We start from the raw sequence: 143,845 nt of genomic DNA on the forward strand, positions 1-143,845 counted from the left end.
ACGTTCACTCTGCTGACAGGGCTTTCTGCAGGAGGGAGTACTTCTCTATAGGGATACTTACAGAATTAACAGGTTTCTTACTTAAAGGGGGTCCTCTGAGAGTGTAGTGTGGTGGGGCATAGACAGCTTACGGCAATTAAAAAGCTATGTTTCTCAGGCTTTTTCCTACATCAAGTGCACTCGTTGATCTACTGGCAACTTGTGCATACTTGAATTGTATTGGTATGATTGCATCAACCAGGATTTCCAGTGTTCACTGTTTTGACAGAATCCTGTGTCTGTAAGCACGTTGACACTGATAGGATGAATAGTCTCAGAGGGACTTTCCTATGTGTCGTAAAAGAGAGAGTTTTGGCATTTTGATAGTGACTAAATAATGACAGCATTATTAAACATTGATAATAAATACATGGCTCTTAATAATAGAACTGTGATCCTGCAAGTTGAGGAATAGCTTTCTCCTGTATCACAATTTCCAGAGATATTGACCTGATACCCTGGTAGCTGGGTATTATTTGCTTTGTTAACATGATTTCTGAATGTGTTCAGAATCCTCCAACCAGAATTTTCGGAAAACCAGAGAATTTATTGAAAGTTCGTGGAATTTTGCAACCCTCCTTCTGAGAACACTAGGCTATTTCTGAAAACGTTCTCTTACTGGAATCCAACATGTTCATCAATCTGACATGGATAGTTAAACTATCATAGAACAGTATTTAAATTGGGATTTGATCATCAACAGGCGCCATGGAATTTCCTGCCCACTTCACCGAAACATTTGTGACCCCTACATGTTGCTGCGGCAACGGCAAGTATCAAAACAAGCACCCCTCTCGCTCTGCTGCTCCATGACGCACCTTTATTTCTTCCATATGAACAGACATGGTATGGCACCGAAATATGATTTTGATACCCCATGCACGCGCATCAGCACCACACCCCTCTTTTTCATTTAAACCCACTCCACATCACTGAGTAGATTAAATACTGAGAAAAAAAAACTAAATTACCCCCTCTCTCACACAATGAATAACTTAGTTTGCTTTGTTCATATGAAGATTTTGGGGTTTAAATCACTGATCAGAAAAGTACAGCCTAACTCACAAGAGCCATCTCAAACTAATCAAGAGGGAATAGTTCACCCCAATTAAGATCAATGCTATGAAGGAGAAGAATGAAACAGGGTTGAGAGCACAGATTCGAACTGCTCTCTCCGCCCCCTGTGTGTCCTCATGTGAACTTTAAATGCTTATCTTTCTCATATACTCATCTGTATGCTGGACCATTGTCTTTACCTCTGGCCTGGCTGTTTGGCAGGTCAGTCCAGACAGAGGATGCTGTCAACACCTCTTCCCTGTCCAGAATCCCTGTGAGTGAAAACAAGCCTTTTCCTGGTCAATGAGTTCAGGGGGGCGGAAGAGAGAGAGAGAGAGAGAGAGAGAGAGAGAGAGAGAGAAAGAGAAAGATAGAGAGAGAGAGGGGAGAGCAAGGGAGAGAGAGAGAGAGGGGAGAGCAAGGGAGAGAGAGAGAGAGAGAGAGAGGCAGAGGGAGAGAGAGAGAGAGAGAGAGAAGGGCAGACAGACAGAAAGAAAGGGAGAAGAAGAGAGAGAGAGAGAGAGAGAGAGAGAGAGAGTGAGAGAGAGAGAGAGCTGGCAGAGGTACAACCCTGAGTGCTGCATATTAGAGTGGGCAGGAGAAGGAAAGGAAGGTCAGTCTACTACTGCATTGGGGGATAATCAGACAAGAACAGGCCATCATTATAGCCATACCCCAGCAGTAATGATAATAGTCATATTTGTCATAATTAATGGAAGTGGGACTTATAATCACCTGAGAAGATGGTTGCCAAATTAGATGAGCTTTTCATCAGAAAACACTGATTAATAGCGAGGTTTATGTAAGTTTCTTGGAACCAGAGGAGTTTTATCTTGTATGCCCTGATTTGACAAGGTCAGCTCAAGCAGCTTTGTCTTTAATCAGGAGTGCATCATTGTTTACTATTATATGGTTACTCGTTACCATGACACAATACACAGCAGGGAGTGAAAAGGTGTATGGTACATTGTGCTCCTGTTTTGTGCCATTCAGCATGTTGGATGATAATGCCCCAATGTTCTGAACTGAAGAGAGAGACACTGAATTAAAGGTTATGACAATACACCCAATCTGCTGGAGCTGTAGCTAAGCCAGGGGCAGGGAGGACTTTTGGAGGCAGTAGGCTTTGGGGTGGATAGGATGTTGGTCTTGATTATAGTTATCGAGCCATCTTGAAACCTTTTATATTCCCTGCTGGGGCTCATCCACTTAACACTGGTAATATTGTTATGCATAACATATTGCATTGAGTGAAAACTATATATGAATGTAGTCACTATCTGCCCATATTAGGTTTAAATAGGTGAATTGAATGTCCTCATACACCCTGTGACGTCTTTGAATGTGCTTGCATGTTGTGACCCACTTTGGTGGCATTATAAGGTGTCATCTTTGCCTGTTTGTGTCCATGCACTGCACTCTCTGGATACGTCCTTCTTTATGTCATGCGCTGACACTGTCTGAGCTAACTGGATCTGTGCTGCTGATGTCCTGCTTTATGATTGGGTCAGCACTGATCTCCTGTTTAGTGATTGGATCAGTGCTGATCTCTTATCTCTGCTGGTGAAATCAACCCTCTTTAAGCCCTGGGACAATTAGGCAGTGGTCTTTCAAAACACTGCCCTTTATTGGAAAAAAGAGGATTGTCCTATTCAAGGGCATACATATTTGCCATGGAAAGAGTGCTGTTGTCAACAGATACTGAGACACATGTCAATTCAAGGGGAGAGCAAGGTGCAGATTCACAGATTGGGAAAAGGCCCACAATTGGGCTGTCAAGTGGCAATGCAGTGTTCAGTGACAAACACTGAGTGGTCATAATATTTGCATTGTAAAATTTGATTTATTGCCATGATGTTTGCAGATCGACCTAACAAGAGGATATTTAAAACTACATGTATAAAACTACATGAATAATCAGGTGGTTAGATGTGGGATTTTAATCCTGATGACTTGAGGTAAGGGGTGATATTCACATATATGAATATAAACATATATGAATTGTATAAAAAAAGAGACCAATGTGCAGGCTATCCATTACAACTGCTGACTGTGTGTGCACTGTACATAAACACTCAAATATTCTAGTTTATGAAAATATTTCAATCATGATGATGAATAAGCCCACTAAATCAAAAGTTGGAGATAGATATATATGCAATAGATGATGAATATGAAGACACATAGCCTACATGTGGCACATAAATTACGCACGAGCTTCGTGGACAATAATTATATTTTCCAACGCCTATAACAACTCATCCATGAGATTTCTACACGTAACACGCTTTGAGAAGAGCGGGTGATATGGGTCCAAGCCTTAAAGAGATCAAAATTCAATCCCATTCTAAGAAAAGTATAAATGGTGACGTTATTTGAATATGTGCCCAAAATCCTTAATGAATAACTTAGGATGAGGAGAAGGCAAATGCTGCCCCAGCTGTTTCCTGTTGAAAATGTCTGTGTAATGTAGATACATGTGAGGGATTTTCTCTCTAAATCCGTCTCCAGTTCGCTAAATCTCACTTCTCCAAAACGAGCCTGCGCAATGGAACAAAGTCGGAATATTGAGATGTGACATTGCCTGCATCTTATCCTCTTTCTCACTGTTTTTAATGACTTCAAACAAGTTCATTTTTGCTGGGCTTTGTCGTGCGAAGACCCGTGGGGATGTCTAGCGGTCATTTCTTTCAGTGGCATTTATGTGATGTCTTCAAGGTAACTTTAAATCATTTCCTTTGACACCAGATTGTCACCTTACTTACAATTTTTGTTGTTGTTGCAAGAACCAACCTGATTTATTTGCAGTATCAAAGCACAAATGAATAAAGACCCATGTTTGATTATAGCAGATGATTTTAGTTCAGGGATTTAATGTACACATCGGTTTTATTATAGACTATTTCTATCAGAACATGTCAGCAGGTAAATTTGCGTGCATTTTATGTGAGTGCAAGTTTGACTGTTTTCACATAGACATTATATGTAGCCTAGCTATAACATTTACTTTCATTGACTTTACGAAGTAAGGTTATTAGGCATGTCTGCGTGCATGAGTTAACACACTCGCGTGGATGTTTCAATGTGTTTCCAGCATGAGTTTCGACACGTTTGCGCATTGCGCGCTGACCGATGCCGTTTCCATGAATATAAACCACTAATGCTGCTGCATAAGTTACTGAACTTTCAAAGTAATTTCTGCTGACTCCGCATTTGGATACCACATTGGATTGTAGGAAAACAAACAATAAGGAGGGTTTAAAGCGTCTAAGAAGGGGCACTTTGGGCATGATAACTATGTGGTAGGGGTTGTGATGTATATGAATCCTGTGTATATTCTCTTTATTATGTAAATTTGTCCTGTTATACTTCATCTGCTGGGTTTGGCGCGTGAACCGTTTTCCATCTCATGTTTGGATAGGCAAGATCCTTGGCTCTGTGGCTCCTGTCCTGAACGATCGTTTTTGGAGCTGAGAATGAGAGAAAGCAAGGGCATCATTGCATTATCTTAAAACTAAGCCTACTTAAAGAAGATAAACCACTGTTTGGAAACAAACGATTTTAAAGATATCTTATCGCCTTGATTGATTTATGCATTCGTTTTATGCATACCTTTCTCTCTCTGTGACTAATTCCTAACTATTCTTTATTATGACACCCCAAAAGTTGGATTATCGGGTTGTGAAACATAACTGTCTGATGGCTGCAGGAATATTATCAGTGAAATAGCCTACAGACAAGATAATGATGTGTATCAGCTTCGAACCGGGAAAGCACCCTCTCCCCAGGAAGCGGCTCGTGCAGTCACCGCTCCATACATCCTAATATGTTTAGGATTAATAAACTTCAAGGGCCATAGGTGCGTAAATCGTGCGTAAATCGTGACCAAAACTCATAGACTGGTATTATTGTAGGCTCTTTTATTATAATTGTGTGATTGTTTTGGACGCCACGGTTCCATAGACACCTGTTCCTTCACTTATTGGGAACCTATTAGAAAACCTAGCTATACATTTGTCAAATGTATAGTAAAAACTGATAATGAAGAAGATGTTGAAATAGGCTGGTGAAGGCGTTTGAAATCACTGCCACCATACTGACACTGGTGAAATACGATATGGGCGGTGAGACTGACGACATTCTCTGCCTGCCATGCCCTACTAACTGTGCCCTTCTCCCCATTGAACGCAGAGTGCGATGTGCTGTATCTCCTGTACCCACACCCTCTCACTGCTGCTGTGCGTCCTAACCCTGACTTCGGCGGCAACAGGGGCGGGGCCCGAGACCCTGTGTGGGGCGGAGCTGGTGGACACGCTGCAGTTTGTGTGTGGAGAGAGAGGCTTTTATTTCAGTAAGTGCACCTTTTATTTATTTATAAAGGATTGCTGCTGCTCCATTCTCCCAAAGCGCTAATGCGCAACCTCATAAATTAAACAGTATCAGATCTCTCTCATCTGGCCTTCACTTTCTAATAAGCATTCCCTCTGTCTTTTTCCGCACTCCTATTAAACATTTCAGCTGTAGACTTATCAGATTTGAAATAGTTGATGCGTATATGTATATTTTGTCTCAGTCCCTGATTGTGATGGACTACTGACTTAAGACTAATGGAATATACAGAATCACATGCTGCAATGCCCTTGAACCAGGAGTGAGGTTCTGGGGGTTGCTGAGAGGTAAATGAAGTGTAGAATGATGTTAAACAGCTATATGTTTATTATGATCATTCAGATGGCTGCTGGGTCTATGGGGATGGGGTTTTAAGTGGAATTGAGGCTGACTATCTGCAAGAAGGAGGAGGGAAAGACATAAATGTTGCAGTGAACTCTTTTTCCACCAGAAATGGGGAAAGCTACCCAAAGAAAACCATCCACTAAGAATCCAGGACTTAAATCTCCTATTTTCCGTTGGAGGCACAAAGGCCAGAACAACCAGCAATATATGGCAGTGCTGAGCTGTGTCAAGGTGTTGCGTTCTCCCACTCAGCAGTAGCCAGTGTTCCTATGACATGGACCCTGATCCTTCCCTCAGGGGACTACTTCTTCCCATTAGAACCATGGACTCAGAAAGGTTGTGGTTTGGCTCATTAGTGCCATACACTGAATGTGGTGCCTTGAGGGTCCCTAGCTGGCATTGAATGATATCACTGCACATACAAGTGTCAAGTCTCTCTTTACCAGCTCTCCAAGGCTAAACAATTATTGTGCACCATCTTTTCGTATCACTGACATTGACATATCAATACAGCTCAGAGATGTCAATCATCTTGAAAGAGCCTCTATGCTCCAACTTAATCAGAATTGAATTCAGACTACATCATGGTAGTTTCTCAGCTAACGCACTACCATGTACTGTGGAATGCCCCTTTGAAAGTTCTCTTGAGGTGGTGTTTTTTTGTTGTTGACTAGATGTGACAGAGTTGAGAATGTTTGATTGCGTGATAACAATTTTTCTGTGAACATGATGAAATATTTAATATGTGTAAAGACTTTTGATGAGGTGTGAGACTGTCTGGGAGATTTGATGATGTGAGACTGTGAAAGGGGTTTATGTATTCTCTGAGTGTTTAATGGATTTCACATGGCCTATGGAATAGAATCTTGAGTTGCCAGAACTTGCCACACTGCCATATCTTGTATTTGGAATATAACTGTATCGTCAACAAGATTATTCTATGATAATTAATTGATGAACCGAACAATGGACATAAACAACAAATCATTCCAATCCTGAACTCACAGACCTCAGATAGACCTTATCTGGCTCTGGGAATTCAATCTGTCAAGGTTTGGAACTAGACTGCATAGCTCCATGTGACTATAGACTGTACTGTGCGATCATTGAGCTGCAAAGTGCCCATCCATCAATGCCTTGTTCTCGTGTTAAAAAAGGTACATTGAGTCGAGAACATTTCAGGCACACTCCATCCTTTCTGGAAAGGAATGGTGAAGCATTTACAGCAGGTGGCTCGCTGTGTGGACAGTATGTCTCTCTCTCCTGCTGTCAGATGGAACCACATGTATAACAATGAGTCTTTAGGTGAGATATCTGGATAATCCATTTTCGGCTCTGTCGTATCTTGCGCTGGGAAGAGTGACAGCTCCGTGCGGTCGTCAGGTCTGGTCTGCTCCTGAGCTGAACTCTTCCCCTCCAGTCTGCTGCACCATATTGAACTTGACAGCCACCGTAGTGATGATGTGTCCCCAGAGTGTTGCAGTGACACTGGGCTTTCTGCGGGCTGAGACGCTGGGCCAATCCACCTTACCCACTATGTCACTGCTAAAGTAGCTGCACTTGCATTTCAAGACTTCATATTTCATTACCTTGACAGAAATGTGAAATACTACTCGGTGGAAAAATATTTTATTGAAACAAAATGTGGTCTAAAGAAGAAAAACTAAATCCACAACCGTAGTCAGTTTTTCCAATTATTAGCCTGACCTAGAAATCCTCAGTTGTCTTAGTAATGCTTTAGCAGGCAAACTCCTCCCGGGTTGAGTGGAGTAGAGTGGATATACAGACATACCATGAATCTGGACTTCGTGGGGGTCTTTTGAACAGAATCTGGGTAACCCCAGTTTGCAAATAGGAACACTGGACGACAGGAAAATTGGGAGGAAAATCGGTAGGAACATTCTCTGATCAGTGGGGTACTGTAGATTCTCTGGAAGACATGAATCAACTCTTCCTGAGCTTTTATTCTAGATAACACCCACTTCCTGTAATGTACTCTGGATGGAGCTGGTTATTCTATTCTGAAGAATTTCCTCTCACAGTCTAAAAGTGAACCCCTACGATGCACCAACTCCAGAGCTCTAGGATGTGAAAAAATACAACTGACTAAAAATGAAAAAGGACTTCTATGGCACACCACCTTTCTCTTAGTAACTCCATAAATACAATGTCATGACATATACCAAATCTCTAATGTGGATGATGCTGGGAGTACTCGTAAATGTATTAGTGATATACATTTTAATCAGAAGGAACCATGTCAGGGTCAGAGATAAACCTATTCAGCAAAAGGCACAGAGATTCAGCCACACAGGGCAATAGACAAACCAGCCTTGTCCTTTTTGTCTCATAATGCCATGTCATAAGCCACTAGCTCAGAGAGAGTTGTACATGAGATACATTTATAGTCCAGATGAAAACGAATTCAGATTGGCACTATGCCACCGCCCTCCCAACAGCATGTAGTTTAAACAGAACGAGGAACAGAGGGGAGTAAATTGCTTTTAAGCAGCCATTGATGAGCCATCCTATCCTTTCTCAGCCTTGTTTGTCTCTCTGTGTCTATTCTATTTGAAGCAGCTGGAGTAGGAGAGTGGAGAACGTGTAAACAGCACATCAGCCTCACTACCCACACAGCTAGGCCTTGTCCCGGAGCAGCAGGGGATTATGGGGGATTACAGGATGATCAGGATGCCCCCCTCCCCTCCACCTCCCCACCTCTCTAGTTTTATACACTGGACCTGAACACACACACACACTCAGCAGAAGGCACTCAGCACTAAAGAAAGAAAGGCCTCCTGTTTGCACTTTGTGTGCACTTTGTCACTGTGAAAAGGTGTTGTTTTTCCATGGAGTGCTGAAATGAGAACGTTGACCCTCCTCACTGAATAACTACTCTGCATAACAAAGAGACTTCTCATGAAAACGACAGGATGGGGATGTTAGATTTGAGTTCTGTCCGTTTGGAGTCAAGACACAAAGGTTTGAGTTGAAATAAACCTGTTCTGTTGGTGATGTTGGCCAGGCTTGACCATAAAGAACTCGTACAGATATTGTACACATTGTGCCCACATTATTATAGCCTACAGTTTCATCTGAGGCCTCTACTTAGGGCTAAAACCGAAACTTAAACCCTGGGTAAATGGTTCCTAGACTGTAACTAGCCAGAGCTAGCCAAGCTTGCTATGTCACATCATATTGAATTGACTGACCCATCCAGTCTATCCCATCCCACGAGACCCTAACTCACTGAGTTAGGATCCTAAATGCTCTTACAAACTGGCTTTTAATTGCCTAAAAGCAGACATAACCTCAGTTGAAAATGTGAGGGAAATTTAGCTAGGCTATAAACTCTTTGTGGTACCAGTGATAAAGAGGTAGTTTCCAGGTCTATAGCAGCTTTCGTAGACCCCGACAAACCATAAACTCCCTGACACTCCACAGGCAGTGCGCTGCACCGGTTCCAAGAATTCACTGTTTTTTATTAACCACGGAGAGGCTGTAAAACTCAGATCCTTTCTGTGCCCACTCTGGAGGAGAGCCTTGTCTTTACAGCCTTACTCGTTTGAGGAATGTGAGCTATGTGCTGCAGTGTCTCCAGCATAGCTCTATCCAAGCAGCAGGATGGAGCAGTGAGTGGCCTGACTCTTTGACTTTTGTCTTAGAAGTCGTTCAAATATACTGAACAAAAATAATAGTGTAAAGTGTTGGTCCGAAGGTTTCATGAACTGTATTAAAAGATCACAGAAATGTTTCATAAGCACAAAAAGCTTATTTCTCTCCAATTTTTGGCACAAATTTGTTTACATCCCTGTTAGTGAGCATTACTCTTTGCCAAGATAATCCATCCACCTGACAGGTGTGGCATATCAAGAAGCTGATTGAACAGCATGATCATGACAAAGGTGCACTTTGTGCTGGGGACAATAAAAGGCCACTCTGAAATTTGCAGTTTTGTCACACAAGACAATGCCAGAGATGTCTCAAGTTTTGAGGAAGCATGCAATTGGCATGCCGGAATGTCCATCAGAGCTGTTGCCAGATAATTTAATGTTAATTTCTCTACCATAAGCCGCCTAACCATGCCATCCCAGGACCTTCTTCCCCTGCGGGATCGTCTGAGACCAGCCACCCGGACGGCTGATGAAACTGAGGAGTATTTCTGTCTAATATAGCCCTTTTTGGGGGGAAAACTCATTCTTATTGGCTGGGCCTGGCTCCACAGTGGGTGGGCGTATGCCCTCCCAGGCCCACCCATGGCTGCGCCCCTGCCCAGTCATGAAATCCATAGATTAGATCCTAATGAATGTATTTCAATTGACTGATTTCCTTATGTGAACTGTAATTAAGTAAAATCATTGAAATCATTGAAATTGTTGCATGTTGCGTATATATTTTTACTTGGGAAAGTATTCAGACCCCTTGACGTTTTCTACTTATTATAAAATGTTTTTTTCCTCATCAATCTACACACAATACCCCATAATGACAAAGCAAAAACTGTTTTTTAGAAATGTTAGCAAATTTATTAAAAATAAAAAACGGAAATATGTCATTTACATAAGTATTCAGACCCTTTACTCAGTGCTTTGGTGAAGCACCTTTTGCAGCGATTACAGCCTTGAGTCTTCTTGGGTATGACGCTACAAAGTTGGCACACCTGTATTTGGGGTGTTTCTCCCATTCTTCTCTGCAGATCCTCTCAAGCTCTGTCAGGTTGGATGGGGAGCGTTGCTGCACAGCTATTTTCAGGTTTCCAGAGATGTTCGATCGGGTTCAATCCGGGCTCTGGCTGGGCCACTCAAGGACATTCAGAGACTTGTCCCGAAGTCACTCCTGCGTTGTCTTGGCTGTGTGCTTAGGGTCATTGTCCTGTAGGAAGGTGAACCTTCACCCCAGTCTGAGGTCCTGAGCGCTCTGGAGAAGGTTTTCATCAAGGATCTCTCTGTTTATCTTTCCCTCGATCCTGACTAGTCTCCCAGTCCCTGCTGCTGAAAAACATCCCCACAGCATGATACTGCCACCACCATGCTTCACAGTAGTCATGGTGCCAGGTTTCCTCCAGATGTGACTCTTGGCATTCAGGCCAAAGAGTTCAATCTTGGTTTTATCAGACCAGAGAATCGTATTTCTCATCGTCTGAGAGTCCGTTAGGTGTCTTTTGGCAAACTCCAAGCAGGCTATTATGTGCCTTTTACTGAGGAGTTGCTTGCGTCTGGCCACTCAACTATGAAGGCCTGATTGGTGGAGTACTGCAGAGATGGTTTTCCTTCTGGAAGGTTCTCTCATCTCTCAGCGAAACTCTTGAGGTAGTTACAAACTTCTTCCATTTAAGAATGATGGTGGCCAATGTGTTCTTGGGGACCTTCAATGCTGCAGAAATGTTTTGGTACCATTCCCCAAATCTGTGCCTAAACACAATCCTGTCTCAGAGCTCTACGAACAATACCTTCGACCTCATGGCTTGGTTTTTGCTCTGACATGCACTGTCAACTGTGAGACCTTATATAGACAGGTGTGTCTTTCAAAATCATGTCCAATCAATTGAATTTACCACAGGTGGACTCCAATCAAGTTGTAGAAACATCTTAAGGATGATCAATGGAAATAGGATGTACCTGAGCTCAATTTTTAGTTTCATAGCAAAGGGTCTCTATACTTATGTAATAGAGTTCAAAAAAACTATTTTCAAATCATAGTTTATTTGCTGAAATACAAAGCCAAATACAACAACCTTACAGTGAAATGCTTACTTAGAAGCCCGAACCAACAGTGCAATTTTTAAGTAAAAAATAGGTATTAGGTATACAATAGATAAGTAAAGAAATAAAATGTAAAACAACCAGTAAAATGACAGTGAAAATAACAGTAGCGAGGCTATATACAGGTACAGAGTCAATGTGCGGGGGCCACAGGTTAGTCAGGCTAATTGAGGTAATATGTACATGAATGTATAGTTAAAGGGACTATGCATAAATGATAAGTAGAGCATAGCAGCAGCGTAAAAAGGTGTGTGGGGGGGGGGAGTGGCAGGACACATTGCAAATAGCCCATTTGATTACCTGTTCAGGAGTCTTATGGCTTGGGGGTTAAAGCTGTTGAGAAGCCTTTTGGTCCTAGACTTGGCACTCTGGTACCGCTTGCCATGCGGTAGCAGAGAGAACAGACTATGACTAGGGTGGCTGGGTCTTTGACCATTTTTAGGGCCTTCCTCTGACACCGCCTGGTGTCGAGATCCTGGATGGCAGGCTGCTTAGCCCCAGTGATGTACTGGGCCGTACTCACTACCCTCTGTAGTGCCTTGCGGTCGGAGGCCGAGCAGTTGCCATACCAGGCAGTGATGCAACCAGTCAGGATGCTCTCGATGTTGCAGTTATAGAACCTTTTGAGGATCTCAGGACCCATGCCAAATCTTTTCAGTCTCCTGAGGGGGAATAGGTTTTGTCGTGCTCTCTTCAAGACTGTCTTGGTGAGTTTGGACCATTCTAGTTGGTGTTGGTGATGTGGACACCAAGGAACTTGAAGCTCTCAACCTGCTCCACTACAGCCCTGTCGATGAGAATGGGGGCGTGCTCGGTCCTCCTTTTCCTGTAGTCCACAATCATCTCCTTTGTCTTGATTACGTTGAGGGATAGATTGTTATTCTGGCACCACCCGGCCAGGTCTCTGACCTCCTCCCTATAGGCTGTCTCGTCGTTGTCAGTGATCAGGCCTACCACTGTAGAGTCATGGCTGGCCATGCAGTCGTGGGTGAACAGGGAGTACAGGAGCATGCACCCCTGAGTGGCTCCAGTGTTGAGGATCAGAGTGGCAGATGTGTTGCTACCTACCCTCACCACCTGGGGGCGGCCCGTCAGGAAGTCCAGGATCCAGTTGCAGAGGGAGGTGTTTAGTCCCAGGATCCTTAGCTTAGTGGTGAGCTTTGACGGTACTATGGTGTTGAACGCTGAGCTGTAGTCAATTAATAGAATTCTCACATAGGTGTTCCTTTTGTCCAGGTGGGAAAGGGCAGTGTGGAGTGCAATAGAGATAGCATCATCTGTGGATCTGTTTGAGCGGTATGCAAATTGTAGTGGGTCTATGGTTTCTGGGAAAATGGTGTTAATGTGGGCCATTACCAGCCTTTCAAAGCAATTCATGGCTATGGACGTGAGTGCTACGGGTCTGTAGTCATTTAGGCAGGTTACCTTAGTGCTCTTGGGCACAGGGACTATGGTGGTCTGCTTGAAGCATGTTGGTATTACAGACTCAATCAGGGACATGTTGAAAATGTCAGTGAAGACACCTGCCAGTTGGTCAGCACATGCCCGGAGCACACGTCCTGTTAATCCGCCAGGCCCAGCGGCCTTGTGAATGTTGACCTGTTTAAAGGTCTTACTCACGTTGGTCCTGTAGTTTAGCATCTGCTTTATCTGACCACTTTCTTACAGGCCGAGTCATTGTTGCTTCCTGCTTTAATTTTAGCTTGTAAGCAGGAATCAGGAGGATATAATTATGGTCACTTTGTCATTATGGGGTATTGTGTGTAAATTGATGAGGATTTTTATTCATTTAATCCATTTTAGAATAAGGCTGTAACGTAACAAAATGTGGAAAAAGGGAAGGGGTCTGAATACTTCACAAATGCACTGTACATGACAAATAAAATATAATAGTAACTGGAGCATGAGCACAATAGTGGTAGTTAAAGGTATGGTTTATATTTGTACCCATGCCTCTTTGCTGTTATGGCACTACTGCCAAAAGGTCAATGCTGCTTGACCAAAAGGTCCCTCTAGCTTGTGTGCAGCTCAGTCAGGTTGCTCTAAACAGGCTGCCTTGCTCTTCAGCTAAGACATTGTCGACTGACCTGACAAAGATCGCAGTGGGATCAAAACATTGTTTTGCGTGCATCTTAATAAACCACTGGGGAGCATTACAGAGTTGTAGACATTCCTTCTTTCAAGTCATGATGGAGCCTCTCTCTACGCAGCCAAACAATTGTTGTGCAATGCTTAGATCTCAGTCGAATATATTCACCCTCATTCACCCTACCCTCATTCACCCTGGCACTTAAAACTTTCCAAAACCTATTCCACCGGATTACTGATGCTTTCTGCTTTTTACAACCAGCTACAGCTGATTCTTCTACATGTTAAAATCTGCATCCAGATGATTTTTCTCTCCTCTCCAGCTGTTTGTTTAGAAGGTTACAGGTTATTTTGAGAATAATAGCGGATGTTCATTTGGAGGGCTTTATTGGGAGGGATTGGAAAACAGGGCCAGCACAGTGGACTCCTGGCTCATAATACAACCTGTCTGATTGAATAATCACAAACTCGGCCTCGCAAGAAGGTTTCCCTCATCATGAAAATTCCTTGTTACACGTCAGCAACAATGGTTAAGTGACAATTTATCATGGTTTATTCTGGCTTAATTACAACATGCCATTCAGTAAACATGCCGTTAAAGATGCACTCCGCGATCTTAAGCACAAACAATAGCATGAATTGGATTTGTAACATATCAAACAAATTGCAAAATTCGGATGATATCATATGAATAGCAAAATTCATAACATATCAAACAAAATGGATGACAGTAAATAAAAATAATTAAATGATTTGTCACATACACTGGATAGGTTCAGTGAAATGTGTTGTTTTACAGGGTCAGTCATAGTAGCACGGCGCACCTGGAGCAAATTAGGTTTAAGTGCCTTGCTCAAGGGCACAGACAGATTTTTACCTTGTCGACTCAGGTATTCAAACCAGCGACATTTCGGTTACTGGTCAAAATACTCTAGCCGCTAGGCTACCTGCCGCCCAACACAATTGAATGACGTAGTACACAAAAAACAGGGACCCATTTTGGCTCGTGAGCGCCACTTTCAAAACTACTGGCTGAAATTATACAAAAGTTAGAGAGTGCATCTTTAACTGGGCCCAGCTGAGGACACAAAGTGAGATGAAGTTATGAAAATCCCCAAATAGTCTTCAAACAATGAGACCTGCTACCTTTCATTCTCAAGGTGAAAACTGGTGTATTGCATGTGCAGTTCTCATTGTAAGGAGGCTATAACATGGCCTTATTACCTTTAGCCTACATTGTGGTGGTCAAATCCTCAAAACAATGATTGACCTTGTTGACCTGGACATAGACCTTGGGTGAGAACTATCTCTTTGTACTCTAAGACTTAGAGCATGTTGCCTGCTGAATCAACTATTCTTGCTGTCCACTGCAGCACCTTCAACCTTTTAGCCAGTATAGAACCCTCTCACCTTCAACCTTTTAGCCAGTATAGAACCCTCTCACCTTCAACCTTTTAGCCAGTATAGAACCCTCTCACCTTCAATCTTTTAGCCAGTATAGAACCCTCTCACCTTCAACCTTTTAGCCAGTATAGAACCCTCCCACCTTCAACTATCCATGAACACACACTGTATCTCATCATCTGACTTGAGATCAGTGTTCTCTCACACACAGAACAACTCCCTCCATAATCTTTCTTCACACTGTACCCAGGGTCCTGACTGAGAACTGTGGAGAGATGAATCTGTTTCTGAATTGGAGCTCCTCTCTGTCCAAAACAACATTGTCAAGATAAGGAAGGCAGAGAGCAGAAGTTAATGCACTTTGTCAGCACTGGCAGGCTCCCAGGCAAAGAAAGAGCAATTAACTCTGAAAGGGAAAGGCATTTCCTCCTTGTAAATGCCATATTACATTATTATTATTTCATTTGGTAACAGGGAAAAGCCTATCAAGGCTATATTGCCCGAGGTGAGCGGGGAATTGTAAATGGAGAGTGGGATATTTTTTTAAAGGCCACTGAAAGAAAGTGGGTTTGGAGAGAGGGAGTCGAAAGCTGTTGGCATTCAGGTGTCAAAGCAATTCCTAACTTCCTCCTCCCTTCCACTCACATCACTGTAGAAGGTGACTTGGGTTCTCAGAGAAGTGCTCAGATTCCGATTCATACTGAAGAGCACCAGACCTCCAAGTGAGCCTCTCTGGCTTTGCACCACAGGAGGCTGGTGAGGGTTGGACGACTAATAATACTGGCTGGAATGGAGTGAATGGACTGATATCGAACACATGGAAACCATGTGTGTGATGTGTTTGAAACCATTTCATTTATTCTCTTCCTGCCATTACTATGACCCCCCCCCACACAATTTAGGTGCCACCAACTGCCTATCTTTTGCACGTATGGGAACTATGAGTCTAGTCGTGTCTCAGGAAAGCCATATAGTTGTTAGTGAACAACAGCATGGCTGCATTGTACCAGCATCCACAGTATCCAGAGTTTAACTGGCTCTGAGATTGTCAGCAATAAAGGGCTGCTGGGTTGCCAGGTGAAAATGTGAATGAAACGACCATCCAGGCCGCCAGAGGGTGTGGCTTAGGCCTGGGCCTGCTTTCTCTGCAGGCTGATGGGCCCCGAGGGGTTGAGGTTTGGCCTAATGGGTCTAAAACGTCCAAACGTGATATTCTCAATGTTACGGTGACCGTGACCTTTTTTTACTGCCACACGGCTGCCAAAAAGAGTCCGCACAGTGCAATGCGATACCCTGTACATTTTGCAGTGTAGAAATCAATGTCATTAACGCTGTCCATATATCAGAATAATCAAGTCCACAACCTGGCCGTTAGCACTCAGCTATTACAGGGCCCATGGCCTGGCGCACAGCCACAAATTATTACTGCTCTCTGGATTAATTCAGCTCACAGATATAAGACCTTCCAGGACATCTGCACTAAATAAGTTGGTCCATATCCAAGACTGAAATGGGTTATGTTGTATATGATTCCATTGGCTCTTTAAAGCACCTGTGGTTGACTTAACATACCCGTGACACAACACTTAACATGCCTATGACCTCTACCTTTACCTCAACGTTTAACTTCGACCTATAACATGAAGACAAACATACATGGAAGTCCAAAATGTATAATCATAAACAACAAGCTGTCTTCAGTTATCTTTTTTATTTACTTACAGAACAAACTGGAACAACAGCTATCCTTGCTCTTTACATGCTCGCTCATGCTCTCTTTGCATGACTTTTGCATGCATTCTCTGCATGCTCTCTGCATGCTCTTTACATCGTCACATGTAGTAACACAAATTCTTCTTTCTGTCTCTCCAGGTAAACCAACGGGGTATGGCCCCAGTTCACGGCGGTCACATAACCGTGGTATTGTGGACGAGTGCTGCTTCCAGAGTTGCGAGCTGCGGCGGCTCGAAATGTACTGTGCCCCTGTCAAGTCTGGCAAGGCAGCTCGCTCTGTGCGCGCACAGCGCCACACAGACATGCCAAGAACACCTAAGGTTAGTACTGCAGTGCAAAACGTGGACAGAGGCACAGAGCGTAGGACAGCACAGCACCCAGACAAGACAAAAACCAAGAAGGTGAGCACAGCACCAAACAGATATACATTTTAAGAGCATACACAGTTGACATCAGCGAAACAGAATGGACATAGATATAGAACATTGTAGTGGGTCTTCCAGTATATTTGATTGTTAGATCATACAGTGCATTCAGAAAGTATTCAGACCTTGTTATAAAATTCATTAAATCGTTTTTTTCCCTCATTAATCAACACACAATACCCCAAAATTAAATATGAAACTGAAAATATCACATTTCAGACCCTTTACTCAGTACTATGTTGAAGCACCTTTGGCGGCAATTACAGCCACGAGTCTTCTTTGATATGACGCTACAAGCTTGGCACAGCTGTATTTGGGGAGTTTCTCCCATTCTTCTCTGCAGATCCTCTCAAGCTCTGTCAGGTTGGATGGGGAGCGTTGCTGCACAGCTATTTTCAGGTCTCTTCAGAAATGTTCGATCGGGTTCAAGTCTGGGCTCTGGCTGGGCCACTCAAGGACATTCAGAGACTTGTCCCGAAGCCACTCCTGCGTTGTATTGGCTGTGTGCTCAGGGTCGTTGTCCTGTTGGAAGATGAACCTTCACCCCAGTCTGAAGTCCTGAGCGCTCTGTACCAGGTGTTCATCAAGGATCTCTTTGTACTTTGTTCCGTTCATCTTTGCCTCGATCCTGACTAGTCTTCCAGTCCACACCGCTGAAAAAAATCCCCACAGCATGATGCTGCCACCACCAGGTTTCCTCCAGACGTGACGCTTGGCATTCAGGCCAAAGAGTTCAATCTTGGTTTCATCAGACCAATCATGTTTCTCATGATCTGAGAGTCTTTAGATGCCTTATGGCAAACTCCAAGCAGGCTGTTATGTGCCTTTTACGGAGGAGTGGCTTCCATCTGGCCACTATACCATAAAGGCCTGATTGGTGGAGTGCTGCAGAAATAGTTGTCCTTCTGGAAGGTTCTCCCATCTCCACAAAGGAACTCTAGAGATCTGTCAGAGTGACCATCAGGTTCTTGGTCACTTCCCTGGCCAAGGCCCTTCTCCCCCTATTGCTCAGTTTGGCCAGGCAGCCAGCTCTAACAAGAGTCTTGCTGGTTCCAAACTTCTTCCATAAGAATGATGGAGGCCACTGTGTTCTTATTTAAATTATTTTATTTAACTAGGCAAGTCAGTTAAGAACAAATACTTATTTTACAATGACGGCCTACCCTGGCCAAACCCTCCCCTATCCCGGACAACGCTGGGCCAATTGTGCGCCGCCCTATGGGACTCTCGATCACGGTCGATTGTGATACAGCCTGGGGCCGAACCAGGGTCTGTAGTGACACCTCTAGCACTGAGATGCAGTGCCTTAGACCGCTGTGCCACTCGGGTGCATTGAATGTTCTTGAGGACCTTCAATGCTGCAGACATTTTTTTCTGCAGACATTTTTTGGTACCCTTCCCCAGATCTGTGCCTCAACACAACCCTGTCTCGGAGCTCTACGGACAATTCCTTTGACCTCATGGCTTGGTTTTTGGTCTGACATGCACTGTCAACTGTGGGACCTTGAATAGACAGGTGTGTGCCTTTCAAAATCATGTCCAATCAATTGAATTTACCACAGGTGGACTCCAATCAAGTTGTAGAAACATCTCAAGGATGATCAATGGAAACAGGATGCACCTGAGCTCATTTTCGAGTCTCATAGCAAAGGGTCTGAATACTTATGTAAATAAGGTATTTCTGTTTTTAATTTTGGATGAATTTGCAAACATTTCTAAAAGCCTGTTTTTGCTTTGTCATTAAGGGGTATTGTGTGTACATTGCGGAGGACATTTATTTTTTAAATCCATTTTAAAATAAGATTGTAAAGTTACAAAATTTGGGAAAAGTCAGGGTGTCTGAATCATTTCCGAAGACACAGTGTGTCAGGCTTTTTCCAGAGCATGCACTCCAAGTTAAGACGTTAAGGCTAAGGCTTGATGATGAGGACAGAAAACACCAATAACTGACTTTAACCCCTTAGAGAGTGGCTAACTATTCCATTGTGGACAATAAACTACCACAGTGGAAAGCAAATGTGTCATATCTGAACGGTTTTATTATTTTTCCTGACAGAAACCTTTATCTGGGCATAGTCACACATCTTGCAAGGTAGGCTGTTTGTCCTTCACTACTGCAGTGGTACTTTCCTACTATAACTACACAGAACAAAAATATAAACGCAACATGCAACAATTTTAAGACTTAACTCAGGAGTTACAATTCATATAAGGAAATAAGTCAATTGAAATAAATAAATTAGGCCCTAATCTATGGATATCATATGACTGGGAATACAGATATCCTAAAGAAAAGGTAGGGGTGTGGATCAGAAAACCAGTCAGTATCTGGTGTGACCAACATTTGCCACATGCAGCGCAACATATCTCCTTCTCATAGAGTTGTTCAAGCCATTGATTGTGGCCTGTGGAATGTTGTCCCACTCCTCTTCAATGGCTGTGCGAAGTTGCTGGATATTGGTGTGAACTGGAACATGCTGGGGTGCACGTCAATCCAGAGCATCCCAAAAATGTTCAATGGGTGACATGTCTTGTGAGTGTGGTGGCCATGGGAGAACTGGCACATTTTCAGCTTCCAGAAATTGTGTAGATCCTTGCGTCATGGGGCCATAGATTATCATGCTGAAACATGAGGTCATGGCAGCAGATGAATGGCACGACAATGGGCCTCAGGATCTCGTCACGGTATCTCTATGCAAATTGCCATCAACAAAAGGGAATTGTGTCCGTAGCTTATGCCTGCCCATACCATAACCCCACCGCCACCATGGGGCACTCTGTTCACAACGTTGACATCAGCGCAAACCGCTCACCCACACATCACAATGCACACTGTCTGCCATCTGCCCAGTACAGTTGAAACCGGGATTCATCCGTGAAGAGCACACTTTTCCAGCCAATGGCCATCGAAGGTGATCATTTGACCACTGAGGTCGGTTACGATGCCAAACTGCAGCCAGGTCAAGACCCTGGTGAGGACGAAGAGCACGCAGATGAGCTTCCCTGAGATGGTTTCTGACAGTTGTGCAGAAATTCTTCGGTTGTGCAAACCCACAGTTTCATCAGCTGTCTTGGTGGCCGCAGGTGAAGAAGCCAGATATGGATGTCCTGGGCTGGCGTGGTTACACGTGGTCTGCGGTTGTGAGGCCGGTTGGACATACTGCCAAATTCTCTAAAGCGAAAGAATATGAGAAATTAACATTAATCTCTCTGGCAACAGCTCTGGTGAAAATTCCTGCAGTCAGCATGCCAATGGCATGCTCCCGCAAAACTTGAGACATCTGTTGCATTGTGTTGTGTGACAAAACTGCACATTTTAGAGTTACCTTTTATTGTCCCCAGCACAAGGTGTACCTGTGTAATGATCATGCTGTTTAATCAGCTTCTTGATATGCCACACCTGTCAGGTGGATGGATTATCTTGGCGAAGGAGAAATGATCACTGACAGGGATGTAAACAAATTTGTGGACCAAATGTGAGAGAAATAAGCTTTTTGTGCGTACGGAAAATGTCTGGGATCTTTTATTTCAGCTCATGACCAACACTTTACATGTTGCGTTTATAATTTTGTTCAGTGTAGAATATAGCATGCCATGATTGGTGCCATGACTACCATCATATGTGATGCATACTTGTCATTGTTATAAGTAGCTGTTTATACCTTCGTTTAGTAGATACAAAATCAATGACTCCTTGGCCAGGTTACAACAGAATACAGTCAGCATTTATTGACTTCTTTGTGAGAGGGAAGGAAATACAAGCACAGAATTGAATTAGTAATCAAGCCCAGTCCAAAGTAGTCAACCCAACCAGAAGAAATGTTTCTTTCCTCTCCCTTAGTTTCCCAATTCCACCTGTGTGTCCATGTCATCCTTTTAAGCTTGGACTAGGTGCATTTTACAACTCTCCTCTTAAAAAAGAAAGCCATTAGCGAAGGGGCGGAGGACTAAGTGGTTTTTGTGGTAGACCCATGGGCACTCTCACTCCCCAGACAGATTCTACTTTCATACTGTACATTTTGTGCTGAAACCCTGGTCCTCAGATTGCAACAGATTTGTGGCATGCTAGTTACAGAGGGTAACGGCATGCATATAATCACATTGATTTATTCATGTGCAGAGGGACAGTGTGTTGAATGTCAGTGCCGCTCTGGTGGCTTGTGGTTTAAATAGGACCTATCAGCTCTGGTAGGAAGGATATTCGATACTGTACTGTTTGTGGCTCTTTCACTATAGCGCAAGGTTATGAAATCATCACCCATTAATTGTACAGCTGCGTTGTTCTAGGCACAGGCACTGGGTTTTGACCCAAAGCTGTTTTTTTCCCACTCTCCTAATCCACTTATCTAATGTTTCTCCTCCTAAAAATCTGTTCCCCCTCCACCCTTTTCAGGAGGTACATCAGAAGAACTCAAGTCGAGGAAACACAGGGGGAAGGAACTACCGAATGTAGAAGACAGAAGCTAACGGACAGGGATGAGAGAAGGGTGTGCCCTTACCTGGTGCCTCTGTGGAATGGTTCACTGTAAAACAACAAAAGGTGGATAATGGTACTAAGCTAATGGTAATAAGCTTTGTGTGTAATGTCTCTAGCTGAGAGTTAAAGTGCTGGGGTTATATGAGAGGTATTTTGATTATTTTATACACTGCACCATTTCATATTGGAAGGAATTATATTCCATGTCAAACCAATGTAACAGACTAGTTTAGCTGCTTACACATCAAAGAGCTTCTTCTTCTTATACCTCCATGTGTGAGCTGAGCTTTAGTGTCCCTGGTGGCCTCTGATAGGCTCTGTGTTACATACAGCCAATAGGAGGGCAGCCAGCAGTTTTACCTGTCTGTCTATGGGAGCCAATGGTTCATCCTCTTTACCTGAACTCTGAAAGAGTTTAAGCTTTACACTGAGAGGTTGGGCCATGCAAAGTAGTCGGGCTATTGGATAAGTAATCCCCCCATTCTCATCTAACAACCACTGCTTTGAAAATGTATTACAACCTCAAGAGAATGTTATTTCCGCTTCAGTCAGTTCTGGCCAAAAGATGATTTCACAGTTGTCACGTGTTTCATTAAGGCTATTTATTTCCTATTGTCTTCTTCAACAGACAATAAGCGTATTACATGCAACCATACCACAAGAACCTGGCTTTGAGGCAACAATATGACCAGAGACCTATTCTGATGATACAATCTTCTTGTACTGCTAAGCCATTCTAGTGAAACTGACAGTAATATTATATTCTGTACTGTAAACAGAAAGTACTAAGGAGATTCAATTTATATTTAATTTGTAAAGACTCACCGTAGATTCTCTGGGTCTAATATGTGGTCTGATTAAAAATGGATTCTAATGCAGAGGACAGGACAGAGGGGCGCTAAAAATAGCCAGCTACAGGAAGACGATTAATGATTGATTTCACTTGGCCTGCATTCTTTTATTTTGTTAGCTTAGGGAGGGTCCTTTGCTTCTTCTGTATGAACATGGACTGCATGGATTTGTCATAAAAAAAAAGAGATCAAATGAACAGCAACACATATAGTGTTGCAACTCAAATACTGTTAGAAACACAGAAACACACACCTACAAACAGGACTGCAGTTGAAAAATGCTGTGCACACACACAGTCCGTTTTGTAGCTAAGCCACTCAGAGCTCTGCTACTGTGAGCAAGGTTCACACACTGGTTCCATCAGACCATGTTCTGAGAATTCCTGTGTTTGCGTCAGGATTACAGAGAGTAATGGCTGTTTGCACAATCTGGATGCCTGACAGTCTTAATGTACCATTTCAGCAACCTGACAACCCATCACATCTCTTCCTCCTCTGTCAGTGTATAATCAACCAATACTCCCATTTATGTTATCCTATGCATTCTTCTACTATCATTGTACATGATGGTATCATATAGCAAAACCGTATTAAGAAAATCCTATCCACTGTATAATGGTGCTATTTTGTAGTTTGTTACTTGCAACGGTGGGCTAAAACAGGAAGAGAAAGAGAGATGGCAAAGCTTATCGTTGGAGGTCGTCCCTTTTGCACAGCCTTGTGGCCACCATTTTATTAATAGTGTTTTTATTTGTAAGCGATTTCAATAAGGTAGTAGTATAAACAAGCAAATGTCTTTGTGTGAAATCTGTGAATGCATGGAAAAAAAGTATCTTGTTGTGGTCCCAAGAAGGCAAAACGCTATTTTTTCTACTGTTTTTAAATTATTGTTACTCAATATAGATCCCTATGCCAAATAACTTGACAAAAAGCACTGTGAACTGTGATCCTTCAATAATATTAAGGTGTTAAAAGTCATAGTGTACTTTTGTTTGACCTGAACGAAATGTATGTAAACGCACCATGATCAGAAAGCCAAGGCATTAACGCTTACGAATATGTATGATTAAGGTTGAATGATTTGTTTTGTAAAACCATGTCCATGTGTTAAAGAGCTTAAGTGACATAGCGAATCAGATCTGGTTCTCAGCTCCCCACAAAGTAAGACATGTTTTATTTATTACAACCTTTTACAATTTTGGGTTGTTGATGCATTTGGACATCAATAAAATGGGATAGAAATTATCAAAAGAAGTATTAAAATGACAGTCTGACTAAAGTATTAATGTGGTACTTATATCCTTACTTCTATCAGCAACCCACAGCTGTAATCATCACCACATACAATACGATGTAGTTGTTGTGTAGTGGTTAAGATTAGGACTCCATCTTGTCCATTCACATATAGCTACGGGCGATATTGTCAGGTGAATTGAAAGCCAGGATGACCTCTATGGCCGCATCCCATTTGACCTTCGGTAGAGATGCATGTATGTGGTTTTAAAACAAGGTTGTTGAGTTGTTCCTATTATCAGCACGATTGTCCTTCAGTACCATATCACCAGACTGATACCAAAGATCTCAGCTAAATTAAGACACAATCTAATTCAACTTGCATTGTCAGCTTTGTATTTAATGAAAGACAGTTTAGGTAAACTGACAACTGTCAATCATAAGTTATCACATTTGATCGATGTCTCCATCCATCTGATCAGCTGTTCAGCTATGCTAATGCCGCTTGAGTAATACAAGTGTAGGTTTCATTCATCCCCTGAGGCATACGCTGGTCAGACTGACCCCAGTTCAGTTCTACACTCTTAGGCTTCGGCTGTCCATAGGAGAACCCTTTTGGGTTCCAGGTAGAACCCTTTTGGGTTCCAGGTAGAACCCTCTGTGGAAAGGGTTTTTCATAGAACCAAAAGGGTTCTACCTGGAACCAAAAAGGGTTCTTCATCGGGTTCTCCTATGGAGACAGCCGAAGAACTCTTTTAGGTTCTAGATAGCAACTTTTTTTCTAAGAGTGTAGTTCTCCCTGAAACAAACCTGAAGATGGAAGTTTACCATGTGGGACTTTGTGGGACTGTCAATATGCAGGCATAAAGGATAATAATCGTGGCCTCTTGAGGGGGCAGCAACAGAGTAAAGCTATGAGCATGATAGAATCTAGATTTTTAATCCAGTTATCTGACTCCCAAAACACAATTTTGACTGATTCTTTGTCACCATTTATCTCACAATTAGCAGTTACAATGTCACAAACAGGAATGAAAACTGTATTTTGAATTACATATAGGAACTTGACTCTATCAAGCGCTCTAGAATAGGAAAACATTTGAATTGATTGCCATGGGATTCCAAAGCTCACCATCATCTAAGAAACTGTTTAATTACAGCGCTGTTATTTCTGGTGCTCGATTGCCTTCTGTAGAAAATGTTTAAATACTGACAGATTGTTCACCATTCCTGCTGAATAAACCACTTGTCAACATTATGACAACGTCTGGGCACTTATTTCATACCATTTGTCATCCTCATGTCAGAATGTTCTACAGGCACTTTTGAGAAACCTTTGAATATCCTCCATTAATAAAATAACATGAAGATGTTTTTACCACTGTTGCTTGGCAACCAAACATAAGAAGATAAACAAACAGCCAGGTGAACAGTTTTCTTTCTTGTATCAGTATTTGGAGTGTAATTGATCACCATGTCCCTCTCGCTTGATGCAAGGGAAAACCAACCAATGAACGTCAAGTATGAATATCCAACGGATGTAATGAAACTGAGAGGTCCAGGAGACTTTCTACAGCAACGCATCTTATTAACACACAATTCTCCCTATTATGTAATTATAGCACAGTAAGCTATCCACAGCAAGGTCAGACCTGTAAAATAAACCATGGTGTCACTGACATAGACATTAGTGTTGCATTGTAACAAAGCTCACTTTTGTCTCTCTGAGCATATGCAAAAACTATAAAAAATCAATTATGTCTGTCGGCTGTATATCAACACATGATTCAGATTGGAGATCATTTCACCATCAGTCTGAAACTGAATACACTCTGGATGACAAAGTGATACTTCCTAAAGGATGGCATGTTCCGCCAAGGCAAACAGAGTCGGTGTGGGTTCACTGAGGGGAGAGCTGCGCCTGCGTGTTCAGCTTTTTAGAGGACGGACGGCTCTGCAGTGACAGGACAAAGCTTTCATTCACTGTCAGCCCTTTTTTATGAATATATAATCAAACATTTAAGTCATTTTCACAGAAAAATTGGCCTCCTGGCTTCCATTCAGCAGACATAACATTTTCGTGTGTGGAGCAGAGAGTTGGCAAGCGTCTGGCCCGGCGATCCTGGATGGTAATTTCATCCAAGCCTCTCAATGACTAATACAAGATCAATTATTAGGCCCGAATAGATAAATTGCAGTTTGCAAGCTTGCAGGATTTAGAGTTTAAATAAATCTCCAAGAAACCTCAATGCTGTATTCTGTAAAAAAAAAAAAAAAAGTTTAATCTATTTAACATCTGCGGTCTAATTCCTGATTTGTAATTCTGTAATATCATAATTAATCGCGAATTTCTCCATTGCACCTCTGCTACACCAGCAGAAGGATTCTGGAAGGAGCAGTCTCAAGTATCTATTTCCCAAATTTATCAGATGGACTCTATGCGCTCTGGGCTGAGTGCACCTAAGGACTCCGATTTTGGACCAGCCCTGAAGTGGAAGCTCCAAAACCCTACTACAACTACGTACGCTATTGTCTTTTAAATGACCTTGTGGTTTATTTTAATACACTCCAATTTCACTATTTTTCCTCTTGGTTGTTTTAGGGGGAGGGATGATTTGTGTTAGTCTGGCAAAATTCTATGTAGTTCTCTTTTAATAATAAATACTGGATATCAATTACTTTTACAGTAATACAAAGGACTGGCAATTGCATTTATTGTTCTCACTGTATATTAGTCCGTCAACTCAGCATCTTTCCCCATCACTACTGTTTCCTGGCTTTCTTCTCTCCTTAGGACACCAGCCAATGTGACAGTAACTTTGTATATCACTGGATTATGCATTTCCATTTCAAACTGAAACTCTCAATTTGAACTTCTAGCCATACCTGGGTGTAAAAAGGGGAAGGGACCCATGCCCATAGGGGCTTCTCTGTCTTATTTTTCCTCCATTTCCCTCAGCAGTGGAAATTCACTGAGTACTGATTATGGCAGGAGAGTGTTGGCTCAGCTGTGTGCTTTAAGAACCCATGATGTCAGACCCATATTTTCCTTGGAGAGCCTCTCATCAGCTGCATTGTTCCAGGAAACCATGGTCTGTTCTCTGGGCAACAAAGAGGCCTGCCCAATCGTAGCCCCTTACACCCACAACTCTGCCTGCTGCAAGACAGTCCTCAATGCCCCCACCTCCAACCATCCACCCCCACACCAGACTTCAAGGCCCCCACCTTTATCTTCACAACAACAAATATCTGCATATAGTGAGCATCCTGGAGCTCCCAGCATTACGTACTCCTCTCCCAGCTCTGTACCGTTTTTACTATAGGAGTTGAGGCTCGGCGATGAAAAGCAGCGTGTTAGAACAGGACAAGGAAATAATATGTTGCCCCACAGAGAACCATAACATGATGCTGCTGATGGTGTCATCTGGCGAGGTCTTCAGAGGGTTTCGGTTCTGACTGAAAGATGTATTTGACCAAATTACAACACCGCCCCCTGACAGGTGACGCAATCAGCAGGGAGAGATGGGAAAACTGTCCCCACAGCCAGCCATCTCTCTAAGTTTTGAAGGGCAATTAAGCTGTCAAAACCAGAGGGAAACTTTGAACCAAGATAGAAAATATTAAGGCAGTAGCGGCATACTGTGACAAGTCAATCAACAGTTTCATCTGATCTGATATATTTTGACATACATGTCATTATTAAAAGTCATTATTCCCGAAAATAAAGATATCACCAGTGCCCTGTTTTTGTTCCGCATAAAAGACACACTTATTTACCTCTCCTGATCCCTATGTTTGAGTTGTTTATTACCCAATTGAAATGTTTCATGATGTATTGTTTGAGCCAATAAAAACAGCAGAACAAGGTGCACAGATTCACAGACCCAACAGCTGAAGATTGGAAACGCTCATGTTCAACTCTCCCTCTGACTTCAAAGGAGATCAAACAAATATGACCTGAGAACACAATGGAAATCACATCTTGCCCTCTTAAGATTATTTGGCTCTTCCCTTTTATGTTAATGGACTTTAGTTATGGTAATTATGGTAATGTTTTCCGAGAAATTTAACTCAGGGGAAAAGAGCAAAACCCCCAGCCTGAGCCTCACCATCTCGTCATTGAAGAAAGGAGGTGGATCATCAACATATGCTTTAACTGCAGGGTCTTCCAAGACAAGAGAGCAGGGCTGATATAGACAATTTGATATCAATTGTGTTTTAGCGTGCTGAAATACTAAAAAATACCATAGGGCTGAGCTGTTCACATTGTGTGTGTGTGAGAGTGAGTGAGTGAGTGAGTAAGAGACACAGACAGACAGACAGACAGACAGACAGACAGACAGACAGACAGACAGACAGACAGACAGACAGACAGACAGACAGACAGACAGACAGACAGACAAGATCCCGCATTTTTCAGCATGTTTTTACAAAAAGATAGATTTAGAGTTAGATACATTCGATAAAATCTTTAATCAGGTCAACATTCACAAGGCTGCAGGGCCAGACGGATTACCAGAACGTGTAGACTGAGCATGCGCTGACCAACTGGCAAGTGTCTACACTGACATTTTCGACCTGTCCCTGACCGAGTCTGTAATACCAACATGTTTCAAGCAGACTACCATAGTCCCTGTGTCCAAGAAATCCAAGGTAACCTGCCTAAATGGCTACCGACAAATAGCACTCACGTCTGTAGCCATGAAGTTCTTTGAAAGGCTGGTCGTGGCTCACATTAACAGCATTATCCCAGAAACCCTAGACCCACTCCAATTTGCATACCGCCACAACAGTTCCACAGATGATGCAATCTTTATTGCACTCCACACTGCCCTTTCCCACCTGGACAAAAGGAACACCTACGTGAGAATGCTATTCATTGACTACAGCTCAGCGTTCAACACAATTGTCCCTTTAAGCTCATCACTAAGCTAAGGACCCTGGGACTAAACACCTCCCTCTGCAACTGGATCCTGGACTTCCTGAAGGGCTGCCCCCAGGTGGTAAGGGTAAGTAACAACATCTGTCACACTGATCCTCAACACGGAGGCCCCTCAGGGGTGCGTGCTCAGTCCCCTCTTATACTCCCTGTACACCCACGACTGCATTGCCAAGCACGACTCTAACAGCATCATTAAGTTTGCCGACAACACAACAGTGGTAGGCCTGATCATCAACAACGATGAGACAGCCTATAGGGAGGAGGTCAGAGACCTGGTAGTGTGGTGCCAGGATAACAACCTCTCCCTCAACGTGATCAAGACAAAGGAGAGGACTACAGGAATGGAGGACCAGCAAGCCCCCATTCTCATTGACAGGGCTGTAGTGGAGCAGGTTGAGAGCTTCAAGTTCCTTGGTATCTACATCACCAACTATCATGGTCCAAACACACCAAGACAGTCGTGAAGAGGGCACGACAAAACCTATTCCCCCTCAGGAGACTGAAAAGATTTGTCATGGGTCTTCAGATCCTCAAAACGTTCAACAGTTGCACCATCGAGAGCATCCTGACTGGTTGCATCACTGCCTGGTGTGGCAACTGCGTACGGCCCAGTACATCACTGGGGCCAAGCTTACTGTCATGCAGGACCTCTATACCAGGCAGTGTCAGAGGAAGGCCCAAAAAATTGCCAAAGACTCCAGCCACCCTAGTCATAGACTGTTCTCTTTGCTACCGCACGGCAAGTGGTACCGGAGCACCAAGTCTAAATCCAAAAGGCTTCTTAACAGCTTCTACCCCAAGCCATAAGACTCCTGAACAGCTAATCAAATGGCTACCCAGAATATTTGCATTGTCCCCACCCCCATTTTTACGCTGCTGCTACTCTGTTTATTATCCATGCATAGTCTCTTTACCTCTACCTACATGTACACTACCATTCAAAGGTTTGGGGTCACTTAGACATTTCCTTGTTTTTGAAAGAAAAGCACATTTTTTGTCTATTAAAATAACATCACATTGATCAGAAATACAGTGTAGACGTTGTTGTAAATGTTGTAAATGACTATTGTAGCTGGAAACGGCTGATTTTTAATGGAATATCTACATAGGTGTACAGAGGCCCATTATCAGCAACCATCACTCCTGTGTTCCAAAGGCACGTTGTGTTAGCTAATCCAAGTTTATCATTTTAAAAGGCTAATTGATCATTAGAAAACCCTTTTGCAATTAGCTAAAAACTGTTGTCCTGATTAAAGAAGCAATAAAACTGGCCTTCTTTAGACTAGTTGAGTATCTGGAGCATCAGCATTTGTTGGGTTCGATTACAGGCTAAAAATGGCCAGAAACAAAGAGCTTTATTCTGAAACTTGTCAGTTTGTTCTTGTTCTGCGAAATGAAGGCTATTCCATGTGAGAAATTGTCAAGAAACTGAAGATCTCGTACAACGCTGTGTACTACTCCCTTCACAGAACAGCGCAAGCTCTCTAACCAGAATAGAAAGAGGAGTGGAAGACTCCGGTGCACAACTGAACAAGAGAACAATTATATTAGAGTGTCTAGTTGAGAAACAGACGGCTCACAAGTCCTCAACTGGCAGCTTCATTAAATAGTACTCGCAAAACACCAGTCTCAACGTCAACAGTGAAGAGGCAACTCCGGGATTTCATAAGGGTTTTCTAATATTAATTAGCCTTTTAAAATGATAAACTTGGATAGCTAACAAAACGTGCCATTGGAAGACAGGAGTGATGGTTGCTGGTAATGGGCCTCTGTACACCTATGTAGATATTCCACAAAAAATAAGCAGTTTCCAGCTACAATAGTTATTTATAACATTAACAATGTCTACACAGTTTTAGAAACTTTAGAGTGTTTTCTATCCAAATCTACCAATTATATGCATATCCTAGCTTCTGGGCCTGAGTAGCAGGCAGTTTACTTTGGGCACACTTTTCATCCGGACGTGAAAATAGTGCCCCCTAGCCTTAAGAGGTTTTAAGGCTACCAAGCTTGCTAGGACAGAACATATCTGACTTCAACTTCAATTAGCACTGGGGTGTGACGTGAGAGGTGTCAAAGCCCTTGAGCCCAACAATGGCATGAAAGTTTCACAGCCTACCCCGCCAAAATGAAGAGGCCTTTGAAGACCCCTCCCACTGTTCATAACAATACAGTAAACTCTGGATGTAAAAAATGATATGGCACGAAAAGAAGGTCCTTAAGGAAAATCAAGATACACTTTTTGCTGACCATTATAAAGATGGGAACATAAGCAAATTAATCTTCCACACAGACCATCCCCTGGCATGGCGCAGTGCTATATTAACACACTACCCCTCTGTTACGGGGGGGTGGGTGTTAGCGATGGGTGGAAACTCAGGATGTTAGACAACGAGGACTCTGAGTCAGCCAATGTTAACCTGTACAAGTCTGGAACAGTAATGGTAGGGGGCAACCCCAAACAGTTTCAGCTGGACTTTCACACAATCAAAGAGATAGCTCAGCAGGATAAGCGCTCTCTTGAGAAAGATACCCCCACCCCGAGCGTGTCAGACCAGACCTCTTCATTATACAACCCCACAGATGAGCAACCCCAAGCAGAAAGTCAACCTCCCAGCACAGAGTACTACCCTCATTGAAATTACGAATAAATTCACCCAGCTGGAGGGAAGACAGGTGGAGCTGGAACAGCAGGTGGACACTACTCCAGTCAGCACAAAAAATTGGCCAGCTCAACAACACCCCCTCAACCAGACCCTGAGAGCTGTAGTTGGATAGAGACATATCTGCACTCTGGACTGTGGTGAGACAACATCAACAGGAGAAAGAGCAGGAGCAGGAGAAGAACAGAGCACTAGAGGAGAGGATCAGAGTGCTGGAGGAAAGGGTGAGGGGGATGGCGTGACAGAGATCCCCTGGGCTTGTGACAGAGAACAACCCATTAGAGAGCTGGCTACCCCCGCAGAGAAGCCAGCAGAACAGCCCACCTCAGCCCCTGACCAAAGTCTTGACACCACAGCAGAACAGTCCACCCCAGACCCTGACCATAGCCTCGACATCACTGCAGGACAGACAAATAAAGAACCCCAAGCCCAGGGGATCCCACCCCCTCCGAGCAACCCCCATGTCAGCCACCCTGACAACCCCCCCCCCGCACCCACTGAGGACATACACAAGCCACAGATTGTACTCCTTATGGACGCAAACGGGAAATATATACAAGAAATAAACATTTTCCCAAACACACACTGTCTAAACTCTGGTGTCCAAACACCCAGCGTGCCCTAGACCTTCTGTCTGAGGACGAACTAGGGTCACCCAGCCACATAACAATACACACAGGCACAAATGACCTGCGAGCACAGCAGGAAAGGCTGGCCACAGCACTCAAGAGAGTGATTGAAAAAGATCCTTCTACTTTTCCCAACGCACAAGTGGTTATCTCCACCCTGCTTCCACGAAAAGACTTCCACCTTGCTACCATACAGCAGGTAAACATAATTATTTCCCATGACTGTGACTCAAAACCAAATGCTTACCTGGCCCACCACTCCACCCTGGTCTTGAACAGCCTTTACGACCAGGTCCACCTATATAAGGCAGCAGTGCCACACTTTTGCCCGGACCCTGAAGGACATCGCCCTCAAACGCAGCCCCAACACCTCACACAGGAGCAACAGATCAATAGACACGCTTTGCGGCATGCTGAGTATGTACATAGTCAAATGGTAGGCTTCGAGGGGACTCCTACAGTAGGTATACCTACAGCTCATCTCTTGGCAGTAGTACTGTAGAATACTTTATCATTGACCTCAATCCAGTCTCTCAGAGCGTTCACAGTCAACCCACTGACACCCCTATCAGAACACAGCAAAATCACAGTTGATTTTGAACAGAGCAATACTCAATAATGATACTCAATAAGGAACTCAATAATATTAAGAAATGCTATAGATGGAAGGAAAGTACTGCGGAAACCTACTAAACAGAATATTTGACCTCTCAGCTTCCCTATCAAATCAAAAAACGTCAAACAGAACACCGAAGAACAATAACAACAATGACAAATGGTTTAATGAAGAATGCAAAATCCTAAGAAAGAAATTGAGAAACCTACCTAACCAAAAACAGAGACCCAGAAAACCTGAGCCTACGCCTTCACAATGGTGAATCACTAAAACAATACAGAAATACACTACGGAAAAAGGACCAGCACTTCAGAAATCAGCTCAATGTAATTGAAGAACCCATAGACTAAACACTTCTGGGAAAATTGAAAAACACTAAACAAACAACAACATGAAGAGTGATTATCCAAAATGGATATTTATGTGTAAACCTCTTCTCCAATCATTTTAGCTCTATAACAAAGAACAAACAGCAAAAACATATAAATTCAGCAAAAAAAGAAACGTCCCTTTTTCAGGACCCTGTCTTTCAAAGATAATTCCTAAAAATCCAAATAACTTCACAGATCTTCATCGTAAAGGGTTTAAACACTGTTTCCCATGCTTGTTCAATGAACCATGAACAATTAATGAACATGCACCTGTGGGACAGTCGTTAAGACACTAACAGCTTACAGACGGTAGGCAATTAATGTCACAGTTATGAAAATTTAGGACACTAAAGAGGCCTTTCTACTGACTCTGAAAAACAACAAAAGAAAGATGCCCAGGGTCCCTGCTCATCTGCGTGAACGTGCCTTAGTCATGCTGCAAGGAGGCATGAGGACTGCAGGTGTGGCCAGGGCAATAAATTGCAATGTCCATACTGTGAGACGCCTAAGACAGCACTACAGGGAGACAGGACGGACAGCTGATCATCCTCGCAGTGGCAGACCACGCGTAACAACACCTGCACAGGATCGGAACATCGGAACATCACGCCTGCGGGACAGATACAGGATGGCAACAACAACTGCCCGAGTTACACCAGGAATGCACAATCCCTCCATCAGTGTTCAGACTGTCCACAATAGGTTGAGAGAGGCTGGACTGAGGGCTTGTAAGCCTGCAGGTCCTCACTAGACATCACCGGCAACAACGTTGCCTATGGGCACAAACCCACCGTCACTGGACCAGACAGGACTGGCAAGAAGTGCTCTTCACTAACAAGTCGCGGTTTTGTCTCACCAGGGGTGATGGTCGAATTTGCGTTTATCGTCAAAGGAATGAGAGTTACACCGAGGTCTGTACTCTGGAGCGGGATCGATTTGGAGGTGGAGGGTCCGTCATGGTCTGGGGCGGTGTGTCACAGCAACATAGGACTGAGCTTGTTGTCATTACAGGCAATCTCAACGCTGTGCGTTACAGGGAAGACATCATCCTTCCTCATGTGATACCCTTCCTGCAGGCTCATCCTAACATGACCCTCCAGCATGACAATGCCACCAGCCATACTGCTTGTTCTGTGCATGATGTCCAGCAAGACAGGAATGTCAGTGTTCTGCCATGGCCAGCGAAGAGCCCGGATCGCAATCCAATTGAGCACATCTGGGACCTGTTGGATCGGAGGGTGAGGGCTAGGGCCATTCCCCCAGAAATGTCCGGGAACTTGCAGGTGCCTTGGTGGAAGAGTGGGGTAACATCTCACAGCAAGAATTGGCAATTCTGGTGCAGTCCATGAGGAGGAGATGCACTGCAGTACTTAATGCAGCTGGTGGCCACACCTACATACTGACTGTTACTTTTGATTTTGACAACCCCTTTGTTCAGGGACACATTATTCAATTTCTGTTAGTCACATGTCTGTGGAACTTGTTCAGTTTATGTCTCAGTTAATATGTTCATACAAATATTTACACATGTTAAGTTAGCTGAAAATAAACACAGATGACAGTGAGAGGACGTTTCTATTTTTGCTGAGTTTACATGATCAAATACAAATCTTAGAATCAACTATTAAAGACTACCAGAACCCACTGGATTCTCCAATTACATTGAATGAACTACAGGACAAAATACAAACCCTACAACCCAAAAAGGCCTGTGGTGATGATGGTATCCTACATGAAATGATAAAATATACAGACCACAAATTCCAATTGGCTATACTTAAACTCTTTCACATCATCCTTAGCTCTGGCATCTTCCCCAATATTTGGAAACAAGGACTGATCACCCCAATCCACAAAAATGGAGACAGATTTGACCCCAATAACTACCGTGGGATATGCGTCAACAGCAACCTTGGGAAAATCCTCTGCATTATCGTACATTTCCACAGTGAAAACAATGTACTTAGCATATGTCAAATTGGCTTTTTATCAAATTACCATATGACAGACCACATGTTCACCCTGCACACCTTAATTGACAAACAAACCAAAACAAAGGCAAAATCTTCTTATGCTTTGTTGATTTCAAAAAAGCTTTTGACTCAATTTCGCATTAGGGTCTGCTATACACATATTGATGGAAGGTGGTGTTGGGGGAAAAACATACGACATTACAAAATCCATGCACACAAACAACAAGTGTGTGGTTAAAATTGGAAAAAAACACACACATTTCTTTCCACTGGGCCGTGGGGTGAGACAGGGATGCAGCTTAAGCCCCACCCTCGTCAACATATATACATCAATGAATTGGTGAGGGCACTAGAAGTGTGCAGCACACGGCCTCACCCTACTAGAATCTGAAGTCCAATGTCTACTTTTTGCTGATGATCTGGTGCTTCTGTCCCCAACCAAGGAGGGCCTACAACAGCACCTAGATCTTCTGCACAGATTCTGTCAGACCTGGGCCCTGACAGTAATCCTCAGTAATACAAAAATAACGGTGTTCCAAAAAAGATCCAGTTTCCAGGACCACAAATACAAATTCCATCTAGACACCGTAGCCTTAAAGCACACACAAAACTATACATACCTCGGCCTAAACATCAGCACCACAGGTAACGTCCACAAAGCTGTGAACGATCTGAGAGACAAGGCAAGAAGGGCATTCTATGCCACCAAAAGGAACATAAAATTCAACATAGTAATTAGGATCTGGCTAAAAATACTTGAATCAGTTATAGAACCCATTGCCCTTTATGATTGTGAGGTCTGGGGTCCGCTCACCAACCAAGAATTCACAAAATGGGACAAACACCTAATTGAGACTGCATGCAGAATTCTGCAAAAAATGATCAAAATCCAGAAAAGAGTTGTTAAATTCTACAACCACCTAAAAGGAAGCGATTCCCAAACCTTCCATAACAAAGCCATCACCTATAGAGAAATGGACCTGGAGAAGAGCCCCCTAAGCAAGCTGGTCCTGGGGCTCTGTTCACAAACAGACCCCACAGAGCCACAGGACAGAAACACAATTAGACCCAACCAAATCAAGAGAAAAAAAAAAAGATTATACTTGACACATTGGAAAGAATTTACCAAAAAACTGAGCAAACTACAGCGCAATTTGGCCCTAAACAGAGAGTACATTGGCAGAATACCTGACCACTGTGACTGACCCAAAATTAAGGAAATCTTTGACTATGTACAGACTCAGTGAGCATAGCCTTGCTATTGACAAAGGCCGCCAAAGGCAGACCTGGCTCTCAAGAGAAGACAGGCTATGTGACACTGCCCACAAAATGAGGTGGAAACTGAGCTGCTCTTCCTAACCTCCTGCCAAATGTATGACCATATTAGAGACATATATTTCCCTCAGATTACACAGATCCACAAAGAATTAAAAAACAAATCAGATTTTGGTAAACTCCCATATCTACTGGGTGAAATACCACAGTGAGCAATCGCAGCAGCAAGGTTAGTGACCTGTTGCCACAAGGGCAAGCAGTAAAGAACAAACATTGTAAATACAACATATACACACATATATATATATGTTTATTTATTTTTCCCTTTTGTACTTTCACTATTTGCACATTATTACAACACTGTAAATAGACATAATATGACATTTGAAATGTCTTTATTCTTTTGGAACTTTTGCAAGTGTAATGTTTACTGTTAAACAATACAAAATTATTACCCATTTCACTTGCTTTGGCAATGTAAACGTGTTTCCCATGCCAATAAAACCCCTTCAATTGGAAATTGAATTGAGAGGGGGAGATAGAGAGTGAGGGAGATCGAGAGAGAGTGAGATAGAGAGGGAGGGATATAAAGGGAGATCGATAGAGTGAGAGAGATAGAAAGAGAGAGAGGTTAAAACAACACATATTGAAGCTCCCAGATTGAGTTGTACTGCTCCTGGAACAGTTGGGCCCCTGTGGACCAGTTCAGTCCTTCACTAGAGCCCCTCAGCCTCCAACAAAAATACTCACAAAATAAAGGCTGTGCACTCCAAGTAAAATCACTTCAGCTGAGTTCAATAACTATTATTCATGTCCCATTTCTCCATCACTCTGCTGTAGCTACTGTGATGTTAATAAGGTAAGCCCTTGTCTGTTTTCCTAAGACCTGAAGAGGAGCTTGGGAGAGCTATGTCAACAAGGCCTTTTGTTTTGATATGTAAAACTCCTCCGTGCTCATTTCCCTAAACTCACGGCCATTACCCTTGTGAACACGAGGTGATCAGCCATGGAAGCCACAGATGGCAGTCAGTGGGCTTCTCATTATGGGTAGGGCCTAGCCCTGGGGCAATGAAGCTAACACTCAAGGTTCTAATGACTAGAACCCAGAGTTTTTCCTGACCAGTGACCATGGGATCAGAACAGAATAAACTATAGTTACATAGCCTATAACTAGCGCCTGGAGTATCCTTTAGGTTATGTTGTCAGAAAAGTCAGGGACTTCCTCCCACCTAATACCCAACCGGTAAGGGTGTATACCCAATCACCAATAGGTCAGTTCGGCTGATGCTACCTGGGTCTCTGTTTTCATTCTCTATGGGTCTTGTTGATGTCTGATGACATGACCTTAGTGACCCAGCCTCTATTTATACCAGGACTGTTCACCCTGGATGATATTCTCTCCCCACAGAGCATTAATGCCTGTAGCCATTGACGTAGTTCGGTGATGATAACTCACTGTAGGCAATCTGTTGGTTTCTTTCAGATTGCACAGTAGGCATATGCCCACCGTTTATTTTCCACCTTTGAAAGTGGACAGCATTGAGACCTACGATCTTTGAGGGGCCCGAGGAGACCCCTCTACAGGAGGGAAGAGATGACTGTTGAAAAGATGTTGCCCCCCCTCTTTCAAAGACAGCATGTCCTTACATCCGACAGTAATCCAGCTATTATTCACCTACCCTCCCTGATGACATGGGCCAAGCTCAGCAGGAGACTTCAAATCTCCTCTACACACATATTTGACAGCTTTGTTATGATGATTTAAAAAAATCCACTGTTTTGGCTTTTCGTGATATAAAAAGAGCTGATGGGCCACTGACCAACAGACATCACAGGTGAGCGCAACTGAAGTCCACTCCCAATTACCCTCACAAGGCCGTTAGGACCAAGATAGCGTAGTAGGAATCATGATCTTCCTATACTCTGTTATATTCACACTGGTGCTGCTCTCTGAGTTTGACACCCGCTCGGTCGTCTTAGCTGTACCGACAGGCAAGCTGGACGAGGGTAGGACAGAGCAGGAGAGCCTGCTTTCGATACTAGGCGAAGACACGATGAGCGACAACGCTCTGGCTGCCCCGAGGTTCAGACGGGAGCCCGTCCTGGACAACGGACTGGGCGACGAAGAGGACAACACAAAGATCATCATCCTTTCAGTAAGTATCTTCCTTCATCCATGTCCATCCTCATACCAATCTTTCTCTTAACTCTCATCTTCATCAGTAGCAGCATCAATACAATGTTATCCATATGCCAACATTTTACAGTCGCTCAAACTTGAGCCATCATCAAACAAAGATGAAAGGGATAGCTGTTTATCTTTATTTGATTCACACAGTGGCAACATGTACGATAATGTCTCCGCTCCATCAAAGGTTTGGCAGGCATGTGGAGTGATTCAGTGTGTCTAGCATCTGTATGTCATGCAAGTCATGGACATCTCTGTAGTAATGGAACAGGAGGAGAGAGCGATGAGGACAGGAGTTATAAAGCCACACAGATTAGATGTCTTGGATAACTAGCCCCTCTCATACTGGTTTCATATGGCCTGGCTCAGGACCAGACTCCAGAAAGCCGGGGTTTGAGACCCAGAAGATCTGTGCCGCTTCTTAAAAATGTCCATCTGGCAAATGGCATGCATCAATCCAAAATGAATGGAAAAGAAAAACACCATCTCAATTAATTTTGACATTGGATTCTATTGCCTTTTCATGTTTATTGTTGTATCTTTGTTGTATCATGCAAGCTAGATAACCTTCGGTTCACCAGACCTGATTGTGCAATAGAATCATCAGTGGACAGAGTATACCAATGTAGAGGCTGGCTGATCCACTCTAATGGAAGCCTGCCAGACAGTGACCTAGTCTTCTGTCCCACAGGACATTGGACTGAAAGGGCACACCAGACGTGGCTTGAACACAGCTTTCTCCCGTGCCCTTCCTGTCCTCCCCGACCGAGGCACAGATCACTCTCCTGCTGAATATAGCCTGAAAGTAGAGCGCAGGGAGGCCGACCTTGAGAGTAAGTATCGACCAGCGACTTCCTTTTATTTTTCCTTCTATGGTTCCTGTATCCGTTCAATCGTGCGCATTAGAAAGCTCCAGATCACCGTCATTCAGCATGTCAAATGGGTGACGATACTGGCATTAAAAGCATAAATGAGAGTGTTGATACTTTTCACCATGATGTTCCTTTCATTATTTAGAACAAGAGTTTTATCAGCTGGAGTTGTGACATTTCAGACATATAAAAGCAACAAATTGAAGACTATAGAAGGTTATGACAGCATTATTAAAAACAGTTAATACTTTAAAATAACTGCAATTCTACCAACTTTATTCCCTGCAGTGCTGCGATGCATGATCGGACGAGTGTACCGACCCTGTTGGCAAGCATAAGAGTGTGGTGGATGCTACACTGCTGCCCTGCCGTCTGTCAATATCCTGCAAAACTAATATGCTTTCCTTATCTGTTCAATGGTTTTAAAACAAACATGTGTAAAATCAAATAACTATTAAAATGATTTTGAAAAACAATCGTACGCTTCAATTCTGGGTCACATAATATAGCTACATTTGGAAAGTCACCATCGTACAGGTAAAGAAAATAAACAGTATGGAATTTATTATAGTAGTAGTGAAGATGCATGAAAGAGGAGAAGTGTCTGGTGGTGGGCCTTGTCTTAGTGGGAGATAAACTGCAGGCCAATCCTTCACAGATCGGCTATCAAACAGATCTGCTTAGGTTTCAACCACTCTCAGACTTTCCACATTGCCTCAACAGCTCTTCTGCATCATTGCATTACACTCTCCCAGACACACCACAGCTGGTGATCTTTCTTTCAAAATGATGTCTGTCAATCGTTGGAAAGCACAGAGGCAAGAAAAGAAGAAATTTAAAAAAAGTACAATAAAGCCTCTGAAATCAGGCCAAGCGCCACTGCGGGAAAACAAGTGCAATTGATTCCGGAACATTCAGCTTCAAAGAAGACAGACCATTGATTAAATAAAGCGACATTACTAGTAGTGCCTTCTATTTCATCACGACAATGAGTACTTTACAATCTGAAGAAGCTGGTGAGCTTGCCCTGTCCTGCAATCAGTTTCTTCTTACTGGGGGCTTTATCCCTGCCATTCTTCCCTGTCAATCTGGTGGGGAGTTTCTTCAGAGGGGGCTGGTTCTCTGGCTCACAGTGTTCGCTACAATCCACCAGCTTCCGTTTACAGGCCTTGCTGCTTCCTTCTGTCTGGATACTGGTCTTCCGACCGCCCCCACCTACTCTGCTGCTCGGGGCATCATTTCCACTCCTGGGCCCCAGCGCTGCGGCAACCCCCCGGGTCGTGCCTCCTCGCAGGGCCTCTTTCCTCCCAGCCTCTGGGTAAACCTCCACTGGAGAGAGGAAACAGTAATAGAGCTTAACAATTGGGGTTGACATTTTTTTTTGACATAACAAGAGAGGAAGGAAAGAGGGGGGGGAAAAAAATCTGATGAAATTGCTGACGTTAGCCTGCAGTTTAACAGCCAGAGTGTTTATTCTAGCGAGCTGAAAGTGAACATTTGTCATGTAACCCGATGGAGTGGAGCCTGGATTCCCACAGAAAGAAAGAGGGGGGGGGTAGGTTTTTACTACAGATGTGGGGGCGGCCAGGTTTTATAAAAATGGGGAATCATTTAAAGGTTGATCGTAAGTACCAGTCCCCAGGCTGGGACTGGGCAGGGTTCGAGGCCTGGGCTGGGAAGGTGGATCTGGGCATCAAGCCGAGTCGGTGGCGTCAGAGGGAATAGAAGCCAATCCCTGAAGGGGGGAAGGGGGGGGGGGGGGGAGGTGTTGTGTGCATGTAGCTACGCTGCACTATATGTGAGAAAGTCTGTTACAAGTCTCTGCTGAGAAAGGGGGAATGAAGTCACAACTACACATTTTTACCTCTGCCCAGCTCCTTGACAGCAGAGGTGGAGTCCACAGTAGTGAGGGTCCGCTTAGGAGCCGGGTGTACACAGATGGGGACCTGGATGGTGCTGGGGAAGTCCAGCACGCGGTTGAGGGGCAGCTCCCAGTCGTCCTGGTACGTGCAGGCAAACTGAGATCGGATGGTTCGCTCTCTGGCCTTAAAGAAAATAAAATAATAAGGATCAGGTGCACTAGATTGGGGTTGAAGTGAAGATACAAGATGTAGCTCTCCAGGAATGGGCTTGTTTATCGAAACAGTTTTGTTGCAAGTTCTGGAAGAAAATTGTGACGTAATGAGGTTTAAATCAGCCAAGCCTCCATTAGACAATGAACCTGAACCTAGTAGCCTGTTTATTTTTACTGATCTGAGAACAGCCAAGAAAAGTAGTGAGTGATCTCCAGGGCCCACAACCCCAGTAGCCCCTGGGGTATACTATGACTGAAGCTAGCGCTACTCAGGGGTTTTTAAAGCTAGCTAGCTTTAGTTAACTTCACATTCTCAGGCTTTATCCATACTACGACAGTGTATATTACTTGTCCGCCTGCCGCTAACTCTAGCAGGCTTGTAACTGCACATGCATGTCGCACAAGGCTAGTCAAACACGTCGAGACAATGCCGAAGCCTTAATCCATGGGCGAGTCAGTGCCACTTTAATTTGTGCCGAAATCAAAATGAAAGGGAAGTCACTGCAAATTCCGCAGGCGATGGTGTGAAATAGGCTTCAAGTGCAGTGTTTATTTTAATATATTTTTGCTATCTTGTGTGCTTATCAATGCACAAGCAACTCCCACACTCCTATTGATAAAATAATAGTGTTACGTCACACACACACAAGTTTTACTCTGAGTGAAGTTTAAAATGCATCGTCATTACTAAAGTGTAATTTAAGACTAATTAGGGTTAAGTGCCTTGCCTCAAAAGGTGCAACAGCTTTTTCACCAAGTTGGCTCGGGGAGTCAAACCAGCGACTAAGAGGGAATCGGATTTAATTGGTCCTCAACTTGTGGCTTGGACAATTCATTCAAGGATAAATGGAGTTTGCCTGCCTGGTATCAGGTTAGTTCTGAAATATTCATTACTGTAGAAATGGAGCTGGCTTAAAAAGGTGAGCAAGCACTTTTGTGGACCTGGCCAGCGGCGACCTGTCATTCAGGGTAGGGCCGCAGTGGTTTACCTAGTGCTTTCTGTGGTGGGGCAGCCAGCGGAAACTACAGAGCATAGGGATTGGTAATGTCAAATCACATTTCATTTGTCCCATACACATGGTTAGCAATGTTAATGCGAGAGTAGCAAAATGCTTGTGATTCTAGTTCCGACCATGCAGTAATACCTTACACACACACACACACACACACACACACACACACACACGAATGAATAAGAATATGTACATAAAAAAAATATATATGGATGAGCGATGGCCAAATGGCATAGGCAAGATGCAGTAGATGGTATAGAGTACAGTATATACATATGAGATGAGTAATGTAGGGTATGTAAACATTATACACTGCTCAAAAAAATAAAGGGAACACTAAAATAACACACTGACTGAAATAATCTTATTAAATACTTTTTTCTTTACATAGTTGAATGTGCTGACAACAAAATCACACAAAAATAATCAATGGAAATCCAATTTATCAACCCATGGAGGTCTGAATTTGGAGTCACACTCAAAATTAAAGGAAAACCACACTACAGGCTGATCCAACTTTGATGTAATGTCCTTAAAACAAGTCAAAATGAGGCTCAGTAGTGTGTGTGGCCTCCACGTGCCTGTATAACCTCCCTACAACGCCTGGGCATGCTCCTGATGAGGTGGCGGATGGTCTCCTGAAGGATCTCCTCCCAGACCTGGACTAAAGCATCCGCCAACTTCTGGACAGTCTGTGGTGCAACGTGGCGTTGGAGTGAGACATGATGTCCCAGATGTGCTCAATTGGATTCAGGTCTGGGGAACGGGCAGGCCAGTCCATAGCATCAATGCCTTCCTCTTGCAGGAACTGCTGACACTCCAGCCACATGAGGTCTAGCATTGTCCTGCATTAGGAGGAACCCAGGGCCAACCGCACCAGCATATGGTCTCACAAGGGGTCTGAGGATCTCATCTCGGTACCTAATGGCAGTCAGGCTACCTCTGGTGAGTACATGGAGGGCTGTGCGGCCCCCCAAAGAAATGCCACCCCACACCATGACTGACCCACCGCCAAACCGGTCATGCTGGAGGATGTTGCAGGCAGCAGAACGTTCTCCACGGCGTCTCCAGACTCTGTCACATGTGCTCAGTGTGAACCTGCTTCATCTGTGAAGAGCACAGGGCGCCAGTGGCGAATTTGCCAATCTTGGTGTTCTCTTGCAAATGCCAAACGCCCTGCACGGTGTTGGGCTGTAAGCACAACCCCCACCTGTGGACGTCGGGCCCTCATACCACCCTCATGGAGTCTGTTTCTGACCGTTTGAGCAGACATGCACATTTGTGGCCTGCTGGAGGTCATTTTGCAGGGCTCTGGCAGTGCTCCTCCTGCTCCACCTTGCACAAAGGCGGAGGTAGCGGTCCTGCTGCTGGGTTGTTGCCCTCCTACGGCCTCCTCCACGTCTCCTGATGTACTGGCCTGTCTCCTGGTAGCGCCTCCATGCTCTGGACACTACGCTGACAGACACAGCAAACCTTCTTGCCACAGCTCGCATTGATGTGCCATCCTGGATGAGCTGCACTACCTGAGCCACTTGTGTGGGTTGTAGACTCTGTCTCATGCTACCACTAGAGTGAAAGCACCACCAGCATTCAAAAGTGACCAAAACATCAGCCAGGAAGCATAGGAACTGAGAAGTGGTCTGTGGTCCCCACCTGCAGAACCACTCCTTTATTGGGGGTGTCTTGCTAATTGCCTATAATTTCCACCTGTTGTCTATTCCATTTGCACAACAGCATGTGAAATTTATTGTCAATCAGTGTTGCTTCCTAAGTGGACAGTTTGATTTCACAGAAGTGTGATTGACTTGGAGTTACATTGTGTATGACCTGTCCCAGACCTGCTGGAACCCTGACCTATTCACCGGACGTGCTACCTGTCCCAGACCTGCTGTTTTCAACTCTCTAGAGACAGCAGGAGCGGTAGAGATACTCTCAAAGATCGGCTATGAAAAAGCCAACTGACACTTACTCTTGTGTTACTGACTTGTTGCACCCTCGACAACTACTATGATTATTATTATTAGACAATGCTGGTCATTTATGAACATTTGAACATCTAGGCCATGTGCTGTTATAATCTCCACCCGGCACAGCCAGAAGAGGACTGGCCACCCCTCAGCCTGGTTCCTCTCTAGGTTTCTTCCTAGGTTTTGGCCTTTCGAGGGAGTTTTTCCTAGCCACCGTGCTTCTACACCTGCATTGCTTGCGGTTTGGGGTTTTAGGCTGGGTTTCTGTACAGCACTTTGTGACATCAGCTGATGTAAGAAGGGCTATATAAATACATTTGATTTGTATAAAGTGGCATTGTTTAAAGTGGCTAGTAATACATTACATCCAATTTTTCATTATTAAAGTGGCTTGAGATTTGAGTCAGTATGTTGTCAGCAGCCACTCAATGTTAGTGATGGCTGTTTAACAGTCTGATGGCTTTGAGACTGAAAAACAGCTTTTGTCTCTCGATCCCAGCTTTAATGCACCTGTACCTACCTCGCCTTCTGGATGATAGCGGGGTGAACAGGCAGTGGCTCGGGTGGTTGTTGTCCTTGATGTTTTTGGGCGTTCCTGTGACATCAGGTGCTGTAGGTGTCCTGGAGGGAAGGTAGTTCAACCCCAGGTGATGCGTTGTGCAGACCTCACTACCCTCTGGAGAGCCTTGCGGTTGTGGGCAGAGCAGTTGCAATACCAGGCGGTGATACAGCCTGACAGGATGCTCTCGATTGTGCATCTGTAAAAGTTTGAGTGTTTTTGGTGAGAAGCCAAATTGCTTCAGCCTGTTGAGGTTGAAGAGGCACTGTTGCGCCTTCACCACGCTGTCTGTGCGGGTGGACTATTTCAGTTTGTCCGTGATGTGTAGGCCGAGGAACTTAACTCTCCACCCTCTCCACTACGGTCCCGTCGATGTGGATAGGGGGGGTGCTCCCTCTGCCGTTTCCTAAAGTCCACAATCTCCTTTGTTTTGTTGACGTTGGGTGTGAGGTTATTTTCTTGACACCACACTCCGAGGGCCCTCACCTCCTCCCTATAGGCCGTCTCGTCGTTGTTGGTAATCAAGCCTACCACTGTAGGGTCATCTGTAAACTTGATGATTGAGTTGGAGGCGTGCATGGCCACGCAGTCATGGGTGAACAGGGAGTACAGGAGAGGGCTGAGAACGCACCCTTACGGGTCCCCAGTGTTGAGGATCAGCGGGGTGGAGATGCTTCCTACCCTCACCACCTGGGGGCGGCCCATCAGGAAGTCCAGAACCCAGTTGCACAGGGTGGGGTCGAGAACCAGGGTCTCGAGCTTAATGACGAGTTGAGGGTACTATGGTGTGAAATGCTGAGCTGTAGTCGATGAACCGCATTCTTACATAGGTATTCCTCTTGTCCAGATGTATTAGGGCAGTGTGCAGTGTGATTGTGTCATCTATGGACCTATTGGGGAGGTAAGCAAATTGAAGTGGGTCTAGGGTGGAGGTGACATGGTCCTTGACAAGTCTCTCAAAGCACTTCATGATGACTGAAGTGAGTGCTACGGGGCGATGGTAACTGAGCTAAATGACTTTCGCTTTCTTGGGAACAGGAACAATGGTGGCCCTCTTGAAGCATGTGGGAACAGCAGACTGGGGTAAGGATTGATTGAATATGTCCATAAACACACCAGCCAGCTGGTCTGCGCATGCTCTGATGACGCGGCTAGGGATGCCGTCTGGGCCGGCAGCCTTGCGAGGGTTCACACGTTTAAATGTTTTACTCACAGAGAGCCAATGTTCTCTAGTTGCGCCGTGATAGGCTCAGTGTTCTGTCACTCATGGGGACACTATGCCACCGCAAAATCTACAAGGAGAGCTCGAAAATTCAAGCACCTTGGCCACAGATAAAATGACATAACTACCGTAGCTTTGATTGGACTGATCACGTCATCGTCATACTTTCAAAAGCTTAACTAGCAAGCAGTCATCATGAAGCAAGTCGACAATCTACTGGCAAATCGTTTTCAATTCTTGTCATAAGATAACGTATCAGTGCTCATCGGCCATACAGTGCATTCAGACCCCTTTCCTTTTTCCACATTGTTAAGTTACAGCCTTAATTAAAAAAAAATATTTAACCATTTCAGAATAACTCAATCTACACAATACCCCATAATGACAAAGCAAATACAGATTTAGAAATGTTAGCAAATTTAGAAAAAAATAAAACGTATTATTCAGACCATTCGCTAGAAGACTCGACATTGAGCTCAAGTGCATCCTGTTTCCATAGATCACCTGTGGTAAATTCAATTGATTGGTCATGATTTGGAGACACCCCTATTTAAGGTACCACAGTTGACAGGGCACGTCAGAGCAAAAACCAAGCCATGAGGTTGAAGGAATTGTCCATACAGCTCAGAGACAGCATTGTGTCAAGACACAGATGTGGGGAAGGATATCAAAACATTGAAGGTCCAAGAACAGTGGCCTCCATTCTGAAAATGGAAGATGTTTGCAACCACCAAACTGAGCAATCAGGGGAGAAAGGCCTTGGTCAGGGAGGTGACCAAGAACCTGATGGTCACTCTGACAGAGATCCAGAGTTCCTCTGTGGTGATGGGAGAACCTTCCAGAAGGACAACAATCTCTGCAGCACTCCAATCAGGCCTTTACGGTAGAGTGGCCAGACAGAAGCCAATCAGTAAAAATAAAAATAAAAAATAAGTCACATGACAGCACGCTTAGAGTTTGCCAAAACACACCTAAAGACTCAGACCACAAGATTCTCTGGTCTGATAAAACCAAGATAGAACTCTTTGGCCTGAATTCCAAGCATCACGTCTGGAGGAAACCTGTCACAATTCGTACGATGAAGCATGGCGGTGATGGCATCATGCTATAGGGATGTTTTTCAGCGGCAGGGACTGGTAGACTAGTCAGGATTGAGGGAGAGATGAACAGAGCAAAGTACAGAAGTGGCTTCGTGACAAGTCTGAATGTCCTTGAGTGGCCCAGCCAGAGGCCGGACTTGAACCCGATCGAACATCTTTGGAGAGCTGAAATTAGCTGTGCAGCGATGCTCACCCTCCAACCTGACAGTTTGAGAGAATCTACAGAGAAGAATGGGATAAACTTCCAAAATTCAGATGTGCCAATCTTGTAGCATCATACCCAAGAAGACTTGAGGCTGTAATCACTGCAAAAGGTGCGTCAAAGTACTTAGAGGATCTGAAAACGTATGTCAAAATGTGATATTTCAGTTGATATATACACAATGCGCCAAAATGTTGAAAACGTTTTACTTTGTCATTATGGAATATTCTGTTTAAATTGAGGGGGGAACAATATAATCCATTTTAGAATAAGGCTGTAACGTAACAAAATGTGGAAAAAACCAAGGGGTCTGAATACTTACCAATGTAATGTTCACAGTGCATTTGGAAAGGGAAGACCCCCATGAAATTGACAAAAATGAATGGCAACTTACTGGCATTGGGCAAACCATATATACAATCGCAAATACCACTCAAATGGATGGCAGTTCATCAAAACCATATGGCAAGCGGAACATGGCAAATGCCTAGTGTCATAGCCCAAAAATGGTGTACGCGCTCCACCGTAGATTTTCATATGGCAAATGGTGACAAACACAAGACCCAAAGGGTGAAATTTTGAAATAAATATATTTTGTTAATTATACATATGTAATAACCGTATAAACATACATTTGTCTTATTTTATTGTGTTTGTCCATTTGCAATATATGATCAGTGAACTTGGACAAATGGCATGAGAAATGTCCAATTGAGGTGTGTATATATTAAGCCCTGAATCAACCTTGAAGGTATATTTGTCATGTTTGATCAGAGGAAGTAAGAATTTCTCATTGATGTTGATTTCAGCCTGTCCATTTGGTGATGGATAATCCCTCATTAAATACATTGGAAATGGACAAACCTACCAGCACAATGGAAAAATGACCAAAAATTTAACATTTTATTTTAAAAAAACGAAACCAAATGTCCGAGAGACTTTATTTGATGACTTCCTGGAAGATCTGGCCCTGGGGCACGACCATAGGCCGACAGCCTATTTAAATAAAACACTCACGGACATCTTGCAAGGGACCGTACATTTGCAATACGGAGATCCTCAACCATACAGGTAATGCCATCGGCATCCCTTATGTAGGAAATAGTAAATTCAACAATAAGTGGTTTAGAAAAAAATCAATAAATCAATGGCTAACTGCAAGTGCTGAAAAGCAATCACTAGCCTGCTATTCAATGGAGAGGGGGTGTGGTCCAAGTCTCTTTCCCAAGTTTAAAAGGATAAACATGCACCTGCAACACCATGGGCCAAAAGAGGTTTAATACATTGGCCATGCTGTCAATCCAGCATGACTTCTGCTGTGTTCAAAACAACTAGAAACTCAGAAATCTGAGACTTCAGTGAGTTCAAGACAACTGGGAACTTGGGGGGGCGGAAGAACGACAAGCTCAGACTTGGAAAATACATTTTTGAACGGTCATGGTGTACAGGGCGAATACTGTAAGAATTGCCAATGTTCTGAATTCTGTCGCTGTACATTTTTTTTAAAGTGCTGAAATAGACCAGTCTTAACTCTCTCGTTAATGTCTTAATCGAAATTATGGATTGCCTCATCCGCTCATCATTCCCTTATGCCATAGTTTGTACATTCAATTGTCAGTAGAAACCACATTTGTTTAAGCAAGTCAGCCATATGAGCTATTTTTTTTAAAGCCAGTAAATGAGGCTGATAAACTGTTTCACTGCCAGACAAGGCTTGACTGAAAGCCAGGTGTAGCAGTGATAAATATTAACTCAATGGTGCTGAAAAGAAAGCTCTGCTGTTGGGAAAGTTATGTAGGCCCTAACAGTTTGTGGGCACTGTTTGTCATAGTTACAGTACAATTGATGCATTGTTAAGTGTTGTGTAGTGGCTTTGCTAGCATGCATTAAAAACAATTGGGGTAGTTTTCGCCCCCAAGATATACATGCTAAAATTGCCAATAGAACTGGCTATCCCAAGTTGGAAAAAAAGTTACCACGTTAACATCTCAAACCACGTACAGGGTTCAGGGACCGGTTTCTCAAAAGCATCTTAATGAATTTGGCCTTGATAGAACCGTCGTAGGGGCAGCGTTAAGTCTCCCTCGTTAACGTTGCACTTGAAAAGGCCGCACTTGAAAACGTCTGTAATCTAATGCATGCCTCACACTCAGAACAGCTAAATGCATCATGCTTTTTGCCCTCCTGCATCACTTTTTATACAGATCCCCCGCTAAACAAAGAATCACATGGTTTATCCGTCTGACCACCGATAAAATAAATAAAGTTGTCTTTGCAATTGACAAACCACGTATAAAAATATGCTACAAATGAAAATCAGATGACATTTATATTTCAATGTTGTCAATTCAAATCAAACTTTACTTGCCACATGCGCCGAATACAACAAGTGTAGACTTTACCGTGAAATGCTTACTTTACAAGCCCTTAATCAGTGCAGATCAAGAAAAATAATACCTACCAAGTAGGCTAAAATAAAAAGTAATACAATAAGAATAACGAGGCTATATACAGGGGTCACCGGAACCGAGTCAGTGTGCGGGGGTACAGGCTAGTTGAGGTAATCTGTAAACATAGGTGGAGGCGAAGTGACTACGCATAGGTAACAGACAGCAAGTAGCAGCAGTGTACAAGAGGTGGAGGAAATCAATGTCAATTGTCTTGTGGCGATTTGTATTAATTGTTCAGTCTAATGGCATGGGGGTAGAAGCTGTTGAGGAGCCTTTTGGTCCTAGACTTGGTGCTCCGGTACAGCTTGCCGTGCGGTAGCAGAGAAAAGTCTGTAACTTGGGTGACTGGAGTCTGACAATTTTATGGGCTTTCCTCTGACACAGCCCATTATATACAGTTGAAGTCTACATACACTTAGGTTGGAGTCATTAAAACTCTTTTTTCAATCACTCAACAAATTTCTTGTTAACAAAGTATAGTTTTGTCCAGTCAGTTAGGACATCTACTTTGTGCATGACAAGTAATTTTTCCAACAATTGTTTACAGATTATTTCAACATCACAATTCCAGTGGGTCAGAAGTTCATACACTAAATTGACTGTGCCTTTAAACAGCTTGGAAAATTCCAGAAAATGATGTCATGGCTTTAGAAGCTTCTGATTAGAGGTCGACCGATTATGATTTTTCAACGCCGATACCGATTATTGGAGGACCAAAAAAAGCCGATACCGATTAAATCTGATGATTTTTTAAAATATTTGTAATAATGACAATTACAACAATATCGAATGAACACTTATTTTTTTACTTAATACATCAATAAAAACAATTTAGTCTCAAATAATGAAACATGTTCAATTTGGTTTAAATAACGCAAAAACAAAGTGTTGGAGAAGAACAAGTGCAATATTTGCCATGTAAAAAAGCTAACGTTTAAGTTTCCTGCTCAGAACATATGAAAGCTGGTGGTTCCTTTTAACATGAGTCTTCAATATTCCCAGGTAAGAAGTAGGTTGTAATTATAGGACTATTTCTCTCTATGCCCTTTGTATTTCATATACCTTTGACTATTGTATGCTCTTATAGGCACTATAGTATTGCCAGCCTTATCCAGGGAGTTGATAGGCTTGAAGTCATAAACAGCGCAATGCTTGAAGCACAACAAAGAGCTGCTGGCAAATGCAGGAAAGTGCTGTTTGAATGAATGCTTACGAGCCTGCTGCTGCCTACCACCGCTCAGTCAGACTGCTCTATCAAATCATAGACTTAATTATAATATAATAACACAGAAATAAAAGCCTAAGGTCATTAATATGGTCAAATCCGGAAACTATCATTTCGAAAACAAAACATTTATTCTTTCAGTGAAACACGGAACCGTTCCGTATTTTATCTAACGGGTGGCGTCCCTAAGTCTAAATATTGCACAACCTATGTTATGTAGAGTTCTGGCAAATTAATTACGGTCTTCGTTAGGAAGAAATGGTCTTCACACAGTTCGCAACGAGCCAGGCAACCCAAACTGTTGCATATACCCTGACTCTGCTTGCACAGAACGCAAGAGAAGTGACACAATTTCCATGTTACCAGGCAATATTAAGTAAATATTCAGGTTTAAAGATAAGCTTGTGTATTGATTTTAAGAAAGGCATTGATGTTTATGGTTAGGTACACATTGGTGCAAAGACAGTGCTTTTTTTCACGAATGCACTTGTTAAATCGTCACCCGTTCGGCGAAGTAGGCTGTGATTCGATGATAAATTAACAGGCACCGCATCGATTATACGCAACGCAGGACAAGCTATATAATTACTAGTTTGTTAAAGATTGTACTTTTTTTTTATAAGATAAGTTTAATGCTAGCTAGCAACTTACCTTGGCTCCTTGCTGCACTCGCATAACAGGTAGTCAGCCTGCCACGCAGTCTCCTCGGCGAGTACAATGTAAATCGGCCATAATCTGTGTCCAAAAATGCCGATTCAAGTTTTCATAACGTCGGCCATTCCAATTAATCGGTCGACCTCTACATCAGATAATTTATGTCAATTAGCCTGAGTCAATTGGAAGCATTTCAAACGCAGTGCTTCTTTGCTTGAAAACCTCAGACAAAAATATAAAGGTACCACGTTCATCTGTACAAATAATAGTATGCAAGTATAAACACCATGGGACCACGCAGCCGTCCCACCGTTCAGGAAGGAGACGCGTTCTGTCTCCTAGAGATGAACGTACTTTGGTGCGAAAAGTACAAATCAATCCCAGAACAGAAAAGGACCTTGTGAAGATGCTGGTGGAATCAGGTACAAAAGTATCTATATCCACAGTAAAACGAGTCCTATATCGACATAACCTCAAAGGCCACTCAGCAAGGAAGAAGCCACAGCTCCAAAACTGCCATAAAAAAAGCCAGACTACGGTTTGCAACTGCACATGGGAACAAAGATTGTACCTTTTGGAGAAATGTCCTCTGGTCTGATGAAACAAAAATAGAACTGTGTGGCCATAATGACCATCGTTATGTTTGGAGGAAAAAGGGGGACGCTTGCAAGCCGAAGAACATCATCCCAACTGTAAAGCACGGGGGTGGCAGCATCATGTTATGGGGGTGCTTTGCTGCAGGAGGGACTGGTGCACTTCACAAAAGAGATGGCAACATGAGGAAGGACAATTATGTGGATATATTGAAGCAACATCAAGACATCAGTCAGGAAGTTAAAGCTTGGTCGCAAATGGGGACTTCCAAATGGACAATGACCCCAAGCATACTTCCAAAGTTGTGGCAAAATGGCTTAAGGACAACAAAGTCAAGGTATTGTATTATTCTGACATATCACATTCTTAAAATAAAGTGGTGATACTAACTCACCTAAGACAGAGAATTTTTACTAGGATTAAATGTCATGAATTGTGAAAAACTGGAGTTTAAATGTAGTTGGCTAAGGTGTATGTAAACTTCTGACTTCAACTGTAGGTCCTGGATGGCAGGAAGCTTGGCCACAGTGATGTACTGGGCCGTACACACTACCCTCTGTAGTGCCTTACGGTCAGATGCCATACCAGGTGGAGATGCAACCTGTCAGGATGCTCTCGATGGTGCAGCTGTAGAACCTTTTGAGGAACTGGGGACCCATGCAAAATCTTTTCAGTCTCTTGGGGAAAAGGTTTTGTTGTGCCCTCTTCACAACTGTCTTGGTATGTTTGGATCATGATAGTTCGTTGGTGATGTGGACACCAAGGAACTTCAACTCTCGACCCGCTCCATTACAGCCCTGTCGATGTTAATGGGGGCCTGTTCGGCTCACCTTTTCCTGTAGTCCACAATCAGCTCCTTTGTCTTGCTCACATTGAGGGAGAGGTAGTGGTCCTGGCACCACATTGCCAGTTCTGACCTCCCTAGTCTCATTGTTGTCAGTGATCAGGCCTACCACTGTTGTGTCTTCAGCAAACTTGTTGTTGGAGTCGTGTTTGGCCATGCAGTTGTGGGTGAACAGGGAATACAGGTGGGACTAAGTACACACCCCTGAGGGGCCCCAGTGTTAAGGATCAGCATGGCATACGTGTTGTTGCCTACACTTACCACCTGGGGGCGGCCCGTCAGGAAGTCCAGGATCCAGTTGCAGAGGGAGGTGTTTAGTCCCAGAGTCCTTAGCGATGAGCTTCGTGGGCACTATGGTGTTGAATGCTGAGCTGTGGTCAATGAACAGCATTCTCACATTGATGTTCCTTTTGTCCAGGTGAGAAAGGGCAGTGCGGAGTGCGATTGAGATTGCAGCATCTGTGGATCTGTTGGGGCAGTATGCAAATTGGAGTGGGTCTAGTGTCCAGGAGGATGCTGTTGATGTGAGCCATGACCAGCCTTTCAAAGCACTTCATGGTTACCGACGTGAGTGCCACGGGGCGGTAATCATTTAGGCAGGTTACCGTCGCTTCCTTGGACACAAGGACTATGGTGGTCTGCTTGAAACATGTTGGAATTACAGACTCGGTCAGGTAGAACTTGAAAATGTCAGTGAAGCCACTTGACAGTTGGTCTGCGCATGCTTTGAGTACACGTCCTGGTAATCAGTCCTGGTAACCAGCGGCTTTGTGAATGTTGACCTGTTTAAAGGTTTTGTTCACGTCGGCTACCGAGAACATTATCACACTGTCATCCAGAACAGCTTGTGCTCTCGTGTATGCTTCAGTGTTGCTTGCCTCGAAGTGAGCATAAAAAGGCATTTAGCTCATCTGGTAGGCTCGCGCCACTGGGCAGCTCGCGTCTGGGTTTCCCTTTGTAGTCCGTAATAGTTTAAGACCTGCCACATCCAACGGGCGTCAGAGCTGGTGTAGTAGGATTCAATCTTAATCCTGTATTGGCGCTTTGCTTGTTTGATGGTTCATCTGAGGGCATTGTGGGATTTCTTATAAGTGTCCGGATTAGTCTCCCGCTCCTTGAAAGTGGCAGCTCGAGGCGGATGTTGCCTGTAATCCATGGATTCTAATTGGGATATGTATGTACAGTCACTGTGGGGACGACGTCGATGCACTTATTGATGAAGCCGATGTATTCCTCATTGCCATTGGATGAATCCCGGAACATATTCCAGTCTGTGCTAGCAAAACAGTCCTGTAGTGTAGCATCCGTGTCATCTGACCACTTCCGTATTGAGCGAGTCACTGGTACATCCTGCTTAAGTTTTTGCTTGTAAGCAGGAGGATAGAATTATGGACAGATTTGCCAAATGGAAGGCGGGAGAGCTTTGTATGCATCTCTGTGTGTGGAGTAAAGGTGGTCTAGGATTCTTTTCCCCTGGTTGCACATGTCATACGCTGGTAAAAATTTGGTAAAACTCATTTAAGTTTGCCTGCATTAAAGTCCCCGGCCACTAGGAGCACCGCTTCTGGGTGAGCATTTTCTTCTTTGCTTATGGCCTTATTGAGTTGGTTGAGAGCGGTCTTAGTGCCAGCTTCGCTTTGAGCTGGTAATTAGACGGCTACAAATAATATAGATGACAACTCTTGGTAGATATGATGCAGTCGACCGCATCATAAGGTACTCTACCTCAGGAAAACAATACCTTGAGACTTCTTTAATCTTAGACATCACGCACAAGCTGTTATTGACAAAGACACACCCACCCCTCATTTTACCAGAGGTAGCGTCTGTTCTGCCGGTGCATGGAAAATCCCGCCAGCTCTATATTGTCCGTTTCTTCATTCAGCCGCCTCTCGGTGAAACAGAACTGCAAATCTTAATGTCCCGTTGATTGGATAATCTTAATATTAGGTCATCAATTTTATTTTCTAACGATCGCACGTTGCAAGAATGGAAGGCATTGGAAGTTTGCTCGCCTCTGGATTTTCAGAAGGATCCCCGATCTGCATCCCCATTTCCAGCAAAAGGCGTGGATCTGGGCCTGTTCCAGTGAAAGCAGGATGTCGGACTCGTTGAAGGAAAAAGTTTGTCTGCGGCGAGTAATCGCTTTTCTGATGTCCAGAAGTTATTTTCAGTCATAAGAGACGTTAGCAGTAACATTATGTACACAATAAGTTAAAAAAAAATATAGATATTTTTTAAATTACACAATTGGTTGGGAGAATGTAAAACATCAGTCATGGTCTTCGGCACCATCTTGTCAAGGAATACTTTCAATCAATTGAGTTATACGTTCTACTTATAGGCTAATCTATAATTTCAACACATTTCATGATGTGTAGCCTTCTGCGCAATGTGGCAAATCATTTTTTAATCGGGTAGGCATTATAATTAACCGCGTCAATATTTGCAGCAGTGGGTGGTAATATCTGTCGGAGCTGATCTATTATAATTCTAAAAAGTTAAGGAAAGATTGGAATGAAGAAAGCGGATCCAACAGCAGTGCTCCCTGTCGATCCCATCAGTCTCGACACGCGCTCCAACGATGCATTTAGCGACTGCTCTGCATGGTGTTGTGTAAAACGCATGTTACATATTTAGCCGTTGTAGGAAAGACGCATTGTTAAAGACATTCGTAAGCCTAAATTCCACCGCTATCGGGAAACCTGGCCGATCCACTCCTTTATCCTCTGATCTAGGCCTGCTGGGGATTATCACGACTCAAGGATTTCTCCCTCCAGGCCAGCAGCAGAGGCGCAGTAGGGAAGGAGGAATCCAGTGGAGAAAAAAGAACGGTGTGCAAAGCTGGGTGGGACTGTAAAGCAAAGGGGGGAAAAAAATAAATAAAATCAAAGCCCTGAGAGAAGGCTAGTCAAAGAACTTCTCAAAAGAGCAGCTAAAACAACATTGAACTCAGATCACAAGGCATGAAATGTACACGTACCCTCGTTGCATGCTAATAAAAACGCCTCACTAACGCCAGAAATATTGACGGACAGGGGAGAACATAACATAACGCAGGCAGGGAGGTAGAAGACTACCATGACATCCTCCTGACATGCAGTCCACACTTAATCCAATTATAGCAGGTGGAAACAGCAGCATCTTGTTCCATTACAGGGAGAGGATGACATTAGGGGGGGGCACCACCACTTCAGAGGCTGTCCTAAGACAACCTCTATAGACTGGTTGGCCTGGCCAGGCAAGGTAAGCCCATCCTGATGAGACCTCAAGGAACAGCAGGTGCAAGCAATTGCTCTGTTCTCGGGTTTGTTTTTGAATGCACGCACACAAGCCCAATAGCCCACCTGCAAGATCAGGATATTAGGTGAGAAGTTGGCAGACTCATTGTGTTCTTATGGCAGCTCCTCTTATGATGAGCCAGCTTGGATTTCATGGGGAAGAGGAATACGTCAAAGCATTGAAAGGCATCTTGTTACAGAGATCAAATTATCACAGGCATCAATGGGTCATACTATTCATTCCAATTATGCAATTCAATACATCATTAAGCGCACTTAATTTGCTGAGTTAACAGTTTTGCCATGTTTATTCTGTCTGAAACAGACAAAAGCATGGGAAAAAAGAACCACAATGCAAAAACTAAATGTGACTATCTGCACGTGGGCCAGTTGACTGACGTCAGCGTATGATGAAACTATTGGACAGGGGTCCGGGTTGATCGACATTCAGCAGACAACAGGAAACAACCATTCAAGTTTCCCTTACTAGTCGAGTTAAGCGACTGATATGACATCTTTAAAGTGAAGTGGATGCAGAAAGCTTCCGCCCGCCGAGTTCAGGAAGCGGTGAGCAGCCCAGGGACCATTACAGCGCACTCCCAGGAAGACGGCCAGAATGTGGGGAGCTAAAGTGACATCTGCTAGCGCAATCAAAAAAGGAGCCCATTTCCACAAAATGTGTTTAGTACACGTTTGAAAGGGGTTCAAGCAGTCTATTTCATGTAGAGACTGAGAACAACCCAGCCCCTTTAAAATCTGAAACTAATTGTTTTAGATGAGCAAGCAGTTTCTACATCCAGGTTTTATTTGCTATTTAACTAGGTGCTTTTGACGAACGGTATACTTGTTACTGACAAGCACAGCATGTTAGCACCAGGTTTCAATTCTACAAGCGCATTGTGAAAACAGCAAACATGTACACTGAGGCAAGTCGATAAGCCCACAGCCTTCCAGGCTGCAAACATCACACTTCTGACTGAGATTCCGTCCACATCCGCTGGTTATATCAATCCGTTTACATCCTGATAATTAGGGCCGATGCCAGTATCACGATACTCATTAGTATCGCGGCAAGGGAAAAAAATTAAATAAAAAATGAAGCGGATTTCACTTCAGGAAAAGTGCCCTAATGATGGAAACAAACAGTCATCGAGTCACATTTACTTATTTCCCAAGCTATAGGAGACAACCTGAATCCTTTAAAAACCTGTATTTTTAAAGGAACAAAGAGTTCTGCTTTGGTTTTCATTTTTGCCATGGAAAAATATTGTGATACTGGTATTGTCCTGGGCCTACTGATAAAAGAGAAAACGTCTAGGGATGCTATACAATGACCACGGTAAACATGCAAACCCTCAGGGAGATTGACAAAAACAGAAGAATAGAGCATCTTTTGACCAGCTACTTATCAAACCCAGAGGGTGGAGCCCTGTTGAGAAACATAACAAAACGTGTACTGGGAGGTTTGAATCCCCCGATTGTAGAGGAGTAGTTTTATACCCCAGACTCACTCAGAGCAACCCACTGGACTAATGCTGGGAGCAAAAACACAGCTGTACAAATGTGAACGTGTAGAAGCCAGTTATAAGACGAGGGGCGTCAACTGAGCAAATAAATAATACAATACCGGGGAGAAATTACAGGACATAGACATTATTTTTCAATGTTTGGACATCTGATTCGATGTTTCGTATTCGGGTCTCCTGGTGCTACTTGGAGGGTGGGAGGTGGGCGAGCTGTGTGTGTGTACCTTGGGTTTGAGTTGATCTTGTCGCTCCTGGACACGGTGTTGCAGGGGTTTTGGAGAGGAGCCAGTGGGAACCTCAGGGGATCTGAGGACACAGAAGCAATCAGAGACTGAAACCAGCTGTTTATGAGTTAGGGGTTAGAGAGGCTGTGAAAACCTATTCATTATTAGCCTATTAAGTTTTGATTAGTGCGTGTGCGCGCGTGAGATGAGGCTTACCGGAACAGTGTGAGCATGCAGGTCCCCTCCTCCCCACTGAGGACAGCCTGATCCGCAGAGAGTAAGACTGCCTTGTTCCTGCAGGGCGGTGCCAAAGCATCTTCATCCAGCAATGCTATCAGGACCTTCACAGTCTCCCGACCTCCATAAGCAGTGGCGTGGTTAATAGCATGGTATCTAGGCTGAAGAGGATATACACAAAACACTATAGTGTTAAGATGGCATTGATGTGGATCAAACAAAAAAAGGGCACTGACATGAACATGTAGGCTGAGAGCGGTTGGATCCGTTGGCCCAGAAAGTCATCATACCCTGGCTGGGCTGATCCCTGTCCCACTAGCCGACTGCAGTCTGTGGGACAGATGGATCTGAACGATCCGCTCTTTGAGGTCCTTGGCGGTCTGGTCAGCTGCAGCGTACACAACGTCTCCACTGGCCCGCCCCTTCAACAGAGCTGCCCTGATACTGGTCACCAGACAAACGCCAGCAATACTGAGAAAAACAAGTGTACATGAAATATAATAAATTCTTGCAATTATCTAATCCATTAGGCAGACAAGTCAAGCAGCCTTCTACTTATAGGCCATGAGGAGAAAGATGGCTGAAGACGCCCCCTTTGTCTAAGGGTTTACTCATCGCTGACCGTGAAGTGACTGCAACATTATTGGGGTGCGTGAAAAGAGCACCAAGTGTCAAGACTGTGGCAAGGTGGGGTGGAGAAGGAGCAGGCTAGAATCCCTTACCCAGCTATTATGAGAGGGGAGTGAGCCTCTGGAACAGAATCATCTGGGATACCAGATGTTAACTGAACAAGAGGCCCTGAACCCTTCAGAGAAGGTGTTTGTGTGTGGAAATACAGTACTCCACTGAGGGTGTGAAGGGGGAAGTAGGGGTGCAGGCTGTTGAAAGAGACATTCTGGCATCAGATCAGTCCAGTGTCCCATCAGAGAGGCACCACAGCAGAGCAGGGAGAAAATCCTCAGTCATAAACACCCAGAAGGCCCCTGCTATGAGGGAACTGGGACAATACATCCAATATTATGGACTATCGCTATATATCGGAGTGCCAAGATGTCAATCATCTAGCACTGTAGTTGCTACTGGAATTCAGGGGAAATGAGGCCTTGTGACACAGCAGGACTTCTCCCATTGCTTTAGATCAAAGTTCAGTCCACACATTTTCATCGAATGACCAAACAATCTCTTAACCACATTTGTGGCACTGTCAAACGCTTGAACAAAATCTGAATCAATCTGCAATTATACAAAGGCCACGAGAGTGATCAAGGAAATAAAGTTCGATGATAATAGTAATCAAACCAAGGAAGGAACATATTATCTTTTGACTTTTAGTCAATTTTACTTTGATGTAGCCGAGATAAACATGTTTTAGTAATTCACATGTTATCATGACAACCTGGGGCTGAAGTCATTAGGGGGAAATCAGATCTGTACACAGCAATGGGCATGTGGGATTTGATGACAAGGGTAAACAGAGATGGAGTCTGCCAGGCCAGGGTGGTATTCATTAGGCACCAAACAGAAGAACAGACAAACCAGGAAGAACTACAGTACATGGACCTATCCATTAAGGGTTGGTTTTTACCTTCCATTCCAAAACGTTTTGCTACGATGTGCACTAATGAATACAACCCAGCTGGTTAAGTACCTTGGGTCAGGGTTGTCTCCCAATATCTCCTCCAGGTTGTCTGTGAAACGGACAAAGTCTGACAGGCCTTTAACATGTTTCCTCAGGGGGTCAGACTCAGCGGGGGCATAGCCCTTTCCTCCCAGCTGGACCGCTCGCACAAATGATGTCACAGCCTGCAATATATAGATGATTAACATTACGAGACCATATGATTGTCATGTTGTCAACATTCATTGCTGAAACCCATAGGTCAGTGTAATGATAGGAAACAGACATGGAAAGAGTAGAGGCCAATTTGTCAATCTTACCAAGAAGAGTGACATGTTCTTGCTCCGTGCTTCACGCTTCAGGTCAGTAAAAGCTATACGGCCGAGCGATCTGCTAGGGGTGTCAAGGGTGTACGCTAGGGCCATGTCGTTCTTGGAGTTGACCAGCTGATCCAGATAGGAGCAGAAGACCCTCCTTACCACCTTTCCTACCTATTGGAGATTTACCAGCCTTTAAAAACAACAGCTGATGCCACAAACTACACGGTCCAATTTAAAGTCAGAACACCATCTTCAACCCAAACCAACATTTCATAAACCTCGTTACCCCCAGGCAGTATTACAGTAGCAACCCATATTCTACCCACTCATAAATCAGACAGTTGACAGGGCAGCAGCCTGGAGAGAGCAGCGCATGTCCTAGCCCACAATGTCTGTAGCATTTTAAAAACAGCTGTCTGGTAATTTAATTCACATTTTGCTCTTAAATCTGAGTAATATGATTTAAAGTTCCTGTTAATAAGAGTGAGACCGATTCCAGTGCCTGAAAAAGACTGGAAAAGCTAAGGGAGAATGAAAGTCTTGCCAGGCTGACTGGGAAAACGAGAGGGAACAGTGAAACGAAGTACCTTGGTTGTACAATGATATGAGCCAACGTAACATTTTATATTCTGGCCAAACCACCTTCTCTTATGTGAGTGGAGAGAATGGAGAGTCAGTTTGCTTACACTATGCTGACCTGTATAATGCTGATATGTTCATACATGCTTATGACATATGTTTACCTGTGTGCTGCATGGCTTTGACTTGCTTGATGGAGTGGAGGGGACCTGGGACAGGGAATCCCTCACCTCATAGGTCTCCATGTTATTGGACAGAAACTGAAACAGCTGGACCTTGGCAACATGAACACAGATTTAGCAGTTAGTCTAACTGGCCTATGAGACTATTTCAAACAGTTGACTAAAACTTCCAATCATGGGCCATCATCCTAGTTTCAATCAGGCCTAATACTCACTGAGCTCAGAGGCTCCTCAGGGTCCAGATCAACCCTTAGCTGTTTGTACATAGAGTGGATATCAATCAGGTCCATAGTGTTGGTGCGCTTCAGAAAGGAGTCGTATTCTTTCCTGATGATGTCATAGTTCTCTGGTCGGGAAGAGTCATTGTCAAGGGGCAGGTGAAGTTTGTCTAACAGTAAGTGTTTCCAGGCCATCAGAACGTCGCTCAGGGCAACACTGAACTCTCCACTCTCCTGTCAGAAGAGAGCAAAAGCAGATGGATTAAAGCCATGACTGCTGCCTGTGATGGGAATCAGAATGCATAGTTCATGGAGAATTATCCTCCCATACAGTCTGGTGGGACCAAGGGTGGGACAAATGATGTGATTATTTCTTTATAGGGTCAGGAGTCTTCTGACCATGTGATCAGGAGAAACTAGGCCCAAATGGCTATAATAGGGGTGCAGATAAACTCATTGCCTTAGTGACAACATGTTTTGGAATTAGGCCATTAAATGTTATGGCTTTGATCGCAGTATCGATGTCTGTTAGGACCACAGTCAATGGTGTACCACGCAGGCTTGGGGGGGGGGGGCCTCACCCCAAAATAATTAGGAATTGAAATACCAGAATGGACATTGAGCTTCGATGGAATAAAGACCAGCCATGTTGGTCAGGGAGTTAGTCAACCATGGTTTACCAGTGCTGTGATAGACAGCATAAAATAATGAATGGGAAAAATGTCTGCACTGTAGGTTTGTTAGCTAGCCAGCTTTAGATGAATGATTCCATAATTATTTGTTCATATTAAATGCCACTATTACATTCAAACAATTTAGTCAATCCACAGCTATACACTAGTTGAAATCAGTAGATGCTAGGACTTAGACAAGTTGTAAACACAACAAGTACTGATATTGTAGCATATAAATGGCCCTCCCCCAATACAATATGAACACATTATAAGCCAAAAATGCTAACTACAGGAAATCAGCTGTAAAACTGCAACAAAAAAAAAAGGTCTCAGCCTCATGGCAAAATGTGTAGAATAGCAGGAAATTAGCTTTAAAATGACAAATTCACAGCCTCATTGCAGAATGGCATGGGTAGCAATAAAACCACCTTTTTCCCTTTGCCCCATGGCACAAATTGTAGAATTCCCAATAAGTTAACAGATCCGCTCACAAAAAACTATTTTGGGGAGGTTGGGGGCTTGCAGGGGCCCTATGAAACTGCTGTAGGCCACTTGTCACAGCGAGGGATTCATAGCTTATAAAATGTTACCAGTTGTACCTGTTTATTGACCTCTGCGATGGCCAGCTGTAGAACCATCAACATTCCATCTGCCCCGTGGATGGTAGTCCTCTCTGACTCAAGAACCCGGTGGCATTCTCGCCTGAAGGTTCTCACTATTGTCTTCAGACTGTCCTCTAAAGTCGCCATTGTCCCTGTGAAGGTGACAAACAAGACTGTTTAGTTACATGTACTGAAACCTTCAAAAAGGCAATGTATTAGTTAAACTGATTAACGTTAATTAAAGTTGATATAAACATCTACAACATTACAGATGTAGGTTGCTGGTAGCTAGTGAAAACAATAAAACACCATTAAACACACTTACCTAAACAAATGTTACAGCCTCAAACACCGCCTTCTCCGATAGATCTCGAATATTTTAGGGACGTCGTAAGCGTATCGCCAAAATACATTCACCACCCACGTAGCCAATGCACAAGCAGCTGATGCTTTAACATTTTTTAAATCCTGCTAGTAACTACTCTGACCAATCAGACTTTGTGTCATCATTTAACCACGCCTATGTTGTTTCAACCGCTGTATGTGGTTCTTTATCACAGAACCCAATATTGTTTTTAGCATATCTGACTATGTTTCGTGTGAGAACGTTTATTCATTATTATTTTTATAAAGTGTTTTTAATATAGCAATAAGTTGTAACGTGTCAAAGCGCTGCACCATTGCGTTTTTAATCTCAGCGCGGTCCCCCTAGAATTTAAGAATAAAATGGCATGGTACGTTCCAACACGGACATCAACTGGGGAACGAGTGCATTTTTTTCTGTGGCAGATGTTGTCGCTAAAATGCTGAAATGCACGCATAGGTATGGTTATGAGTTAGCTATCTATGCTAGTTTAAAAAAAAGCCGCTTTATTTTTGTAAAAATATATTGTGTTATCTTGCCAAATGCTGTCATCACTTTTAATCGATGTAGTGTGTTGTAGGCTGCTAGCGTTTGGGTAGTTTCGCTGGCTGACATTCGCTGTCTGTTATTATCAGCTAGGTAGCGTCACCATGTTTAGACGTTAATAATTAGCAAGCGCTGCTCTATTTGCAAGCTAGCTTGTACAACAGTGGGGGGGGGGGACTGCTAGTTACTTAGCATTTCACAATGTTACATGATCAGAGCATGTCCTGAAGCCAAGGCTACCACCTTTCTGGTGGTTACGAAGAAGATAGGAAAGCGGGCGGTAGCTAGATAGACTAAGTATTCTATCTTCAGTACTGACCGTTTGTGCACTGTTGAGCTAGCAATAGCCAGCACATGCCTCCTTGGCCCTAACCTACTTACTAGATGCCTGGCTTCTATGTGTAACATACACTTGAATTGTTAATGCCTATCCAGCCCTAATTTAACTCCAGAGATACGGGTCTATCTAAAACATTTTGGAGCAAACTTAAGTCGCCAGTACGTTAACAAGAGTAATTAGCTAGCCTACTTAAATGGGCAATCTGAGGTTGCTACAATCACTTTTAGACCTTTAAATACATTTTATGTAGAATACCTATTGAATAATATAACTCGTAGATGCCCCATGAGCTTAGTTCAACTGTCATACCCCCCATCAGAACCCAACATGTAAAGTTGTTTTTATTCCTTTTGTTTGCAAACTCTATAGCTTCAAAATATGATTAATGCTATACTTTTGATATAGATCAGGGGTAGGTAACCCTGTTCCTTGAGTGCCACAGGTACCGCAGGATTTTGTTCCAACTAGGCACCACACTGAGTTAGTTACTTAGTTAATTGATCAGTTCAGTGATTGCCTAAATTCAACACAGCTGGTCTTCCAGGTCAGTTAAATCAAAAACATGAAGTGCCTGTGCATTTTAGGACAAAGGGTGCCTTCCCCTGTCATAGATGGTCAGTACTTGCATCCATAGCTATGTCCATGAATTTGAGTGGTTACATTTATCAAGCCCCATCCCACAGCAGTTTACCAAATCAGTGGCTGTGTGGTCCGCTCTGTAATTGTTCAAACTGCACATTGCCCCTTTAAGACTGCAATCAATAACACTTGAGACTGAATGATCCACTGTAGTGAAATAGTGTTCTGTTGCCCTCAATTGGTGGATCCCCCTTGCTGTTAACCTTTGGAATCCAATAGCCCAGTGGTTCTCAAACTCTGGGTTAGTGCATCATCAGTTTTCCTCTTGTCATGTCAATCATTGCATACCTATTTATAACTTGTCAGAAATGTCCAGATCAACTAGCCCATGTCAGCTAATGTTTTTTAGCACATAGATTTTGTTGTAATGTTTGAGTTACTCATATCACATGAATACACATTAGACATGACAATGTATAGAATTGCAAGAAAATTTGCCTTTAAACAGCAACATTTTCTCTCTGCCAACAAGAGGGGTGTGAACAGTTTGTGTTGTGAACAGTTTGTGTCGTGAACAGTGCGTGTGCCCATAGAAATGTACGTGGCGCCCGCAGGGGGGATGTGGGATGTTGCACAATGCTGGAAGCAGGGCCTGAGTGAAAAGGCTTCGGAACGTACAGTTTGGGAACCTACAGCCTACATGATGTAAGTACAACAGCAAGAATGATGTCCCATTATGTGATCACTGTGACAGCTGTCACCTATGACCTTTCACACATTTAAAAAGCTTCCATCTAAACAACCCCCCAACCCATGTGGGCCGGGAGAACGGTGTTTCACCGCACCCTTCCTAGAAAAACTGGAGAAGTCTGTTTCTGGTATATCTCTCTCCTAGTTGAATTGTAGCAAGGGATCTATATGACTGATGGGTTTTGCGTTTAGGAAAGTTCTGATCTCATGATTATCTTATTGTCACTCCCTACAGTAATTTCCTCAGTGACTACCACAGAAATTAAACGGACATGTTCATTAATGTTCAGGCTTTAGGCTATATGAATCCCCCTCAACGAGTTAGCCCAGTACCGGAGCATGTAAGCTTTATCTCGCTTCAGTGTGCATACAGAAGTATTATTTTTGGCTTTCAGTACAGATGTGCCGTTTCTGTATAAGGAAGTTATAATAATCTAATATCTTATTTTTTGAAATATTAACCCCTCTTCATATTAACCCCTCTTCAACCAAAGAGTAAATACACCGGACATGAACATCACCAAAAATACATTTAGCATGGAGGACTCAGGTCGAGGAGCCAGCTACACAGTGCCCTGTGATGACTACGTCCATGTGGTGGAGTTCAGCCCCTTGACAGTGGCTCAGCTGCATCCCTCCTGGGCTATGCAGGAAGCCAGTATGTGGTGGTAGGCACCTGCCGCTTCAAGGTGAGTGGTAGCCTGCCAGATTCCTCTTCCTCATGTCCGCTCTTCTAGCCTCCCTTCTCAAAATGCGTCAGAAGAGAAGATCCTCCCAAGGTTCCTCTCTGAGGAGGCATGGATAGGGGATACGAGGAAATGAGCCAGTGTTTTGGTTCCATGTGTGATGTAAACCACTCCTGTATGTGTGACGTGAACCACTGTTTGAGGAGGACATGGAGGTAGAGGGGGTTGAATTCACAGCTGGACAAGCGGCCCGAACTCATCAAGTAGCCTACCTTAGACCTTTTAGTTCTTACAGCTGTCTTCTGTCTTTACATCAGGGTGTCTGGTCCTGGAGTGCTGCTGGTTGTTTCAGGTTTTCTTTCCAGCCCTGCAGTAAGTAACACCTGATTCAGCTCATTATGGTGCAGACTGACGACGTGGTTAGTTGGTTATTTGGACCAGCCACCGCTGTGGGTTGAAGCTGCGCCACTGTTATTTTTTCTTAATCTCTCCTACGTAAAATGTATTTATAAAGCCATTTTTATATCAGCTGATGTCACAAAGGTCTTATACAGAAACCCAGCCTAAAACCCCAAAGAGCAAGCAAGCAGGAGAGGGATACTTAAGATCACACAGGACTCCAATAAGACAGGAGAAAAACATCAGATAGGACAGACCCACCCTAGTCCCCCGGCAGATAGACTATTGCAGCATAGATATTGGGGACTGAGACGGAAGGGTTGGGAGACACTGTGGCCCTGTCCCACAATACCCCCACACAGGGCCACCCACTTTGCTAAAGCACAGCCTCCACACCACCAGATGGATATCAACAGACCACCAACTTACTACACTGAGACAAGGCGGAGTATAGCCCGCGAAGATCTCCCCCACCACACGAGCCCGAGGGGGCGCAAGACCAGACAGGAAGATAACATCAGTGACTCAACCCACTCAAGTCGAGTATAGCGAAAGAGCCTGGCAAGACGTGATGCACCCCTCCTAACGAAATGGGAGAGCACTAGCAAGCCACTTACTCAGCCCCCGTAATAGGGTCAGTGGAGAGAGGGGAACCGGCCAGGCAGAGACGGCAAGGGTGGTTCATCACTCCAATGCATTGCTGTTCACCCTCGCACCCCTGGTGCCAGACTACACTCCATCATAGGACCTACTGAAGAGATGATTATTCAGTGAAGGCTGAGACCGTTTCTGCATCTCTCATGGATCGGCAGACCATTCCATAACAATGGAGCTCCATAGGAGAAAGTCTTGCCTCCAGCTGTTTGCTTAGAAGTTCTAGGAACATTGAGGCCTGTGTCTTGTGAACGTCGGGTACGTGTAGGTATGTACAGCTGGACCACCTGCTTATCCCAGAGCCATATATTTACCAAAATATGTCTCTGGATCATCCATCTACACCACCTCTGTGTCAGTCAGTGGTATGAAACACTCAGTAGTCTTGGCCCAGCTGTATTCCTCATTCACCTACCGTATGAAGTCCAGTCATCATACTAGTCTGTGGCCCACTGTAGTGGTGGAATGCCAACCCAGTTATTTCAGGTGTGGTTTGATTTTAAAAAAGGAAGTTGAACGTTATTACATAGAAAGCAAGGTTTTCCTCTTAATTGGAATGGTGGATGGGAATGCTGTAATCCCGCGGGAGATGTTTCCAAGCTGCTTTAATTGAAAGGGAAAGGCAGTGATACTTCCTGACCTTTTGTGGTTAAGTCTGCAGGGCCCTGGGGGCCGGCGTGTGACGTGTGCACGTGTTATTGCACTGATGGCTCCCCGCTCAAGTTCCGTCCCTCCCCTAGTTTTGCACGTAGTTATGCCTTCCAGGAAAAGCAGTGTTCTCACGGGCGTGTCTGAGGCAGGGGCCGGCAAGGGTGCTGGGGGGGGGGGGGTAGGGGGCTTACGCTGGGAGGATCCGAGATTCTACGAGGCCAGCCATGTGAGGTCCAGTCAGCAACCTCCTGGTAGAGTCTGGGGAACTGTCAGGATCACTTCCCCAACATCAGCTCAGGGCCAAAACAGACCCAGTCATTAGTCAACCCTGTGACATTGACAACTCTTTGAAGATTGTCTCATGAAGAAATGTTCTCCCACTTGGCACCTGTTCTTTCATTGATAATATTCCTGCAGTGTAGGCTAAATCTAGATAGCTAGTTCATATTGCAAGACTTTGAAGTATGTATTGAATTAAGAGGTTTGATGATAAATCTTTGGCAATGCCCAGCAATTGAGTTGAAAGAAATGCCCTCCACAATTCGCTGACTACTAGGCTATGTATCAGTTGTTGGTGTAATCACCTGTACCAGTTGCTTGGGGGAATATTCTGGCTGTGTATCGTGACATCATGCCAAATCCGTCTGTTCCTGCGACTGCAAATGTGTGAAAATGCGTCTGTTTTTCTTGTGATATGTGTGTTTTTCTTGCGATATGTGTGTTTTTCTTGCGATATGTGTGTTTTTCTTGCGATATGTGTGTTTTTCTTGTCATAAGTGAGTTAGTGTAATTGTGTACGTAATTGCAGGCGCTGGTATATACTACGACTGATTAGAGGCAAAGTCGTCTCCCAGGTGTTAGAAATGCTCAGATGGCGTGAGGAATCTTTGTTTTTCTCCATGTTTATCTTCGCAATTAGAATCTCCCTGGCAGTGTTTCCATTGATCCATGTCCAAGTCTTTACCATACACACACACATCCAAAGGTGTCAGCCCAGGCTGCAGTGCAGTCAGACACACGCATAGACATGGACGTGTGCCCGGGTGCGTGTACGCATGTCTTATAGTAGGACGGGCTCTGTTTTGATGTTCTCTTTCTTTGTTTATGTTTTTCTCTCTCTCTCTCCGTCTTTCCCACCAGATTTTGCACTGCTGCGGCAGACAGAAAATTGAGGCTGTTGACTTCTGATCTTCAGAATCAACATGAAGTCAAGGTAGAGTACTAGTGCCCCTGCCCTCACGACTAGATCCCACTGGAACTACTGCACCTGTCAGTTCAGTTGGCATCTGGTTTCTTTAAAACAAACCGTTTGTATATAGCACACTGACAGTAGGCACTTAGTGAATGGCTTTTATATTAGCCTAATCAAGAACCCAGCGCACACAAGGAGCCAGGGAACTGTCATACAGTCTATGGGAGGCTCGCACCAAATGCAGCGTTTTGTTAATTGTATCTTCTGTGTTTCTGTGGCAATGTCTGTGGTTGTCTAGGTGATGGAGGGTCACACCAGCTACATCAACCACTTAGTGTTTGAACCCACGGAGGGGAAACAAATGGCTTCGGTCAGCGAGGACCATACATGCAGGTCAGTCCGAACCTCCTCCGGGTCTCATTCAGCAAGAATAATATGAGTGTGTGAGAGTGTGTCTTCCCCCAGCTCTTGGATCTGTGTTCTGTTCTCTGTTAATGGTGCAGAACGTCCTGACTGTGTTTCCAAAATGAAACCCAATGCTTATCACAACACACCCCGGTGTTGCCGTGCGTAAGCACACAGCCGCTTCTCCAGCTTTTTAAAGTAATTGGTTAAATATGGAAATCCAATTAGCTGCAGTACTGGTGAAGGTTGTTCCCCTCCTTAAGGTTGACTCATAACAAGGTCCCCCAATGTGGCCTGTCAATCAGTAGCTAGGTAGTGGAGCAAGGAAGGAAAGAGTGTGTCGTTAGCCAACGGGGTAACCATGGGGTAACCTGGGCACAGGAGGTTGGTGGTACCTTAATTTGGGAGAACGAGCTTGTGGTAATGACTGGAGCAGAATCAGTGGAATGGTATCAAATCCATGGTTTCCAGGTGTTTGCTATTCCATTAGCTCCGTTCCGGCCATTATTATGAGCCGTTCTCCCCTCAGCAGCCTCCCCTGAACCTGAGGGGACCTCCTGTTACCTTAGTAACTAGGGTTGTTGCTAGGGTCTAGACAGGGCGAAAGCCTGGCCCAAATCCTACTCCCTCTTTGTTCCTTCCCACACAATGTGAGCTCTTATTGTTTGACCAGTGATTGATGGGGGAGAACGTTTAATCAAGTTAGCAACTTATAAATGAATGACTGGCCCCTACTTTACTCTCCGCTAGAGCCTGAAAGAGCACGTCTCTCATATCCATCTTTAAACCCAAAGCTCCCTGGATGAGAAACACACCTGAAACATCTGCTTTCTATTCATAAACTCATCATTTCAGCAGCCTGAAGCTCGCGGTTACACTTCCAGTCATCAAATACAAGCCATGGTTGAATTATCTCCTCAATCTCCTTCCGGCCTGCCTAAATGCTCTAAAGTGTTGGTTAGGATGAGGGCTGTGGGGAGAGAGAGGCCTCAGCTAGGGCTGGTGATGAAGCTCTGCTACTGCAAGAAACATCAGAGTACAGTTCTCCCTCAGCCTCCCTCTATAATGGTCTGGCCAGAGAAAACAGGGGTACGCTTTCTCCGGCTCCATCTGCAGAAAGATTTAAATTCTGTCACGTTGAGAAAATATGGGACGCATGAGGAAGAGTGGTGGAACTAGGGAAAGATCAAGTTAACAGGAGAGGGGCCTTCCAGGCAGCCCACACAAACTGAGACCCCTGATAGGGTGAGAGAAAAGAACAGTGGACTGGCTTCTCTACTTGCGTGCGTGTTCGTACATTTGGCAGGTTGTCCTACCATAACTCTGCTGTGCTCTTTGTCAGCACTGTCTTTTCCTGCGTGGGAACTCTACTCCAGCCGGAGAAGCCACCTGTAGCAGCTAGAAGGAGGTCACAGCCTCCCACTGAGGTCAGAGTGTCTGCCAGAGGTCCCAACCTCTCTGGGCTCGGCTCCCATTATGTCTGTTAGCTTCCAGTTGGATTTGCAGTAGGTATGTTTCTGTTGTGTGAGATGGATTCCTCACTTCAGCCAGCTCTGGTTTCGTGGTGACATGGATCAGCAGAATAAAGCTTACTCAAGGGGCATGAACAGAGACACCTGCTGCAACTATTTGATGTGTGTGATCTACTCTGTGTGTGTGATCTACTCTGTGTGTGTGATCTACTCTGTGTGTGTGATCTACTCTGTGTGTGTGATCTACTCTGTGTGTGTGATCTACTCTGTGTGTGTGATCTACTCTGTGTGTCATCCTTTTGGGAAGTATTTCTGAGGCGTTCTCACAACAGTTTGAGCCTTTCTCCCAACTCTAGCCCGTCAGTCAAGCTATCTGTCAGTTAGTATGTCCACTCTACGACATCCCACTCTTTCATCTCCTCTTTTCTCCTTCTCATGTTCTCACGCTTTTTTCGCTCCGTGCTAGGGGATCCCATCATCAACTCTAGCGAGAGGAGCAAACCGATCCAATAAAAATGACTAATGGCCGAGATAATTATTTCAACAGTCCAAATGTCTGTTAAAGAACATGTTATTGTTCAAGACACTTGAGCAGGTCCGATCAAGATGGATGTTGGTGTGGTTTCGGGGAGGGAAGGACGGCGTGCTGTGCGCCTCTGCCTGGACTCCCCTGTGAGGCTCTGAGGCGGGATTACTGTTTGTCTTTCTCAACCCTCGTTCCGCCGAGAGTCGCCAAGGTTATTTACCCTGCACACTCTCATAATTTAGTTCACACGGTGCACACTACGTTTCCCATTTCCTCCGCTCATTTGGAAACCATTGACCAAAATGAAAAGGTGCGGCTGCTGTTTTCTCGCTCACATCTACACACAGACTTCAAATGCAGTCTCGCCTTTCAACTCTATTGTACATGAAGCCCAGTGTTATTGCTTGCTGTCACGTCAGTTGTAGTGTTATGCAATTACACAGCGCTTTGTCAGTGGTGGTCTCAGTCTTGTTTCTTGCCCCCTTTCACCTTGTTCAGCAAGGATTACATTTTTTAAATAAGAATCTTTCCTCATTTGAAGGGCAAAGTGGTGGACCACAACTTGGCCAGATGTGGCGTAGCGTGCGATTGAACTCTGCTTGGCGAGTGGTCTGAGAAGAGAGGGTTTATGCTTGTTTGTCTGCTGTGGTCTGAGGTTTCCAACCTCGCTCATGCTCTATGGAGGAGGGTCTGCACCGCACTCTACACAGGGCCATTCTGACTTCTGTGTCGTGTCAAGAAGCAAAAGCTCTCATGGAGAAATATGTTTTATCCCCTGCAGGGAAGACAAAGGAAAAGTTGTGTTTGTTTACTGAGGTCTTCATCTGGGATGGGGCAAAATCATATCCTCTCGGCCGCGACTCTGCAGACATCTCTCCAACGTGTTTGACATTTAAACAGGCTTTGGGCCTTGTCTTCTGCATGACCTCATCAGTCAACTCATTCACATCGCTCACAACCATACAGTCCTTTAAAAAAATAAAAAATCAACCACTTGCTTCTGGGAATTTAGATACCCTTGTGTTCGCTGAGGAGGGCTCTCGGATGTGGTTGAAGAGTAGATCCTGGTCTCGGGAGCAGCCTGTCCTCTCCAAGTGATTTATTACATCCAGGCGCACCTTTGCCTTGTCCTCGGCCTTCTCGCTTGTCAGCGCAGGGCCCCGCCCGCCTGTCTTCACAGCTCAAGGGGGAGATTACAACCAAGATCCCTTTTTCCCTGAAAGAAGGGCAGTGCTAGTGAGGCTCTGTGTGCACATCTCTTGGACAACTGACAGAAGTTAGATGAATTACACGCAGGCATTACGTGCTTTCAGAAAAACACTGGCATCACTACAGGTCTGGTGTGTGCTGCTCACTCATTAGAGTACATTCCCGAAGAGAGTCTCACAGACGCCTGGGGAAAGATGGGTTTGGATGGAAGCTTGTAACTTTTTTGACATGGATCCTGTGAGACAAAAACAGCCAGCCAGCCAGCCATGATGTCTTTGTTGTTTTTTAAAATATTTTTAGCTGCCATTAGCGTGTGTAATCCTTTGTTTTGTGCGCTGTCAGCACCAAGGCGCCTGCCTGCGCTGTGCTGCGCGTCATCTCCCCTCCACACAGGGGGTGGCTGGACTCCGGAAGCTATTTTTAGCGCTGCCGCGCGTCCCACTCCAGCGCAGCTAATTGAGTGCTTATTAATCTTGTTTTTTGGACTTGATAATGTCTCATTTCTGACAGGACCTGTTTTATCTGAAGCTTCGGACTGGGTTGTTTGTTTAAATTGCAGACTTCCTGTCTGAGGTTGTTTTCTAAACGGGTAGTTGAGGAGAGGAGAATAATTTTCTTACAGTCCTTAAACGGTTCCTTTCCCCTGAGCATACCCCCTCTCTGACCATCCTGTAGTGTCCAGCTAGTGCCCTTTCCCTTTCATGCTAGATGGCCTCTCTTGTCCCCACAGGGTATGGGACCTGGAGGGGAATGAAAGCACTACGTCAGTGTGTGCTGGCATCCTGAAGATGTCTTCAAGATGCTTACAGTAACAGTGCTTTCCAGCTTCATAATGAGAGTTTAAATACTTAGTGAGAGTGAAAAGATCTAGCGTGAGAGTGGAAAGATCTAGCGTGAGAGTGGAAAGATCTAGCGTGAGAGTGGAAAGATCTAGCGTGAGAGTGGAAAGATCTAGCGTGAGAGTGGAAAGATCTCGCAATACTAAACCTTGGTCCTCTGTACAGCTGATGGTGTCCGAGAAGAAAGGGACGATCCGCTTCTATGACCTGGTTACCCAGTAGGCCATTCTTTCTCTGGATTGCGGCCAGTCGCCACTCATGTCGGCCGACTGGTGCCTCGCCGACACCATCAAGGGGGGCGCGGTGACGGGCAGCGACTGGGTGATCTGGGATATTACCCGCTCCAGGTGAGTGGCAGGACAGATGCTTGTGACCGACTGGGTTTGAAACCGGGTCTCTAGCACGCCAAAATACTTTGTTAGCCCCAAGAGCTAACACAAGTCTTAATGTCTCAGACAAGGTTACCCAGCACCTCCGTTACATGCTGTGTAACACTACTGTATGAAGGCATGGGTTTTGTTAATGGTTATTTGTCTGTTCGTAGTTACCCACAAGAGAAGAGGCCTGCCCATGTAGAACGAGCAGGAAACTTCAGGTAACTGCTTTGTCCATGCTTCCAAGGTCCTTGCTATCTGGTATCCTTGGGATGTCCCTCCCCCATTGAAATGTTAAATGGTTATGGTAAGGGTTATGGTTAAGGTAGGGATGTCCCAAGGATCCTGAATGCTTCCAATTCCTCTGACCTTCAGAGTATTGTGATGCATGTTGTGGTAGTCCGGCTGATACCGCTGCTGCCGACGACGTCCATGATAATGGCTGTGGTGATGATGATGATCATGATAATGGTGATGGCAATTACTGTAACCACGGGTGTCATGGTCTTCCAGGTGGTCTCGGGTCAATGAGAATCTCTTCTCCACAACAGGATTTCCAGGCAAGATCAGCAGTCAGTTACTAGTGCATCACCTGGTCACCCGCAGGTCAGTAAGCTGTGTGTTTGGCTGTTTGCATTTACACAGTGTGTCAGTTTCTGAGTAATAAAAGTGTGGGAATAATGTTCAATAAGAGTGTTGGAAGTAAGGATAACGTAACGTGCTTCCTGGACCTGGTTTCTTATGTTTATATGGTGGTGGTGTTGCAGCCCGTGATTGGATCAGCCACGGTGGGGGCGGGTCACAGGTCCCTCCCACTTTGTGTCATTGGCGGTGATTGAAAGCTCTCTTTTTGGATGACAGAAATGTAATGCAGCCACTTCCTATGGAAGTATTAGAGATAATGCAAATGTACAATGAAGCTGTTTGACCTGAGTTGTGGTTGGATATTTCTATTTTCTTAATTTTTCAATAAAGTATTTCATTTTCCATGTTTTTGTTTGCTTTGAGTTCTGAATTTAAAGTTTAGACACATCCTGGACTTTTGATGTTTATTTTAGAGTCCGACAACTGACCGCCCAGACAAACAGACAAACTGTCATACCCAGACAAACAGAAGGGTGGAACTTGGCTTCTGTGAAAAGCGGGGCTGGTTCTGTCTTTCTCAGAAGTTTTGTATCAGTGCTAGTTTGTTATGATGTTCTGCCAAGCGCCTCAGGGTGAGCTGCAGGTCACAGGAATGTGTGCGCTCAATGCTGCCAGCACTCTACTGGTCAACATCACAATCCCTCTACAGGTGCTTACTCTCTCTCTCTGTAAAACAGACATACACACTCACCCATACACACAATCTCTGTCTCACACACACACAGCTGTCCCCACCCCTGTAGGTCCTATTCCACCTGCAGAGTGAGGCCTGGGAAGGGGAAGGCCTAATGCAGGCAGCCTGCTCCTTCTATTGGGTTATCCCTGAGATTTAGACAGATTAAGGGCAGGAAACTAAAGAGAGAGGAAAAAAAGGTTTTGTACGAGAAGCGCAGGAAACTGAGAGTAGAGGTCTTTTCAGGTCAGATACTACTGGCTGGCAGAGGGGATGAGTGATTTGTCTCCAGAGAAGAGGGAAAACGAAGCGAAAGAGAAAGAACACGAGAGCCACATATCTCATCGTCCTAGTGGGTGGGGACGATCAGTGATGCTGAGATGGAGCATGGGAGACATCAGACCATACGCCAACAGACGCAGAGTACTCCATTAGAAACAAGGGCTCATTGTATCCTATTGGATGGCCCATGTACGAGAATAGCACTTACTTACTGCATTAGAACTACAAGAGGGCATGCATTCAATTTGATCATGAATCATTTTTAGTGACAGCTAATCACTTGTTTCCACAGATGGATGTTTTGTAGTCCGAGGGCGCAGCCCTTTGGATGGAGTTGTGTGTGTCTACAGGGAGTAACACAGAACAGTTTATTTTACTCCATTAATGTATGTGTAAGGGGTGAAACAGTAGGTTTTATTGTGCAGCGGTGTTGCTGCATGACAGAGTTAGGCAGGTATAGGGGAGGTGAGACCTCCACTCTTTCAATCCCTCTAGACAGGCCTGTATGTTTCTTGGAGAGTACGCACTAACCACCATTCGCAATCATAACATGCTACCGCTCTCCTGGTCGAGTCTTTGTTTGAACAAGTCCAATGTGGTTGGTCCCGTACGTTTGCAGTGTTGGACACAAGTGGTGCTGGAATGGCTACTTGAAACCGAGAAATCAATGTCGGCGAGCAAGACGCCGCAACCTCTCTATGCACACACTGCTGAACATTTTCCAAAGGCTATAATATCCTCTTAGGGTGAATTAGAATTGCAAAGTGCAAGGAGATTTTTGTGAGAAATGTGAGTCATGAATCTCAATCAATAGTGTCTCCCAGAATCAAAGTGACTCAACACCACCACCTGGTGGTCTGAGCTCCAACCTCTGTTACTAGTCTCTAGACCAGGGATGGGCAACTCCAGTCATCGGGGGCCAGAGAGAGGTCCCACTTTTCCCCCATCCCTAGAAAACACAGGTGATTAAACTAATTGCGTTCTAAACTGAAAATCACAATTAGTTGATTATTGGAGTCAGGTGTGTTTAGCTAGGGCTGGGGAAAAAGTGACACCAATCAGGTCCCTGATGACTGGAGTTACCCATCCCTGTTCTGGACAGATGGCTTGCCTCCCACAATGTACCAATGATCCATCTTAACACGTCTGGAAAGGAAAGGGAAAGGGGGGATACCTAGTCAGTTGTACAACTGAATGCATTCAACTGAAATGTGTCTTCTGCATTTAACCCACCCCCTCTGAATCATAGAGGTACGGTATGTATACAACGTCAGTTTGGCATAGAGGAAAGGGCGGCGTTGGTACATCCAGCTTTTTTAAGTCACTGCCTTATACGCTTCTTCCCCTATCGCAAACATCCCCTGGACACATAGTAGCTGGTAAGATGGAGATCACAGAGGTTATTTTTAATGAGGGCATTTTTGCTAGTGGCTAGTTTGCATCAACTACCTTCACTAAAACCACAGCAAAGGTTTTGCCTGCAAACGTTGGTTTCGATGTGTCTGCCTGGTGATTTGTTGGGAGAGTTGTCTCTCTGAAGAGGACCCTCCCGGAACAACCAAGAGAATCTGCCATTAATCCCAGACCTAGTACTGTTGCTGCCCTAGGTCTTGGATTTTGGAGACTGCTTTGTTACCTTATTTGGCATACCATGTAATTTTTGGCAAGTTAAATCAAGTGTAAACTGAGCTTGAAGCTTGCAGTTTTAAATTATCCATATTAGGTCATTCTCATGACCCCTAACCTCTTATCATTCTTTGGTTTGAACAAGGAGATCCTTGGTTTGAAGTTGAACAGTAGGATAACCATGACGGAGCTATTTCTCATCGGCCAGGAAGGCGATCCTGGTTAGTAGGCCGACTTGGCTTCCAGCTTAATCTCCAGTTGTAATGTAATAACGAACGCGGAGAGGAATCAAAGAGAGATCAGACAGGTGTGAACTCTCCACCTCTCTCTCTGTAATCCCCTCCACCACTTCAGACAAGATGAGGCCTTCAGCTAATTCCGCCCCAACCCACACATGCGAAGCCAGGGGCTCAAGAAAAAGAGAACAAATGCTAATAACGAGCAGTATTAGAGGAGCGAAAACAAAGGAAGAGATTAGAGGTTTTCTTTGAGGTAAAAAAAAAATACTTTCCTTTAATCTCCTGGGGATTTTCTTAGGCCTACATGATGTAAAACCAGCCCGAAGTGAAAATGTGTTGATCTGGATGAGAGCAGTTGAGAGAAAAGGCTGCAAAGCATTACAATACAGACTAAATGTGACTACGATAAATCATTAGAGCACTCAGTACAGTGGGTTACACAAAATGTAAATTGGATCATTTTGGTCATTGTTTAATTTCAAGTGTCTCTCTGTGCAGTAATCATTGGGTTTAGCAGCATTCTTTTATTTATGAATGCAAAAGACAGTCCATGATCTGTGCTTCACCTATGTCTTCAGGGAGGACTCTGTGAACCCAATGACCCATCCTTTTGAGTCTGGGGAGGCTAGCGTGCCAAGGCAACCATGGTCCATGACATTAGGAAACACTTAAGTTCTGAAGGCAGGATGATACTGTGCATCATTGGGGGATTTGTGGTTAGTATGTGAGGCACAGTAATTTTGCTTGGAACCAGTAGTGGTTATCTTATCGTCATGGCAACCCCTTTTGTGTGTGGGGGCCTCAGCAGATTTGGATCTCAGTGGTCGGTTTTTCTGGGGGGGATTTTTGGATTCGAGCTGTGCTGGATGTAAGCTGAGATAACCAAAATTCGGACACTTAATAATTTTGCTTAAGGAAGTGGATGTGTGCACCGCTGCACTCAAATCAAGCGGTATAGTAGATCAATCTTCGGCTCTGTGCACCATTTTCTCTGCACCGGAGAGGTTGAGTTTCTCTGTGAGTAAGGTGAACCATGTTTGATTTACACTGGAATGATTGAACAGGAAGGCCTCCCACTCAAGGTGGTCGGAGGCTTTCACAACCACTGTGTACATCATGGTGTTTTACAGTCTGAGTAGATCTATGAACCGATTTGCGTTCTGGCTTTAAAAATGAATATGGGTGAACTCTGGTGCAGACACATTGTCACTGATACAGAAACAAGGCCTCCATCACCCGTTGAACCCACAGGCAGAGAGAGGAAGAGAGAGGAGATGGCGAGAGTTTATCATGCCAGTTGTGAAGCCCTACTGACCGTGTAGCGTTATACTGTGACGTCTGTGTGACCAGGTCCAGCTTTAGATCCACTGGGCCTCAGTGCTGGCTCTGACAGTAGCTAGCTGAGGAAACATAATATTTAAATCTTTCATAATTAGCTCCTTCCCTTTACTAAATAACACTAGAAGACAAATGGCTTCCAAGAATTTTCTAAATGGAAACAGTTGGTTTGGAATGGGAGGTAGTGTGGCACATAGGGTTATATTGTAGTACTCCAACCCTCTTTGACGTTCTCGTTCATGTTCCCTCTCTCTTTTTCTCTCTCTGTCTCTTGCTCGCTCTCTCAAACGCAAATACACAGACTTCGGATACTTTCTTGTCTCTTTCCTTGATCCCTCCATGGTCACTATTTTACACATACATTCTAAAGTTTTTCTCTATAATCTCTCTACTTAGATAAACATTCTGACATATTTACCCTGTACATTTCCTACCCCCATGTGTGTCTCTTTTTCATGCCCTTTGTGATTGGACTGAAAAAATGTAAATATTTATTACTTTGTACATTCTCCTCACAATACATGTATAACATGACTGTACATATTAGTACATACACCCAACAAGGAAATATTCATTCATCTCGCAAAGAAATAGAAATTGTGTTTTTCAGTTGAATAAATATATACACAGCATTTCACATCCATCCATTTAACGGCTAAATCTAGTTTAGTCTCAAAAAAAAAATTATTATAATAATAACGCAAGTATTAGCCCAGCAGGATTGAAGAGGTGGATATTCAACTGATTGTCTTAAATGGAACTATTTTGAGCATTGATTGATTGTGCATTTGGCCCCATGGCCACACAGAGAAATTACAGATTGCACCTTTAAAGACCCAAAATGTCTTTCCCTTCCCACCCCTCCAGAGGTATGTATCAGTTTCACTCCCTGAGTCTCTGGCTCAGTGTTGAGGCCCTCAGCCCAGTTTCTCCAGGGCGCTGTGGAGTATCTTCAGGTCGTCTCTCATCTGGCCTAGGGCATGCTGGATCTTACTGGGCTGGTCCAGAACCTCCAGGCTGCAGGTGAATGGGTCGTACCGGACAGAGAAGGGCCGTTGGATGGACGACGAGTACCGCCTGCAGGTAGAAAAATAAGGTTTTAAAACATTGGTTCCATATTTGCGAATAAGCAACCATTTCATTATAAACAGTTTCTCTGGCACCAAATGCGAATCAGCCAATTCAAATCTGTGATTTACTTGCATGTGACAGAAAGCTAAATTCAAAATAAAATGTTATTTGTCACGTGCCGAATGCAACAGGTATTACATTACAACAGGTATTACCTTACATTGACATGCTTACTTTAAAGCCCTTAACCAACAATGCCGTTTTAAGAAAATACCCCCAAAAAAGTAAGAGCTAAGAATAACAAATAATTAAAGAGCAGCAGTAAATAACAATAGCGGGGCTATATACAGGGGGTACCGGTACAGAGTCAATGTGCCAGGGCACCGGCAAATCGGTGGTGGTTGTGGGGGGGGCAATGCAAATAGTCTGGGTAGCCACTTGATTAGATGTTCAGGAATCTTATGGCTTGGGGGTAGAAGCTGTTTAGAAGCCTCTTGGACCTAGACTTGGAGTTCCGGTACCGCTTGCCGTGCGGAAGCAGAGAAAACAGTCTATGACTAGGGTGGCTGCAGTCTTTGACAATTTTTAGGGCCTTCCTCTGACACCGCCTGGTATAGAGGTCCTGGATGGCAGGAAGCTTGGCCCTGGTGATGTACTGGGCCATACGCACTACCCTCTGTAGTGCCTTGCGGTCAGAAGCCGAGCAGTTGCCATACCAGGCAGTGATGCAACCAGTCAGAATGCTCTCGATGGTGCAGCTATAGAACCTTTTGAGGATCTGAGGACCCATGCCAAATCCTTTCAGTCTCCTGAGGGGAATAGGTTTAGTCGTGCCCTCTTCACGACTGTCTTGGTGAGCTTGGATCATGTTAGTTTGTTGGTGATGTGGACGCCAAAGGAACTTGAAGCTCTCAACCTGCTCCACTACAGCCCCGTCGATGAGAATGGAGGCATGCTCGGTCCTCCTTTTCCTGTAGTCCACAATAATCTCCTTTGTCTTGATCGCGTTGAGGGATAGGCTTTTGTCCTTGCACCACACGGTCAGGTCTCTGACCTCCCTATAGGCCGTCTCATCGTTGTCCATGATCAGGCCTACCACTGTTGTCATCAGCAAACTTAATGATGGTGTTGGAGTCGTGCCTGGCCGTGCAGTCATGAGTGAACAGGAATTACAGGAGGGGACTGAGCATGCACCCCTGGGGGGCCCCCATGTTGAGGATCAGCGTGGCGGATGTGGTGTTACCTACCCTTATCACCTGGGGGCGGCCCGTCAGGAAGTCCAGGATCCAGTTGCAGAGGGAGGTGTTTAGTCCCAGGGTCCTTAGCTTAGGGATAAGCTTTGAGGGCACTATGATGTTGAACGCTGAGCTGTAGTCAATGAATAGCATTCTCACATAGGCGTTCCTTTTGTCCAGGTGTGAAAGAGCAGTGTGGAGTGCAATAGAGATTGAATCATCCGTGGATCTGTTGGAGTGGTATGCAAATTGGAGTGGGTCTAGAGTTTCTGGGATAATGGTGTTGATGTGAGCCACGACCAGCCTTTCAAAGCATTTCATGGCTACAGACGTGAGTGCTACGGGTTGGCACAGGGACTGTGGTGGTCTGCTTGAAACATGTAGGTATTACAGACTCGGTCAGGGAGAGGTTGAAAAGGTCAGTGAAGAGACTTGCCAGTTGGTCAGCGCATGCTTGGAGTACACATCCTGGTAATCCATCTGGCCCTGCGGCCTTGTGAATGTTGACCTGTTTAAAGGACTTACTCACATCGGCTGCGCAGAGCGTGATCACACAGTCATCCGGAACAGCTGATGCTCTCATGCATGTTTCAGTGTTACTTGCCTCGAAGCGAGCATAGAAGTTATTTAGCTCGTTTGGTAGGCTTGTGTCACTGGGCAGCTCTCGGCTGTGCTTCCCTTTGTAGTCTGTAATAGTCTGCAAGCCCTGCCACATCGGAGCTGGTGTAGTACGATTCGATCTTAGTCCTGTATTTATGCTTTGCCTGTTTGATGGTTCGTCGGAGGGCATAGTGGGATTTCTTATAAGCTTCCAGGTTAGAGTCCCACTCCTTGAAAGCGGCAGCTCTACCCTTTAGCTCAGTGCGAATGTTGCCTGTAATCCATGGCTTCTGGTTGGGGTATGTACGTACAGTCACTGTGGTGATGACGTCATCGATGCACTTATTGATGAAGCCAGTGACTGATGTGGTGTACTCCTCAATGCCATCGGAAGAATACCGGAACATATTCCAGTTTGTGCAAGCAAAACAGTCCTGTAGTTTAGCATCTGTTTCATCTGACCAAGTTTTTATAGACCGAGTCACTGGTGCTTCCTGCTTTAATTTGTGCTTGTAAGCATGAATCAGGAGGATAGAATTATTTGCCAAATGGAGGGCGAGGGAGAGCTTTGTATGTGTCTCTGTGTGTGGCGTAAAGGTGGTCTAGAGTTTTTTTCCCCCCCTCTGTTTGCCCATGCTGATAGAAATGAAGTGAAACTGACTTAAGTTTCCCTGCATTAAAGTCCCCGGCCACAAGGAGTGCCGCCTCTGTATGAGCGTTTACCTGTTTGCTTATGGCGGTGTACAGCTCATTGAGTGCGGTTTTAGTGCCAGCATTGGTCTGTGGTGGTATGTAGACCGCTACGAAAAATACAGATAAACTCTAGGTAGAGAGTGTGGTCTACAGCTTATCGTGAGATACTCTACCTCAGGCGAGCAAAACCTTGAGACTTCCTTAGATATCGTGCACCAGCTGTTGTTTACAAATATGCATAGGCCCTCGCTCCGTGTCTTACCAGAAGCTGCTGTTCTGTCCTGCCAATAGTGTATAACCCGCTAGCTGTATGTTATTAATGTTGTCTTTCAGCCACGACTGAGGTGAAACATAAGATATTGCAGTTTTTAATGTCCCGTTGGTAGGATATACGTGTTTTCAGTACGTCACATTTATTTTCCAGCGATTGAATATTAGCTAACGGTACTGATGGCAAAGGCAGATTAGCCTCTTGTCGCCTGATCATCACAAGGCACCTCGATCTCTTTACGCAAAATCTCAGTTTCTTTCTCCAGTGAATGACGGGGATGAGGGCCTGTTCGGGTGTTTGGAGTATATCCTTCCTGTCCGACTCATTAAAGAAAATTCTTTGTCCAATTCGAGGTGAGTAATCACTGTTCTGATGTCCAGAAGCTCTTTTCGGTCATAAGAGACGGTAGCGGCAACATTATGTACAAAATAAGTTACAAACAAAATGGCATGGTTGGTTAAGCGCCAATAAAACGGCGCCATCACAATTGTAGCTGGTCCCATCACATAACACGGAACACGTTATGCTAACCTCAACAGGTGGCACTTATTATATCCTGGCACAAATTCTTCATCAGTGTATCAAAGATCTTAAACTTTATATCCACCAACCAATGGCATTTCTTGAAATGGGTCAACCCTGGCCACGAGGGATATTTTAAACCTACAGGAAGAGAGAGGCCCAACTCTGCGGAAAATCTGTCTCCCTCCAGCAGGTGACGTTTTTTTCGTTGTTTCACCCACCCAAGCAAGGAGTTTTTGAGTGTCGAATTTGGTCAACAACAAAAAAAGTAGCTTATTTGCTACTGAGGTTTATTTGATCAAATAGAAGAAGTTACTTAATGCTTAAGTTATGAGTGTACTGAGATAAGTAGGACACATGACATCCCGGTAACTTTGAGAAAAAAACACTTTATATTGGAGTTGTTTCGAGAGAGCTATACATATTCATGACAAGAAGCTAGTAGCATAGCATCTCTCTCCATTGAATACAGGCAGTTGACGTCAAAAATTATCAACAAATATTCCAATAAAGATTACAATAATGAGATGTATCCACAAAAAGGATAGGAGGGAGCTAGACAGCCTGCCGTGCCGCTTTCTAGACAAGTTTGGATGGGTCTCAATGCATTGCATCCGTAACACTTCCGCATTTGCGGTAAAAGGTGACAGAGCTAGAGCGGTGTTTGTCTGACGATGAGACATCCCAAAAATCATCTTCTAAGGGGTTAAATCAAATGTTTTTGATACTTCAAGGGGTCTTCAGATTCAAAATCAAATAGCAAAATGATCATTGGTATGACCTTAAAACAATTACATATACAGTTGAAGTAAGAAGATAATACACACACCTTAGTCAAATACATTTAAAATCAGTTTTTCACAATTCCTGGCATTTAATCCTAATAACAATTCCCTGTCTTAGGTCAGTTAGGATCACCACTTTATTTTAAGAATGTGAAATGTCAGAATAATAGTAGAGAGAGTGATTTATTTCAGCTTTTATTTCTTTCATCACATTCCCAGTGGTCAGAAGTTTACATACACTCAATTAGTATTTGGTAGCATTGCCTTTAAATTGTTTAACTTGGGTCAAATGTTTCGGGTAGCCTTCCACAAGCTTCCCACAATAAGTTAGGGGAATTATGACCCATTCTGCCTGACACAGCTGGTGTAACTGAGTCAGGTTTGTAGGCCTCCTTGCTCGCACACACTTTCAGTTCTGCCCACACATTTTCAATAGGATTGAGGTCAGGGCTTTGTGATGGCCACTCCAATACATTGACTTTGTTGTCCTTAAGCCATTTTGCGACAACTTTGGAAGTATGCTTGGGGTCATTGTCCATTTTAGAAGACCCATTTGCGACCAAGCTTTAACTCCCTGACTGATGTCTTGAGATGTTGCTTCAATATATCCACATATTTTTCCTGCCTCATCATGCCATCTATTTTGTGAAGTGCACCAGTCCCTCCTGCAGCAAAGCACCCCCACAACATGATGCTACCACCCCCGTGCTTCACGGTTGGGATGGTGTTCTCCGGCTTGCAAGCGTCCCCCCTTTTCCTCCAAACATACCGATGGTCATTATGGCCAAACAGTTCTATTTTTGTTTCATCAGACCAGAGGACATTTCTCCAAATAGTACGATCCTTGTCCCCATGTGCAGTTGCAAACCGTAGTCTGGCTTTTTTATGGCGGTTTTGGAGCAGTGGCTTCTTCGTTGCTGAGCGGCCTTTCAGGTTATGTCGATATAGGACTCGTTTTACTGTGGATATAGATACTTTTGTACCTGTTTCCTCCAGCATCTTCACAAGGTCCTTTGCTGTTGTTCTGGGATTGATTTGCACTTTTCGCACCAAAGTACGTTCATCTCTAGGAGACAGAATGCGTCTCCTTCCTGAGCGGTATGACGGCTGCGTGGTCACATGGAGTTTATACTTGCGTACCATTGTTTGTACAGATGAATGTGGCACCTTTAGGCGTTTGGAAATTGCTCCGAAGGATGAACCAGACTTGTGGGGGTCTACAACCTTTTTTCCTGAGGTCTTGGCTGATTTCTTTGGATTTTTTTCCCATGATGTCAAGCAAAGAGGCACTGAGTTTGAAGTTAGGCCTTGAATTACATCCATAGGTACACCTCCAATTGACTCAAATTATGTAAATTAGCCTATCAGAAGCTTCTAAAGCCATGACATTTTCTGGAATTTTCCAAGCTGTTTAAAGGCACAGTCAACTTAGTGTATGTAAACTTCTGACCCACTGGAATTGTGATACAGTGAATTATAATTGAAATAATCTGTCCGTAAACAATTGTTGGAAAAATTCCTTGTGTCATGCACAAAGTAGATGTCCTAACCGACTTGACAAAACTATTGTTTAACAAGAAACTTGTGGAGTGGTTGGAAAACGAGTTTTAATGACTCCAACCTAAGTGTATGTAAACTTCCGACTTCAACTGTAGCTTAGTAGTACAGGGCTTAAACTCTTATGGGTTAAATTTAAATGTTCGCAATTATGAACTCCGAGTGTCTCCTCAAGTCATTTCATCTCTCTCATAATGATGTGTTAGCTAGCACACCTGACTCCAATAATCAACTAACCATGATCTTCAGTTCAGAATGCAATTAGTTTACTCAGCTGTTTGTGCTTGGGATGGGGTAAAAGTGTGACACCAGTCCGGCCCCCGAAGACTGAAGTTGTCCATCCCTGCTCTATGTCCATCCATACTCTGCTCATTCAGATTACCTTAAAATATTACAAAACATAATATACTAATTACGAGTGACTCCTAAACAGCTGCCTTCAATCTGATTTGCTTCTGTGTCCTCACTCAGATTCCCTGAGGTTCCCACTGGCTCCTCTCCAAAACCCCTGCAGCAACGCGTCCAGGAGCGACAAGATCAACTCAAACCGTACTGAAGTGCTCACATATAGACATTCACCACTTTTATGCATTGATGTACCTCATCTTAATCTTGGCATCCTCAAAGCTTTCTGAGACAAAGTAGACAGGTTGGAAAGTCTGGTCCTGGTACGGCTGGATTGCTGTCTCCTCTGGGTTGAATGGCTTGTACTCAGGTTCGTTAGAGAGAGCATACTGAAAGATGGAAATAAGAGAAGTGATTAGTTATTGTTTTAGACTAATTCCGAAATGATTAGCGGCATGTTATATGAAAACAGAGATAACAAATTAGGAATTAGTCCCCTCCATCAGTACAAATCTACAGAGTACCAATGTAAAATACTACTCACAATGAGTTCTCCATATGAGGACAGGAGGCCGGCACCGTATGCCTTCACAGTTCCATTCTGCTTACACAGTCCAAACTCCACCGTGAACCAGTACAACTGTCGGAGGAATGACAACAAGTGATGAGGAAATGATAAGGCTCCATTTCACACATTAGTCAAATTATCAGATTGGTCAGTATTCTATATTTCCACTAGATGGCAGCAAAGGTCCATTATTTGCAGTCCAACACCAAACGTTAATGCAGTATCTAATGTTTTACATCTGATTGGTAACTGCTTATTTTGAAATGAAAGCTCAAAGGTCAGCTCTTACGGTTGAGAGTCTCTCAATATCCTCGTCTGACGCTCCCAGTGAGGCTAGGCCAATTTCCTGCAAATGACGAACAATTATAAGTGTTGCGCACTGATAAGACAATTGATGTATTATTATAATTGATGTATTATTACTCCCAAGCATCATATGAACCATATAAGTCTAAATGTTTTTACCTGGGAAAACTGGGCAAATTCTTTGTCTGCAAGCATAGGAATATGGCCAAGTAACTCGTGACAGCAATCTCTGAGAGAAGGAAGCGCAAAAGCAGTGAATACATGACTCACATGAATATGTCCATTGATTAGACTGATTATCATGATTGGCATGAATCATACATATGTTATTATTTATGATCAGTTTAGTAAACTTGTTTTTATGACACACTATTTCGAGTGATTCTACTATGTCAGTAACACCAATTGACGTACGGCTCCGGGGAGCGCATGGGTGCGGAGGCGTGGCGGATGTACTGGGTACACTGGAACACTCTGAAGGCCAGGCTAGCTAGGAAGTCTCTGGCGGAGAGTAGCCCTGCCACCGGACGCAGCTGGAAGCCTGTCTTCTCTGGACAAACAAGAACACATAGCAAGGTACCACTGTCAGACACATATTCACCAGTGGCATGGATGCTGATGTTCATACATGTTGTTTCTGCAATACGAGAACCATCCCTAATGTTGTTATTACTGTTGTAAGCAATCTACATGAAAATAAAGAGGCACAATCAATCTATAAGGTGCGCACTGCGCACAGTCATCGACCAGAATTAGTCATTCAATGGAAAGTCATTGGCATGCTGGAATTTCCTCTGTCCGTGTTTATTCTATTCCTTGAAGCTGGGCATAGTGCTGCTATTGCTCTGTCCCTCAGGCAGAGATAGACTGCTGGGCCTCACCTTTGAGGAAGGCAGAGACCTCCCGGAGCTGGGGGATACTGTCCTCTCCATAGCCACACTCCCTCTCCAGCTGCTGCAGCCCACCCAGGAACTGTCTGCACGCCAGGTCAGGGTAGATGGTCCTCAGGGTCCGGTACACCTCTCTCCTGTTAAATGACAGCAGCAGCAGAGTCATTAGAACACTGTCATTCCAACTCCACAGGTGTATTGACTAGATTATTATCATTATGAAAGAAGTCTAGTATTATGGTATGATGGCCATCTCCAGTATACTATACATCAGCTGTTATTCTCACCACGTGGCCACCTCCTCTGGTGTGTACTCCACTCTGGGTAATGGTTCCCCACTGTGGAACAGAGATGGATGCATCAATACATCAGTCATTGCTTTACGAATGCATTTCTACGATGTCATGCCATTGGTCCAATGATGCAGTGCTGGCACCTAAGAGCGACTCACTACATGGGAATAACTTTTTTGAAAGGTGAAAATGGGATCAATTTACTGTTTGTAATTTGCTGCAAGTTCAGCGATGAAGCACCTTCTTTTTCTGTATTCTGGATCACTGAATCCCTGAAAAAGGAATCATAACATTTAGTTAGCCATAACATTTTTAGTTTGTTATTCTTTAGCTGAGTATTATTGCTAACAATTCAATGAATTATACAAGTATTGTATCAATGCCATATAAATGGTAGCCTAGCAATATTGCTAAGGTAAACATAAACACTAACTGGATGGTCCTGGTCCATATCTGGATCATATTTCGTTATCAACAGGTTGCATTTATCCAGATCTCTGATCTTTCTGGGGAACCAGGGAACTAAAACAAGGAAACAGGAAAATATGGCACAGCATAATTATTCCACACAATTTAAATTATTAGGTGTTATTGTATTCTAATCGATCATTTTAAAAAATAAGAAAAACGTTACTATTAATAGAAACCTATGATTATTATTTCATTCAAATGTTATTATAACCTTTTTCCTCTGGGATGGTGCGTACGTCGTCCGCGACTCTCTTGAGTGAGTTGATGAAGATGTCTGTGTCAGAGCTGTGCACTTCACACCTCATAAAGATCTCCAGATCATCATAGCCACTGTTCTTAGACTTCCTCCCTGGTCGGCTCTCAATATTCAGAAGCTTGGCTTCAAACGTCTGAATGCATGGTAAAGACATACATATCATATTTAAACAAACACATTTATATTTTAGCAAATTGATTCGATGCGGTAGGCCTGATTTTATTGAAGCTCCATCTGCAACTCATATCTAATGATGAACATGCTTTCCTTACCTCAAAGACTTTGCCAGTTTTAAAGAACCCTGCATTCTTCTCATGGCTGAGTGCAAAAAGAATGTTCAGTGTCACCGTTCCTTCCTTTTCCTCAAACATAAAGTTTTCACCGCCCCGCGATGGGCCAGGGGACGATGAACCGCTGGCGCGCTCTTTCCGGGCATCTTCGATCAGACTTCGCTTTCTGCCGACGAACGGAATGTTTTGCACCACACTCTCCGTCTTCATTGAGCTTCTGGCGATTTGTCGTAGACTGAAATAATATTGAGAGTTGCTATGATTTGTTTGATCGAATAGTCTATATAGGCCTATTCCCGGATACTGAGACTCTCCGAGGCACCGCGGTGTTTGAATCTGTGCTGTCAGCAGAGAGACAGGTTTATATCCTAGTGCTCACATAATTCTTTATGGAAATTAGTTACGCAAATGCACACGTCTGAGTTTTAGGTGTTATGCGTCATAACAGCCAATCACCTTTAATGGAATAAAAAATAGTTTATGAAAGCACGTATAGGCCTAATATATTGCGAAATAAAACGTTTTGTAGCCTACAAAATAAGATTATGAATATTGAATTTAACTTACATTTATCCTAGGCTATATATTTGTATTTCCATTGATTTGTAAGAGGTGCAACAGGTCATTGTGCAAAACATTTCTTTTCCCCTGACTTGGGATGCTCTCCAAGGTGCTGAAACGCACTTTGGCAGACTCTAACACACAAATATGTTCTCACAACCAATTACAGCCTAATAATAATAAAACATATGTAATAATAACAATAATTAGTTTGAGAATTGATCTGAAAGAACCTTTTTAGCATACATTTATTTGACAAGTTAATAATAACACATTTTCATGCATATTATACAAACAAATGTGATAGTAAAGAATGGAAAAACAGTCGATCATTTGGATTGATCACAATTCAGGATATAATCAAACATTCTCTAATAACATGCTGGACATACACATTGCATTTCGTTATTGTGTTATATAGGCCTAGCTATTTATAGCATAATGCAAGGATTTATTTTTGCCATTTGCGATTTAACCACTACAGATAGAATACTCAAGTGCGAATGAGATCATCGTCAAAGCCTGAGCTAATACTTTTGGAACAGCACTATTCCAATTTAATCCCCCTCAGCAGTTAACAGAAAATGACATCGGTTAACCTATCAATACTGGAATGGCGCTGTTGGATTTCTAGAACATACTGAAAAAGGTATGATAAAAGAATACTTCTTTTAAAGTTAATACTTGTTTAATGTAACTTCATATTTACAAAGACTGACTCATTTTCCGATGTGCCATTTTCATTGGCTAGTAGTATGCCTCTGTGTGATTCATTGAGAGAGTGCTACTCTAATAATGACTACTAAAATTAAAATGTTCTACTTAAAATGACTTGCAGTAGGTATTTATGAATAATTTATTTAAAGATGAAGCAGAATGCAGTAGATGTTATAATGGGCAAGCACATAGATTATAAGTAGAAAGAGTATAATGGAAATCTACAAGATTGATGAAGTACATTGAGATTCTATCATTGCGCACATCAGTATTGAAGGTGGTCTCCAAAGTGGTCTCCTTACTCCATCTTCCGCAGGGCATTGCACAAGATCCCAATTTCCCCTAAAATAAAAGCAACATGATCAAATTAGGTAGTTCATGTGTAGAAGACTAAGAAACATTCAATTCCAGTAGGAGTTGTACAATTTGTATAAGGCAAGACAAAAATAAATCCTAGTGTGGTCTTCTGTAGCTCAGTTGATAGAGCATGGTGCTTGCAATGCCAGGGTACTGGGTTTGATTCCCAGGACCACCCGTATGTATGACTGTAAGACGCTTTGGATAAAAGTGTATGCTAACTAGCATATATTACATGAAGTGTATATAAATTACAATTGGTAGAAAATCTCATTTGAATCCATTTCTAATAGTACTCGATGTTGGTATTTGCATAAGGGGTTATTGAAAAGTTAGTTTTATGGGGACTCTATAGAAATGTCACACACCACTGATGTTGTCAGCCAGGTTTCTCAGCTGCTGGGTGTTATCCAAGACTTCAATGCTTTGGGTGTACGCATTGTAGCGCACTGAGAAAGGCCTGGGGATGGTGTCGGCAAATCTCCTGTATAAAGAGTCATGACATAGGACATTCAATTGAGAATGTGAATGTATATATTACGATATAAAGATCCAGAGAGTTCGGAAGCAAATCCAGTGAATGAATGTGAGATAATAAACGTTTAATATTGTACAGATGTTAAATATTACCTGACTCTCTCTTTGGCGTCGTCAAAGCTCTCTGCAACAAAGTAAATGGGCTGGAACTCAGTGATTGGGTACTTCTGGAGGCTGGTCTTTGCAGGGTCAAATGGTTGAATCTTGGGCTTGTCTGTCAAACAGTACTGTAAAACAATTCAAAACAGTCAAACGTTATTCCAGAGTTTGACAATCCCCACTTATGGGAGATGTACCACTGTCATGAATCAATCTACAATGAGCAGAAACCAGGTTACAAGTCCTCACTTGGTGTTTTGAGGTCACGGACCACAAGCAGTGTGCAATTCCTCAATGATATTCTGTGCCTGGTGAGCATCGGTAGCAGTAAACAGGAAGTACAGTGTGAATGGCGTCCTGCTGTGATATGACTCAGCTAACTGCTCATCCTCTGATGACAATGTCTGATGTAACTGGTGACTTAAGATATGAATTCTGTCTCTGCCCCCTACTTCACCAGTGAACCACCAACCCACTCCTCGCCAGTTTCCCCCAGTGACACATTTCGCCTGAGCCCTGTATGGACCACTAACAAACTGATTGACAGCTGTATCGCATTAGTGGAAACCAAGATTGGTATCAGGGCAGGTCTGACGGTTTTGATTAGTAGAAGTTACTTTTCGTAGCAGGTTAGGAAAATTAGGTTAAGATTAGGGTTAGCTAAAATGCTAAAACTGTCCCCGATGTGACTCGAACATATCTAGCTACAACCAGGTCTGCCCTGAGAACAGTCTTTGTTTCCACTAATGCGATGCTGCTGACTGACAGCCCACTAGGCTACATCGTAGGGATTTGTCTATATTAGAACTGCAGAAAGGAGACCTGCGCACGTGGGTATTAAATAGGTCATGAAAGACACTCTAGCAAAAATAGCCACATGGCTAAATGAATTGTTCTATTGTGAAGATGCTCAACATGTGACCACTGTGGCTGCTTCTAGCATATATTTCTCATTGTAAGTCACTCTGGAAGGTGTAAATGTTATGCAAATACCTGCAGCTCTCCAAATGATGAGAGAAGCCCAGCTCCATAGGCCTTGATCTCAGAGCCCTGCTTGCACAGGCCAAACTCCACTGTGAACCAATAGACCTGTGGACAGACAGACACAAGGGCTCGTCACATATTCAAAATTGTTTTGCCTTCCTCTGGTATCAGGAGTCGGCTGTAGTTGATGTTGTGAGACGTCTGAGATACTTACAGTAGCAAGCCTCTCAATGTACTCGTCGGGGGCACCCAGCGAAGCCAGACCGATTTCCTGTTCAGAATAGCGTCAAATAAATCGTTATTGTCTATATCTGCTTCAGGATATTGTGCTGTAACACAAATGAAAGCGTTCTACAGGAGCAAAACCAATATTAGAGAAAGACTGGCACATGCAGTACAGTTGCATGGCATTCTCCTCAATCCTCCTCAACATTATGACTAGCATGACTGTGTTTGAAGCTGATCTTTAAAGTGGCGCCCTTTTTCAAGCCAACAATGGATAGTTCTCTTAAGTTATGATACCAGCAGTGGTTAAAGAACGTTCATGTCCTCTTGTGTTCTTTACCTGTGAGAATTGGGCAAAGGTGGGGTCAGCAAACAGAGGAACATGGCCCAGGAGTTCATGGCAGATATCCCTGTGGTGAGATGTAAGTCAATGACTGTAGAACATATTCAACTATGTACAACTGGTCCCAAGGTGGGATGTGACACCTATATAAAGGCATGGACACAGCGGTGGCATTTGCCAGCCGAAAGTACTTAACAGGGTGCTGGCTGTAATTTGCAAACCGATTCTACATGTAGAAAATGACGGAAATCATACGGTCCCTAAAACATACCATGGCGAACGAGCGAGACATTGATGTTTTTTCTCCTTAAAATGATGAGGGGGGACACTCACGGCTCAGGTGTGTACATGGGCTTGGATTGGTGACGGATGTACTGTGTAGAGTGGAAGACTCGGAAGGCCAGACCAGCCAGGAAATCCCGAGAGGAGAGCAGGCCAGCCACCGGGCGTAGCCGGAAACCTGTGCACGCTAAAACAGAGAGGAGGGGAGGGTACCATGTCAGTGTATGTGGGACGCTGATAGAAGCATAGGAAGTGGAGCACTTAGGCACGATCTGTTGTCTTACACTGCAGGTAGCGTGAGATGTCCTCCAGCTGGGGGATGTTGTCCTGCCTGTAGCCGCAGTACTGCTCCAGCAGGGGGAACACACGGTTGTGCTCGCGGCAGGCGTGCGTGGGGTACAGAGTCTTCAGCTCATTGAACACTGTGCTCCATGTGGCCTTCTCCTCCGCTGTGTACTCCACCTTGGGAATGACCTGGCCACTGAAACAGAGAGACACACTGTTGTTAACACACACTTGTGTATAATATGTTCTTATATACACAGACACACACAGTCCCTATTTGTTGAGGGAGGACTAGGAGGATAGATGGGTGGGGGGGGGGACAGTTAGTGGATTCACTTCATTATTCTGCCAAGGTCCCACTGCTATGTAAATGTGAGCTTCCTGTAAGGGCGTTTTCATTGGGGCTGGCGCTCTTTGTAGTTCCTGGGAATAATGAAGTCTCAATTATGCGAACAAAGCTAGAGGCTTCAAATCCACCACTGTCCCCTCTGTAATTTGTCCCCTTTTGTTTGTGGTCATTTTCAATAAAAGGCAAAGTGGGGAATGAAATGAGGCTGGAGGAAAGAGCCATAGATCACTTCTAGTAGGTTCTAGAAGCTCTCTTCACCTCTGCTGTTGTGTAAAAGAGAGGGACCCAAGAGAGAAATGATTCTAGTCTGGATTGATAGTTACTGTCTGTAGTTGTAGGCAATGTCGGCAAACTCCTTCCTCCTGGTTCTGTACACTGGGTCTGTGAAGCCCTGGAGTGAAAGACAGAAGTAATCAATGTTAGATCTTATTTATGATCACTGCCTGGCCTTGTATCTAGTGTGTAAATCCTCAGCTAGGACTACTTGGACTCTTTGACAGCATCATACTCTCCCACTCTGCTGAGAGCCCTGGCTGGAAACACATATTCGAATGAGGCCTTTGTAGAATGTATGCTGCTCATGAGGAATACATTTCACTTTAAAGGCGGTGGCAAAAGGGAGCAATTATCTATAATTACAGGGGCTCAATTAAAGCAATGACATCAATTTGGGGCCCTAGAGAGTTTCCATTAGAATAGATAAGAGAGTGGGGACTGTCATCACGATTTGAATCTTTCATAAAACACACGTGTGGGTGCACATGCATACACACATGTACATACGCATGTACACACACCCACATAAATTAAATTGTAATCGTCACATGCTTCGTATAACAACAGGTGTGGACTAACAGTGAACTGTTAACTTACGGGCCCTTCCCAACAATGCAGACGCACATACAATACAAAGCAGACACCCAGTACAGTGTGTAGGATGTAAACAGACATTCATGATTGGTTGATCCTTACAGGGTGATCAGAATCCAGCTCAGATCCGTAGCTCAGAATCTGGTTGGCAAAGCGATCCAAGTCCTGGATGTCATTGGGGAACCATGGAACTGTAGGACGGGGGAATCTCCTCATTACCCAGGTCAGATGAATGTGACAAATACATATATACATGGCCAAAACAGAACAGAGTGTAGTTTTCTTCATCTCAAGAAGTTATGCACCAGTGTTTCGATTGGTTTTACTTTAGTAATATTTACAATTGTTTGTAGTATATCGGCCTTGTGTTCAATGTCCAATTCCAAAATGTAAATTGATTGAAACAAGTGAAGCCCAAATGAATATTGATGTGGATGGCTTTGGGGGGGTTTTGCCTGCAGGGTGCGTTTGTATTGGGATAGAACACTATCCAGTAACCATGTTGACAGTGAACAGAGCAGCAGAGGAGGTCACCCATTGGCTCATTTATGACAGAAGTACTGGACGTCGACCATTAATCTAAATCGAGGCCGTGTGGTCCAGCCTGCGGCTAAGTGAACAATGGGACCCCACCAGACTCCTCTCAAAACAGCCTGTCTCCATCTCAGACCATAAATATCTCTAATATCCTCCAATGACACATTAACCTGTCGCCCTGTCCAGTAGACCATAGGGCTAGACAGAGGGGGCTTGCTGGTGGCCCTGTCTATCTCCGCCTGTCTGTCTCTCCGGGATGAGCGATGACCCTGTTAGAGTTTCCCTCCTCTGGGTCTGTGATAGAGACAGTCTGTTCTGTGACAGTCGGTGACACTGGGCTCCTCTGTTTGCAGCCAGGCCAGTTGGTACCCAGTAACTAAACTAATGTCATTGTGGAAACAACTAATAAAGGAGGCTGGATGTGAGGGACAGGCCATCCGTCTCCACGGCGACGCTCATCGCCTCATTAGACAGTCTGTCTGGTGGCCTGCTAATGCGCCACCCAGAGTTCAGATCATGTGACACACACACACACAGGCTTTGTCTACTTCCCCCTTCTCCCTCCTAGACACAAATATATCATCATATAATTAATGTTAAGTACACTTAAAATAATGATTTAATAGTCATGATTTTAATCAGTCATGGTTTTTAATACTTTCAGTCATGGTTTGTAATATGTTATATGCATATCTAGATTGATTATTCATTGATAATATATTTCTATATACACACACTCATACACACCAGGATTAGGGTGAATTCCATTTCAACTCTAGTCAATTCAAAAAGTAATTCTGTATTCCAATTCCAAATTTTCCTAATTAAAAAGTGTTGACGAGGATATGAATGAACCCCAACCCTGATAAACACACCTGTGTCCTTCTGTTTGTTGCGTGAGAGCTCGTGCACGTGGCCACTGATCTCGGTGCGCAGGCCTTCGATGACCTCGTCCAGGGACTTGGAGTAGCTGGTGTCCACGCTGATGAAGAACTCAAACTCCTGGTTGTTCAGTCGTGACGGGCGAGACTCGATGTGCATCAGGTTGATGCCCTTCTCCTGTTGAGTCAGAGACAGAGGGGAAGCCATGTAGCTCTGCAAATCCTGTGTGTGACAGCTAAGTGGTTCAATCCTGCTATTAGATCTTGTACATCACTTTATTTATTTTGTTTTTGTGTTTTTGTATCTTTAACTTTAAAAGCATTATTGTGTTGTTGAAATATTTTTGACAATAAAAGTTAGGTTACATTTTTGAAAAACGACTTAAAAAACCTGTGATTCAACTCATGACGATCCAGCACTGGAAATACTGTATGTGGACTTAGCATACCGCTAGAGGGCGCCAAGTGCACATCCAAACAGTGGTCATTTGACCGGCTTTGTGGAGTCAACCATGACCTTAGGACAGAACAGTACACCACTAAACAATCACCCAGCTAATGCACTGTGGGCTGGATGTTATAGAACCGACTAGAGCCAGGACGTGGGCTGTGGAAGCATTGAAAGGGCTTGCACAACAACATGCAGCATTTTTATCAATGCCAACACATCTTTGAAATCATTCTGTCAACTTTTTGCATTTTATAAAATTGCCACTTAATAACACCAGAGAATATTTTCCAGAATATGTTCATTTTGGATGGGATTCGATGTGTGCATATACATATCTATGCATTTCAATATCAACTGTACATCTCATTAACTGTACATCTCAATATCAATTGTAGTTTTTGGCCCATCCGGAGAAACATGCAAATCTATATTGGTTAATTATTTCAAACATTTGGTTTGGTTTTGTAACTGTGGGGAGCGGAGAGGGAGTAGAACAATCTCTTACTGCCATAGGCCCAGTAGAGAGGCGGGGCCAGGTGGCACACAGTCCCATTCCCCCTCACTCTCCTGTCCCCCCCCCCCCCCCCCTCCATCTCCATCTGGATCCCATTATCCAGACTAGGGCTCTATGGAAACCATATGGATCTGCTGTTGTTTCAACATCCAACAGCACTTAGTTACAGAACAATGCTCCACACCCCTCTCCCCCCCATCGCTGGCCTAGCATCGCTCTGCATACTTTACATCTGATGTGCTGTTATTGACTCCTTATGGTGTCAGTGAGTTTGTTTGCCTTGTTTTTTAGGTCTCTGTCTGTGTGTTTTAGTTTAGGCAGATAGTTTAGTGTTTCCTTTGTTGTTGACAGGAGATCAGTACTGCAGTGTTATTCTAATATTCATCTTTATTTTTATTTTTTTTTTTTTAAATAAATGTTTAAAACATACAATATACTGTACTTGCAGTGAAACCGCTCAACAACTACATCACATTAGTTATCTAACAGACTCCCATCCAGAGCGACACATAGAAGCAAGGCAACCGGGGTCAACGCCCTGCTCAAGGGCACATTGACAGATCTCCCACAAGGTCAAAAAATGGGGACCTGAACCAGCGACCCAACAGCTACCAGCCCAAGCTCCCAACTGCCAGCCCTCCAAGATCTCCCCCACAGTTCCCCAAGACCTGCCCCTCAACCATCCGAGACCTCCCACAGCCCCCTCCCCTCAAAATAGATAAATAAATAACAAAAATACATTTCCCACCCCCAAGAACCCCCTAATATTAATCTTACAGGGAGCCTGACCAGGCTTATCTAGGGAAAAATATGCCCCCCCCAGTTCATATGGACCCAAGGCCTATATGGGCCGTTTGGATAGATTTGTGTACTTCCTAGGGATGTCCCTATGCTCCTGGTGACTTTTGAAGTGGAATGAATGTCTACCACAAGGCATTGCGTGAGTGACATTAACCCTACCCATGCCCTGGCTGGGCTAAGGCCTTGGTCCGGTCATGACAAGCTCACTGATGCTAGGAACTGACTCCTCACATGACATCTAACCCACATCACATGGGCTGGAGTTTCAGAGGGATAAACAGGGAGTTACTGAGATGTAGCTGGGGACTGGAAATGCATAGGAGGATTTTTTGACTCCAAATTAATACTGCAAATGTACATGGGTATAAATTATGCTGATTATGCAGCTGGTGATATGGATATATGGAGCCAATGTAAAAGTTTCCTTTGTATTCGGTCCTTCCTACTTGAGCTGTCATTTTCAGTTTCTCACATTCAAATTATGATGGTTTCTACTTGGATGCCTTTCGATGTTCCACTCCACATACATGAATAAAGCCATATGGGAAGATTGTATTCCTAAACCATCCAGATGATCCTGTCCTCCCACTGATGACTGACAGGTGCCCTACGGGGGGGTGCCAGCTGATATTGCCGAGTACAGTGGAGTCTGGTCAGTCCTGGGGAGAGGGAGGGCTGTGTTGATGGTTTTCAGGGTAACGTGGCCTGTTTTTATAGAAAAGGAGGGTGTGGATGCTGGGAAGTGATTGGACTAAAACTGGGTCTGATGGTGGGGAGGTTTGGGGTTTTACAGGGAGTTGGGGGTGGAGTAGGGGGTGGATCTGGGGAATGAGAGCTCATAGGTCCAGAGGAGCTTCTCATGTTTACATTTGGAGTACAGCACGTGGAAGATACTTATTGATCTCACACATCTCCACAAACACGCATTAAGATTTTTTGTTTTACTTTCTGTTTTACTCCATTTTTATATCTGTAGTGGAGAGTGGGGTAAGTTGAGCCATTATTTACATTCAGCATCACTACATCAAGGGAAATATAGTATTCTTTCTAACAAAGATATCTACATATTTCAGGATGGTGTGTATCCCTGGAAATAATCAGAATTCATAACAGTTTTGAAAACATAGCTTGCCCCCCATAAAAGCGGTCTCTTGGCACAACTTACCCCAGGTAAATTGAGAATTGGGACAGGGTAGGTTGAGAATAAGGACAGGGTAGCTTGAGAATAGGGACAGGGTAATTTGAGAATAGGGACAGGGTAATTTGAGAATAAGGACAGGGTAGGTTGAGAATAGGGACAGGGTAGGTTGAGAATAGGGACAGGGTAGGTTGAGAATAGGGACAGGGTAATTTGAGAATAAGGACAGGGTAGGTTGAGAATAGGGACAGGGTATGTTGAGAATAGGGACAGTGTAAGTTGAGAATAGGGACAGCGTAAGTTGAGTGACAGTGTCCTGTGACAGTGGGTGATGGGGATGGAAGGTCAAAGTTGAATTCATGGAATGGGGATGTGGTATATTGTATATTTAACTGTATGCCTACATTCAGATATAGATCTCTCTGTTCAATATCACTTACGCTTCCATTTCTTGACCAGTTGTCTGGGACAGGGATGTTGTTTCCATGTACCAATTCGTGGGCAAGTTCTTTTGAGGCGACTGAGCCCATGAAACTGGTCTGCAAGCTAAGCCTCCATGTCATCAGATAAGACCTCGTGTTCCTCTGCTACTCTGTCATAGCCTCTCTTTCGCACAGGTACATGTTAGTTTTGTTTTTTGTCAAGGTACCGCTTCAGTGTCATTCCGTCTATTTCTCATCCCTTGCTGCTGATTGAATGGACTTCTTCCCCTCTCTCACTTCCTTGGCTGCTCCCTCAAGAACCTCAGGGGGGTTAGACCCCTGATTGTTTTACATTTGTATACACGGGACGTGATGATGTCTGCTCTGTAACAATATAAATGCTATATCTTGAGTTCATAAGCATGACACATTGCAGGCATATTATGCGTAAAACTGACCAAAATTAATCATTTGTATGGAGTATGGTAGCCATTGGCTCTACTTACCCCATGTCCATTTTCTCAACTTCCTCCAAGGCAAACATTCTGACTATATTAGCCAACATAGCTACAAGGATGAACTTTCAAGCTCGGTTTAGGACGTCATATGAAGCTTATAGAGACCCCAACTGATGTATAAAACATCTACTCTGGTTTAGATACAAGCAACATGAAACGTAGTAACACAATAAATTAATTAATTTTGTTCTGTTCTTTGGACCTAACTTACCACTTTTTCCATGTGGTTTCTTCCTTCACAGACAAATGATGACCTCTTCCTAAGTATTTGGTCAAATGATTAATTTTGTGTATGGTTTCTTAGAAACAAGGGATGGCTCAACTAACCCTTTGACTCAACGTACCCCGCTCTCCCCTACAAGTGAGCCACAAGACAATCCAATTCTGGTTTGACTACTAGGACATCAAACTTTGATAGCACTTCATCGTCGAAGGTTAAACAATGAATGTGCTGCCCAACAGCCCTGACTGCGTGCTACGAAGAACATAGTCACTTAAGTCAACACAAAATTTAAAAAAAGGATGTACCTTGAAACAGGGTCAACTGTTGCTGGTGGTACAACTCAACATGGTTAAATGAATGGAGTAGCCATAACTGGTGACCATATTGGAGTCTGATGGGTGTCTTCCAGTCTGTTTGACTATTTCAGAAACAGAAACCTCAGCCTGCATTGTGGATCAAAGAGCGGCCTGGAAAGATTGTGTACACAGCTGCTCCCATAGATATCTAAGATAAAGATGTCATCACACTAACAGTTACCATAGAGCTGTAAATCTACACAGTCGGGCTTACATCCCCTCAACTCTAAATCCAGTAACCTGCATTAACAACGTTGGCTACTAATACATTGGGCAACCAACACATTGGACAATGACGTCTGATCAACAACCACATTTGGGTTAATATTTGATTGAGTTGTCAACAAACTCAAAATATTTCAAATAAACGAAACCTTGAACCCTGGTTGAAAGGTCTTGGGTTAAAATGACACAAAAATGTTCAACATGTACATGTTATGACAGCTATCCATAATGACGCAATGGTATTATTTTGATTCTGAAATTACGAAGAAACAATGTTGAGTGACACTACTTCTTGCCCAGAGGTAGAGGGAACATACTGCACCAACCTAAAGCCTAGGACTTTAATGATACATCATGTAAAAACTTTGGGGTAGGCCTCCAACTCCTTCACACCCTGCTGGAAACTCTCCACTAACATTTGGCTAGTTAAATGTTAATGTAAATTCTGCCCCAGGGAAATGTCCATTATTCATATTTCATGGGGGTGCAGTAGTTACCGTACAGTGCATTTACTGGTAGTATCCAATGGTGGAGCATTATTTTCCATTACCTTGGCCTCTGTTGCAGGAGCCTGCATGGAGATTGAACAAGCTGGTCTATTTGTATGAGAGAGCCTGTTCCAATTCGACACAGAGCTGTACACATTAAAACACAGCAGGCCCTACGGTATGATATATTCCTACTGGGGGGACCTATGTACTGTATTCAGCCAGACACAGGTCCTTCACTGAGGCAGGTACCAGGATGCAGGAGGATGGTTAGTAACCTCTAACATCTGGAGCTAATTGGAAACATGCTGTCTTATGAAATGCATTTGGTTTGGTTGCGTGCCTTGTAAATTCTTTCATGGAGGAAAAGAGGGAAGGTCTGGCTGTCTCTTTAAATTGGTCCCTCGGACTGACAAATGGCAGCTAGTAAACTTCTGTCTGATCTTCTAGTCGCTCTGCTTTTTATGGGTGTGATCGTTACCTCCCTAAAGTTGCTAGTGATAAATTGTCCCGTGTAGCTCATTGGTAGAGATGGTGCTTGCAACGTCAGGGTTGTGGGTTCGATTCCCACAGGGGACCGATATGGAAAAATGTATGCACTCGCTACTGTAAGATGCTCTGGGTAAGAGTGTCTGCTAAATGACTCAAATGTAAAAATAACTGTCCTCCTGAAGGAGTGACTAAGCAGTTTTCCTGGCCCAGAACACAGCTGTAGTGTTGACTCTCTGAAGATTCTGTACATCATTTGGATTAGTCTTTCTCCATCTGTTTTATTCATATTTGGTACGCATGGTATGAAATGGATAAAAACACATAATTGTTTACTTTGTTTGCTTATAGCCTGTTGTTGTGCTTGTACTGCTCAATAGCCTCATACCCACCTCTCTCTTTCTCATCTACAGAAACTATTTAAGCTTCTAGCTTTTAAAGTTAGATTTTTAAAAATAAGCTATTTCAGCTTTTACATATTACAGCTATTACAGCTTTCACAGCTATTTCAGCTATTACAGCTTTCACAGCTATTTCAGCTAATACTGATTTCAGCTTTCACAGCTATTTCAGCTAATACTGCTTTCAGCTTTCACAGCTATTTCAGCTATTATTGCTTTCACAGCTATTTCAGCTATTACAGCTTTCACAGCTATTTCAGCTAATACTGATTTCAGCTTTCACAGCTATTTCAGCTAATACTGCTTTCAGCTTTTACAGCTATTTCAGGAATTACTGCTTTCAGCTGTCACAGCTATTTCAGCTATTATTGCTTTCAGCTTCTACAGCTTTTTCAGCTTTCCAGGTTTTTGGCACTCCTAACAGGCTGACTGATTTCTTATTTGTCCTTGACCAATGACTCATTGGACAAACACATCAGAGCATTTCAGAATAAAGATTGAACATGACTTTGCCTGTGTGTGACTACAGTACATTACTGCACATGTAAGATTGTTTGTTTGCACTGTGTACATTCATATTCACGGTTATGTTGAGTGGTTTACTTCAAACAGTCTGAGGGCTTTGGCCAGCGCCCCAACCTCTTCCTTCAGGGAGAAGAAGCAGGACAGCACCCCCGCCTTGGCACTGGTCTCTTCCTCCAGGTACATGGAGCCTCTCCTCTGCAACAAGACAAGATTCACAGCAATTTGGCCTATGACCACCAGGGCTGGACCTTACCACTGCACACATTCCAGGGGGCATTGAATGTGGTGGGCTGTGGATTACATTCTCATCTACATAGCTATGAACAGTGGATATATCACTGGCCTGGGGTTGGGAAGAACTCGTATCCTGTAGCAATGGATTGTTTATGAAGGTGAGTGGAGTGATTGACATGGCTATGCTCTCCAAAAGTGAACCTTCTGTAGCGTGGTGACCCTTGGCATTACCTCAACTACACAGCTATTTCTCTCCCTTTATGCCCTCTCACCAAACTGCAAACGCATGTCGCCCACTCCCTAATGACTGAGCCTCCACAATCTGACCCACAAACCTGATAGGAACCCAGCTAGATCAAACAGTTGAACAGATATGCATTATATCATTAGGATTGTGTTAATCTATTCCTTTGCATTTACTCCAAAGTATCACTCATAATGAAAAATCATGTTTGGTGAATGTGTTTGTGTGTGGGCTGTGGTTATAGAACCCAGGTTATTTTGCATATTCTAAATGACTTACCTCTCAAAGCGCAAAGCTTTCACACCTTTAACCTTTCCTCTCTGACCTTTGTAGTAATGACCCCTGAAACCATCTCATCAAAATCGACTATTTATCTCTACTCAGCACAAATACCTCGACATCCACAATTCCTTGAACTTCTCTGTTTATTGGGATTCTATCCATTTAGAATTTCTCCAGTCCATTATTGTGATGAATTAATAAACACTAGACGTTTTATCATTACCTCTCAAGCAAAAGCTGATGTTAAACTGTGCACCCCTTTTCTAGATCTCATTAAAAAGTTTAAAAAAAGAAAACATATTTATTACCGCAACCTGCATGGATTCATAGTCACTGACCTTTAACATTATTCACAATTACCATATGTTTACAACAGTCTAGTCTGTGTTGCCATTCTGCTGACTAGAATATTCCAGCCACAGTGAACAACATACAGTAGCTGGACAATGAACAACGTTCTAATAGCCGTTTCACGAAATGACACTGTGACTTTTTACAATAGCACGTTTTACAGGGGATCTGTTCAATGCCAAGTATACCTGTTCCCTTCCCTATCTCGTGACATGGAATTTACTGCACAATAATAATGATATGGCTATATTAAATAAACAGAATCATAAAACCATCAATTATCACCATCTAGTATTATAAGCCAATGAGTTTATAAATGTATATTACTCATTCAACATTATAACATAAATTGTCATCACCATTATATTACTAGTGAAAAACAACTTCATAAATGTATATTATTCATGAAACATTTAATATTATTGTTCACACTAGATTGTATGTTTAAAATGGCTTACCTCTTTGCCATTGTCAGGTGTGGGATAGTCCCCGTTAATTTTTTTGCATGCTGCGTCCATCCTCCAGTCTTCTCGTTGCGCAGGTATGAAACTACTGATGCTGAATGTGTGCGCATTGGTCGAATTTGTTTGAGCAACTCAAGTTAAACTTCAGCCGTTCATGTTGGCACACGTGACACCACTCCCCTTATGGTTTGTATCCCTGTCACGCTACGAACAGAGGCCTGTGGAGCCATGAAGTTATGAAACCGCTATATTGGCACATCTGGTTCTTATTGTCTAGTGCTGGTGGGGTAGAGGTGGCTGGGTAAGTGTTCAGAATCAACGTTTCATAACCATCACTACCTGCCAAGCCTACACCTACTCAGTACGACTTCCCTGTTATGTAACAGATAAATATGACTTAGTTATAATGATTAAGAGGATGGTCAATGGACGCCTATACTGTGACGCATGCTGATAATGAGCAATTAGACCACTATAATGACCCGAAAATCAATAAAGTCGTATAGCTGCTTCTCATATAAGGCTATGTTATGACAGTAAGCGACGCAACTTGTATCGATCAAAAGTTCATAGCATTTTTTTTTTTTATTATGAATGTGTTATGAATATTTCGGGGTCGGTTTTGCTTGCTTGGCCCCTCTTATCTGCATCCAGTGATGTGATGGTGCTTCTAAAAGCCACAAGGTGGCGCCGAACAACAGGTTAAAACAGGTTGTAGCTGATGTTCAATTCAGCGCCACTTCAGCGGCCTGACTACATGACGTCCCTCTGTAAAAACAAACGGAGAGTTGTAAATTATTTTTCTAAATAAAAACGTTTTGATCCTGAGTGTCTTATAGGACTAAGTCGTCACGTGCTAGGGCAATATACCTGTCAACAGGTGAATACGCCGTAAGTATTTTACATTTCACATTACTCTAATTTAAAACGTTACAACGGCCATTTTAAATAAATTGTCATACACCTCCATCCTTTCTGCTGATGTTCAACGAACACGGTAGGGCAATAGGCCTAGACATGTAGGCCTATCAATGATATACCATAGAATTCTCTTCTACAACAAAGAGTGTAGGCCTACCTACCGCTCCTTGTTAAAGTAGACCACGAACAAGCGTTTGATAGCATAGGTCTACTCCGCACAATTCAACAATGTGGTATTAATTAACAATGAGAACACACCCAACCCACTCATGGTCATTATGGATAGTGACATGATGATAAATGTATGCAAGGAGAGTCTGACCTCTACTTGACCTCTGTATAAGAGCATTCGTTTCTTCAGACTGCACATATGTCATCTCACTGTATATCAGTGACTACACATTTGTCTCATTACATGCCAATGACCGCTGTTGGATTCCATTGCATAGCTGCACAGATAGTCAATGCTGTAATAACGGTGTCATTAAACCTCATTAATGTGCCTGTCCGCTTCCTCAATGTGTTCTTCACTCTGTAGATCAGATCGGGGACTCGCTGCGTCATTAACGGTGATGGAGACAATTGCTCGCTCTTCATGTGAAGTGGCCGAGTGTGTGCGGACAACGGCCTGTTCCATAGAGCCTCAGTCCTCTTCTCTCTGTCTCACACAGAGCATCTGTTCTCACTAAGTACTCCTTGGGCCAAATGCGTTCTGGGACATTTTGTCAGTTGGGTGCTTCATGTGAAAATTAGTGAGGAATGAACATTTAGCCTGTCTCAGGGCCCATTCCCGGAATGTTTCCCACATGTATTCTAGCTGTTTCTTAGACCGTTTGTGAGTCATTATCTGCCCTATCATTATGCAACACAGACCTAGGATTTAATGATGTTGTGGTGTTCGTCTGAATAACTGCAGAGTCTGTGTGATTGTAGAGACTAGACTAGGAAGCTGCCTGGGGGAATTATAGAGTTGTGAGGCTTAATTGTGTCTTCGTGAGAGAATGAGAGATGTTGTCGATTTGTGGCCTGATTGACGGCAGTCCTGCGAACCGGGTCCACATGTGCACTGTCTCCCAGGCCCAGTCCAGTGTCCACAGGGGTGCTGAAGAATCTACTCTGGGTTTCCACTAACATTGTGCAAAACTCTTTTTGAACTGAGTGTGAGAGAGAGAGAGAGAGAGAGAGGGAGAGAGAGAGAGAGATTGGAAGGGGGAGGGAGGGGAAAAGAGGGGGAATAAATAATTACATTTTGAGGCTTTCAGCAGGGCTGTTGTAAAGAGAGTGAAAGGGGAATAGGGGCCGTGTGGCCAGCCACATGGGCTGTTCTCACTCAGATAATGGAGGTCTTTCTGTGGCACTTAACCCCCTCGCCGCACGCTGGGAACGGGCAGCCGCGCGCCCACCGCTTCTCAACAGACACGCTCAGACACGCTCACCCGCTGCATAATTGAATTTTACACCCAGGAAAGTCACCCCCAGCCACGTCCCTGCTACACGTGGCCCTGGCAGCAACTCTCCCAGGATCACAGCACATCTCACCCAGGCCAGCACAGAGAGGACGCAGTTCCAATGTAGGTAGAGCCATTGGGAGAAGGGTGGATAGAGTAATAATTCCTCCGTGTGATGGGAGACCGTGGTCTACTTTACTGTAGAATCTTGGTTGAAGTGTTTGGTGGACTTAAAGCATTTTTTTTGGACACCATTCAGTTCTCTCTCTGACTTCATACAATATCTGATTCTGAAATGTCAGTGTCAGTTTAGAGGTAGTGCAGTGTTTGTATTAGGAAACTACCATGATACCATCGAAAGTTGAGAGGAAGAGAGGCAGTCAAAGGAAGGGAGGCCGATATAAATCTCAATAGTGGAGATTTTATTTAGACTGAAACAGGAAGTCTGTCTGTCACCAGTCCAAATAGAACTGCCCTCACATAGAACTGACCTAACTGATGAGATACGTTTTAGCCTTAGAGTCTGTTTCCACAACATAAAAGGGTACTGGGGAGAGGGGTTTGGTTATGTCTCTAACCTGGCAGTTGGTGACCCAAGGGTGTGTGTGCGGGTGGGGGTGGGGGTGTGTGTTTGTGTGTGTGTATGGGGGGGGGGTTAACGATGAGGTAAAGAGAGTGAATTAAACCAACCCATTAAATGCCCCTGGGTGTGGAGGCTGGCTGACGATCTGGTCTTTAGGAGGGCCGCGGGCGGCTGAGCAGGCCCTATCTCTCTGCTCCGGCTCTCTGCCCTCTTGACCAAACACAATAGGTGTTTCCTCCCCACGACTTGGTCACTTTCACCTGTCACTCAGACTTTCTCCTGTCCCCCAGGGCTGTGTTCCTCTCTCTCTGTGGGTCTGAGGAGAGCGGCTCCAGGTGAGCGTCCATGTGTGGCAGGCTGCTCCTCCTCTGCAGTGAGTGTGTGCACTGTGAAGCCAGACTCCCCTCTCTCACTCCCCTCCCCCCAGCCACTCTGTTCTGTACCCCTCTCAGTATCACCACCCATCCAATCTCTGCCTTTATATACACGTAGTATTATTTACAGAAATATCCCTCCAAACTGAGCTCCATGATATCACCAGAGACATGAAAGTATAAGGGTCACCCATGTTTATTTGTCACATGGTTTGTCTGTCTGTGTAGGTGAACAACCCAGCCAGGAGACTGAGTTTCTTTGGTTTGTTCATTGTTCATCATCTGCTAAATAGCATGTTATTTCATTCTAAGTTAATGAGAGAACCTATTAATGTAACTTAATGCGTGGTAACTTACCAGTGAAGCTGATTGAGTGATTGTGTTTAACTTAAAACCCAGTGTTGTTTGCTCCTGTGTTCATTGATGGTTTCAATACTTCCGGCCTCCAGCTGCTGGCTGATGCATTCGTCAGGTCCATTGTGAACTCCCACACACGCCTTTCAAGCTGCTCTGAGGCCTGTATTTACATGGTGGTGATCATACAGACTGCACAGTGTTTGTACCTGCATGCCTTAATTTGATCCCTGTGATGGACCGACATCCTCCTGCTCTCTGTCACACAATATACCAGTCTCACTGTGCTGCCCACACAGACAGGACATCACTTCACAGCAGCTAATCAGCCACTACAGTCATGTTCACTACATTGCTTTACCTGGTCAGCTTTCCTAGCTGTTGCATGACGTCAATGAAAGCCTTAAAATGAGCTCCTCACAAACTTCGGCGAGTTTACATTCTGGCATTAGCATTCCACGAGAATAGCTCAGAGGTTATTTATAGGGCCAAGAGTTTTTTCTGACCACATGTCCTGCCCAGGAAAACTTTTCGCCCTATATTCAACATTGTGATGCACTGACGTGCAGTTTCCGCCACCAGAGGACGCCATTCTCTGAGTAACCCTTCCTCTGGTCTCCCCAGGCATCCTCCTCTTCGCCTGTCTCTGTGGCCCCTCCCTTCAAAGGCATAACCTCTCCTAATCCCCCTCCCCCGGTTTCCGTGGAGACGGCTCAGCCGAGCAGGTGACGCATTGACAGGGAGCAGATGGTTGCCCGTGGAGGTAAGCATGGCTGAACAATGCCCCCATATTCATCATACAGCCCCTCTCTCTCAACTTCACTCTCTGTATTCTCAACCACACACACACACACACACACACACACACACACACACACACACACACACACACACACACACACACAACATCAGCATAAACTCTGTAACTCCCCTCCTCTTGAAAAGCAGTTTTTTTACACAGATACATGTACACACAGGCACTCACTCACACAGGCACACAAACAGTAACAATTATTAAACCTTTCAAAGAATGTTGGTATCTTGGCCAAGGGGACATTCTGATGGACTAGTCCTGGACAGTATTTTTAGAGGACTGAAGGGTGGATAGGGATTGTGATGTACAGTAGAATAATACAGTATTGTTGTTAGGGTGGGGGCTACAATACATTGAGAGATTGACATGAGGTTGGGATATACTGAGATTTTGGAAGAGGGCCAGTAGCACAGTTAGATAAACAACGGGACCTCCTTGCCCTGGCCTGTGCACGTGCCTGTCTTCTTGCAGGTGTTTGTGGGGCCTTCGGCGCAGCAACTCACTTTTCTAACAAAGCTCATTCGTTACTCTCCGTCTCCCCTGGAGATAAAGTACAGACATCCCTCTCCCTTCCTCTCTTTCTTTCGTCCAACTCCAGAATAATCCAGCAACAATACAGGGGCTTGAAGGCGGTGTGCAGCGATTCGCCGGAGGCCTGACTTATTTTGAGGCGGGGGATGGGGGGGGGGAGGGGGGAAGGGGGCATCATTATGGAGATCAGCTAATGCGTGTAGAACGCTGGTGAAGAAAGTGTGCGCCTGTACAATGGAGTCCTCTTTAGTGGCTTCAGAGCGCTGTGCTTAACCCACCACACCTGGAGCTCAAAACAGGGTGCGAGAGTACCCCAGCACACCCCACTTCACCCCCACCTCGCTCCACCTCACCCCACCTCAGCCACCACCACACTTCCAGCACCTATCTATACAGTCTGAGGAGCTGGGCTGGGGGTGGAGGAGGGGGGCTGCCTGCATTCAGGGCCTGACTATGATAAAGACGCACAGTGAGGAGCCATTGAAGAGCCCTGTGCCTAAAATGGAGTCACTAATAGGTGCCTATTCAGCAAGGAAAGGGTTTTCTGAAAGAAAAAAAAGTTTTTGGGTGAAGCAACAATCACTATGCCCTGCTACCTTGTATATGTCAAATTTATACAGTCCCCAGCCTACCCCCTTTTTGCTATTTAAGAGAATTACCATTGAAGAGATTCCATGTATAATTTGGAGTCTCCTTTTCTTACTTGGAAATTAATTGAATAGTCTGTTTCTAAAGTGAGTCCAATCGAGTGGCATGGTTCTCCAAAGAGAGACACGCTCTCTCTTTTCTCTTTTCTCTCTCTTTCTTTCTTTTTATCTCCCTCTCTCCCTGATTGTTACCCCCATACACATGTGTCCAACTTGTACTGAATAGGTGAGGGCCTGTTGACCAGCATTTTGGGTTTCTTAAATACCACTCTTTCTTATAGGCCTACTTTGTGCCAGTGTGCCAGTTTTGCACGTGCATGCACCAGCTGTTTCCTTGGTAGGGACACTCACAGAATAGTTTTTGATTATGTAATTTTGACCCAGAACAATATGGGTGTTAATGCATGCATCTTTGTGTATTGATGAATGTAGACTCTATCTCAATTGTGACCCAGTCTATGAGGAGGATGTGCATGGCTGTGGATAGTATTGATGGTTGTTACTAGGCAGAACAAGGGGCCTTGCCCAGTGGGAGAGAGGTCATTAATATTGAAATGCTGGGGCCATATTGAGAAAGTGGGCACTAATGGAGGAATACGGGGACCATATTGTGCAGTGTGTCACAGGGCTAAGCTGACAGATTGATGAGATGAGGAAATAACGTTGATACCGAGGGGGGGCCCAGTGTGGTGCCCCAGGCTGAGCGGGGACCAGGGGTTGGAGTGAGCCCGGGGAGCAGAGGTCATAGCCCTGCTGCCAACAATGGGCAGCACAGAGTGGGCAGGTCTCTGTCCCTCAGAACAGCGTGAATGTGCTTGTATTGGTATTTTTATGGGACTTTGTCAGCTTTGTGTGTTTGCGCGTGTAATGTGTGTATTTGCATATGTTTTGTGAGTGAATGTGCTGGGGATTCTATTGCCTTAGAAACTCTTTATTTGACATTTGATTTTAAACAGGTTATAAACATTATTATAAACTGGGTGGTTCGAGCCCTGAAGGCTGATTGGCTGACGGCCGTGGTATATCAGACCGTATACCACGGGTATGACAAAAGTTATGTTTACTGTTCTAATTACATTGGTAACCAGTTTATAATAGCAATAAGGCACCTCAGGGGTTTGTGATATATGGCCAATATACCACGGCTAAGGTCTGTATCCAGGCACTCCACGTTGCCCTTAGCCGTGGTATATTGGCCATATTCCACACCCCGCGGGCCTTATTGCTTATTTACCTCGGTTTTTTGAAACCATTACATAAAGTCAATTCATAAGGTGTGTTGTTTAGCATTTCTATATGCTTTCAGGTTCTTATAATAAGGGGTTTAGGAACAGAACAGCACATGACAAAGTGGTAATAATGGTGTAACAGCAGGTATAGGGTTGTAATGGTTCATCCAGTATACAGGCAGACCCTCGAAATGAAGGGTTACCCCATTAGTTCAACACTTAACCTGTGGATTGCAATGGAGTATCAATCTTGGTATGGATCTGACGTCAGATCAGTTGTGCTGTGTCATTTAGAAGAAAAAATGGCAGTTCAATTAAGGGCATTCAGACAAGCATAATATACAGGTGATATAGCTATAATAATGATATAAGCTATATCAAAGAAAATGACCCATTATCGTAAAAAAGTGTTGAGACATCACAGCACGAAACAGACTGCCAGTGACTTATCCCAGGCTGTGCTTCCCTTTACAATGCATTTCCAAGCAGTGTCTTAGCAACTGGCATTGTGACATCTGGATTACCCAAGGTGCATTGCAGAGCCCCCTGTTGGGCAGAATGGAGGGAGCCAAGGGGAGAGTGTGCTTTAGGAAGGGATATGTATAGGCAGGGTCAGGAGCTCAGATACACCCATGAAGCTTTAGTCTCTCCGGAACAACTCATTTCCTTATTGAGTTCATATGGGAAAAGACTTTTGTCTAAAATGTAAACTTTTACAAAGTTAATGGACTGTGCTCATGAAAGGAAAACAGCTTTACAAGAACTTCTGTTACATTTCTCAGCTTTCCGTCAGTTTGAAAAGAGCTTCTACTAGACATACAATTCAGACTGGCTGTCAAAGATATCAAACGACCTAAAAGATAGCTTGTGTGTGTCAGTGTGGGTTTAAATGTCTCTTGTCACTAGGGGCAACGGTTACCGTTACTCTCTGGTTTGGGGTTTGTTAATATGTCACTACTGTTTTTTACAAAATGCCCTCTCAAAACAAATTCTAAGTTAAAAAAACATCCAACTGAAGACAGACACACTCTAGATAATAGGCTTCGATTGATAGGTCTCTGTTTAGAACAAACACAGGCACACACACATGTACACATTCACACGAATGAGGTCTGATTTGGGGAATTGATAGAGTCCATTGTTTCCACATAGCTTGGTCTCTGTATCCCCTGTAATGTAATTATGGCTAGGAGATGTATGCTCTAGCGTTATAGCAGCCCAGAACGTGATCCATGTCTATTCTCTGTATTTGGGCTGAAAAGCTCTCTGTCCAGCAGTTTGTATTTTCTGGTCTGGCCTCTGTGTGTGTGTGTGTGGTTTGGTTGAGGACGATCTTCATTCATGGCTTTGGAGGATCACGGGGCCCGCCTGATCCAAATGTAAAGGACCTAGAAGAGAACATGAAAGGTGTTTTTGTGTGTAAATGTGCCTCAAAGTTATGACGAAAAGGAACTCTGCGTTCGTTAGTATTATATTACAATCATCTGTTTTTACTCAGGGAATAGCATGCACCAGTGACTTAGACTGGTTTAACAAGGTGGTAATTATTAACAGCAATAATCCACGTATGAAAACACAGTTTCAGTCCCATACAGGAAGGTATTTCATTCTCTTCCTCCCCATGTCCATTCTGTCGCTGCAAGAGTGAGGTAGCTACATCAACATCATGGAGAAAGAGCATATTTTGTAGTATGAACCATATGAATTGACCTGTAGATGTCACATTGTCCTCTCACTCAGTGGGGCGACAGAGAGGGAATGTAGGCTACAGTTTAATAGAGAGGTCGGAGAGATTAGTTCAGGGGACATGTGGGTCATTGAGAACGGGCGAGGGCCAGAGCCTTGCTGGGGGAACAGACTGGACAGAGAACAGCAGCACCAGAATAACCATCCTACCAGGCTCCTGGCCCGGCCCAGACGTCCAGTCAACACCGTCACCTGGCAACATGGCTCCTGCTCAGCACTCCACCAGGACAGGGTGAGTCTGGCCACCCAGCCCTCCTCTTAATCAACAGCAGAATGGACTGAAGCCAGACCTCTCCCATATCCCAAATGAAAAACACGTCAAACTCTGTTCAATGAGTCCCACGGTGAGAACATGAGAGAGAAGAGCTGTAAGACCTGAGCATCTGTTCACCTCTTTGACACTAATGAATGTTAAGTAGGTTAGCCGGTGGTGTGCCACCGTCCCAGAGGTCATTGTGACCGGGGTGGCAGAGGGATGCTGGCTTTGTGTCCAGCCACCCGGTGAGGGGCCGAAAATGGCTGGAACGCTAACTCCTGCTCACACAATCACCAGCGCCGATGGTAGCCATATTGATCCTCTGTGCTACCAGATTAAAGTATAAAGAGAGCTCTGTCTTGCCAGTGGGGGTCCCCTCTGACTCCCAGAGGTCACTTCGGGGTCATGGAGCCCTTGCAGCCCCCTGACCCACAACCAAACGTGTACACACACCAGAGGCAGGGCACAGACCTTGTAGGGATGAACCCTATTAAACAGGACCGGTTGGATGCTCACATTCAGCTCTCATTATAGCTGACCCTGGGCTTTCTCTTTTGGATCTGGCTGCTCTCTGGTTTTGTCTCTAATTTTAACCTGGTCCGGTCCATGCTGGGGAGCTAACCCTGCTCTTTTGTGTGGCCGTAATAGGTTTGCCATGTGCATGATTGTCTTCTGAACCCGATCTCCTCGTCCGCGGTGCCATCTTGCGTCGTATAATGGTCTCATTGTATTCCGACACCTGTGGTTCCTCCGGTGTGCGCTTAGTGGGTTGTTCTGGTCCTTTGTGTTGCTATGGTAGTCCTTTGTGTTGCTATGGTAGTCCTTTGTGTTGCTATGGTAGTCCTTTGTGTTGCTATGGTAGTCCTTTGTGTTGCTATGGTAGTCCTTTGTGTTGCTATGGTAGTCCTTTGTGTACGACATTGCTGAATTGAGTGTGCGACATTGCTGATTTGAGTGTGCGACATTGCTGATTTGAGTGTACGACATTGCTGAATTGAGTGTGCGACATTGCTGATTTGAGTGTGCGACATTGCTGAATTGCTGCGGCGTGTATTTACAATATTATTTTGCGTTTGTCTGTAATTCTGTCTGTAGTTCTCATGAGGCTTGTGGTGCGTGCGTGTGCGCGCGTGTGTGTGTGTGTGTGTGTGTGTGTGTGTGTGTGTGTGTGTGTGTGTGTGTGTGTGTGTGTGTGTGTGTGTGTGTGTGTGTGTGTGTGCGTGCTCCCTAATGTAATCATATGTCCCTGTATTGGCCCTTTATTGCTGACCTCAACAGGATGCTCTGATCAGGATGCTCTGATCCCTGGTTCTCTGTTCGCTGTGCTGCAGCCTTGATTAAACGTTGATGAAATGCCTATTAATGTACACTGGCTCACAGAGAGGGTGTAATCAGGTGAAAGTGAATTAATAAAACATCCCGTCTCGTACTCAGGAGAGGAGAAAGGGATCCCCTGAGAAACACAGGCAGATGGCCACAAATCTGAGAGGACAAGGGAAAGTGGGATAGGAGAAAGAGAGGGTAGTGAGGAGACAGAGAGGGTAGAGGGAGCGAGACCAGCCACCACTTTGGCGATTAGCCCTTAATTGGTAATTTGATCTCCCCTTTTCCACCTACTCGTTATTGATAAGCTCCCAACATATTTCCCCTTTTGACTGCTCCTGGACTAGCAAGTCAGCATTTCCTGCCCTCTGAGGCCAGGAGCCTGGCAGCCCACGCTGCAGCCATGGAACGGTAAACAGCGCCCCCCCTGGCAGGAAGTGCCTGAGGTCGGTGGAGAGGAGGGGTGGGGGGGGCGTCCTTGAGACACCAGCTAGTGGAAACTCCATCTGCCAGGAATCTACCTAATCTCATCATCTGAATTGGACAAGGAAAAGGGAACGACAATCACTTTAGACAGCCCTCACCGGGATTATGTGTTTTGTGATGACGGGTCAATGATAATGAAATGGCATCAAAAAGTAAAGCGGTCAAAATCACTGCACCGCAGTGCTGAGGCGCCACTACAGTTTAGGGTTTGATCCCAGGCTGTGTCACAACCGGCTGTGACCGGGAGCCCCATAGGCCCGGGTTAACCTCTCTGGGAAATGTGGGACGCCACCTCGCCAACAGCCAGTGAAATAGCAGAGCGCCAAATTCAAAACAACAAAAATCTCATAATTCAGATTTCTCACACATACAAGTATTATACATCATTTTAAAGATAGACTTCTCGTTAATCCAACCACAGTGTCCGTTTTCAAAAAGGCTTTACGGCGAAAGCATAGCATTAGATTATGTTAGGACAGCACCTAGACAAGAAAAACCACACAGCCATTTTCCAAGCAAGGAGAGGCGTCACAAAAACCAGAAATACAGCTAAAATGAATCACTAACCTTTGATGATCTTCATCAGATGGCACTCATACGACTTCATGGTACACAATACATGTATGTTTTGCTCGATAAAGTTCATATTTATATCCAAAAACCCCATTTTACATTGGCGTGTAATGTTCAGAAATGTTTTGCCTCCAAAACCTCCGGTGAATGAGCACATCAATTTACAGAAATACTCATCATAAACTTTGATAAAAGATACAAGTGTTATGCACAGAATTATAGATAAACTTCTCCTTAATGCAACCGCTGTGTCAGATTTCAAAAAAGCTTTACGGCGAAAGCACACTTTGCAATAATCTGAGTACAGCGCTCAGACACCAAAACAAGCCATACAGATACCCGCCATGTTGTGGAGTCAACAGAAGTCAGAAATAGCATTATAAATATTCACTTACCTTTGATGATCTTCATCGGAATGCACTCCCAGGAATCCCAGTTCCACAATAAATGTTTGTTTTGTTCGATAAAGTTCATCTTTATGTCCAAATACCTCCATTTTGTTTGCGCGTTTAGTCCAGAACTCCAAATTCACTAAGTGCGCGAGTTTAGTCCAGACGAAATGTCAAAATAGTTACATTACAGTTCGTAGAAACATGTCAAATGATGTATAGAGTCAATCTTTAGGATGTTTTTTTCATAAATCTTCAATAATATTCCAACCGGACAATTCCTTTGTCTTTAGAATTGAAAGGAAAGGCAGCTCGCTCTCACGGCTGCGCGCATGATTGAGCTCATGCCAATTTTCCAGACACCTGATACAATCAGCTCTTATTCTCTCCCCATTCACAGTAGAAGCCTGAAACAACGTTCTAAAGACTGTTGACATCTAGTGGAAGCCTTAGGAAGTGCAATATGACCCCACAGACGCTGTATATTGGAGAGGCAATCACTTGAAAAACTACAAACCTCAGATTTCCAACTTCCTGGTTGGATTTTTTTCTTAGGTTTTTGCCTGCCATATGAGTTCTGTTATACTCACAGACATCATTCAAACAGTTTTAGAAACTGCATAGTGTTGTCTATCCTACTAATTATATTCATATTCTAGCTTTTGGGCCTGAGTAGCAGGCATTTTACTTTGGGCACGCTTTTTATCCAAGCTACTCAATACTGCCCCCCTTTCCCAGAGAAGTTAAGCGAGCATTGTTATAACAAGTAATCGGCCAGGCGGGTCATGTTTCAGAGGACTCCACCTTCGCAATCGCCTCTCCTGAGCCCATTGAGGAGTTGCAGAGATGAGCCAAGGGACCTAATTCAGGGAGAAAACAGGGTAAAAAAAATATGCTTGTGGCCATACTACCCTAAACACGCTTGTTAGTGGTTAGTGCTGGGACGGGAGACCGCCCGGGAATACCAGGTGCCATAAGCAACAAAAAAAAGTAATAAATAAATAATATAAACGTAAATTATGAAGAGGATAGATTGATCAGATTGGAATGAGCCCACTTCCCTGCCATGTTCACTGGGGTGTAGTTTTACACCATTAATATGACATGTAATTACAGTCTGTGTGCCCTCTTGCCCTCTGGTTCAACTCTCATGTTTAGTAACAGGCTCAGGGCTCAGGGCCTCTCCCAGCAGCACAGTTCATGACTGGGAATGAGCTCAGGTCCTTATTCATCACAGCACAGTTCTGGCAGTCTGGTGAAATAGGACATATTTGGTAGCTGAGCAAAAGGAGTCTGGGGAAAACACTATGCACTATACATCCCCCTTTCCTCTTCCTGTCCTCCTCTTGTCCTCTCTTTTCTCTATTCCCAGTGAGATTTGCAATTATCACCAACTCGCAATTCCCCCATTCACAGCCATGCCATCCTCTGGTGTGTAAATGTACTGGATTTCACATTCAATGTGTAATTAGTGACAACAAGGTCATTCCAAGGCACTCACAATTTATGGGGAAATTGGTTGTTGTCCATCTCCTGGTAATTATTCAGATGGGCCGCCATTAATGGCTGAGCATATTGTGGTGTGTTTTTCTAATAAGTGGACTTATTTCAAAATATTGTCCGATATAATGTCTGTCATCATCTGTAGAGGTGATGTTCATTGTTGCACAGAGCAGGAGAGGCCCATACATACAAAGGCAACTTGTCACTCCAGGACTTGGTGATGGGCAGACCCAATACTGCCCTGTCACTCCAGGACTTGGGGATGGGTAGACCCAATACTGCCCTGTCACTCCAGGACTTGGTGATGGGTAGACCCAATACTGCCCTGTCACTCCAGGACTTGGAGATGGGCAGACCCAATACTGCCCTGTCACTCCAGGACTTGGTGATGGGTAGACCCAATACTGCCCTGTCACTCCAGGACTTGGTGATGGGTAGACCCAATACTGCCCTGTCACTCCAGGTCTTGGAGATGGGCAGACCCAATACTGCCCTGTCACTCCAGGACTTGGTGATGGGTAGACCCAATACTGCCCTGTCACTCCAGGTCTTGGAGATGGGCAGACCCAATACTGCCCTGTCACTCCAGGACTTGGGGATGGGTAGACCCAATACTGCCCTGTCACTCCAGGACTTGGTGATGGGTAGACCCAATACTGCCCTGTCACTCCAGGACTTGGGGATGGGCAGACCCAATACTGCCCTGTCACTCCAGGACTTGGAGATGGGTAGACCCAATACTGCCCTGTAGCCACTTACAGCATCAAAGCATGGATAATTTCCCATCTTGAGAGCAGACTGGCACAAGCTGGCACAGGTCAGGAGGTCCACCCACAGCTCTCAAAGGGGGGATGGGGGTCAGAGCAGTCCTCTCACAAGGCAAGTTCCATTGTACTCCTCCTTCTGAGGCCCTTGTGCCCTGTCACCCACTCCGGTGCGGGGTTACGGCCCCTGAATGAGGGGTGAGCCTTGGGAGGATCTCTCCTCTCACACCCTGGAGTGGCCCAGGCCTGGAACTGACTCAGCTCTGGGAGCTGCCACCCGCTGCAAAGAGAGATGGATGAGCTCCACTGGTGACTGTGGCTGGGTTTCCGATGGGGATGTGTGCACGTCTCTTGGTGATTGATGAGCTTAACATAGTGCCCCATGCCCCATGGGTCAGACTGATGGACACACCCAGACACTGTGCTGTCCATCCCATGGAGCGGAGCTGGTAAAAGAAGGACTGTTAAGTCACACATGGACCAAAAAGTGTCAAACCAAAAGCAGTCTGATAACTGAACAGAAAGAGCAAAGATGTGTTTGAATGGAGACATTACAATTGGCTATCACTATGATGAAGTGTCCAGTCTGTGCTACAGTAGAGCCCCACTGCTGGAGACTGGAGTAGTGGATTAGTGGTACAGACCAGCTCATTATAGAGACAGAGGGAAGATTGATGCACCAGGAGGGGTTTCACAGGGATGTCTATAGAGCTCTCTGTCTGTCTGTCTGTCTGTCTGTCTGTCTGTCTGTCTGTCTGTCTGTCTGTCTGTCTGTCTGTCTGTCTGTCTGTCTGTCTGTCTGTCTGTCTGTCTGTCTGTCTGTCTGTCTGTCTGTCTGTCTGTCTGTCTGTCTGTCTGTCTGTGTCTCTGTGTCTCTGTGTCTCTGCATTGGTTTTGTTTGCTCTAACCATTGTTATTGGCTGGGCCCCACTGAGTGGTAGAGATAGTCTTCCTTTGAAAGCAGTTCATCTCAACACTCTCTCCATCAGCATTAGTTCATCTAAAGTTGATACATTTGTCTTGGTCTACAATAGTGTTTCTGTACTTTTTCTGAACTCTTTACAATTGAGAAATGACCTGAAATGATTGGACCTGCCATGTATTCTGTGTCTGTTTGTGTTCATTGATGTCTGTTCTCTCTGTTTCCCAGACACCTTTACAATGTTGAATGTTCTTTTCTGTCAAGTTTAAGAATGGTCTGAGATGATTTGGTATGCCTTGTTGTGTGTGTTCTTGTGTTGTGTTCACTGATGTCTGTTGTTCTGTCTGTTTCCCAGGCACCTTGTTATCTGTCCTTTGTCAGTAAGGCCATCTTGTGGGATCGAGGACTCTACCACTACACAGTGAGTGCCAAAATACAACTCTAACTATACACAGCACATGTACAGCTATGTAGAGTAATACAACCACAGTCTGTATAAGGTGCACAAACGCTGTTACATTACACACAAAAATGCAAAAACTGCTAAAATTCAGGCCTGCATAAAACACACCCGCAAACAAACACACACATACACACACACGCATGCGCACACACACGCACACCAACACACACACACACACACACACACACACACACACACACACACACACACACACACACACACACACACACACACACACACACACACACACACACGCTTGTCCCCACCTCTCCCCTACTCTCTAAAGAGCTCTGTGAGTAGTTGTGCCACAATTAACAGTGGGGTTGCCATGGGGACAGCAGAGTTGTGTGGGCTGGCTTCCTGTCTTGGCCTCTGGTTAAACAAACAAGTGAAAAGGGGGGACAAAGACATTCGCTGGTCCTTACAGCCTCATTTACATCTTCAACTGCCTTCAGCACTTCTGTATTCACCAAGTTTATCAGCCCGGTATCACCCTGCTCTCATTCTCTCTCCTCTCTATGCACTGGAAAACCTGATAAATCATCGGGGTGTAACGAGTAACGGTAAACAGCTCCTGTCTGACAGTGACAATTTAACTCCACACTGAACTTTATGGGCCGTCCCAATCCAAACAGGCCCGTTGGACAGGCCAAGCAGATGAGAGGCTGTTGAACCAGTGGTCTGCCACGCCGCCGATGCTTCCGATCTCCCACTACTGTCACCCAGGACACGTGCTTCTGACCTCCCACTACTGTCACCCAGGACACGATGCTTCCGACCTCCCACTACTGTCACCCAGGACACGATGCTTCTGACCTCCCACTACTGTCACCCAGGACACGATGCTTCTGACCTCCCACTACAGTCACCCAGGACACGATGCTTCCGACCTCCCACTACTGTCACCCAGGACACGATGCTTCTGACCTCCCACTACAGTCACCCAGGACACGATGCTTCTGACCTCCCACTACTGTCACCCAGGACACGATGCTTCTGACCTACCACTACAGTCACCCAGGACACGATGCTTCTGACCTCCCACTACAGTCACCCAGGACACGATGCTTCTGATCTCCCACTACTGTCACCCAGGACACGATGCTTCTGACCTCCCACTACTGTCACCCAGGACACGATGCTTCTGACCTCCCACTACTGTCACCCAGGACACGATGCTTCTGATCTCCCACTACTGTCACCCAGGACACGATGCTTCTGACCTACCACTACTGTCACCCAGGACACGATGCTTCTGACCTACCACTACTGTCACCCAGGACACGATGCTTCTGATCTCCCACTACTGTCACCCAGGACACGATGCTTCCGATCTCCCACTACTGTCACCCAGGACACGATGCTTCCGATCTCCCACTACTGTCACCCAGGACACGATGCTTCCGATCTCCCACTACTGTCACCCAGGACACGATGCTTCCGATCTCCCACTACTGTCACCCAGGACACGATGCTTCCGATCTCCCACTACTGTCACCCAGGACACGATGCTTCTGATCTCCCACTACTGTCACCCAGGACATGGGGAGCACCGAGACAGTAGGCTGCAGAATGCACAGGGACACAAACCAACCACAGGTGCTTAAACAAGAGCACTGGTTCTAGGATAGGTTATTTATACACATGGGTGTTTACAGAAGGAGTTAGCTGTCAGTTTAACAGTTCCAGGATCTGTCTTGTATAGTGTTCTGTTGTCTCAGGCTCTGCCAGTGGTTGCAGTAGTATTGCCCTCTCTGCATACCAGGGCCTGGTGCTGCTGAATCAGTGTAACCAGTGACCACACCGTTGGACTAACACTGATCATTATGCCAAGACGTTATGCCAAAGCTGGCATGACCATTGTTCTTTATTGTTCTATTCTACCAGATCTATTCAACACTGTTTTCAAAGGAAGACTATCTCTACCACTCAGTGGGGCCCAGCCATTAACAATGGCTAGAGCTTTGTACTGTTGTGTTGGGGTAGTGGGCCTTTTGTGTTGTTGTGTTGGGGTAGTGGGCCTTTTGTGTTGTTGTGTTGGGGTAGTGGGCCTTTTGTGTTGTTGTGTTGGGGTAGTGGGACTGTTGTGTTGTTGTGTTGGGGTAGTGGGCCTTTTGTGTTGTTGTGTTGGGGTAGTGGGCCTTTTGTGTTGTTGTGTTGGGGTAGTGGGCCTTTTGTGTTGTTGTGTTGGGGTAGTGGGCCTTTTGTGTTGTTGTGTTGGGGTAGTGGGACTGTTGTGTTGTTGTGTTGGGGTAGTGGGCCTATTGTGTTGTTGTGTTGGGGTAGTGGGCCTGTCGAGTTGTTGTGTTGGGGTAGTGGGCCTGTTGAGTTGTTGTGTTGGGGCAGTGGGCCTGTTGTGTTGGGGTAGTGGGCTGTCATGTTGTTGTGTTGGGGTAGTGGGCCTGTCGAGTTGTTGTGTTGGGGTAGTGGGCCTGTCGAGTTGTTGTGTTGGGGTAGTGGGCCTGTTGAGTTGTGTTGGGGCAATGGGCCTGTTGAGATGTTGCGTTGGGGTAGTGGGCCTGTTGTGTTGTTGTGTTGGGGTAGTGGGCCTGTCATGATGTTGTGTTGGGGTAGTGGGCCTGTTGTGTTGTTGTGTTGGGGTAGTGGGCCTGTTGTGTTGTTGTGTTGGGGTAGTGGGCCTGTCGTGTTGTTGTGTTGGGGTAGTGGGCCTGTTGAGTTGTTGTGTTGGGGTAGTGGGCCTGTTGTGTTGGGGTAGTGGGCCTGTCGTGTTGTTGTGTTGGGGTAGTGGGCCTGTTGTGTTGGGGTAGTGGGCCTGTTGTGTTGTTGTGTTGGGGTAGTGGGACTGCTGAGTTGTTGTGTTGGGGTAGTGGGCCTGTTGTGTTGGGGTAGTGGGCTGTCATGTTGTTGTGTTGGGGTAGTGGGCCTGTCGAGTTGTTGTGTTGGGGTAGTGGGCCTGTTGAGTTGTTGCATTGGGGTAGTGGGCCTGTTGTGTTGTTGTGTTGGGGTAGTGGGCCTGTTGTGTTGTTGTGTTGGGATAGAGGGCCTGTTGAGTTGTTGTGTTGGGGTAGTGGGCCTGTCGTGTTTTTGTGTTGGGATAGAGGGCCTGTTGTTTTGGGGTAGTGGGCCTGTTGTGTTGTGTTGTGGTAGTCGGGACGGTTGAGTTGTTGCGTTGGGGTAGCGGGCCTGTTGTGTTGTTGTGTTGAGGTAGTGGGCCTTTTGTGTTGTTGTGTTGGGATAGTGGGACTGTTGTGTTGTTGTGTTGGGGTAGTGGGACTGTTGTGTTGTTGTGTTGGGGTAGTGGGACTGTTGAGTTGTTGTGTTGGGGTAGTGGGCCTGTCGTGTTGTTTTGTTGGGGTAGTGGGACTGTTGAGTTGTTGTGTTGGGGTAGTGGGCCTGTTGTGTTGTTGTGCTGGGGTAGTGGGACTGTTGTGTTGTTGTGTTGGGGTAGTGGGCCTGTCGTGTTGTTGTGTTGGGGTAGTGGGACTGTTGAGTTGTTGTGTTGGGGTAGTGGGCCTGTTGTGTTGGGGTTGTGGGCGTGATGTGTTGTTGTGTTGTGGTAGTGGGCCTGCCGTGTTGTTGTGTTGGGGTAGTGGGCCTGTTGTGTTGTTGTGTTGGGGTAGTGGGCCTGTTGTGTTGTTGTGTTGGGGTAGTGGGCCTGCTGTGTTGTTGTGCTGGGTTAGTGGGCCTATTGTGTTGGGGTAGTGGGCCTGTTGTGTTGGGGTTATGGGCTTGTCGTGTTGTTGTATTGGGGTAGTGGGCCTGTCGTGTTGTTGTGTTGGGGTAGTGGGCCTGTCGTGTTGGGGTAGTGGGCCTGTCGTGTTGGGGTAGTGGGCCTGTTGTGTTGGGGTAGTGGGCCTGTTCTGTTGGGGTTATGGGCTTGTTGTGTTGTTGTGTTGGGGTAGTGGGCCTGTTGTGTTGGGGTAGTGGGCCTGTCGTGTTGTTGTGTTGGGGTAGTGGGCCTGTTGTGTTGTTGTGTTGGGGTAGTGGGCCTGTCGTGTTGTTGTGTTGGGGTAGTGGGCCTGTTGTGTTGTTGTGTTGGGGTAGTGGGCCTGTTGTGTTGTTGTGTTGGGGGAGTGGGCCTGTTGTGTTGTTGTGTTGGGGCAGTGGGCCTGTCGTGTTGTTGTGTTGTGGTAGTGGGCCTGTCGTGTTGTTGTGTTGTGGTAGTGGGCCTGTCGTGTTGTTGTGTTGGGGTAGTGGGCCTGTCGTGTTGTTGTGTTGTGGTAGTGGGCCTGTCGTGTTGTTGTGTTGGGGTAGTGGGCCTGTTGTGTTGGGGTAGTGGGCCTGTTGTGCCAGGCATGGATGGTGGATGTGGGGTTAGGAGGACGAGTTGGCGGGGCCACTGGGACTACTGCAGGGGCCTGAACAGCAAAGCAGGGTCATTGTCTCTCAGTGAAAGTAGACAGTTGCTCTGAATGCTAAGCTGCATCTGAGCCTGGCTTCTGACACGAGCTGATAATCAGATTTACTCCTCTGAATCCGCTGGACTCCACAATGCACTCCACTGTCATCCCCCTCTGCCCCCCACAAACCTCCCCCAACCCCAAACTTCTCCTCTACCAGAGCAAAGCTAATTACACCCCACAGAAACACAAGTCTCCATGATTTAAAAAGTCACTCTTTTTCATGGGTTTAACCTTGTTAGAGCCTAAGCCTGGCTTTCTTATACGCCAGGCTCTTTGTGAAGAATTCTCTGTTCCTCCTCTAGACGGACACACACAGGACAGAAACACACTTCTGTTTCGCCTCGAGTCGTCTCCCTGTCAGTGGGTTCACTCAGAAAAAGTGCCATTAAGTGTGTGTGAGTTTGAGCCTGTGTGTGAGCGTGTGTGTTAGCGTGTGTGTGTTTGGAGGGGGTCGAGAGCGCACGCCGGCCTCTCCTCTGCAGGCCATCTGGGACTCTGACTAATAGACTTCCTACATTCATCTTCCAGTGCTTGTACATCCCCATCAGGGAGCTGTTGACCACAAACAGGCCCGTAATGACATTAGCCAGGGCTGGCTTTGGGCTGGCTGTTCTGTGTGAGGCCAGCGTGTGGGCTGCCTGACGCCAGGAGGTCAGGCTGTTTCCTGGGGCCCTGCAGGAGCCCAGAGGACTCCTAGGTGTAGTCATAGGCTCTACTCTGTTGCTCTAAGAAGATCAACCAGGATGGAGTGGGCCGTCAGGGTGGTCAGAGTGGCAGGCTGCTTGAAATACCAATACTGAATGAACCTCATCATGGTTTAAATCATTCTAGTTATACAGGTGTGAGAAATGTGTGTGTACAGTTGTGTGTACCTGTTACCCAATAAAGAGACCAGGACAACTACAGCTTTGGGGGTCATGTACCCCCCCAAAAAAAACTAAAAATATGTTTACTTGGAGAGGTAGTTCAAGCGGGACTTAGAAGGTAAGGTGTGTGTATGTGTGTGTATGTGGGGTTGTAATGGCAGGGTCCTGCCGTAAAGGGCGTGTTGAGACCTGCCCTCTGACGGTCTGACAGGTTGTGGGGTTGTAATGGCAGGGTCCTGCCGTAAAGGGCGTGTTGAGACCTGCCCTCTGACGGTCTGACAGGTTGTGGGGTTGTAATGGCAGGGTCCTGCCGTAAAGGGCGTGTTGAGACCTGCCCTCTGACGGTCTGACAGGTTGTGGGGTTGTAATGGCAGGGTCCTGCCGTAAAGGGCGTGTTGAGACCTGCCCTCTGACGGTCTGACAGGTTGTGGGGTTGTAATGGCAGGGTCCTGCCGTAAAGGGCGTGTTGAGACCTGCCCTCTGACGGTCCTGACAGGTTGTGGGGTTGTAATGGCAGGGTCCTGCCGTAAAGGGCGTGTTGAGACCTGCCCTCTGACGGTCTGACAGGTTGTGGGGTTGTAATGGCAGGGTCCTGCCGTAAAGGGCGTGTTGAGACCTGCCCTCTGACGGTCTGACAGGTTGTGGGGTTGTAATGGCAGGGTCCTGCCGTAAAGGGCGTGTTGAGACCTGCCCTCTGACGGTCTGACAGGTTGTGGCTGGATGACACCCTTCTCACCTCATAAAGCTCTTCAGTGGGCGGGCGTGGGGGGAGATGGAGGGAGTGAGGAAGAGGAGTGAGGAGGAGGGCGTGCTCCTGGACCATTGTTCTCTTGTTCTTCTTCCTCACTTCTTCCTCTTTTCTTCACAAGAATGCAAATGTGTAAACCCTCAGCTCAGAGGAGAGGGAATGAGTGTAGATCGTGGAGGGATTTAAGGCTGATCCTCCCTGTGTGAGTCACAGACAATCAGCCTCTCTTTCTCTTAGTCTGAGGGGTACTGAGGGTTCATCTCCACACACTCCCTGGCATGCTGTGTGTGTGTGTGTGTGTGTGTGTGTGTGTGTGTGTGTGTGTGTGTGTGTGTGTGTGTGTGTGTGTGTGTGTGTGTGTGTGTGTGTGTGTGTGTGTGTTCATGCCTGCGTCTGTGGTTGCGTGTTTATGTGCATATGTGTTTAGGGTTAAAGGATAGGTGAAAGACGAGGTGAACTTTGTTTAGGTGTCTCAGATGTAGCCGGGAATCCAAGACAAATAAATGTCCTCTCTCCGTGTGTGTGTGTGTGTGTGTGTGTGTGTGTGTGTGTGTGTGTGTGTGTGTGTGTGTGTGTGTGTGTGTGTGTGTGTGTCAGTGGGTGTTTTATAACATTTGGGTGTTTGTTCTCTAAAGGCCAGAGAGGGAGTGAATTAGTCCCTGGTACTGAGTCTGTGGGCTGAGTAATTTCCTGGCTGGCGTGCAGCGGGTAGCGCGGCGTGTGCAGCGCCATCCCTCCACAAGTTTAATATTGACCGTCCCGCCTGCTTTTATCTCAGCACGACCCTTGTTTAAATAGCAATAGGACCATGTCCTGTGTGCTCAAAGAATCTTCATCATCCTCACAGAAGTGTGTGGGGATGTGTAGGTGGGTGTGTGGGGGTGTGTGGGTGTGTGGGTGGGTGTGTGGTCAAGAAAGGTATTAAAAAAAGGCAGGGAGAGGTTGAAGCTTTCTCCAGCTGTGTTGAGAATGTATGTAGCCTGAGATCTGTTCTTCAGACACAAGGGGGCACTGAAGACGACATGCACGATTTGAATTCTCTGTACGTTGGCGATCACGTTTAATTAATGCTATGATTCCCCTTCATGTTGCATGTGGAGAATGACTTTATGTTGCTTTATTTACAGTATTTGGAACCTGGGATTTTATTTGATTGATCAAAAACATGATACATCTGATCTTTCTCTCTCTCTCTCCCTGCCCCACACTATGTTTTTGATGTCCCTTTCAGGACCACACTGTCCGTGATGGACATCCTTCTCTGTGTCCTCGTTTCCTGGTTCACATGAAGACCTGTCCTGCAGACCTCAGACCCCCACGTTTCCTATCCAGTAACCCCAGACCACGTCCTCCTCGCCGGGAACCGACACAACAAAGACAAGCCCTTAGTGGCCTGAAGACGCATTCATGTGCAGGTGAGCCACAGCAAAAGCCTTCCTGCTGCTTGGACAATACAATATACTGTACAACAACAACGTGCAAGATAAGATAACAAATAGTTTATTAATCCCACAATTCCCCCTCAGTGATTAATAAAGTATGTATTGTTTATCTTATCTTCAGAGACAGATAACCTTGTGGTATCATAGGGCATTGTTGCTTTTGACCCCACACCGTTGCTCATTAGGGAACTAGGTCTCAGTGTTAGAGCGGTGGAGGTAACCACCTGGGCCTTCGTTAGTCCTTAATCCGTCCCTCGGCCCACTTTGTTATGTCCTAATCCCTCTCTTTCTGCTGTGGGGAGGAAGTGTCCATAGAGCCGCCCTCCTGGTGGTCCTCTGCTAGGGTGTTAGCCAATGAAAGGCTGTGCCAGCATACCTGCCGCTCCTTTCAGGGCTCTGACTCTGATGTGAAGGCATTTGTCCTCCCCTCTCGCCGGGGCCATAGCCACACTGCAGCACACGGCTTTGAGACGAGTGTGAGGAGCCAAGGGGGAACCAGGGGGAACCAGGGGGATTGGGGTATTTCTCTGCTCTGGAACCGGCTTCCAAAAACCAATTATTCTACCATATGGTGGTCGGCTTCAACACAATCGTCCCTGACCCTGGTCCCTGAGGGAAACGTGCTGTGCGTTATTAGCGGGAGGGGGTGTGTGTAGCTGTGTGCCCCTGACACATGTCATTCATATACAGGCAGACACACACATACACACACGCACTTCATGTGTGTGTAACAGATGGGAAGTGCAGGGCATTGTGAGAGGAGAATAGTGCAGAAATGTGCTCTCCTCCAGTGCTGCTCTCTGTATCCCCCTGCTACCGCTGACTCCTCTCTGTCACACAGACCCCCAGGAAACAAGAGTGCATTGTCTCACACCCCCCAGCCCCACAGAGAAAAGAGGAGTGTGCGTAGGCACAGAGGAAGAATAGAGAGAGGGGAGAAGGAAGAGGGCCGGTGTTGGCTGGAGCTGATGTTTGTGGAAGGGATCTGAGAGGGGGATGAAAAGAGGAGTGTGGAGAAGAGAGAGAGTGGCTGAGCAGAGAGGAGAGAGTTCCCAGGTAGTGTGAAGTTCAGATTCAGGTACAGGAGAAGAGGAGTGTGACAGAGTAGAGGTATAACAGATGTCTTCTAGGAGATACAGACATCTTAATCAGGATATTCTAATGCTGCTCTCAGGAAAGCAGGACAAGCTGCCAAGATGCTGGATTTGGATCAGTTAATTGATATGCGGGTGGAATAACATAAAATTAATGACAAATCACGATGAATCAAGTTTTTATAAATAGCCCTGCCTCCAGTACTGGGTAGCATTCTGAATATATAATATTAAGATGGGAATTGGGCAGCTGGTCCAACGGGATGGGGTTTCTTCAGTCTTTGTTAGAGCACTGACCCACACAGCAGGGAAAACAGTGTTTGCTCCGGGCCTCACTAAAGTGGGAAAGAAAATGTCACCGGCAGGTACAGTGAGGGAAAAAAGTATTTGATCCCCTGCTGATTTTGTACGTTTGCCCACTGACAAAGAAATGATCAGTCTATAATTTTAATGGTAGGTTTATTTGAACAGTCAGAGACAGAATAACCACAAAGAAATTTAGAAAAACGCATGTCAAAAATGTTATAAAATGATTTGCATTTTAATGAGGGAAATAAGTATTTGACCCCTCTGCAAAACATGACTTAGTACTTGGTGGCAAAACCCTTGTTGGCAATCACAGAGGTCAGATGTTTCTTGTAGTTGGCCACAAGGTTTGCACACATCTCAGGAGGGATTTTGTCCCACTCCTCTTTGCAGATCTTCTCCAAGTCATTAAGGTTTCAAGGCTGACGTTTGGCAACTCAAACCTTCAGCTCCCTCCACAGATTTTCTATGGGATTAAGGTCTGGAGACTGGCTAGGCCACTCCAAGACCTTAATGTGCTTCTTCTTGAGCCACTCCTTTGTTGCCTTGGCCGTGTGTTTTGGGTCATTGTCATGCTGGAATACCCATCCACGACCCATTTTCAATGCCCTGGCTGAGGGAGATTGACAGTTCTTTTGTGTTTCTTCCATTTGCGAATAATCGCACCAACTGTTGTCACCTTCTCACCAAGCTGCTTGGCGATGGTCTTGTAGCCCATTCCAACCTTGTGTAGGTCTACAATCTTGTCCCTGACATCCTTGGAGAGCTCTTTGGTTTTGGCCATGGTGGAGAGTTTGGAATCTGATTGATTGATTGCTTCTGTGGACAGGTGTCTTTTATACAGGTAACAAACTGAGATTAGGAGCACTCCCTTTAAGAGTATGCTCCTAATCTCAGCTCGTTACCTGTATAAAAGACACCTGGGAGCCATAAATCTTTCTGATTGAGAGGGGGTCAAATACTTATTTCCCTCATTAAAATGCAAATCAATTTATAGCATTTTTGACATGCGTTTTTCTGGATTGTTTTGTTGTTATTCTGTCTCTCACTGTTCAAATAAACTGACCATTAAAATTATAGACTGATCATTTCTTTGTCAGTGGGCAAATACTTTTTTCCCTCACTGTATTGGCAGAGACGCCTCTGAGCTGTAAAAGATGATGAATACCATTTATAGATTACCCTCTCTGAGGACCCCACATGTTAACTATTCACCACCATTCTTTGTCAGAACTGAACAATGCCCAATGCCAAAAGTTAAAAGCTTGTATCCCCAGCATACCCCTTGCCTAGGTTGAGACATTCTCTGACAAGACAGTATCATCGTAAATTAGACTTGTCAAAATCTGTATTGAAATGAATACAGGAGCTGAAAATACACCCCCGGTCAAATATGCTTTAATTAAATCATGTTATTCCTGTCTATTGCAGACTCCAGGAGCAGGAGCCTGCAGCACTGCAGCACCACCAGAGGGAGGCGCTTAGCTGTTGTTGTTCCCTGTGTTCCAGTGCCAGTCTCCCCCCCTCCCAGCAGAGCCTCCCCTGAGCTCCCAGTCTGCCCAAGTCCAACATCCTCCACTGTCACTGACTCTGAGCAGCAAGGGACTGGATCCATCCCTGCTCCAGCCTCAGCCCTGCCTCATGTCCATACTCAGAAAGGAGAGAAGGAAACAGAGGATGGTGTTAAAGAGATGGGTGGGGGCACTTCGGCTTCCTCAGGGGCCTTCCGCCCTCCAAGGCCAGACCAAGATCCCAATTCTGGTCCTGAGGACATAGACCCCTCAGTTTCTCCAATCCCTAGTGTCTGTGAGGATTCTCTCTCAGACTTTAGCCGCCCACCATCCAGCCAGTTCAGCCGAAGCACAGACCTGGGTAGTGGCCGGAGCAGTCCTCTATGTGGTATTGTACCTACACTGCTTTGAGACAATTGAAGTGAAATGTATCGAAGCTGTTGCATTCCACATGGGCTAATTAGTTGTTTCATGAATTTAAAAATGCATAATTACTGTAACTGTTGTACACTAACGTTCAAAAGTTTGGGGTCACTTAGAAATGTCCTTGTTTTTTAAAGAAAAGCACATTTTTTGTGCATTAAATTAACATTAAATTGATCAGAAATACAGTGTAAACATTGTTAATGATGTAACTGACTATTGTAGCTGGAAACAGCTGATTGTTAATGGAATATTTACTTAGGCCCATTATCAGCGACCATCACTTTTGTGTTCCAATGGCACGTTGTGTTAGCTAATCCAAGTTTATCATTTTAAAAGGCTAATTGATCATTAGAAAACCCTTTTGCAATTATGTTAGCACAGCTGAAAACTGTTGTCCTGATTAAAGAAGCAATAAAACTGGCCTTCTTTAGACTAGTTGAGTATCTGGAGCATCAGCATTTGTGGGTTCGATTACAGGCTCAAAATGGCCAGAAACAAAGACCTTTCTCCTGAAACTCGTCAGTCTATTCTTGTTCTGGGAAATTAAGGCGATTCCATGCGAGAAATTGCCAAGAAACTGAAGATCTCGTACACTGCTGTGCACTACTCCCTTCACAGAACAGCGCAAACTGGCTCTAACCAGAATAGAAAGAGGAGTGGGAGGCCCCGGTGCACAACTGAGCAAGAGGACAAGTACATTAGAATGTCTAGTTTGAGAAACAGACGCCTCACAAGTCCTCAACTGGCAGCTTCATTAAATAGCACCCGCAAAACACCAGTCTCAACGTCAACAGTAAAGAGACAACTCTGGGATGCTGGCCTTTTAGGCAGAGTTCCTCTGTCCAGTGTCTGTGTTCTTTTGCCTATCTTAATCTTTTCTTTTTATTGGCCAGTCTGAGATGTGGCTTTTTCTTTGCAAACTTTTGAACGGTAGTGTAGGTGATCAAAATCCTTAAATATTCTGTGATTTTGTACACAGACTTGAATGTTTAATTGTAGCCAAGGCTTGCTTACCTATCATGTCAAATTGAAGGATAATTATTCCTTATATCCTTTTTTTCTTTTTACAGCGAATCTGAGTGACCTGGACTCAGAGGGTGGCTCTCCTCTCTCCCAGCATGGTTCCTCTTCCATGTCCCTGTCTGCTCTGGCCTCCTGCACCCCACAGGACCCCCCAACACACAAGCCCCCAAACCCAGCCCCTCACCACCCTCTACACCATCCCCTCCCTCACCAGGCCCAACACTGCCCACCTGACTGGACCACCACGGAGCCCCAGCCAGGCCATGTACCCCCACCCTACCCAGACCCAGACCCATTCCTGGAGCCCAACCCAGACCCTACTACCCTAGCTTTCCCCTCAGACACCTGGCAGTCCTGCCCCAGCCCACAGTGCAGGATAACTCCCCGGCCAGGGTTAGGGTCAGGTTTGACCTCATCTCCTGTGGTGGTGGAGAGGCAGGACTGGACATCACACCGCTGGTCCGTCCTTCCCCCCCATCTCTCCTGTCAGAGGTAAGGAATGATCCCTGCCTGTCCCATATGGGCCGTTCACATCCTCCTCCCAGCCTCCCTCTCCGCCCAGCAGCAGCCTGCACTGGTGCCCCTTACCTAGTGCCACGGGGCTGATTGTCCACAACATGGCTGGACATCTTCCCTCGTACAAAGAGATGGCAGCTAACAGACAACAGAGGAATTCAAAGCCTGGCTCTATAGAGACGCCCTCCACAGATCAGATGCTCCTGTCCCCATCGCCGCTCTGCATTGTGAGGGTCTGCTGTCAGCCCTGTTTTGTGTCCCCTCATAATAAATAACGCAGAAAGCTTTCCTTTTTTCTTTAAAGCAGCTATGGAAAGAGGACTCTTGATGAAGAGCTGGTACCGTTTGATTCACAGTTCAAAGGCGCGCGAGGCCCCTTCACAATAGGAGGGAGTGGGGGGTTCCCTGCCTCGTGTGCCGTCCCCACTCAGCCGCGGCTTCCCCGCGCTCTCTCCATTCTCCTGGTCGCTGAAAGGGAGACGTGTAGCCAATGGTCATAAATCCACACTGACCACCGTACGCTGACGGGGGAAACAGTTAGAGCTACGGTCCACAATAGAATATAGCGGCTTTCCGTCGCAGCTAATTTACCGTTTAGAATAGAGATAAAGGACGGGGCCACTGACATCTGACTTTTATGGGGGACTTTATGAAAAGAGAGCAAACAATTGGGAAATTGTGTAGGGATTTTATTTCTCTAACAGAAGTGATGATGCCGTCTACGTTCTTCTAAGGTCCTTTCTACTGATTAATATCGGTTCCAGGTGCGTAGGAGTCAAAATAAGAATACTGAGATTTCGACCAGCACACTGTTGAAAAAAGGAATACATCCAAAACTGAGGCTTGAATGTAACATAAATATGTTTATTTAGAACATCATGGTGCCCCAAAAATCAATCAAGTGCATGAATGAAAGATGAAAAGAAAACACAAACATTCCCGGCCTTAGGCCTTTCCTCACACACACCTGGCTTCTATAATAGCATACGTCACATGATCAAGAAAGAAAACATCACAAAATCTCTAAATCGGTACGTTGTACAATAGACTGCGTGATGTACATTTTATACAGAACATACAAAAGCAGACAGAGAAATATCATCAATTATCGCTTTTACATATACATTGTGACCATTTCTCTATCATAGATATCTACAGTTCTATATGGTGGAGTGCTGTACTCTATAGGGAGATACAGCTATATGGTGGAGTGCTGTTCTCTATAGGGAGATACAGCTATATGGTGGCACACTGTTCTCTATGGGGAGTTACAGCTATATGGTGGCACACTGTTCTCTATGGGGAGATACAGCTATATGGTGGAGTGCTGTTCTCTATGGGGAGTTACAGCTATATGGTGGAGTGCTGTTCTCTATGGGGAGATACAGCTATATGGTGGAGTGCTGTTCTCTATGGGGAGTTACAGCTATATGGTGGAGTGCTGTTCTCTATGGGGAGATACAGCTATATGGTGGAGTGCTGTTCTCTATGGGGAGTTACAGCTATATGGTGGAGTGCTGTTCTCTATGGGGAGTTACAGCTATATGGTGGAGTGCTGTTCTCTATGGGGAGATACAGCTATATGGTGGAGTGCTGTTCTCTATGGGGAGATACAGCTATATGGTGGAGTGCTGTTCTCTATGGGGAGATACAGCTATATGGTGGAGTGCTGTTCTCTATGGGGAGATACAGCTATATGGTGGAGTGCTGTTCTCTATGGGGAGTTACAGCTATATGGTGGAGTGCTGTTCTCTATGGGGAGATACAGCTATATGGTGGCACACTGTTCTCTATGGGGAGATACAGCTATATGGTGGAGTGCTGTTCTCTATGGGGAGATACAGCTATATGGTGGCACACTGTTCTCTATGGGGAGATACAGCTATATGGTGGTGTGCTGTTCTCTATGGGGAGATACAGCTATATGGTGGAGTGCTGTTATCTATGGGGAGATACAGCTATATGGTGGAGTGCTGTTCTCTATGGAGAGATACAGCTATATGGTGGAGTGCTGTTCTCTATGGGGAGATACAGCTATATGGTGGAGTGCTGTTCTCTATGGGGAGATACAGCTATATGGTGGCGTGCTGTTCTCTATGGAGAGATACAGCTATATGGTGGCGTGCTGTTCTCTATGGGGAGATACAGCTATATGGTGGTGTGCTGTTCTCTATGGAGAGATACAGCTATATGGTGGCACACTGTTCTCTATGGGGAGATACAGCTATATGGTGGCGTGCTGTTCTCTATGGAGAGATACAGCTATATGGTGGCGTGCTGTTCTCTATGGGGAGATACAGCTATATGGTGGCACACTGTTCTCTATGGGGAGTTACAGCTATATGGTGGCACACTGTTCTCTATGGGGAGTTACAGCTAGATGGTGGCACACTGTTCTCTACGGGCCAGTTGCAGAGCAAGTCACGGGTTCATTTATTTCACCCAGAAATACATTTAGAATAAGAATTTGTTCTTAACTGACTTGTCAAGTTAAATAAAGGTTAAATTAAATTAATTATAAAATAAAAATATTTTACACAGATGTAGACAGACCCAGGTTTTGGTGAAAACATTTCAACATTCTACAATTCTAAACTCAGCTAAAAAAGAAACGGCCCTTTTTCAGGACCCTGTCTTTCAAAGATAATTTGTAAAAATCCAAATAACTTCACAGATCTTCATTGTAAAGGGTTTAAACACTGTTTCCCATGCTTGTTCAATGAACCATAAACAATTAATGAACATGCACCTGTGGAATGGTCGTTAAGACACTAACAGCTTACAGACGGTAAGAAATTAAGGTCACAGTTATGAAAACTTTGGACACTAAAGAGGCCTTTCTACTGACTCTGAAAAACAACAAAAGAAAGATGCCCAGGGTCCCAGCTCATCTGTGTCAACGTGCCTTAGGCATGCTGCAAGGAGGCATGAGGACTGCAGATGTGGCCAGGGCAATAAATTGCAATGTCCATACTGTGAGACGCCTAAGACAGCGCTACAGGGAGACAGGACGGACAGCTGATCGTCCTCGCAGTGGCAGACCACGTGTAACAACACCTGCACAGGATCAGAACATCCGAACATCACACCTGCGGGACAGGTACAGGATGGCAACAACAACTGCCCGAGTTACACCAGGAACGCACAATCCCTCCATCAGTGCTCAGACTGTCCGCAATTAGCTGAGAGAGGCTAGACTGAGGGCTTGTAGGCCTGTTGTAAGGCAGGTCCTCACCAGACATCACCGGCAACAACGTCGCCTATGGGCACAAACCCACCATCGCTGGACCAGAGAGGACAGGCAAAAAGGGCTCTTCACTGACGTGTCGCGGTTTTGTCTCACCAGGGGTGATGGTCGGATTCGCGTTTATCGTCGAAGGAATGAGCGTCACATCGAGGCCTGTACACTGGAGCGGGATCGATTTGGGGGTGGAGGGTCCGTCATGATCTGGGGTGATGTGTCACAGCATCATCGGACTGAGCTTGTTGTCATTACAGGCAATCTCAACGCTGTGCGTTACAGGGAAGACATCCACCTCCCTCATGTGGTACCCTTCCTGCAGGCTCATCCTGACATGACCCTCCAGCATAACAATGCCACCAGCTATACTGCTCGTTCAGTGCGTGATTTCCTGCAAGACAGGAATGTCAGTGTTCTGCCATGGCCAGCGAAGAGCCCGGATCTCAATCCCATTGAGCACGTCTGGGACCTGTTGGATCGGAGGGTGAGGGCTAGGGCCATTCCCCCCAGAAATGTCCGGGATCTTGCAGGTGCCTTGGTGGAAGAGTAGGGTAACATCTCACAGCAAGAACTGGCAAATCTGGTGCAGTCCATGAGGAGGAGATGCACTTCAGTTCTTAATGCAGCTGGTGACCACACCAGATACTGACTGTTACTTTTGATTTTGACCCCCCCTTTGTTCAGGGACACATTACTCCATTTATGTTAGTCACGTCTGTGGAACTTGTTCAGTTTATGTCTTGTTATGTTCATACAAATATTTACGTTTCTTTTTTTGCTGAGTTTACGTTCAATATGTAAGCAATATATACGTTTGTTATTTTTTCCATATTAAAAATATAGACGGTATAATGTATGTGAGAACAAAATACAAATGTTGCTGAATTTGCTGAATTTCATTCCCATAGTTGGGGATGTCAATGTCTTGGGCAGAGTGATATACAGGCTAATGATCCCTCTCGTGTGTGTGTGTGCAGTGTGTGGGTGTATTTGGTGTGCTGGAATCCCTCACCCTTCTGCAGTTCTTTTCAGATGGGGTCCTCTCTTTGTGTGCTCCCCTCAGCTCCCTTTCAGGTCCCCACGCCAGGGCCCAACAATCAGAGGGCGACCCCAAGGCGACCCCTCATTGAGCATCATCTCCAGAGTGTAACTGTCCTTGACAATGAAGCGGGGCGCTGGCCTATTGTGGTGCCCTGTTCTGGCCTCTCCACCACCCAGACCCAGGGCACCACCCAGCCTTTCAGCCCCACGGTGTGGCCAGAGTGGGGGGACAGGGGGGTACATGGGGACACAGAGGAGCCTTGTCTGGGCTGACTCCATCCTGCCCTGCCTGGCCTTGCCCCTACGCCCCCCTATGGCCTTCCCTGTAGCTCAGTTGGTAGAGCATGGTGTTTGCAACGCCAGGGTTGTGGGTTCGATTCCCACGGGGGGCCAGCACAGAAAAAAAAAAAAAAATGTATGAAATGTATGCATTCACTACTGTAAGTCGCTCTGGATAAGAGCGTCTGCTAAATGACTAAAATGTAAATGTAAATGTAAACACCACCGCCCCGACTCAGTAGCACTCCTCAGAATGACGGCTGACTTGACAGCAGCAATATGCTTTAAAGTGTCAAGTCAAGTCCCTCCATTGTCTCTCTGAGTAGAGAGCCGAGGCACTGGAATGCACAATGGTGTGTGTGTGTGTGTGTGTGTGTGTGTGTGTTGTCAGACGTAAAGGAGCTGAGTTTGTGTGTTCTTTATTTGCTTGTGTATATATTACGTGTGTCTGCTATCTGTTTTACATGTCCATACGAGAGAAGAAGAGCTCATTCTCTAAGGCTGTCATCGTGACAGAAACCCTCAGCACACCATTTTCAGTTACCGTTATAAAAAAGGGCAAAGAAAACAGGTGTGTTTTGACTGCTTTGAGAAGAGTCAAGTAAAGAGTGATTTAAGGGCGGACAGTTTGGCCTGTCCTGTGAGGGAGGTATGTGGTAATGAGGGCTTAGAGGGAGAGCGTTGCTCCTGTGTGTATAGTACCATCTCCCGTAGCCCCAGGGTCTGACTGGCTCTGTGTAAGCTGACACAGACTCCACCTGGGGGGCATTCTCTCCCGTGGAGGTCCTGGTTTGGTGGTGGGGGTGGAGGGTTGATGACACCGGCTCAGGGCAAGGAGGAGTGGGAGTTTGTTTGGTGTCTGGGTGAAGTGTGTGTTTGTTGTGTGTGCATGGGTATGCTACCGAGCCGTCTCTAAGAAGCCTAGAGGGGACAGGCAGTCAGGCACTAATTGACTTACAACCAGGTGTTGGAACTGGTTCAGGGAGCAGCGAAAAACCTATTTTTCTTTTAGAGAAATGGGAACAGAACCAGGAAAGAAAGTGATCTCTAGTGTTGCGGAACAGAACTGTTACTTTTAAATCTTGAGAACCAGTTAATAATGTCATTTTTTGATCACATTTTTTTTCCTAATGTCTAGTATATACTGTAATTCTGTAATTCAGTGAAGTTATGATGCTAGTAATAGCGTAAACATATTCCAATTCACATCATGTCATGATGCTCAGCACTTCAAGCCAAGCCCCCTCCACGTCCACCCCTCTCTCTCGCTCTCTCCCCACCCGTGAAATTTCAGTCACATCTCTCGCCTGCACTTATCTGTCCTCAAACATGTAAACAACTAGCTTACACGTTCCACAGCAAGCTGCTCTATCCACGCTTCTTGGTGGACTAAATGAAAGAACGATGTTGATTTCACAGGGTAAAAAATGAATGAAAAGGAACTGTATAAACCGTTACTTTTTGGGGTGGGTTCGAACCGGTTCAGAACTTTATTATGCTGGTCGGAACACTGTAAATAAATAAATAGGGGTTCTGCTCGGAACGGATCCTCTATTTCTAACCCTCCATTTCTATTGCATCATGTAACACAATACAGGTGTATATTCTCTATGTGATATGCCAACCTGCTTGTGCTGTTTCAGATGGCAGTGACACAGTGTCCTCCTGGTCCCGCTGTTCTCAGGTCAGCTCTAGCCAGTCCCATGTGTTTGATGAACTGGAGGCCATCGCCCCGCGGACCAGCTCCTGTCTGTCCCTAGACCACCCACTCAGCCCAGCAGACTGCAGCCCACCTGGTACAGGTACTGTACAGAGCACCCACATTATGTCCAGCAGATTGTATAAAATACCACTGATGTCATACCTGTCAAGGGTCTACACAATGATTACATCAGAAATGTGCTCTATATTTATGTCAAACATACTGTACATGTGCTCCTCTAACTGTAGACACTTGAAAAAGAAGAGCTTTGTTGTATGGCCATTGGCTTTTTACTTTGTATCAAAGTTGGTGAATTAACCGTTTATTTTTTTAGAGCAGGTGAATGCTTAACTAGCTACTTGTGGAATGTACTTGATGTTTAGAGTTGTTTCTACCTGGGCAGTCCATGGTGTTAAAATTAATTAGCATTGTTTTAGACAGTATTGTCAATGAAAAGGTCACGGCACCTGATTGTCTTTTTCCTGTTTGTGGTTGTTGTTGTGGCCATGTTTGTTTGACCACCATTAATGAGACGTGCTCTCCTTCCTCAGCCTCTCTCATGTAATGGACTGGGGTGTGACGGTGATGTGTGTATCTCAGCGCTCTGTTGTGGAACAGAGTGCCGCGTCTTTGTGTGTGTGTGTGTGTGTGTGTGTGTGTGTGTGTGTGTGTGTGTGTGTGTGTGTGTGTGTGTGTGTGTGTGTGTGTGTGTGTGTGTGTGTGTGTGTGTGTGTGTGTGTGTGTGTGTGTGTGTGTGTGTGTGTGTGTGTGTGTGTGTGTGTCTACTGAGGTTGGTCAGTTCAGTGAGCTGTGAAGTGGATCATTACCCAACGCAGACAGTGATTTTCTCACTCACTGAGGACTTCCCCAAGCTTCTCTCATCCCCTCAATCCCTGACAAGGTGTTTAAGATGTTTAACCTGCTCGCTTGACCTGAACCTCCGTCTGACCTCCATGACCTTTGCCCTGAGGATGTGGTGGGATCATGTCAGTGGTGTAACATCTTCCTCAATTGACAGATATAGACATCTATTATCAGTATAGAGCCTGGAAAGCAAATACATGTAAAACTGTCTTAAACTGACTGACTGCTTAAACTTTGCTACTGACTCACAGGCATCCAAGTGTGTCTGTCCACTCTCCAGTGACCCCATCTGGGTGGCAGTATAGCTAGTTAACGCTTTAATCACAGGGTTAGACCTTTTATCTGTAACAGTGTGTCTTTACAATGGGTTGCATTGTCATGGCTAATGAGGGGGTTAACTCCCAGCCTAACTGAAAGTGTGTCATCCCAATGTGTCTCACCCATGCTGATCCATGGGAATTCCTTCACCACAACTCCTTAATCAATCAGACAGCCAGCCAGTTCCCTTTTTTCTCACCTGAAGGGGTTTACCTGACAAACAGAAACACACCCAGAGACAAGCAACGCATTGTAGAGGCAGGAACACTCCCTAGGCCATGGGTAGGCAACCCTGATCCTAGAGGTCCACAGGCAGGTTTTGGATTTAACTGACCTGGAAGACCAGGTGTGTTGAATGTAGGGAATCGCTGAACTAAGGAATCACCTCGGTTGGTCAGGTGTGGTACCTCGTTGGAACAACATCCTGCAGTACCTGCAGTACTCCAGGTACAGGGTTGTCTTCCCCTGATCGAGGCAGAATTCATTTAAAGTCGCTCAAAGTCACTAAAAGTTAGTCGCTCAAAGGACATACTGTAAAATAAACGCTGTACTGTACTTAACAATTAGAAAACTATCCAGATGTGATACTTTTTATGCGCTATAAAACACAATGCATTCCACTATGGCTGTGAGATGGTGGGACTGAGATTGCATTGAGAGGAGAAGCAGGTTTGACGTGCAGCAGAGCGTGATATGAGACAGCTCCAGCTCAGCGGCTGTGTGAAATCCCCTCCCAGGAACAGCAGCTCCACACCCTGCTCTCTGCCTGGGCGGCGTGGGGATTTGCATGGGCAGGGAGCCCACACTGTTACTGATCCCCTTTTAATTGGCCGTGACAGAGAACTTTGGAGCCTAGGACTGGGGGGTGGAGCTGGAGGGTTGTCAGTCATATTTGCACACACCTCACTGATCCATACAGGACTGTTTCCTCCATCTCTATTCTGGTTCAGAGAGGCTATCCCTGGCCTATGCCTGGTTATCCAGGGGTCCCTGTGATCCAGGGTTCCCTGTGATAACCCCCTGCACACAGGGAATCAGAGGAGGTGGTCACTCTGGTCCTGACTAATCTATTGTTTGTTGAGTTCCGTGTAGCTCTGTTGGTAGAGCATGGCTCTTGCAACACCAGGGATGTGGGTTCGATTCCCACAGGGGATCAGTATGAAAATGTATGTATTCGTATGTAAGTCGCTCTGGATAAGAGTGTCTGCTAAATGTCCAAACATTTTTTTTAAATGAGTTAGTAGATGGACTGACTGATGCAATGGACTCCCTTAGTCCCTTTTTAATGCTTTAGTTCTGATGTGTTGGATCTGCTGTTTCACATAATGCTTCAGTTGTCCTGTATACTGTATGCCACCTCTGCAGAGATGTCCCCAGGCCTGGCTGCTCTGACAGTGGGCTGTGACTCAGGGGACCTGGGCTCCCTGTCCCGTGTGCAGCTCCTGCTCCTGGACCGGTCGGACCCTGTGGAGCCCCACTGGCTCGCTGGTCAGGACAAGTACTCCCCAACAGAAGACAGAACAACAGACCTCACGGCGGAGCTCCGAGCCAGAAGACCTCTTAGTCCAAGACTGTACACTACAGGTATACCTGATTTACAACTCAACACCCAGCCCAGTCTGTGATTTATTTGTGAGTCAGTGAATGGGATTGAACTGGCACATGTCTTTATATACACACTGTGTTTGAGACATTGTTTCAGTAAGATTACTAGATGTAAACTCACTCCTTTGATAGTTTCTTTTGACAGTTACAAGGAGCCAAACTGTGACCTTTGATAGAAACAGCAAAACCGTTGATTTCACAACAGGGAAAATCCAGACAGAGTTCTATTCTGTAGAATAGGCTGGACAGGGGAATACCAAGCAGCGTTATGGGTGTGTGCCTGCCGTTCGTTGGCCCGGCCTTGAGAGTAATGTCTTTACAGTGTGAACCGCCTCTCATCTGCTCCCAGGCATGCTGCTGCAGGCTCTTAACTGAAAGGCCATAAAGATATGGAGGCTCATTTCTGGCTTTGGCAGAACATTTTATTGGGATATGATATGCCATATTAATAAAGATCAAACTGCTTCGCGTTTATCATTAACCTGGAGACCTCAGCCCAGACACACAAAAGTATCTCTTTTAACAATGGCACAATCTGGATGTGATTGTGTCTGTGCGGCATGCGCATATCACTCTGGGTGATGCAAGAAATGGCATAGAAAGTTGACCAAACGTCCCGTAAAGTGGTAAAAGGAACGTAAGTGGTCGATGAGCAAACAGTTGGAAATAAGCACGTCATATTGTAGTTTTAGAGGCAAACAAAAGATGTGTAAACTTGTTTTCCATGATATTGACAATACTAATGCTCAGTGTGATGCTTCTCCTCTGAATTGGCAATGGCCTTGAATACAGTCATTGAATCCAACTAAATCCTCTTCACTCGGTGACATGTCACCGTGGCCTGCCTGGAGATGTAGACATTGCAGGGAGCTAGTCTGTCTGTCTGTCTGTCCTCCTAGGTGTGTCTCCAGAACGATGTTTTCCCATTCTGTGTTTGCACCTGGCACGCTTCTGCGAGACAGGTGCTCCTCCATGTTTTTTTCCCCCTCTTTTTATATCAGTATTTGCAGAGCGATTAGGAACCATACTTTTAACTAATACATGGCATTACTCATATCGGTGCACGCACTCAAACACAAAGGAAAACACACACGCAAGCGTGCACACCGGGCACGTTGGCACACGCACACACAATCTATCCAGTTTGTGTCTTCAAATTGATGTGCTTGTGTGTGTGTGTGTGTGTGTGTGTGTGTGTGTGTGTGTTGTTGTCAGACGTCCTGCAGCCCCTCACAGCTGGCAGCTGTGGAGACGGCAGTGTGTCTGAGAGGTGTGTCGCCACAGGCAAAGTCCAGGAACAGGGTGAGCACACAATGGTGAGTGTCTGTAGGCCCTCCCCTAAACTACCCCTCACAACAACCCCCCCCCCCCCCCGGCTTTCATCCGTCTCCTTAAATGACTATTGCACATTGTTGTTTAAACACGGACTATACAAACACTCAGACACTGACTGAGACAAAGACCTCTATTTACAGTATAAACTTGAACTGGCGCGAATTTGTAACTGCCATCCCGGATCAAGCAGCCAAATTGTTGTTGATAATTGAAACACAATATAACAACAGTGAGAGAAGCGTGCTGTGCAGCAGGTGTGTAGTTAATCAGTCACAGGCCACCGGAGGGAGAGGCTGGTGACTGTACCACTGAAAGAGCAGATTTATTATTTACACCACACTCCACTCATCCCACTGCTCTAACCAAGGGGGGACCACTCACTCACACTTAGATGTGGCTCTATACAGGGGGGACTCTTTTGGAGGATGCGCCTCTGGTGGGATGGATCAGACAGGTCAGGGGTGAGGGGTCAGGGGGTAAACGCAGCGCTGCGAGTGCCGGGGTGCAGTGGAATGGATGCAGGTGCTCCACGCGATAGACTATTCATCTCCTCTTTATGATGGAGGAGAGAGCTTCCTCTGCTCTCTGAAAGGCTCAATGTGCCTTATAAGCCCCCTGTGATTATGTCTAACCACAATGAAGCGTTCTGAGTACCCGGGGCATGATTCATGTTAGGCTATTTGCATACTGGACCACTACTACACCACAGGGTTAGAGTCTAGGGTGCTGGTGCGGGATTGGAACACATTATGCGGTTATAATGTTTATTTTTTTGTAATAGTCATGCCTGATTGGTCAACGTGGTTTGAACACAGGTCAGATTGAATAATGTGATGGTCGTGTCGTGGTTTTATGCTTGTGTTTTCAACAGTCCCACACCAAGGATGGTTCCAGGTCACCATCGTCATGGATCAGTGACTCCAGCCCATCAGGCATCATATCCGGGTCCACCAGTTCCCAATGCGAGTCCTGCTGTGGTACTGCATCATATAACTCCTATCACATCCACACTTAATGAACGTGATCTCTTATTAACAACGACCTTATTGATTTGATTTCCTAACCGTTATACTTCAGCTTCAGCTCTGCATATTCTGCATTCAACCCTTCTCTCTGAACCTCAGCATACATCTCTGGAAACCCTTAACAGCTGTCTTTAATCAGTCAATACCTACAAGAGGATGTCCTTAACATGAGGGTTTGGTCTCCGTAAAAGCCCCCTCTGTCCATACTAGAGTGGGTCTTATTCAAAGCCATTGTGTTTTTACTGTCACCGCTGTTTGGCCGCGTTTCTCTGCGTCCGGTACATTTAAGCCTGATAATCCTCCGTAGAACCGGCTGGCGAGCAGAGTGGTCCTCTCCTGTGTGGCCGTCTTGTGTACACTGATGAATAATGGGTTCAAAGGCAGAGCAAGTACTGTAGGACCAGAAACACAGAGAAAACAGGCTTCACAGGAAGGAAAGAGAAAGGAAGGATCAATTGGGTTTGACTTACCCCCTTCACATTTCTCTCTCTTCTGTGAAGCAGAGAAACACTCTTTTTGAGCTAAAACTTTCTCCCCATTTAATTTCTCCTTTTCCCTCTTCCCTCTCATCACTTTCTCCTTCGCCCTTTTTGTTCTTCCTCCACCTCTATTTCACCACATCTGTCCTCAGCCTGTGATCATGCCATGTGTTTTAACGCTGAGTGACTCTCCTGTATCAGTCATTGTGTTATGTTGGCCCTAATGGCCCGTGGCTCGCTGTGTTGCGGCTCAGTGACAGCACCATTACAAACCCAGTTGTCATACCTGTGATTCAACAGTCATGCATGAAGGCCACCGTACTCAGCCGTTAACTATGATCAAGGGCACAGTGACATGTAACATGTCCTCTTGGCTCCACTGCTTGTCGTCTGATGTCAGGACACCATGACTGGTGGGTTACACTCACTGGTCAGATACCAGGAGCTGTGTCACATGACTTCATCTATGTTAACTTACAGATGGGGAGGAGTCCGAGGGAAGTGACCAAACCAGCCAGGCCCTTACCTCCTTAAATGACAGG

The 143,845-nt window shown here is 44.8% G+C and overlaps 6 protein-coding genes and 1 pseudogene across 9 annotated transcripts in view; 4 read left to right on the top strand and 3 right to left on the bottom strand.

Moving 5' to 3' along the window:
• Positions 1 to 3,513: 3,513 nt before the first annotated feature.
• Positions 3,514 to 25,061, top strand: LOC100136517 (insulin-like growth factor I). Of its 3 annotated transcripts, XM_014153327.2 has the most exons (5): positions 3,514 to 3,813; positions 5,287 to 5,446; positions 16,956 to 17,218; positions 19,299 to 19,334; positions 21,636 to 25,061. In XM_014153327.2, the coding sequence occupies exons 1-5, from the start codon at positions 3,766 to 3,768 to the stop codon at positions 21,693 to 21,695; spliced, it is 567 nt and encodes a 188-aa protein (XP_014008802.1). In that variant the 5' UTR covers positions 3,514 to 3,765; the 3' UTR covers positions 21,696 to 25,061.
• A 13,036-nt stretch (positions 25,062 to 38,097) lies between these two features.
• Positions 38,098 to 39,808, top strand: LOC106576280 (pro-MCH 2-like). The gene is made up of 3 exons (XM_014153364.2): positions 38,098 to 38,428; positions 39,152 to 39,293; positions 39,621 to 39,808. The coding sequence occupies exons 1-3, from the start codon at positions 38,180 to 38,182 to the stop codon at positions 39,668 to 39,670; spliced, it is 441 nt and encodes a 146-aa protein (XP_014008839.1). The 5' UTR covers positions 38,098 to 38,179; the 3' UTR covers positions 39,671 to 39,808.
• A 66-nt stretch (positions 39,809 to 39,874) lies between these two features.
• Positions 39,875 to 63,172, bottom strand: parpbp (PARP1 binding protein). Its single transcript, XM_014153360.2, has 11 exons — positions 63,023 to 63,172; positions 62,695 to 62,849; positions 61,419 to 61,655; positions 61,186 to 61,296; positions 60,443 to 60,613; positions 60,153 to 60,307; positions 58,795 to 58,975; positions 58,484 to 58,665; positions 58,268 to 58,349; positions 41,197 to 41,377; positions 39,875 to 40,661 (listed from the first exon to the last, which is right to left on the bottom strand). The coding sequence occupies exons 2-11, from the start codon at positions 62,842 to 62,844 to the stop codon at positions 40,330 to 40,332; spliced, it is 1,782 nt and encodes a 593-aa protein (XP_014008835.2). The 5' UTR covers positions 62,845 to 62,849; positions 63,023 to 63,172; the 3' UTR covers positions 39,875 to 40,329.
• A 2,641-nt stretch (positions 63,173 to 65,813) lies between these two features.
• Positions 65,814 to 74,672, top strand: LOC106576279 (nucleoporin Nup37-like; annotated as a pseudogene).
• Positions 74,673 to 78,632: 3,960 nt separating this feature from the next.
• LOC106576278 (tyrosine 3-monooxygenase-like) lies at positions 78,633 to 88,956 on the bottom strand. The gene is made up of 12 exons (XM_014153361.2): positions 88,622 to 88,956; positions 88,305 to 88,482; positions 88,056 to 88,144; positions 87,827 to 87,894; positions 87,617 to 87,667; positions 87,321 to 87,466; positions 86,854 to 86,989; positions 86,599 to 86,668; positions 86,423 to 86,479; positions 86,110 to 86,205; positions 85,821 to 85,954; positions 78,633 to 79,563 (listed from the first exon to the last, which is right to left on the bottom strand). The coding sequence occupies exons 1-12, from the start codon at positions 88,847 to 88,849 to the stop codon at positions 79,404 to 79,406; spliced, it is 1,413 nt and encodes a 470-aa protein (XP_014008836.1). The 5' UTR covers positions 88,850 to 88,956; the 3' UTR covers positions 78,633 to 79,403.
• Positions 88,957 to 89,430: 474 nt separating this feature from the next.
• On the bottom strand, positions 89,431 to 104,037 carry LOC106576281 (phenylalanine-4-hydroxylase). Of its 2 annotated transcripts, XM_014153365.2 has the most exons (13): positions 103,787 to 104,037; positions 102,296 to 102,412; positions 95,661 to 95,844; positions 94,351 to 94,439; positions 93,702 to 93,769; positions 93,029 to 93,225; positions 92,796 to 92,931; positions 92,460 to 92,529; positions 92,109 to 92,165; positions 91,904 to 91,999; positions 90,905 to 91,038; positions 90,643 to 90,758; positions 89,431 to 90,259 (listed from the first exon to the last, which is right to left on the bottom strand). In XM_014153365.2, the coding sequence occupies exons 1-13, from the start codon at positions 103,844 to 103,846 to the stop codon at positions 90,216 to 90,218; spliced, it is 1,368 nt and encodes a 455-aa protein (XP_014008840.1). In that variant the 5' UTR covers positions 103,847 to 104,037; the 3' UTR covers positions 89,431 to 90,215. The 2 variants fall into 2 exon arrangements, with proteins under 2 accessions (XP_014008840.1, XP_014008841.1); XM_014153366.2 differs by lacking the exons at positions 102,296 to 102,412; positions 103,787 to 104,037 and adding an exon at positions 102,264 to 102,284.
• A 27,271-nt stretch (positions 104,038 to 131,308) lies between these two features.
• The window catches only part of LOC106576282 (uncharacterized), a 32,679-nt gene continuing 20,142 nt past the window's right edge, over positions 131,309 to 143,845 (top strand). The window contains exons 1-6 of the mRNA XM_014153373.2: positions 131,309 to 131,390; positions 137,619 to 137,777; positions 140,225 to 140,443; positions 141,680 to 141,780; positions 142,671 to 142,776; positions 143,784 to 143,845. The exon at positions 143,784 to 143,845 is cut by the window's right edge and continues 7 nt beyond it. Coding sequence (XP_014008848.2) covers positions 140,227 to 140,443; positions 141,680 to 141,780; positions 142,671 to 142,776; positions 143,784 to 143,845 — 486 coding nt within the window. The 5' untranslated portion in view covers positions 131,309 to 131,390; positions 137,619 to 137,777; positions 140,225 to 140,226. The remainder of the gene's footprint in view (positions 131,391 to 137,618; positions 137,778 to 140,224; positions 140,444 to 141,679; positions 141,781 to 142,670; positions 142,777 to 143,783) is intronic.

The sequence above is a fragment of the Salmo salar genome, chromosome ssa17 (genome assembly GCF_905237065.1).
Source record: "Salmo salar chromosome ssa17, Ssal_v3.1, whole genome shotgun sequence".
In the NCBI taxonomy this organism is placed as follows: Eukaryota; Metazoa; Chordata; class Actinopteri; order Salmoniformes; family Salmonidae; genus Salmo; species Salmo salar.

What these genes read in the sequence shown, in the direction of transcription:
- LOC106576281 (XM_014153365.2), bottom strand. Translation starts at nt 103,846, where the DNA reads ATGGACGCAGCATGCAAAAAAATTAACGGGGACTATCCCACACCTGAC. An exon ending in CCCATGTACACACCTGAGCC is followed by an intron (nt 92,530 to 92,795) that starts GTGAGTGTCCCC and finishes ATCTCACCACAG; the next exon opens with GGATATCTGCCATGAACTCC. An exon ending in GACGCCAAAGAGAGAGTCAG is followed by an intron (nt 90,759 to 90,904) that starts GTAATATTTAAC and finishes CTCTTTATACAG; the next exon opens with GAGATTTGCCGACACCATCC.
- parpbp (XM_014153360.2), bottom strand. Translation starts at nt 62,844, where the DNA reads ATGGCGACTTTAGAGGACAGTCTGAAGACAATAGTGAGAACCTTCAGG. An exon ending in TGCATGCTCACACTGTTCCG is followed by an intron (nt 58,350 to 58,483) that starts GTAAGCCTCATC and finishes CTGTGTCCTCAG; the next exon opens with ATCCCCTGAGGTTCCCACTG. An exon ending in AAGATCAACTCAAACCCAAG is followed by an intron (nt 41,378 to 58,267) that starts GTACACACACAC and finishes ATTTTCTTTAAG; the next exon opens with GCCAGAGAGCGAACCATCCG.
- LOC106576278 (XM_014153361.2), bottom strand. Translation starts at nt 88,849, where the DNA reads ATGAAGACGGAGAGTGTGGTGCAAAACATTCCGTTCGTCGGCAGAAAG. An exon ending in CCTCATATGGAGAACTCATT is followed by an intron (nt 85,955 to 86,109) that starts GTGAGTAGTATT and finishes TCCATCTTTCAG; the next exon opens with TATGCTCTCTCTAACGAACC. An exon ending in GATGCCAAGATTAAGATGAG is followed by an intron (nt 79,564 to 85,820) that starts GTACATCAATGC and finishes TTCTACCTGCAG; the next exon opens with GCGGTACTCGTCGTCCATCC.
- LOC106576280 (XM_014153364.2), top strand. Translation starts at nt 38,180, where the DNA reads ATGATCTTCCTATACTCTGTTATATTCACACTGGTGCTGCTCTCTGAG. An exon ending in CAAAGATCATCATCCTTTCA is followed by an intron (nt 38,429 to 39,151) that starts GTAAGTATCTTC and finishes TCTGTCCCACAG; the next exon opens with GACATTGGACTGAAAGGGCA. An exon ending in CAGGGAGGCCGACCTTGAGA is followed by an intron (nt 39,294 to 39,620) that starts GTAAGTATCGAC and finishes TATTCCCTGCAG; the next exon opens with TGCTGCGATGCATGATCGGA.
- LOC100136517 (XM_014153327.2), top strand. Translation starts at nt 3,766, where the DNA reads ATGTCTAGCGGTCATTTCTTTCAGTGGCATTTATGTGATGTCTTCAAG. An exon ending in ACAAGACAAAAACCAAGAAG is followed by an intron (nt 17,219 to 19,298) that starts GTGAGCACAGCA and finishes TTTTCCTGACAG; the next exon opens with AAACCTTTATCTGGGCATAG. An exon ending in ATAGTCACACATCTTGCAAG is followed by an intron (nt 19,335 to 21,635) that starts GTAGGCTGTTTG and finishes CACCCTTTTCAG; the next exon opens with GAGGTACATCAGAAGAACTC.